Source organism: Halichoeres trimaculatus, unplaced genomic scaffold, assembly GCF_033239565.1.
Source record: "Halichoeres trimaculatus isolate MK-OKI-2021-1 unplaced genomic scaffold, fHalTri1.1 fHalTri1_scaffold_9, whole genome shotgun sequence".
NCBI lineage: Eukaryota > Metazoa > Chordata > Actinopteri > Labriformes > Labridae > Halichoeres > Halichoeres trimaculatus.
The window spans coordinates 33,646,207-33,768,102 of record NW_027437188.1 but is presented as its reverse complement, the minus strand read 5'-3'; the positions used below and the strand labels follow the sequence as shown (position 1 = coordinate 33,768,102).

The following is a 121,896-nucleotide window of genomic DNA, read 5'->3' as shown; positions in this document are numbered from 1 at the left end:
TACCTGTGATAGGTGATTCTGAACTAAAGATGAAGGAATTCTAGCGCAGATTTTGTCAATGAAATGTACACACAGCAGAACATATCACCACTTTTTAGGGACATTTTAGGGGAAGCTGAGCTTCCCTTGCAGTCTTAGAGCAATCACCACTGCTATGAGCACATGTGCGATGTAGAGAAGAGAAACTGAAACTTAAGTATCAATCTCATCACCCAAGTATTGATCAATACTGATCCCAACATCAATATATCAATAATTTAAATTGATTGGTACACCACTACTCATACCAATAATGAATGGATCAAAGAGCCACACACTGAAAGGCAAAGAGCCGCATGTGGCTCGCAAGGCGCAGGTTGGCCACCCCTGTTTTATACAGTCTATGGTGTGAGCACTGTGTGTATGCACAGCTTTTACTGCTGATTGGCTGTTACCTGAGCCATGGCTTTATGTGTAACCAATCAGATGGTGCTGTGGGTGGGGCAACGCTGGATACAGGGAAGTGACTGCAGACAGAAAGGCGCCAAAATGAAACAGGCCCTTTACACGATAACGGTTTAAGGGTGAAACGCAAAAGATTTGTTGCGTTTGTTTACAACGCAACATGTTTACACGGAAAAAGCATTTGAGCCGACCTAAAACGCAAACTTTTGAAAACAGCCTCCAGAGTGGGATTTTTCTGAAATGATGATTGGCTCAATTCTACTTCAGTGGAGATCTACAAAAAGCAGCTTCTGTACAAGACAGGTGTAGCGTTTTTGGATGAAACGTTGTCGTGTAAACGGGGCCTTAAATTGATTTTTCATTGGCTGTCGGATTATATAAAAGGCCAATATGCTTCAAAATAGCGAATATCGGGGCTGATAATCAGTCCGGTTGATTATTGATCTATCGCTACCGCAAACACAAGAGGATCAGATCAAAAGTGAGATGTATTTATTTGTGTTAGGGTCTGTCAAAAACTCCTTAATCTTGGGAGAAATCAGTGATCAGAGTTTCAGGGTTTTTTTTGCAAAAGATTTTCTTTCTTGTATACATTTGTACATACTTTGCTTATCTAGTACCCAGTGTTTAATAAAGTTGTACATCAATCACTGCAAATGTCAGATCTGCCTTCAACAGCTCAACATTTGTTCATCGAAGCTTTGAGCTTCAACCACATCAGAGCACACAGACTGTCAATAAAAGTTTTAAAACAGATCTGCAGAAAAACTTGTACTACAAACTCTTTTTCATCATTGTCCACTTCCGTTCCGCTCCACCTCAGACGTAGAAACACTTGTGATCCTTCAGGTTCCTCAGGTAGGAGAAACTCTTCCCACACTTGTCACACATGTACTGTTTCTCCCCCGTGTGGATCTGCTGGTGGGCTTTCAGGCTGTTCCCCTGGTTGAAGCTGCGTCCACATATGTGACAGCTGAACGGTTTCTCTCCGGTGTGGATGCGCTGGTGTCTGTTCAGGTTTCCCGCGTTGCCAAAACATTTCCCGCATGTGTCGCAGCTGAACGGTTTCTCTCCTGTGTGGACCACCTGTGGAGGAGAGGGTTAGAGGAGAAACAAGAAGATAGAAGAATATGTCAGACCAAAGCAAAAAAAAACAGTTTGAGAGACCGACCTGGTGAGACTTCAGGCTGCTCTGCTGCGTGAACATGCGTCCGCAGACGTCGCAGGAGAACGGCCGCTCCCCGCTGTGCGTCTTTAGGTGGATCTTCAGGTAACTGGACGACTTGAAGCTCTTCCAGCAGAGGCTGCAGCTGTGGGGCCGCACCACCGTGTGGTACTGCTGATGTGAGCGCAGGTCGGTGATGGAGCTGAGCTGCAGACCGCAGAGCACGCACGAACACGGGATGGTCGCCGCGTGAGTCTGCAGATGTTTGCGCAGCGAGTCCACGCAGGAGACCACGGTGCTGCACGCCACACACGCCAGCACGTTCTCACCTGTGTGCAACGTCTTCTGATGCATCTTTAAGGCGCTTTTCTGGACGAAGGATTTGCCACAGGTCTCGCAGCTGAAGGGGCGCTCCCCGGTGTGAGTTCGCTCGTGAACTTTCAGAGTGTCCCCCTGGTTAAAGCTCTTACCGCACGTCTCACACTTATACGGCTTCTCCCCCGTGTGTATGCGCAGGTGGCGCTGCAGGTTGCCGGGGATGGTGAAGCTTTTGTTGCAGAACTGGCAGATGTAGGCGCGCTCCCCCGTGTGGACCTTCTGGTGCATTTTCAGGCCGTGGGCGCGGTAGAAGCTCTTCCCACAGTGCTCACAGTGGAACGGGCGGACGGCGGCGTGCAGGCGCTGGTGGTTCTTCAGGAGCTGCTTCAGGGTGAAACCTTTCCCACAGACGTCACAGGTGTGTGGTCGCTCACCTGTGACGAGGGAACACGTGTTTTCATCAAGCCAATTACTATTTCAAAACTTTACATTTTACATTTACACTGTCGTAAATTACTTTTTAGTGAGACATGTGTTTGATTAGGAATTAAATGGCGATTGGATCAAAACAAATTTTCTTTGTTCAAGACAACTTTTTACTGGATACAATGTGCTGAGGTAAGGTATTTATCAGTACAGTTACGTAGCGCTACGCTTTGAAATGTGACATCAAGTTAACGTTTTAGCAGCTGGCTATATGTAGCGCTATCGTCAGCCCAGTGCTCTGACGTATCTGTCGGCTAACGTGACAAGTAAGTTTTTAGTATCTCTGTGTTTTATCTCTTCTCTCTACTAAACTTCATCAGCCGGTGTGGTGTTGTCACAGACACCTAGACCAATCAATCCAGTCCTGGTCGACTCGGACTGGAAGCTAAGATGTAGCATTAAAAAAATAACCTGTAACCAGCAATACTGGCGCTGATAATCTCATTTTAAAGTGTGGATTACGATCAGGCATACACCTAGAAGAGAAACTTTTTCAAGATCACTTTCAAACTCCTCACAGCCCCTTTAAGCTACAGCTGCTGAAGCTTAATGATAGAATGGATTTCAAAATACTGCAAGCTTGTACAGAGCTCACAAAAAATATCGCCATCTAACATTCAGTGTAGATCAGTAAAAAGGAGAAGTAATTACAGTTTAAAAGGATTTGAAATATTCAAAAAACCTAGATTCAGGACCACACTCAAGGAATGCAGCGTTACAGTTTAAGGCGTCTCTTTATGGACACAGACTTTAGAAATTAAATCATTCAAAAACCTAAAAACAGCATATTGAAAAAAATACAGAGATGAAATATATCTTTAACCTTGCATCTGAAATAAAAGAATAAAAAAGAAACAATAATACAAAAAAAATAATAAAAACAAAAAAATAAATTATGTTACAATAGAATTAAAATAAAATAAAATAAAAAATAATAAAAATAAAAAATAAAAATTAAATAAAAAACTATAAAATAAAAAATAAATTAAAATTAAATAAAAAATACTAAAATAAAAAATATCAAAAACAAAAAATATATATATTAAATAACAAATACTAAAAGAAATTATAGAAACAAAAAAATAAATTATATTAAAATAAAAATAATACAAACAAAGAAATTATAATAAAATAAAAAAATAATATAAAGAAAAAATAAATATACAAATAAAAAAGAAAATTTTATTATCAACACTTATATCAGGAAAGTGTTTGTGTACGTTCTGTTCTTTTTCTTTTGCTGATGTAATTCTGCACTTAAGTTGGTGGTCGCTTTGCTTATGGTCATTTGGTTAAAAACATTTCATGCAAAGCTAAAGGCATGCTGGCTTTAATTTTGGTTTTGTCTGATCTGGTGTTTTGTTACATCATTTTGTGAGTGAAGGTGCAGATACCATCAGATTTTTCTTTTTTCTGCTCCTTTTTATTCATTTTAAGATTTATAACCTCCACCAAGGTAGTTGTGTTTTAGGGAGAGTTTGTTTGTTTATCTGTGAACAACATAACTCAAAAACTAACAAACTGATCTTGATGAAATTTTCAGGGAATGTTCAAAATGGGATAAGGAAGACTTGATTAAATTTTGGAGGTGATCTGGATCACTGTCTGGATCCGGGATTATCTTAAAGGATTCTTTATCATTGTGAGATAGGGCTGTTTTCACCATATGTGTATATAACTCCACCATAAATGGTCGGATTGCTTTGCAAAACAATACAAGACAAGGTCACTATAATTTCTGACAGATGTAAAGTATGATCCAGATCCTGTCAATATTCTGGATATTTATTCAATATTCTTGTACTTATATTTTTATGTCATCATGAACAAAATAAAGAAAAACAAACAAACAAACAGAACCAGTTAGTATGAAAACCCTGACTGTGGATATTGGACAGACTACCAAACGTACCTGAGTGAAGCAGCATGTGCGCACTGAGGCTCCTCTGGAAGGAGAAACCTTTCCCACACTGGGGGCAGCAGAACGGCTTCTCGCTACTCTCCCCGTTATCGGCCTGATGAGCTTTAGGGTGGAGCTTGGTGGAGGTTTTCCTGCAGTGTTTACGGCTCAGAGGCAGCTGGTCCTGGCTCTGATCCTCCTTTGCTGAACCTCGACTGAACCTGGACTTTACCACACGTCTGGGTCTAGAAGGGAGTCCTGGATCGCCTTCGTTAGGATCTTCTGGCACCAGCTAACACAAAGACAAAAGATGTGAATTCAGCGAATAACGACAGGAGCAGGGATTGGTGGTGGTTTTGTGGTGTTTACCGTGAAGTCTGGGTCGTCTCCATCGTCCTGGTCCGGTTCGTCTCTGTACTGACCAGAATCTGACGACACCTGATCAACCAGCGCCTCCAGTCCTTCCTCCTTTATGATCACAGGCTGGATGTTTTCCTGACAGAGAGGAAATGAGTTTTTGATCAAACCAAAGACACAAACCCAGATGAAGCTGAGCACAGACGTCAGATTAACAAGGTTTACCTCAAAGTTCTTGCTTTGCCACAGAATTATGGGGTTTTTAGGACTCAGCCCGACATCACAGACAGACACAGCTGTGAAAATGTGTCAGTATTTATCCAGTTAGACGCCATTCTGTCGTCAGATTAACTGTTTCTAACGTGTAAATCAACCCCTCACCCCTGCGACCCTTCCTCCCTGCTCGCTGGCTCTTTCCAACCTTTGCTCGGTTGCTCGCAGCCCTCCTCTCCTCCGCCACCTCCTCCTCCTCCTCTTGGCTTCTGCTGCCCTCCAGTGTCAGCCTCAGCTCTGTCTCCACGGCCTCCAGCCTCTTCTTCAGGTCCTCGATCTCTTTGACACCCTGCGCCACCTGAGGAGGGAAACACAGACCATGACGGTGCAGGGTTTGATTTTAGATTTTTCTGTCTTAAACTGAAGAGATTTTGACATAGTGACAACCTCAGTCGAAACACAGAACTGCCTCAATCCTTGGTGGCATAGATTCAACAAGGTCCTGGAAACATTCTTCAGAGAGCTTGGTCCATATTGACATGACAGCATCACACAGTTGCTGCAGATTTGTCGTCTGAACATCCATGATGAGAATCTCCTGTTCCTCCACATCCCAAAGGTGCTCTATTGGATTGAGATCTGGGGACTGTGGAGGACATTTGAGTACAGGGAACTCATTGTCATGTTGAAGAAAGCAGTCTGAGATGATTCCAGCTTTATGACATGGAGCGTTATCCTGCTGGAAGTAGCCATCAGAAGATGGGTACACTGTGCTCATAAAGGGATGGACATGGTCAGCAACAATACTCAGGTAGGCTGTGGACTTTAAACCATGCTCAGTTGGTACTAAGGGGCCCAAAGTGAGCCAAGAAAATATCCCCCACACCATTACACCAGCAGCAGCAGCCTGAACCGTTGATACAAGGCAGGATGGATCCATGCTTTCATGTTGTTGAGGCCAAATTCTGACCCTACCATCTGAATGTGGAGCAGAAATCCAGACTCATCAGACCAGACAATGTTTTTCCAATCTTCTATTGTCCAGTTTTGGTGTTGCTGTGTGAATTGTAGCCTCAGTTTCCTGTTCTTAGCTGACAGGAGGGTCACCCGGTGTGGTCTTCTGCTGCTGTAGCCCATCTGCCTCAAGGTGGGACGTGTTGTGTGTTCAGAGATGCTCTTCTGCAGACCTCGGTTGTAATCAGTGGTTATTTGAGTTACTGTTGCCTTTCTATCAGCTCCAACCAGTCTGTCCATTCTCCTCTGACCTCTGGCGTCAACAAGACATTTTGTCCCACAGAACTGCTGCTCACTGGATATTTTCTCTTTTTGGGACCATTCTCTGTAAACCCTAGAGATGGTTGTGGGTTAAAATCCCAGTAGATCAGCAGTTTCTGAAATACTCAGACCAACAACCATGCCACGTTCAAAGTCCCTTAAATCACCTTCTTCCTCATTCTGATGCTCGCTTTGAACTGCAGCAGATCGTCTTCACCATGTCTACATGAATAAATGCATTGAGTTGCTGCCATGTGATTGGCTGATTGGAAATTTGTGTTAACGAGCAGTTGGACAGGTGTGCCTAATAAAGTGGCCAGTGAGTGTAAATGACACAGGGAAGCTTTGTACCTCTGATCGCAGCAGAGAGGAACTTTGATGAAACAGCTGACAGATCTTCTCCACGGCTTCCCGAGCCAGAGACGCCATGAAGATGCTGAAGTGGATCACCTGACAGAAACAACAGGTAAAGTTAGAGTTTGTCTCCCATCATGCGCAGCAATGGATCAATGAAAGGATCCTCTGTAAACACCACAGTATCAATTTATGTTTTTCAGAGCTTTAAGTGAAATAATTTGAGATCATTTTAGGAGAGAACGACACAAGTTATGTTAAAACCTAAAATAATAACATTACCAATTTAATTCATCTTTGAATTTTCATTATTTTTTAAATTATGAAGTAAATATTGAAAAACTTCTAACTATAAGACAGAAATGATGGGGTATTTTTTGGTAAGTTAGTGGTTACTTTACATTTCTAGAGGCACAAATTGTTTAAAAGGTAAAATTATGATATCTATAACTCAAAAATTTGACTTCCTGCAAAGTAAATATTTTGACCCCCAGCACTGGATTTCAATTTGGTGTTTTTTTTTTTTTTTTTTTTTTTTTAGTTAAAAATCATTATTATTATTATTATTATTATTATTATTATTATTATTATTATTATTATTATTGTTTTATTTTTTTATATATATTTTTTTGTATTTTTTTTCTTAACTTCTAGTAGATAAACATTTTTTTGCAGACAGTGAATCAGATATATATACTTATCATTTTTAAGAAGTTTTACGTTAATCAAAACGTGTTTTTGTGCATTGATTATCGATACATCGATCCATATTCTGCATGTTAACCTGTGGCTGAGGCGTCTGTAGACATACAGCAGATAGATAGGCCTCAGCCTGACGCTACTCTCACAACGACGATCTATGAAGGAGCCTCTTTAATGTTGTTGTTCTTTTATCACACATTCTTGTATAATAATGTCTAATATAACTCAAATTTACACTTTCACCAGCCCTGTTGCCCATTAATGGCCGATTTATTGAGATAAACCGGTAAAGTTATGTGTAGCAGCGAGCTAGCTCATCTATTTCTATGATCAGCTGCTTCTTAAACGAGGAGGCATCCTCACCTGAGAAACTAAGCAACTTTAAAAACATAATAAAGATTGTAATCTACCTTTTCGTCGGGTTCCTGCTCCGTGTTTTCCTCCGTGTAAACTGCAGAGACTTCAGTGTTTGTTGAATCAGAAGCTCCAATAACTTTGCTCATCTCTGTAACGGTCGCGTTGACCATGATTTCCAAAATGGCGCCGACCTGCGCCTCTGGGTCTGACATCCTGACAGTTTATGTTTGTTAAATGTGAATCTGGTTTAGTTTCATTAATTTGTTAAGAATAAACCGCCTTCTGCTACAAAATAGACGCTGTTGTAAAGCTAGCATCAAAAGCAAAGCAGCTAACTTCCAGGTTCCGGGTACCTTCAAAATAAAAGCACCAACCGTTCAATGCACGCGGCATCGCAACACCAGCTTGTATTTGTTTTTAAGTAGGATTTTGTTGCGTTTAAACTCAGTCTCTATCAAGGTATGAAGTTGTTGTTAATTTAATGATCTCTTTAAGCCAGTCAGGGGGAAAAACTAACAGCACATTTTACCAAAGTTGCAACAAACAACACCAAAATTAAAAGATATGTCAACATATCCTCATACTACACAACACAAAACAATAGTCATTGATTAGGGGAATGCATCTTTTCTCCAGCTCCTTCAGTCTGCTTTTGAAGACATTTTAAGAGATTAGCTCACTCAGCAGAGTACGTGAAACTCAGCAGGTTACCTGAAACTCATTTTCCCCTGTTTTTCAGAGGCAGTATGGGGACAGAAAGCACAATCAAAGCGAAGAGTAGCTTCCAGCCAATCGCAAATGAGTAAATTTACGTTAATAATAAAGGAAGCAAAATATTGGTTTATGTAACTAAATACTTCTGACACATCCATGTAAAATAATAATGAAAAACAGAAGTGATTTAATTCTAAAATATCGAAATTCTTATTTAATTAATCTAAAATGTAAAATAAAAAAGCAGTTTCTGTTTTATTTTGAAATTTAAAGTCACGTCTGTATCTTGTCTGTTTTGGCGCTTCTAAGTTCATGAGTGGTGTAAACTCAGAGACGCACACTCACTGCCCTCCAGTGGTTAAAGTCAGGAACTGCAACACATAAGGGACAGTTAAAGGACAGACATAAGTGGTTGAAAAAACGAAATAAACCCAACAGTTTTTATTTATTCAAACCTTTTTTAATTATTATTATTATTATTTTACAGAACTGGGCGAAAAATTAAGGCTTAGAGTCCCCTAGTGCTCCCGTTAGAGAACTACTCAAGGTAACGCTCAAGCAGGTGGCATAAAATGATAAATGGTATTAAGCAGTCTGATAACATTTTTGGAGCTAAACTTAAGAAGCTTTGTCAAAATTTTAAAACTAAGTTAGTTTTAGATGTAAAAATGTATAAAATTTGATGTTTCAATTAGTCTCTTATGCAAATTTATGTAGTTACACCCTTTACGTTGCCCTCTTGTGGCCAGTCAACTAGGCAGCACTCAAAATACCTCTGTTTCTGTTTTAACTTATCAAAATGAAAAAATAAAATTAAATCCAACAAATAAATGTTCTCAATTAAGTTTCTGTAATTTAATACGTCTGCTGCCCCCTAGTGGTCCCCACAAGGAACTGTGCTACCTTCTTCAGCTTTTTCTTAAAAATTCTTTTATTTCTTTTTATGAAAGGTGCCATAAACATGTAAAAAAAAATGGTACAGAACAAAAAATCAACAAGAAAAGAGAAAATACTATTTTTTTGTGAAATAACCTTTATTTACAAGTTTATTGTTCAAGGTTTTGGCTTGGTCTGAAAAGTAAATCAACTTTTTAAAACTTTCTATGCTCAGTCACCCCTCCTGTTCAGTTTCATGATGGGGTGAGAGTGTCTCCCTCTGTTTTCTGCTTATTCTCCCGACAGTTGTGCTTCTTGAGCAGCCTGGAGTCTGAGAACCCGAGCCCACAGCCGCCGCAGGAGTACGGCCTCTCACCTGTGTGCACCTGCATGTGAAACTTGACGTGTCCGAGCTGCCTGAACCTGGTTCCACAAACCTCGCACTCGTAGGGCTTCTCTCCGGTGTGGATCCGCGCGTGTCTCAGGTAGTTTGTATAGATCCTGAAGGCCTTGCCGCAGTGCTCACATTTATGTGGTTTCTCCCCGGAGTGCTTCAGTTTGTGGGCTTTGAGAGCCTGAAGGATGATGAACCCCTTCCCACACACGTCGCAGCAGTACGGGCGTTCCCCAGAGTGGGTGCGTCGATGGTAGTCGAACGTTGCTTTGTAGAAAAACGACTTCCCGCATACGTCGCAGTGATACTGCATGTGACCTGTGTGGATGACCTCGTGTCTCTTCAGGGCGCTGCTGCTCTCAAAGTCCTTGTGGCAGATCTTGCAGCTGAACGGCGTCACGTCCTCCGTGGTCCTGTCCCGTCTGTAGATGACTCTGCGGTTTCCTCGCTCTTGGGCTCTCCTGGTGGTGATCTGTCCTCGGGTTTTATCGTGAGTCACTTTCTGGTGTCTCTGCAGCTGGCAGTTGTAGAGGAAGGTTTTTCCACACAGGTCGCACATGAAGGACTTGGAGGCTCCGTGGAGCAGCATGTGGACTTTCAGCTTGTTGCCGTAAATGAAACTCTTCCCACAGACTTTGCACTTGAAGGGTTTTTCCCCCGTGTGGAGGCACATGTGTCTCTTCAGGTTTTGCGGCAGAGTGAAGCCCGCCCCACACGTCTCACACGTGAAGACTTTCCCTTTGTGGACGGACTGGTGCGTGCGGAGCGACCTCCTCTCCACAAACGCTTTCCCACACACTGTGCATTTGTACGGGTGCTCCCCGGTGTGGACGCTGCGGTGGCACTGCAGCGTGAAGGCGTACCTGAAGCTCTCGCCACACTCTGAGCACTTGTGCGGCTTCTCCACAGAGTGAACGACCTGATGCGCCTGCAGGCTGTACTTGGTCTTGAAGCCCTTCCCACAGGTGGAGCAGGTGAACGGCCTCGTGTCCGTGTGAACCAGCTGGTGAGACTTCAGGTGCATTTTGGTTTTGAAGGTTTTCTCACAGAGCTGGCACTTGAAGGCGGCGTGCTTCTTCTCCTCGTGGCGCAGCAGGTGGTGCTCGTATGTCGCCGTGTTCCTGAATTTCCTGGGGCACTGGTTGCAGGAGAAGGGTCTCTGATCTTTGTGTGTGTTCACGTGCTTCATCAGATGAAACTGACGGTTGAAGCTCTTGTTGCAGACGTCACAGATGAAGACCTTCCCTTTCCTCTTCACGTCTGCTCTTCTAGACTCTTCTGCGTTTGTTGTGGCGCCATCTTCTGCAAGAAAAAGATAAAGATTAATCTTATATTAAGGAAAACAGACTGACACAAAGAGTAACATCTTCTTTTTTCTGCATTTACCGTGTAAAACCCCTGCTTGACTTCTCTCTGACAAAGCAGCTTCAGAGTTCACCTCCTCGGCCCTCCCTCCTCCATCTGTAAATTAAAACAACAAAATGAAAATAAATGTGTCTCAGTTGTTCTGTTTTGACATCACACAGGTGTATTCGTCTTTAACACCAACTCACCAGCTTCCTGTCTGCTCTGTATCCCCACAGCAGGTGTTAACTTCTCCGTCACGTCACCCGTCGTCAGTTTTAACTTCCCAGACGGCTTCAAGCTGTAGATCAGGCCGCTCTGCTGGAACAGAACCGGGCAGCCGTTCAGGACGTTTTCCCTCCACGTTGTTGCGTTTTCTAAGTCTTCCTTCACGGTCTTCATCTCGCCCTCCAGACGACTCACTTGGGCTTTCAGCGTCGCGTTTTCGCGAAGCATCTTTGAGCACAGCTGGGAGAAAATGGCGCTGATTTTTCTTGTTGCCTCCCATGCCAACATTTCCAAAGCGGACGCTGTATTTGTCTGGGAATAAAACACAAAGTTAGCTTTGTTTCATGTAAAATGTGAATCATGTGAAGGTATCTGCTGGTAGAAACGACTTGACCCTTCTGTTTGTTTAAAACAACGTACAGTTGTGGTCAGAAGTTTACATACACTCAAGCAAAAACTATTCACGACAGCTTTAACCCAATTTCCACTCAATTTGAATGAAGACATATATCTGGTTATTCAATAATAGTGTTTTTATTATTCTACCAATGGAGCTGGTCAGAATATTTCCTCAGATAGATATTTAGTTCATTTCCCCAAATGACCTCAGATTCTTGTGGCTCATAAGTTTACAAAACCCAACTTGTCTGGGCTATTTAACAGTAAATTAATTGAAATTGGGTTGCGCAATCATTCAAGGAATCATCCCTTTAATCTAGTGTTCATTCATGTTGTTTAAAAGCCACGGTGTAGAAATTATGGGGTATAAAAGCAGCCTGACTTTAAACACACAGCGTTTCAACTCGAGACTTGCAATGTGAAAGTCAAAAGAACACAGCTGCGTAGGCCTGTCACAATAATCAATAAATCGATTAACCAAACGATAAATAAAAACGTCCTCGGTAAGTTTGCCAGCCTCGATAAACTGACACGTGCATGCATGTTTGTTTTCCTCCTCTCTTTGGACTAAAGAGGCTGAATGAGAAGATGGCTCACTACGTCTATCTTTCCTAACATCGGGGTGCATAGGTTCTATAGCGGATTTATAGCGGAGTGAGCATCTGTCAAAAATGCGATCTTTGGGGTGAAGACGGGGCTGCTCGCGCGTACACGCTGAAGCGAGCGTCCTGAGGGGTAAGGAGGAAACACACGCTAATATGAGCGATGGCACGAAAGATACGGTTCTTAAGCCGCCTGCCACAGTCCCAGTGTGGGAATATTTAGTTTTTTATCAGAATGAACAAAGTGTGAGCTCATGAACACCAATGGGCTGATATGTCGCATTTGTTTGAAAATAGTGGCGACGAAGAAGAAGAAGAAGAAGGGGAGGTGCAGCGGAGCCTTGTTCTTTGACAATCTGCTCTTACTGAGGCTTTTGGTCTGCAAAGTAAATAGAAATAAAAGCACCAAATGGTGGCGCTCGAAGACAGCTACATTGCCAAAGAAATGCAGCCCTTCAATACGGTTGAAAGCCAGAAATGTTAAAAATGTTTGACAGACAGTACGGATTGACTGGGAAAAAGTACACGTTACAAACAATTCAGGAACTGTATAAACTCCTTTTTGTTTAGGCTATAGTTTTATTGTTGTTGTTTTTTTGGAGTTTCGTTTTTTCTTTAGAGACAGGGTCTACGTTTTATTGTTTTTGATTAGTATTAATTATTTTCATTGACATGTATTTTTTTCTAAAAGAGAGTCCATTTCATTTTCATTGTACTTTTTTCTCTTTCTTGTATCTTAAATTTATATTTTTTGTTTAATTTATTTTGTTTAAAAGATCCTGACCTTTTAATTACAGTTAAATACTCTTAAGAAATTTAAGTTTCTTGCTTTTGATATGGTGTACTCACTTTATTATCCCATTTATCATAATTACATCAATTAAAAAAAACAAACAAAAAAAACAATATAATATTGACAATAAAACAGTTTATCGGCAATAATATTTTGGAAAATTATCGTCTAGCAAAATTTGTTATCCTGACAGACCTACAGCCATGACATCAGGGAGTGAATTGATGCCTTGCCCAGAGATGAAAAACTTTTGGTCAGAAAGGTAAAAATTAAACCTTAGACCAACAAGAAATCCATCTGCAATGAAGTGGCTGCCTCAGGAACAAATGTCTCAGTGTCCACGGTCAAGAGAGTTCTCGATCGACTTGGGCTAAGAGAGTACCGGGCCAGAAAGAAGCCATTACTCACAGAGAGACGCAGAAAAGCTCGGCTGAAGTTTGCAAAAGATCACCAGGATAAGGATAAAGCCTTCTGGAAGAGTGTCATGTGGTCCAACGTGATAGAAATTGAACTGTTTAGGTATAATGATCAGCGTATGTTTTCTGGCGAGAGGGTGAAGCCTTTAATCCCAACAATACAATCACAATGGTCGAGGTTGCACCAAATCCACCTGGAAAAGTGGTTATAAATGCCAAATTGTTACTGTGAGAAGCTCATAATAGCTACCTGAGGCGACTTACTGAAGTTTTCAAAGTTAGTGGAAATGCTACCAAGTACCAAGCCCTGAAGACAAAGGTGTACGTAAACGTATGACTCAGTTAAAAAGCAATGTTCTGCAAAGAAATATCAATAAAACTCAAATTATGAGGAATTTTTGCTTTTTAATTTCCCAAAAGCATTAACCCCATGGCTTCCTGGTTGCTGGTTTCTTCATGGTTCAAGTGAGTAACTTGAACCTAGCATAAGATTTAGTGTAGGAACATGTACTGTATGTAAACCTTTGACAGAAAAGTTAGGAAACAGGTTCAAAACACCTGATGCAAAAACAATTTATGTCTCAAATGGTAGCATGTACTTCACTTAAATTAACTGTTTGTGCTTTATGGAAAAATATTCATGAGCTTTTCTGATTTTTTTCCCCAATATTTAATATTTTATCTTCTTGTTTTTATTGTTTGTATGCTTTAATTACTCTTCTGCTTGTACTTTCTCTTGTTAACCACTTTGTTACGTACATAATTTAGTTTAATTTACTATGTGCTTATAGGATTTAAAAAATGAATATAAGCATAGTTTTATAGCTTATTATTCAATATGATTAAATTTATCAACGGTTTGATTTGACGGAGATGCTACTACAGTCAAAGAAACAGGTAGCTAAATACACGATACAGGTAAATGAACATAATAAGATAATAATCTTTATTTAATTCATTTTTTATAAGGAGACTGTTAACATAGCCCCAAATCTAAACGACACCAGATTTAACGGCTTGATGTGAGGCTGTTTAGATTATTTGGAAAACGTTAACGCGATTTCTTTTCGACAGACATCGAAACTAAACATTTAAAATTGAACCCCAAAACTAATAAAAATGTCATAATCAAATTTTATCGTCAAAGTCAAGCGAATTTGTGTTAAAGTCGTTGTTTTTAACCCCAAGAACTTTGTTTTTAACATTTTGAGCTAGCTACTGTCTTCACCGAGTCCGCCATCTTTGTTTAGCTTTGCCGCCCGTTGCTGCTGTTACGTTACTTAAATCTACTTAAACGGTCGCATCTCTACCATGTTGTGTTTCTGACTACAAAAACCTGATTTTTTTTTTAACAATACACCTGAAACATGATCCGCTATCGTCCGTTTTCTTACCTTACATCGTCTGCCCGTCTTCTTTATCACATTTTCTTCTTTTGATTTCGTAAAAACATCGACTGCGGTCTCAACAACTGTCTCCAGAATAGTTTTTGTCTCTGTGTAAAACACCGAGTTTTCTGACATCTTAACACTAAAGTAAACGACAGACTGAAGTGAGCGAACAGAAACAGTAATCTCAGGGAAAGAGAGACCGGAAATGGAAACAAAACCGGGTACGTTTCAAAATAAAACCCTCAAAGCGACTTCAATTGCAAATTTCATTTATTGCAACAGCTGAGAAAATATAAACAGTGTCATATCACACATAACACTGATACAGAAAGCCATTTCATCAAAATATTTACCTGGAAAAACAGATTTTTAATTGGCCTAATAATTTAAACTGGTTCGTAAAGCTGCATTTCATAGTTGGAAAAAAGAAAACTTTAAATTATAAGAGCAAAGCTTTGTTCCTCTACTTCATCTCTGAAGGGAGCTGTGCCCACTTCTACTGTTAGTCACTACATTAATGTTTTTTATTCCAACAGCCGTAATGATGGGAAAGGTTAAAACACCACAAAAACAGAGGATCATGAGGAAAAACACACCTCTGTTTTTGTAGCAGATGTTTTGCTGTTTTATCAAGAGATTGCAACAACTCTTTTTTAACAGAAGTGGATCATATTTGATCAAAAGCCAGCGTTAATTTTAACTTTCAAAGTTGTTTTTTCCAGATTTAACTGACGTCCCTGTCCCTCGGCTACGAGCCGTCACAGCTGTGCTTCTTCAGCTGCCTGGAGTCGGAGTAGCCGCGGCCACACTGCGGACAGGTGTACAGCTTCTGCCCGGTGTGGACCTGCAGGTGGGACTTGAGCTGGTTGGACTGGTGGAACTTCCTGTGACAGTACAAGCATTCAAATGGCTTCTCTCCTGTGTGGATCCTCAAGTGTCTGTAGAAGTTTCCGTCTGTCCTGAAGGTTTTGCCACACTGGTCGCATTCGTAGGGTTTTTCGCCGGTGTGGATTCGCTCGTGCTGCCTCAGGCTCCCGGCGTGGAAAAACCTCTTCCCGCACACATCGCAGACAAACGGCTTCTCCCCCGAGTGGCTCCTCTGGTGGTAGCTGAAAGAGTACTTGTTGTGGAAGGACTTCCCACAGATGCCGCAGTTGAACTCCTTGTGCTCGCTGTGGCCTCTTTCGTGCAGTTTCAGGGAGCACGCGGCGCTGAAACCTTTCAGGCAGATTTTACAGCTGAACGGTTTGACCAGAGACTTGTTTCGCTTCCTGTTCTGAGGGACACTTCCTGCGCCGTCAGCTTCAGCGCTCCTGTCGGCGTGCACGTACTTCTGATGAATGAGCAGCCTGCAGTTGAAGAGGAACGTCTTCCCGCACAGGTCGCACATGAAGGGTTTTCTGGCGCCGTGGATGAGCATGTGCGACTTCAGCTTGGTGTTGTCGGAGAAGCCTTTCCCACACTCCTGACAGGTGAACGGCTTCTCACCTGTGTGGAGGCGCAGGTGTCTCTTCAGGTTGTTGTTGAGGCTGAAGCGGGCTCCGCAGACGTGACAGGTGAACGGTTTCTCCCCGGTGTGGACCAGGCTGTGTCTCTTCAGAGCGGTGCCGGTCCGGTACGACCTGTTGCAGATGCTGCAGGTGAACGGAGAGACGCCCGTGTGTTTCCTCTTGTGCACCGTGAGAGAATGAGCGTATTTGAAAGTCTCCTCACACATGGAGCATTTGTACTTTTTAGAGTTTGTGTGAACCATCTGGTGGAAGCGAAGGGTGTCTTTGCTCTTGAACTCCTTCCCACAGGTGGCGCAGCTGAACGGTCTCTCTTCAGAGTGCACGGCTTTGTGACACCTCAGATGCACCGGCGTCTTGAAGGTTTTGTCGCAGAGCTGACACTTCAGCAGCTGCTTCCACTTCTCGTGGCGCTCCAGGTGGTTTTCCAGAGACTGTTTCACCCTGAAGGTTTTCCCACACTGATCGCATGTGAACGGTTTTGGTGGGTTCAGTCGCTGGTGGCGCATGAGGTGGTTCTCCAGCGACTGCTGTTTGCGGTACGATCTCTTACACTGAGGGCAGGGGAAGGGCAGAGGGGCTTTCTTTGATTCGTGGCGCAGGAGGTGATTTTCCAGAGTTTTCTTCTCCAGGAAACTTTTCCCACACTGCTCACAGGGAAACTGCTGCTTGTGAAGCTTCACGTGTTTCTTCAGTTCACCTTTCCAGTGAAAACTGGCGTCGCAGAGCTCACAGGGGAACCGCTTTGCCGTCTGTGCCTCACTCTTTATGGGCCGTCTTCCCTGTGGTTCAGACGACCTGATGCTGCTGACTTCACTGAGGTCGCCCATGGAGGCTGGAGACGAGAAACAGAAATAAACGATGAATCCTCCGTTATTCAGACACTTTGAGTTATAAATGTTGTTGTGCTGCAGCAGCAGTTTGAAATCTGATCATACCTTCTAAGATTTTGGGAGTTGGTCTCCTGGTTCTCTTCGATCTCCCTAAAGGAGCCTCCTCCACAGATTTCTGTAAAGCAAAAGGAAATAAAGATTGTTTTATTTAATCACCACCTCTTCTTTGTCTGTGTCTTGTAATGTTTTTGTCTCTTTTTCGCATTGTTTACATGTGAAATCAGCTGTTAGCAGCTTGTAGCGAGTCAATGCTAACTGGTGCAAGGCCGGATGTTCCCCATAAGGTGAGAGGGTGTTGAGAACGACGTGCTGGTTCTCAGGTGTGAGCTAAGAAGTGACGACATGGACCTGTCCTTCCATCCATCGTTATTAGGAATGTAAGATCTATCTCCAATAAGATGGACGAGCTAGCTGTGCTAACCCAGCAACAGAGGGAATACCAGAAGGCAGAGTAGCATCATGCTATTCACAGGCATGGCTAACAGAGCTAACACCAGACACCAAGGCCACATTGGAAGAGCTTCACCTGCTGTGAGCAGACAGGATCCAGGAGACAGAGACTGAACAGACTGCTGAAGAAGCTCAGTCCTGGACCCTGTGGAGGTGGAGGCTGGCTGACTGGACAATGATGGACAAGCTGTCAGCATCTATTTTCTTATGGACCTTTTTGCTCTTTCCATACACTTTCTTACTTTTGTTTTTCTTGATTGCTGCTGGATAAGTAAAAGATTTTCTATTCTTTTCGGTATGGTCCAAACTTCCTACCATGTCTCCTTGAGGCTCTCATTGTGAGTTGTACCCTTGTGTCAGATAGCCTGCTTTGGTGACCCTGAGGCTCACACATTGGTACACTTTATCTATAAGGCAGTTCTTTGTCTGCTTCCCCTCTATTTATATGTTTTTATTATTCAGAAAAGTAGCGGACAGCGCTCAGACAGAAATTCGGGAAAAGGGCCTTTGGGTATTCTGCAGCCTCATCTTGGGATCAGCTGCAGAATGACTTAAAGCTCGAGGATCTGGTTTCTTTGAATGTTTTTAAAACTAAAATGAAACATATGGAGGCTGGTTAAGTAAGATGTCAGTATTTTAGCTCAGTTGTTTCCTGGAATGTGATTTTTATTCATAATTTTGTGTTTTATTGACCGTACTTATTATTGTTTTTTTTGTTTTTTGTTTTATTTTCTTTCTTTCATTACCATCATAGTGTGCACATGGAGATATGTAATGAATACAAATACAGCTAGAGAAGAAAAAGGAGAAAAAAAAACAGAAAAACTAAAAAAAAAAAAAAAAGGAAAAGAAATTCACTGAATTGTTTTGAAATGTGTACAATATATGGTACTGATGAAGAAAAATTGTAATAAAATTCAAGTTAAAAAAAAGGAAAAGACATTTTTAATCTCAGTGGGACCAACCTGGTTAAATTAGGGTTAAATAAATAATTAAAACTAAAGAGACTGTTTCTTTGAGATTTATCTATGTTTTGGAATCAGAAAAACCTGGGTATCAGACCTTTAGTGCCAAGTCGACACCACTGTTGGAATCTGGACCGGGCACGTCTCGGGGTGTAGAACCCGGTGAGGCAGCAGGTTTGAGGAGCATTGTTCCCGTGGTCTCAGAGATAACTGTCGACTGAGTGGGCGGCTGACCGTTGCCCACCAGCAGCACGGAAGAAGCAGAGCCGACCTTTCTGACAAACACCACCGGGGTCGTCGGACTCTCCTGGGCTGGAAACCGAGGAGAGCTCGAGGTGGATTCCTCTGCAGCATCAAGAGGATCAACTGGACTACCAGAGACCGACAACACAGGTGTACCTGAAGAGGGTCCAAAACACACAGAGAAAGAAACGATGAGATTATATTTGAAAGGCTTTTTTTTGTTTTCTTTAGGATTAGTATGACCTCATCACATCAATCAATAAATAATAAACTCATACTGACGTAAACAAAGAGAAGTTTTTCTGGTAAAATACGGAGCAAAAGTCCTGAAGCATCACTCTCTCGACATCTCTTAGTACAAACACAGTGAAAATTTGACTTCTTAAAGCAGAAAGTTGGACAAAATAAGCAACAAAGCATTAGTTTGTGAAACTGGAACGAACATATTTTCTCGGGATGCAGATTTAATTGTAATTAAACTGTGTTTTTGATTTACAATAACTCAATTTACAGTTCAGGCACCCTCAGATTTAAAGATACTATCTGAAAAAAATCTTTCTGTGTTTGTTTTGGAGTCAGGAGACATGCTGCTCACACAGGAAGTGTAAAAAAAACATTTAATACAGCAGACAGACTGAAAAACTGTGAGTTAAAGTTGATATAACTATTGTTTTGGTCTTTGGTTGTACTTTATCTAGTTATTTGGAGGCTGTAGGCAGAGTTATTGTGTGTAAAGTGAGTCTGCCTGATGAGATCCTGTTTTGATCATGTCAGGCTGATGTGTCTCACCCATCACTGATCCGTCCTGCAGCAGGATGTGTGTCGGCCCTCCAGGAGTCTTACTGCTGCCCTCACTGATGCTCTTCAGCTCCTGCTCCAGCTGCTCCATGTCTTTGCCCAGCTGACCCACTCTGGCCTGCAGCTCCTGCTCCAGCTGCCCGGCTTTCCTCTGCAGCACATCCTCCAGCTGCTCCACCTTGGCCCGCAGAGCTTCGTTCTCCTCCAGCAGCTCCGCGGAGAGCTCCGTGAACAGCCTGTGGATCTGAAGCACCAGACCCCTCTCTATCTCATGGACTTCACCCAACTTCTCCTCCTCCCAGCCCGAGTTTGGCGCCTCTTTCTCGGTCACATCCCTGAAAACAGACACGGTCGCCTGGAAAGCGACTTCCACGATCGACGCTACTTCGCTGCCGAACCTCGGCTCCATTTTCACCCACACGAACCGGAAGCTCAGCTCGACGAGTCCGTGGGCTCTCTGTGCATTTTTAAATAAAGATTTAGACTTTAAATTAAACACAGTTTAACTTTAAACCTGAAAACTTTGTCTTCCGTGTGAAGCTAATGTTAACTCTCCTACATGGCGGGCGGTACGTCACCGAACGGGCTCCGTGTAGAAAATCCGCTGAGGCTGACTTCTTCTGTTTCCGGTCTGGAGACACGCAAATCATTCTGAGACACACAGCGCCACCTGCTGTACAGGAGTGTGTAAATTCACCACAATCTCAAATTTTAAGGCTTTTTTTGGACTTTATCTGTGATATTAAAATGGTCTCACTCAGGAACAGAACCATGATTTCAGTTAGACCTTAAATTAAATATTTAGATCACTATTTAAGCTAATAAAACAGATGACATAATACTGTTTCTATGTGTGTCTTTACAGTGGATTTAGTTGCTTTTAGCTCCTTTAGCATTTGATTTGCATTTTTATAAAATGCCTTTATTTTCTAAAAAATAAAAAAATCAAATCTTTCCCAAAAATTATTCTCTAGTACTGCCCATGTGACATGAGACTAAGTGTTTAATAACTATTCATCTGTTGCTGAATGTGACAAAATTTCACAATATTCCCATAAAACTTATTTAAAAAAAAAGAATACAGCCCCCCCCCCCCCCCCCCCCCCCCCAAAAAAAAAATAAATAAATAAATAAATAAATAAATAAAAATAAATAAATAAATAATAAAATAAAATAAAATAAAATAAAGTAAAATAAAATAAAATAAAATAAAAGTTTAGGGTGACCTGTTGAAAACTGGGGGGCCCAGGTCTGTCGGTCCTCACCTTCATATATCTGTTTGGTGCCACATTTCAAACAACAGCTCTACGTGACTACAAATAAATACATTATCTTGTCGCTTTGCATCCTGGGAAAAGTTTTCTTGAACAAAGAAAGAAAGTGTAAAAAAAAAGGAGATCTGCGCACCAAAACAAATGCACACCTCGACAAGAGTCAAGTCTTTGCGACAGTGGGTGCTAAAGCTCATGGGAAACTGAGTCTTTTCAGGACATTCCTCACAGTGTCTTAAACATCCTTCTCACAGACTGTACCTCTTGGTCCTCCGACCAGCTTTATGTTACACAGGTAATACAAGGAGTGCCCCCCTCAACTCTGACCCCCTGTACTTTTCTGCCACTTATCTCCACTGCATTTATGAAACAGTGAAATGTAACATGTAACAGATTTTCTTTACTTCTACATCTTCCTCTCCTCTATGTATTTCTGAGCTCTGCATTTTCATCTTATTCTGTAAAACGGAGTCTGAGGAGACCCTCCTGTCCCGCTCCAAGAACAAATATTATTCGTTTACACTCTGTATTAATATTTGCTGAAAATATTCATATATTCTTGACCAAAAGTTAAATTTGGGCAGTAGAAGAGTTTTAATGTAAAGAAAACGTCTGAAGAGCGACAGTTGTCAACGGGACAAACGTCAAGAGCTGCCAATCAAAGCTTATCAGTTTTATCAGTCCAGAAAAATGTCTTATTTCAAGTCATTAAAAGAGGTCTAAATGAGGTCTGAATTTTAATAACAATAATAATAATAATAATAATAGTAATAATAATAATAATAATAATTATTATTATTATTATTATTATAAATAATAATAATAATATTATTATTATTATTATAAATAATAATAATATTATTATTATTATCTTAATAAATATTATCTTTAATAAATTATTTATTTAATAAATTATTATCTTGTCTACTACTTAAGCTCTATTTGTGTCTAAACCTAAAAAAAGTAACAGACTCCATCATCAGCTGCTCGGATTAACTTTCCTCTGTTTGATCAAAAAAATCCATCGAGGCGTCATCGTTCAAAACCAGAATCTGTATTTTCAGTCAAAGAAACATCTGTACAGAGCCACAGACTCAGTTAGTGTGAATCAGCTGATACATAACTGTTCATTCATCCGTTCATTCATTCATTCATTCAGCCGTTAGCATGGAGGTGGTTCAGTGTGGGGGGTTACAGTGATTGCATAGTGGAGGGATGGGACTGAGACATGCACAGCTGTACGTTAATAAAGAGTGTGTCATTCATGCAACCTGTTCGTCCTGATGTGAGTGAGTGTGTGAGAGTGTGTGTGAGTGTGTGTGAGAGTGTGTGAGTGAGATGGTTAAAGGATGTGATTCACTGAGTTATAAAAGGTGCATTAACAACGGGAACGGGCAGTTTTACATATTTACCATCGATAAACTGATTTCTTTTTAAAGAAAATACCTATAGAGAAATACAGTTTGTACATTTTGATGTCGTGCAGGCAGACAGACAGACAGACAGACAGACAGACAGACAGACAGACAGACAGACAGACAGACAGACAGGCTGAGGGCAGACAGACAGTGGTGCTCTGGGCTCCTGGAGGAGGAAACACAACAGGAAGTGTTGGATTAAAGAAGCAGAGGATAAAATCTGGGATTATTTCTGCTCTTCTGAGGAAACACAGTTTCAGTTTGAGTTGATGTCTGAAGTTTTCATTTTTAAGATGAGAAAATGTTGAAATTTACAGGAAGTTGTTGAACTTTTCCCCATAATGTCACAGAAACGTTGCCTCAAATTCAGTTAATAAAGAGTTTTGGATATCGTTTGATATCGTTTGGTGCCTCTGACGTTCATCGTCAGAGTGTTGGATTAAAAACAGGGATTAGACGTGTCCACCAAACTGCTCTCATCGTCCATTTTTATTCATCACTTTATATTCTTACTCAGCCAGGAAGCCTCACATCGCCTGATGAAGCATTTTCTATCAACGCTTCACTAAACGTCTGTCCAAAACTTTAAAAATCAGAAACCAAACCTCAGATTTAAAAAGCTTTATCTGAGATTAAACCCTCACCAATTGATTTTCTTTGATCAAACATGATACACTGCAAAAACTGGATCTTATCAAGTGTTTTTGTCTGAATTTCAGTAGAAAATGTCTTTTAAACTCAGTATGAGCCACATTCAACTGACCTTAAACATGGTATTGTGAGCTCACTTCCCTTTCTTTTTTGCGTCTGTTTTAGTGGTGTTAATGCTGCTCGGCTGAATTAATTTTTCAACCTTAGCACCTAAAATGTATCAGAAATAAACTGTTTATTTCAAAAACCACCTCTTTTCATGAAAGTGCCCAAAGTGCTCCATCTACGCCTGTTCAAACCACGGGATTTCGTTCCCTGTTATTTGTGGCACAGAATTAAAAAAAAATAGATAAAACTGCTTCTATTGTAAACTCAAAAGTAGAAAACTTGAGGTTTCTAATGTATTTAACCAGCTCATGTCACCGATTCATTTTTGGTCAAAGAACAAAGTTTATGTAATACTATAAATATCCAGTAGGGGGCGTTTGGTGGTAGAAAATCAATGAAACAATTTTTACTAAGGTTTGATCTGATGGATGCACCTGTGCATACACACACTACCACACACAACACAAACTGACACGCACATATATACATACACACACACACACACACACACACACACACACACGCACACACTCCAACTGATAAAAATCCAGTAGTTAATGTTCTCTTCCTTTTTCTCTAATACACACAGACACACGTACACAGACGAACAGACACACACACACACACACACACTCTCTAACATAGACACAAACCAACACTTTTTCTATCTAATTTATGTACACACACACTCACACTCACACTCACACTCACACACGTTGTCCATAAAAATTAATATTCTAGTCCCAATCTGAAGCTTATCTTTTCTACAAACAGCTCAGTGTGATCTAACGAGGTTTAAAGGTTTAAAGGTTTAAAAATCTGAATTTGAATTTAATTTTAGTTTTAATGAAACAGACTGGAATAAATCTCAAAAATCAAGCCGTGAAAGTGAAAAACATTTGATAATGTATGACTTCTAGAGCATTTTCAGAATGGAAACAAGAGCGGGGCATTATTGGTCACTTTCATATAAAGAGAAAGTTTTTGACATTTTTCAATCACTGCACAAAAAATAAAAATGACGTTTAACCAGTGTTGCTGTTCATCGATCACACATTTCAGACTGTGTTATTATTATTATTATTTACACTAGAATTATTGTTGCCACGCAGAATATATAAAAATGTGAACAAACTGGCATTTGAAGGGTTAGAAAAAAAAGTTGTGGATATTTTATATTTGTGGCGTTTTTGCCATTTTTGACTTTAAATAACTTGAAACAAGACATTTTTCTGGACTGATCCGTTGAACATGGCTCATATAAAGTATAATAAGACATTTTTTACTTAGAATAAGACAAAATCACTTGATAAGATTTGAGTTTTTTGCAGTGTTTGGAAAGTAAAAAAGCCTCCAGAGTAGATCCCAAACACCACTGACCTCTAGGTCTCAGCTCTCCCACACTCTAAAGTTCCTGGTGCAGAGAAAAAAAGTTGCATAAAGTCTCATTTCATCACGTGGACATCATCATCATCATCGTTATCAACATTTTTACATCAGAGGAACTCCTCGACGAGCTTTAGAGATTATTTTGCTGCATAACGCTGAGTGGATTTGGTGAAGATTATTGGATTATTTCAGGTTAAACACAAACTGGGACATTCATGCAGAAGAGTGAGAAAAGAAAACACAGACTTAAACACTTTCATGATAAACCAAAAGTAGTTTTATTCATCATTGATCTGCCGACAGACCCAGGTTGGTGTGAACAGAACAGCACAGACACACAGACAGGCAGGGTACCAACAGGCTCATCCAGACCTCACCGATCCAAAAACACTCCACAAACTCTCACCAAAGTGTCTGTACCCTGCGTGTTTCTGCTGCGTGTGTCTGAAGTAAAGTGTGTCGTTTTCTCCGACTGCACCGTCACGTCACACTCAGAGGATCTGCTCATTCAAAAATTCATCTCTATGACTTTGTTTGTGTCCATCATGCACGTAAATGATTGCATTGATCTGGCATTCACACTCAGTAAAGATGCATAAAGTGTGTGGGAATAAAACAAGGTTTTAAAAAAGTTACAGTTTTTAAGACATGTTTTATGATACAGACGAGCCAGACGCATGGACGGGTCGGGACAGGATCTGAAACCCTCAGAGGATCGTTTCAGGTTTTAAAAAGACTAACAGAGAGACGGGAAGCTGCTTCATGATGGATTTTAGCCGGGGAAAGACAATTTTTTAAATTTAAATCCTTCGTTTTAGTCTTTGTTTGTGAGCTGAGTTGGAAAAAAGTTGAGATGTCAGATCCCCTGAATAAATCTTGAAAACTGTGCCATGTGTTGTGCATTTTTTGGAAAATATGACTCCTGATATAGTCTAGAGGCTGACATTATTATGGGATTCATTTTAGGGGGGCGGGAATCAATCAGGAAGATAAAATATGAAATGTGACGCGCGCCACCGTTTTGTAATTTATTTCCAATAAGCCTAAACTGTAACGCAAGTGGAAAAGAACTACACTTCCCAGAAGCCAACGGTTAAACTATAAAAGAATGAGGAGAAAATCAAATCAAATTCAATGTATTGGGACGGTACAGGTGTGGGATGGTACATTAGTGGGACGGTACAGGTGTAGGATGGTACAGGAGTGGGACAGTACAGGTGTGGGACGGTATAGGAGTGGGATGGTACAGGAGTGGGACGATACAGGAGTGGGACGGTACAGGTGTGGGACGGTAAAGGAGTGGGACAGTACAGGTGTGGGACGGTAAAGGAGTGGTACGGTACAGGTCTTGGACGGTATAGGAGTGGGACGGAACGGGAGTGGGACGGTAAAGGAGTGGGACGGTAAAGGAGTGGTACGGTACAGGTCTTGGACAGTACAGGAGTGGGACGGTACGGGAGTGGGAGGGTACAGGAGTGGGACGGTACGGGAGTGGGAGGGTACAGGAGTGGGATGGTACAGGAGTTGGACGGTACAGGTGTGGGACCGTACAGGTGACGACGCTGATGACGGCATAGCACGGCGTAGCTGTATATTTATACGCACTCTTTCTCTATTTTCTTGCGTACATATATTTATTGCCGTTGTAAAAAATTGCTGTCGGATTGGTAGATTGGTAGATGAGCGCTGGAAGGATCGACCAGGATTAATGTCTGGATTTAATCTGGTGGATTAACGTCTGGTTAACAGCTGATCGAGTTTCTCTTGGAGAAGATATGGTCGTAGACTTTCTCTAAATGAATCAAACCAACAGACCTGAAGGGTTAAAGAAAAAGGGTTTTAAATTCTGTCCGACCCGTTTCAGTCTGGGAGCTTTTTTCTCAGAGCGTCTGAGCGACCTCAGCTCGCTCAAAGACTCATCACCTCCTCTTTCAGACCTCCTTCCTCTGTCCTCTATGGCTTTGTGGTGAATCCAACGTAACTAATGAGTGGATGCCGAGTCGGCGGCGGGCTGCGAAGACGAGCCGTATGTGATGAGTGATTTCTTCCCAAGCAAAACATGCACAGCTCACGGACTCTGTGACCCTTCAACGCTCAGTCCGACGTCCCGGCTCAGATACTCCTCATTCATTCATTCTGGTCTTTGTTTCCACTGGATCTGATGAGTCAAAGGGTTTTTAAAACTCACCTGCTGCATGTATGTGTGTGTGTGTGTGTGTGTGTGTGTGTGTGTGGACATGTCTGGAAGACTGAGGTGTCACATGAGGGGACAAACGTGGAACATGAAGCACACACCAACATAAATAACCTGAGAGCTATGGAGACCCTGGGAGCAGAGAGCGGCAGCACACACACACACACACACTCCTACACACATGTACACACCAAACAAAAACATCATTTCTTCACCTGCGATCATAAAAAGGATGCAACAGATCGTTGTGACGAACTGAAAGAGACTATCTGAAGTTGTAAGAGAATCAAAGAGCAGGCGAGGACGTTTCCGAACGAAAACAGGCGTCGGTTTGTGCTTATGAACAAATAATAACATCTACGACAAACTGACCCCAACAGGAAACAGAATTAATGATGACAGAGATCAGTGAAATGAGTGAGGCCCCTTGGGATCCCGGTCTACCGTCAGATTAAAGATCTTTGCACATTGAGTCTGTTTTTTTCGCTCTAAAATAAATTTAAACCCACGTTGTGTCTTTTTCAGTCAGTCCTGAAATACTTCATCATTTTTACCAGTCTAAATTTTTCCATATTTATTATATTTGTTTTGTTTTTTTTTGCAAATTTTTTGAAATTTCTAAATTTCTTTACCAACTTTTCCAATTTCCAAAATTTTTCTGCAATTTTTGCAAAGTTTTGACATTTCAAAATTTTTTGCATTTTTTAAATTTTGGCAAATTTTGGGGAAAATTTACCCCAAATTTGCAACTTTTGCAATTTCTTTTTTTATTTTTACTTTTTTTTTTAAACTTTTGCAAAATAAAAAAAAAAAACAAATATTTTGAAATTTTTGAAAAATTTAAAAGGTAAAAAAAAGAAAAATATGAATTGTTCAATTTCATAAATTCCAAAATAACTCCTGATTTTGATAAGTATTTACTAGATTTAAACTATGCTCAGAATTTTATACAATCTATAGTCTTTGTTGTGAAGATAAAGTAGATTTTGTGGATCGAAAATGTCTTTAATTCAGGTGAGCTGAGGAAAAATGGCTCTCATTAAAGTAAAGGTTGCGGACCTCTGATTTAAACAAATTTTGCTTGCTGCTTTCACAGTTATTCTAAGTCTTTCATCCTCTCGGCAATCAGATTATTGAATGCTTCTTAACAACAATCTTTTACCTTATTTATTGGAACTTTTACTTATTCATACAGACTGACTTTTAACTTTGCCAAGTGTCATCATTTCCTTTAGTCTTATTAATGTTATTTAACTTTTAACTCTGTAGTTTTTTTTACTGTTGCTTTTGTGTCAACTCGTCCTTGTTTCTGTTTGTGTATCCGTCTCGTCCTATGAGGAGCCGATTGTACAGTTGCACACACAACAAATAACATTTCTCCACATTTATCTCTAAAACATCACTTTTTCTGCAGATTTAGAGAAATATCTGTTAAATATATTTGTCAAACATTATATCTAAATGTTAAATGTTATATATATAAATGTTACAAATGAATGCCCTGATTCTGAATATTAACTACATTTCTAAACATTTAGTTTAATTTCAAATATTTAGCTAAGACTAAGTTTTTATCAAATATTTCTAAATCTTAAGCAAAGATTTCTAAATATCTAGCTAATATGCAAATTCACACTCCTGCCCGCCAGGTAGTACCAAAATAAAAGTTGGAGGAAGCGATTTTGAGAATGTCAAGCTCTACTTCTTCGATGTCGCCACAGGATCTTCAACGGCGCCATCACAGCACTTGGTACGTTTATTTTCTGACGGCTTTTATTTTAGAGGTAGCCCGATATATCGGCCGGCTGATATATCGGGCCGGCTGATATATCGGGCCGGCTGATATATCGGGCCGATATTTGGACATTTGTCTCTATCGGCCATCGGCCGTATTTTCTTTTAAAAAGCCGATTTTTGATCCGTTGTATAAAATGACGCAATTTTTGATCAGGCCCAAAAAAGATGAGCACCTCAAACTTGTGGAACCACTTGGATACATTACATACTTTTGTTCAAATTATATTAATAAGTTTAAATTTCTTTTCTGACATTTTAAGAAGAGTGTGAATGTTTACTACTGCTTGTTACATTGTGTGTTTACTCAGACAAAATATTTCATTGTTTAGAAAGCTGAATAAATGTTCAGAGGACTGGACACGACTTGTTGTAATAGATTTCTTTTAGTTGCTCAGAAATTGCTGCGTTTCACAAAAATGTGATAAATATATATTTATTTAACAATCGGCCCGAATATCAAATTGGAAAAATCGGTTATGCATATCGGCATCGGCTGCCCAAATTTGGAAAGCATCGGCATCGGCATCGGCCCCCAAAAAACCCATATCGGTCGACCTCTATTTTATTTTAGTACTTCTTGCAGGCGGGAGTGTGAATTTACACATTAGCTCAATATTTAGAAATCGTACCTCAAAATTTAAAAATAAAAGTTGGAGGAAGCGATCCAGCCAAGCGGATTTTGAGAAAGTCAGACACAGTCGGCTAAATCAGTTGTTAGAAAATAAACGCACCAAGTGCTGTGACGGCGCTGTTGAAGATCCTGTGGCGGACATCGAAGAAGTAGAGCTTGACTTTCTCAAAATTGCTTCTTCCAACTTTTATTTTGGTGATACCCGACAGACGGAAGTGTGAATTTGCATGTTAGCTTAATATTTAGAAATCTTTTCCTCAAGATTTATAAATCTTTGATTAATATTTAGTCTTAGCTAAATATTTAGAATGAAACTAAATGTTAAGAAACAGGACATTCATTTATCGCATTTATAAATAACATTCAAAATTTTTATTTAATATTTGACAAATATATTTCACAAAATTTTCTCTAAATCTGCAGAAAAAGTGATGTTTTAGAGATAAATGTGGAGAAATGTTATTTACAGGGTGTGTATCTTTACAATCGGAGCCCCATATTGTCAAAATCTGAATCAGAAACTTTTACCCATCATTATTTTTTCGGATCAGGTTCAATTTTTTTGTGTTTTTTCACATCTGCACTGCTTGCTTCCTGGGTACTTTGTCTCTTCAGAGACGCCGTAGGCTACTTTCAAAATCACATTTCACGTTTTCTGACATAGTTTCTCAACACATTGTGGGCGATGTTAAGGTGATGAATGAAGACCTGTGTATATGTGTGTGACAGATCCTGAGCAGTGCATACCTAAAACATACTGACAGCCACTGCTCAGGATCAGTCACTTAATGATTCCATTTTTCTCGTACAGCGAATTTTTGCAATTAAAAATAAATAAATGCATCAGATTCAGTGTGGAAAGACCTTTAGTTTGGGTTTTCTCCCTGCACACGTCTGCTGCACTGATATTTGATCTCTAATCGATTAGACCTGGGAGCCCAAGCAGCTGCTGAGACCGTACTGTCTGTAGTCTTTATTTAAAACACCTCCTGTCCTCCTGAGCCCTCCACAGAAAAGCTTTCATCCTGAATAAATCTTTATAAATAAAAGAAAGCTGCTGTTTGCTCTTATCTGGTTCAAACATTAAACGTAGACGATGTAAAGAGCTGCTGTGATCATTCGTTAGGTTAAAATTAGGAGCCCTTAGCTATTTTCCAGGGCAGTGATTAAACATCTATTTGCTTTCTGTCATCCTTCAACCAGCTCTAAACCGGGGTGTGTGTGGATCAACGTGGTTTTCACCGGTGTTTGTAAAAACGATTTGGCTTTCTTTCATTCTCTTTCAATTTCTGAGGAGTAATAAGACATAGTGTAGGATGTCTGGACTTACAGACAGATAGATACAGTAGATAGGACGGACAGACAGGAAGTACATACAGATACAGCTCATCTCATAGTAAAAACAAACGTGGGACAGAATGAGCTACGATTTATCGCTCTACCAGCACTCAGTCACAGCCTTTCAGTTCCTTTGACGCGTCTCCTTCTCGCTGCTGCTGCTGCTGCTGCCGGGGGCTCAGCAGCACAAACTCCCCTGCAGTTCCCTGCAACTGCCACCAGGGGGCATAGGTAAACTCTGCGTTCTCACTGAGACACAGAAGAGAAAGAGAAAGAGACGTCTCCTGCTCCAGCGCGGGTCAATCCTTCTGTCCTGTGTGTTACTTCCCATCCAAACTCAACCGCTTCGTTGACAGTGTTGGAGGTGGAGAGACGGAGGGGCGGCGTCCACCACCAGGCCCCGCCCCCGCCTCCTGTTTGCAGTTCAGACACTTTCAAATCCCAACAAATTTTGTTGTGCGTCTCACTTTTTCTTACTGGACTTTTCTGAACGCTTTGCGTCCGACTTCCCGCCGCGGTCTGACCTTTCCGAGCGTTCCCCCCTCTCCTTCTCCTTCTCCTTTTCTTTGTCTGCCCGCTCGATACGATCACCCCTGTCCGAGCGCTCGCCGCCTCGCTCCGACCTGTTGTCCGCCTTGCTGCCGTCGCGGCGCGTGCCCTCGTCGGTGGATGAGGTAGTTGGTTGGGGCTGACCCCATTTGGCAATCTCCTCGTGCTCTGTGATACTGGCGGTGATGTTTGTTACCCACGATTTGAGGTCGTCCTGTGAGCGGAGAGGGTCAGATAACGTTAGAGGAAGACACAGGTTTAACTTCTGTAGCTACATGAAGATATAGATCCAAAAACAGGAGCCTCACCTCATCTTTTGCATGAAACAAAAACTCGCTGCCGTCCTTTGTTCTGAAACAAGAAAACAGAAACTTTACAAATCAGGTCTCAAGACAGGAAGGAACTAAAGCTAGTGGTCAAATATCGAAGCAGCAGGGTCTGAGATCTTCTTCAAGGATGATTTTTTTAGTCACAGGAACTTTCCCCAGGATCTATGTGTATCTCAACCGTCAGGACTAGTATCTAAATTTAGTTCCTGGGTGATAAACTAACCCCTGAAAACAGCAGATGTCCAGGAACTTTGGGGGAGAATAACTCCTGAACAGTTGCCATCTTTGGGCTTCATAGCGTGAATGTGTCTCTCGTTGTGTTTTGATCAGAAGTTCCAGGAACTTTTACTTCCTGGTAAAACATCCCCAAGAACCAAACTGTTCCTGTGACCCACTGTTTGTTTGTATTCTGGTCCACGTAGATAAAAAAAAACACAGGACGATGACGTATGGAGAAAAAAATAAGGGTGGTTGCAAAACACCACCAGACCACCAGAGGGCAGTAAGACAACAACAAATGCCTTTTAGGAAAAATGACCACATGGTAGAAGGACAAGCCGTGTAGCACAGCAGTTAGCCTGTTAGCATAGAGGATCTTCAGCCTATTCTGGTTCTGATGAGGCTTTATTTCACTGCAGATGGATTTGTCACAATGAGAAGAGTTTGCAATGACTGTGTTGGCCCTGCGCAGAACCCCCTAAAGGGGCCCCACCCTGACCTCTTGCTCCAGCAGAAATTAGCTGTGATTCTTAAACAAATGACACATTTTACGTTAGTGTCAAAAAACGTATCATACAAGGCTGATGGGCACTAGGTGGAGGGGCCCCTTGTGAACTTTTCCTAAGGGCCCAAAGGACTCTAGAGGCCCGTTCCCACCAAGCAGTCCGGTTTAGATCAGTACAGTTCGGTACAGGTTGGCTAGGTTAAGCCTGACCCCGGTAGGCAGCGTGTAAGCTGGATGCCAAAAGCTGCATCAGTTAACTAATAGCTTGACGCTGTAGCAGCGCGACACAGTTTACCCCGCTAATAAATCCAACGAAGAAGAAAAACACGACACAGTAAACGAAGAGCAAAGATGGGAGACATCCAGCAAATTGTCCTCTTTGTGAAGTGACAATTCTTTCAACCTATCAACGGTCTGCAGTGTTTTAACTCCACCTTCTGAGATCGGATCAGTTTAGTAGACATTTTAGATCATGAAACCCTGAACTGATGAAGAGATTATGACGTGTATGTATACGTATCTCAAACTAGACCAGGATGACTTCCCCAGGACTTCTTCTGTGTTTCAACGTCTGCTGTAAACTGGATACCCACTGACACGTTCAGCTGAAGGTCACCACTTTACAGGGTCACTCTTTAAACTGGAACACCAGGAGCTAAGAAGACCATGGTTTAGGAGGTACTAAACCAAGTCCATCACAGCTAGGGGTCATCTTATTGTGGATGGAGGAAGGGAAAAAAAATGGTCCTTTACATTTACATCACACCTGGGATGTGTGGAGCGGGAATGATGCAAGCAGCAACCTCCGGTCTAAGAATATGAGACAATGCTGAAGTGCTAAATTCTGCTGTTTCTCGAGTGTTCACTTGAGGCTGGCTCCAGAAGTACCTGAAGTCACAAACACACCAAGCCAAAAAAAAAGCTGTTTTCAAATCAGAAACTGACCTGTTTACAGCCTGGTTCAAAAAGCGTCTCCTGTCTGAGTCGCTGATTTTACTATCGGCGCACATTTTACAGGGGGTGAATTTTTTTCAAACTCGGCCGTTCAGAGGATATCAAGACCACAAGCTCGCCCAATCAGAGGCACAGCCCAGGCCATGTGACCAACAGGTGCCCTATAGCTATACATGAAGCCCCTGCCACTACCAATATGGCCGTGATAGCCGATCTGCTTCATTTCCGTTTCAGAAACAGACGGGTGATGTTGGGGGGGGGCGTTCCAGTTGCCATATCAGAAAAACTTGTAATAACAGAAATATTTTTGTATCATCAAATATCACTGATCACTGATGTGACAAACACTTGTCAGAAATGCTAATAAACAGAATATAACAGGAGCTTAATTACTGTTTAATTACTGTTTACACCAGGGCAGCCATCTTTGATTGCAAAATCAGGGGTGGTGTGATTGCCCTGACTTCCCAGTAGGAAAATTCCTACTTGAGGGGGTGTTCCAGTTGAAATTTCCCACTATGAAGTCATAAATCCCGACTTTCGAGTACAAATGAAATGCACCCCAAAAACACTTAAGTTGATCCACCAATCAGAGACAATCAGCCTGAAGGCCCCACCCCTCAAAGTTCCTGGACATCTGAAAAGTTCCTCCCCCTGAGCAGGGTCGTTTTCAGGGGTAAATTTACTAAATTAGACTAAATTTAGTCCTTAGTGCCAACAGTTGAAAGTTGACGTTTGATTTGGAGTAAACATAAACTTGTCTAAAGTTTCTTACTTGAGCGTGAAGACGTTCTTCTTCTTCTTGTAGCCGTTGGTGACGTCGCAGTGGCAGTGGGAGAGGCTGAGCAGCGGCTCGTTGTTGTAGGGCGTGGAGGTGTTCTTGGCGTCCTTGTAGAAACCCATCTCCCCTTTGTTCAGCACGCAGTACAGGTTGACCCATGACCTGCTGTGGTGTGGGAAGGTGGGGGGGGGTATGAGGAGGAGGAAGAGGGGGAGTGGAGGGAGAGGAGGAGGAGGAGGTGGAGGGGGAGGTGGAGTGGTGGTGGTGGTTGGGGGGAGATTCGGGGAGTCAGAAGGAGCTGCAGAGTGGCTCTCGCTAAGCTCACACCTCACTCACCTGACCCGAGCAGACAGGTGGGAAGGCAGGATGGGCCGGCGCCAAGAAGGGAGGAGTAAACACACTGCTGAACAAACACAGACGGACAGACGGACGCACGGACAGAGGAGGCGGGGCATGGAGGGATGGGGAGGGAGGCTACGAACACGTGTGTGTCTGTGCGTGTGGGGCTCACATATGACTTACCTTAGAGGAGACACGAGGAGCAGCGGGGAGCACCAGGAGAGAGAGGAGAAAGAGGAGGAGTTTGGTTAAATGACATTAAGGCAGAAACACTAAAACTCTAAACATGCTTCTTCTTCTGCTCAGAGTGAGCGTGTTTACATGCACACAGCTTCAACACCTTAAACCTGAGTAACGGTATTATTCAGAGCGCTGCCTCTGATCCCACATTCCTCTAAAGTCGGAAACAAAATAAAAAAAATCTTCAGACTGGAGGAGTAACGGTGCATGTGATAAGGCGTCTCCAAAGCTAGCTTAGCATGAATAAGGTTTGAAAGAGCAGCTGCTGTTTGTGTTCAGTCTTTTTAATGCACTCATCGTCAGAAATGTACAGATCACATCAGACCCAAAATCCCAAACCTGCCAGGTATTTTTCAAAAACAGACGTCTTAATGTCTGAATTTTTCACAGCAGAAAATGATCATTTATGTTACAGTGGCTCTATAGTCAAAAAACTGTCATTTCAACTTTATTTTTTAAGACTGTAAAACCCTAAATACATCCTTCACTGTACAAAGTTTATGCTTTATACTTTTTGAAGTTTTCAAATTAAGATTTATGGTTAAATACCTTAAAGTTCTGAGTAACCACACCCACAAAATACTGACCACACCCAATTTGAGGTGATTCAGAAGTCAATTAACGATAAAATGCAGCATCCTTTAATTTTTGCTTTAAGAATGACAATACCCAGAACTGCGCAACCTGCCACTCTGAGCTTATTACTGCATATATTTTATTATGTTTACCAAAATAACTACCCGAAAATGTGTGTGAATAGCGCCAAACAAACTCTCCAGTTACTGATCTGAATCTCTCCAAAGTGGCAGGTTGCACAGCTCTGTTAATGTCAGAAACACCCTGAAAGTTTCCGCCTGTTTATTTTACTATTTTACAGAAAATGCACAAAACTGTCAAAATGCAGAATTTGAGAAATGGATTATAACTTTTTTTTCTAAAGCATTTACTTCAATAACTATTTTGTTGGGGAAAAAATGCACATTAAGGTTTATCCAGTGTCCCCCTTTAGGCTCAAGCCATAGACTGTAAAAAAAATGGACGTCATCTTGCTCAGCGTTCAGTGAGGTTGCCACACTGCTCCCCCTGGTGGCTGGCTACAGTACAGGCTGCATTTCTTTTTTCTTTTTTTTACTCTGTCAAATGAGGGAATTGAATGAGTCCCTTCTTTTAAATACCTCGGTTTTCTCTCGGATGAAAACCTTTCCTTTAGCTTTTACATCTAAAACTTATCAAAAACCTGGGGGTGAAGCTGGGCTTCTTTTACAGAAATAAAGGATAGTTTTCATTTGTTGCTTGGAAAAAACAGATCAAAGCAACTTTTTTATCTGTTACTATGGTAACATTCTTTAAATGCATGCTTCATCTGCCTCTCTATAAATGCTGGACTCAGACAAAGTTGGTCTGTCTTCCCTACATAACAGAACAATGGAGCATTGGTTTATCTTTCTTTATGAGGCCATACTGAATGATCTGCCATCTTATTTCTGCTCTTTACTGACTCCTAAGGTCGTCGCTGGCTGTAACCTTCGGTCGAACAGTCATATTCTATTTGTGGTTCCTCGTTCTCGCTCTGTCTTTGGTCAAAGAGCTTTCAGTGTTTTTGCTCCTTCATCTTGGTCAGAGCTACAAGTCCATCTGAAAGTAGGCAATCTTGCTAGCTTGGACTATTTTCAAACCAGGATCAAGGATCATCTGATGAGCCCGTGCCCTTGTTTTACTGCTGAATGCTCATAATATATGAGCTTGTTGTATTGTTGATTTATTTCTGCCTTTTGTCTCTGTCTTGTCATCTGTGTGAAACTTTCTTATGCTGCTCTCTTCGCCTGGACTCCCTTGTAAAAAACTTCTCGCATCTTGAATTATTCCTGGTAAAATAAAAGTTAAATTAAAAAAAAGGTAAAAATCTCTTGAATAAATAGTACTTCAAAAAAAACAACGCATTTAATGTTTCTCACATCCATATGCTGTGGTGATATGAAGATATTATTGGGCTGTTTTGGGTTCAAGTCCTCTTTTTTTCTGAAAAAGTTTTTTTTCCATTAGTTATTGGAGGTTAAAACAGGGTTTTAAGTCACGTTTCAAAATGATTGACAGTTGCTGCTCTTGTGTAACTTTATCTATTTTTCTTCTCTGGTCATTCAACGGCAGCGCCTGTGTCAGGGGTAATATGGTTTCAAAACTGTACAAAGGCAAAGTCACGCTGTCCATTTGATTCTTCTATTTGATTCTTTTGCCCCAAAATGACGCGTAAACAATGCTGGTTTCCATAGAAACCATTTAGATCGCTAAAGAGATAACTTTGTGATAAAATCAATGGATACACAGAAAAAAACTAACTTTCCTTAGCAATAAACTAACTAAACTAAATTTTGGTATTTCTTTTTCAAATAATATGATAGCTTCATACTTTTTTACCTATGGGGCCACCGTAACTTTCAGAATCACTGATGGAGGGAAGATTTTACCAAATCTGATGTGACTTAATGATCTTTCCACTATTTTGGATAGCTAGCACAGAGGATACACACCACTCACATGCACTGTATCCAGCTTTAAAGGCCACCTGGTGATCCTGAATAATACCAAAGATCACTGTGCACATAAACAAACTCAGCGCCTTATCGTGGAGCTACGTAACGGAGACAGGTTGAATCTCAACCCTTCCTCACAGGCTACCTGTGCCCTCTCAGATCTAACTGGAGGAGAGGACCTGAAGCCCCGCCCCTCAGATCCTCTCCTCCAGTCAGATCTGAGAGTGGAGAGAAGAAGAGAGCACAGGTGAGCCGAAGCAGGAGCTGTTTGGAGATTCATACGCGTCCAGAGTTAAGCCATTCAGGTTTATGCTTTACCTTGCCATGTACATAACAGAGCATGTACATCAGAGGCATTCATCCAGTGCCGGGAGCCTGGAGTGGGCTCGTGAGTGGGGCTCATCCACAGCTGGGAGGGGATGAGCTTTTTAGCTGTGCGAGGTCAGCCCAGCCACTAGAGGGCAGTGCAGAGAGAGAGACTTTGCTGCTGGTGTGTCTCTCTGGAAGGAAGCGAGGCGATCATCTGTGGAGTGAGGTAGTGTGTGTGTGTTTCTGTGTGTGTGTGTGTGTGTGTGCAGGCTGAGCACAAGGCAGGTAGCCATCCACGGCTTCATGAATCCACTCCCACGGCATTCATCAGCCAGACAGCCGCTCAGTCTGAGACTCTCCTGTGCTTCGGTTAGTCAGGGGCCGCTGTAAGCGTCATGCGTGCTGTTTTCCACATGCAGCTGGATGTTAGAGGGTTGAGGGTTGCTCTTTTAAATTATGTAGCTTCACATTTTGATCCTGATGATCAGAGATGACACATATCAAATATTCATCAACTCCAGACTAACACAAGGTCAACACGTACTAATGCACTTTCCTAGAGAGCAGCTGTGCCTCTGATTGGCTGAAAGAAAGAACTAAATCAAAAAAGATCACTGATTGCGATGGAATGATAAGATTATTGCTCGACAGACGTAATTGGCTTCCTGCAAACGTTTTAGAAGTAAAAAAACATCTGACTGGTGCGAGATTGAAAACAGTACGGCTGAGAGTGAGCAACAATCAGACATTAAATTCTTACTGTAACTCTTTAAAGTTATCAATAGTTACATTTTATGTAAAATTAGGGCTGCAACAACAAATCAATAAAATCGATTAGTAAAAGTGTCAACGTTTCTCCATTATCGATGCACTGTGCTGTGTTATTACTGTTTTAGTTTCTCTTCAGTTTGTCTTCTTCCTTTTTAACTAATTATTTAGCAGTTAGCAACTAGCTGAAGGTGCACTACCTCCACCTACTTGACTGGAGTGTAGGGCTGTATGCGTCACATGTAAACAGATCCAACATGGCGGAGGAGGATTAACAAAAATGACCTCCGATGGCATGGCAGTACGACTGCAATGATCCAGCTTTTAAAACGCAAACATGTTGGGCTCATCGATGACGAGCCAGGAGCTCAACAGCGAGGGGAGGAGCTACAAAATCCCACATACACTCCTTTCATATGTCGTGAAATTCATGGTTTGTCTTTTAGGACTTGTAAAATCTTTTTATTAAATCGTCACCCCGTTTCAAAAGCACAAGGAGTTCATTAAAGCTATGATCTATGATTTTCTCGGTAATTATTTATAACACAGTTTATATTTGGACGTTACGGTCCAAACTAAGCAATAAAAAAGCAAAAAGAACGATAAAAATCTATTTAGTACATCAGCTGCAAAACGGCATAATAATTGACCAATCTGAACAGCTGTTCCCCTCATTTCGGGTTTGTGTGTGAGTCCATCCAATACCCTGTCACCCCTGCTCTCATGGTCCCGCCTCATCCTTCCCCACTACCCCTCTCACGTCAGCTAGCTGCTCAGCTACTGAAACCAGGAAGCTGTTACTGTTACCCTCGAGGAAAAGGCTGAAGCAAGGAAGAATTATGAGCGATACAGGTGCCAACAGAGACTGAAAATTGGAGAAATGTGCGACAGTGGAAACATGTCGGCTCTGTCAATAGATTTTAGCATAAGTTAGCCACGCATCTTTAGCATTGTAAACTGAGCTGGTGAAGACACATCGAGAAAGGTAAAGCCTCGCCCACAGTCGGCTCTGCTCTGATCAGCTGGCAGTGGCAACGCCAGACCTGCTTCACCCCGCTAATTCATGGCTAATTCTCCGTGCTGGTCTAATTGACAAAGCTACCACCATGTTACAAGGGGGATGACTGCCCTGTTTGTTACATTTTCTGCCGGCCGGCTTCTTGCTCTGTCGGAGGGGGCGTGTTAGGAGGCGAGGTAGGGCGATACCAGCTGGGTCTCATCAGCCAAACTGGGTTTCAGATTGTAGACCATAGCTTTAAACTAATGTTAGCATTAGCATTAGCTGCTACAGACAGTGGTATATGATAGTGGTTTAAGCAAACAATAGTCATCAACCAAAATAACAACACATTCGATTTTGTGAATTTTACTATTATGCATTCTCATCCTTTTTTTTCCCCCCGATTAATCGAAAATATAATCGTCAGAGTAATCGATTACTAAAATAATCGTTTGTTGCAGCCCTAATAGAAATAATAGAAAATGTCTGTTTCTTTTAATTTACAGCAAAAAGATGAAAGCTAAATGGAAACAAAGAGCTTCTGTTCGTGCTATCTGCAAAATAATACGGAAATAATAACTTTTGCCTATTTTTACAGTTTAAAAGTACTCCAACACTGGGGACAACAGCGAGACCTCATGTGTCATCTGTGCCGGTCACAGTCATGCATCTGTTCAAAATGTCAGACGCCGTGCCAGCCCAGTGGGTGAGCGTTTTAGCTTAGCATGCTGGAGTCATGCCCCGGTCTTTTTCCATTAATAACACACTGGAGGAGGAAGTGATGTCATGAGAAACAGACAAAAATAGCTCAGTGGTAGATTTTCATTTAGCTTGAGCTGCTGCAGGTGGATTAATCGCGTTATTTTGTGATAATTTGAGAGAATAAAAAATCCTCCCCAGGCTGCATATTTGAACAATCTCTGATCCGTATCCTTTGAGTCTGATCCTCATGACACCAAAGTCCACCACCCTTCTCTCTGACGTCTACCACCTGCTCCGTGCAGGTGTTAACAGTCTATGTTAGGACCCTGAACACCCACCTATTGGTGCTCTTCTTCAGGCTCTCGATGTCCAGCTTGCGGAAAAGGAAGCCCTCGTGGTGTGCGGTGTGTGTTGGTGGCTGGGGGACCGCCGGGCTGCTCTGGGCCGGAGCAGACCTGGACCGTCGTGTCGTCTCTCCGGGCTCTTTGGGTCGCGGTCGCCGCCGTGGTTTCGGTCTGTCCCGGGCTCTGGGCCGGTCGGAACGGGAAGACTTTTCTGGGACCCCGTTGGGCAGGCGGGGGACCTCGCCTCGGGCCTGAAAAAGGGGGCGGAGTCAGATTATCAAAAAAGGTTTCACTGTTTTTTAATACGTGTGCCACTGACTTCTCTGATGGTTCCTGTTCTCAGGGGGAACTTTATTAAGATTATTTCTCAGAATGACCCAGTTTCCATCGTCTGTGTCTTCATACAGCCCAGTTTTCACAGTGTGGGTGTTTGATATTATGGATTTTCATACAGGCTGCACAAAAAGACACAAAGTACTCGCTAAATCTGTATTTGGGTGAAATGCACAAACAGACCTGAGCTGCTTCTCTTTCTTGCAACTGCTCCACAATGTCCAACAGGGTAGTTCTCCTTTCGCTCCTGAAAAAATACAAGATAGAAAATCACTTTGTTGTAGATATCAGAGTCAAATCTTCACTCTCCTTGTAGCTTTAAAAAATATTGAAATAAAGAGTTTTTATTTTTCTTACAGAGGGTATTGATGATTAAAGACACTGACACTAAATAAAATCATGATTTAACATTTTCTTGAACTAAATCTTCATCCCATCTGTCAATAAAGTCTACCACCGCACTACTTCACCTCCTACAACATCAACAGCCCACCAACTTTCCATGCACCTGTGGCTAACCTCAAGTTTTACAGCCCTGGGAAAGTAACTACATCTACAAAAAGACTCATCTGGAAGAAAATACAGATTTTAATTCTGTGTGGATGAATTCATTTCACTGACAACGTGCCAGCTTAATAAACATGCTTGATATGTGGCAAAACATTAGCAAGCTACCAAAAAAGAAACAATGAGATGGGCTGTAATAACAATAGGTTATCAAATTCAAGTATAATTTCAAAAATTTTAGAATTTTGTCAAAATTATCAAATTCCTTTTTCTGTAATTTTGCAAATTTTTGAAATTTAAAATATTTCTACACATTATTAAAGTAGGATTTTTGGGGAATTTCTTTGATTTTTTTCAGATTTTGCACATTTTTTTGAAATTTCAAAATTGCTCACAATTTTTGAAATTTCAAAAATCTCTGCACATTTTTTAAATGTGATTTTTTTTTGTAATTTCTTTAATCATTTGAAATTTTGCAAATTTTTGAAATTTCAAAAATTTTAGCAATATTTTTAAAACGTGTTTTTTGTGCAAATTCTTTATTCATATAAAATTTGCATGTTCTTGAAATTTCAAAATTGTTTAAAATTGTTCAAATTTTTTTTTGAAATTTCAAAAATTGTCATTTTTAAAATGTGTTTTTTTTGCAATATTTTTTTCGGTTTTCAAAATTTTATTTCTTTTGAATTTAAATTTTAATTCTTTTCGTTAATTTTTGCAAATTCATAAAAAATAAAAAACCTAGACATAACATGTAGACATTTATAAATTTCAAAAAAAGAAAAATCTTGTTTGGATAATTATTCACTAGATTTGTGAAGATAAAGTAGATTTTTTGGCTCCAGATTTACTTTATTCCAGCTGAGCTGAGGCTAAATGGCTTCTGTGAAAGTAAAAGTTGCAGACCCCTGGGCTAACAGAACGTATCAAACTCAACTAGAACGTGTAAGACAAAGTTTTTGGATGTATTTCCTGGCTGTCAGTGGAGGCGCTCACTGTGAAGGTCTGTAGTCAATATTCAAGACAAACGTTTTAAGCTTTCAGCAGAAACACACACTAAAATTTGTCTCTGAAACAGGTTAAAATAATCCCTTTAACCGTAAACTTTTTACTCTTCTGTAAAATCACTGGATGTGCAACAAAACCCACTGTCTGAAGTTTCCTCACCCTCCTCCTGAGCGTCTGTCTGACTCCCCCCTGTCGTGCTCACTGGACTCCTGTCTCTCCAGCCGGTGCCGGTCCCTCTCCCTCCTCCGGCCCTCGTGGCCCCCGTGGCCCTCCTGCTCGCTGGACGTTTGTCTCTCCAGTGTCCGTCTCTCCCGCCTCTCGGCGTGTTCCCTCCACACCTCCTGAGGCAGCTCGTCCCTGCGCGCCTGGATCAGCTGCTCGCTGGACAGCTGCCTCTCTATCCTGTGGTGGCTTTGGGTCTGGGGCTCAGCGTGGCCTAAGGGGTCCGTCCTGGACCCTCGAGGTCCTCTGGTGGGCTCGCTGTGAAGACGCTCCCGGCCCGGTTCCTGCAGGACCACTTCAGCCATCACGGCCACCTCGGCTCTTTCTGTCCCGATCTCCCCCATCATCACATCCCGCTCCCGCTCCCTCCCCCTCTCCCGCTCCCTCGCCTTCTCCAGGCGGCTGGCGACGAGCAGCGGCGTGACCGCGTCATCCAAGTGTTTGATTTTTGGCTGACGCAGGTACGGGGATGTTTTAGCCTCCAGAGTCTTCGCTGCCTGTGCCGGCTGGAGGTGACTCATCGCCTTCGCTGCCTGCTCTTTTGCTGCACTCGCGCTTTCTCGAGCCTGGTTGGCGGACACCAACATGGCGGCTGTAGCTATGGAGGCGATGGAAGAAGGCGAAGGCCCTCCCAGTCCTGCTCCTATCCCGACTACAGGACTGTGTCGTGACTCCAGCGTGTGGCGGTAGCTGGAACCGTTCATCACAGGGGTGTACTGAGCCACCGTCGAGCCCAGTCTACGGGCGACAGATGAGGGGGACGGTGTGGGCGTGGCGGGTGACGGTGAGGGCGGAGAGCTGGCTTCATTCTGCTCATAGATGGTCTGTCTCGCTACGGGGGAAATCGGGAGGCGGGGGAGCGTGGATGGAGTGGGTAAAGCGTCTTGAGGATCCAGGAAGACTTTACGACCCAGCAGAGGGGTCGGGGGTAGTTTACTCTGCTCGGCTTTCAGCTTCTCTACCTAGAAAACAAGAACCAGAAAAAAATCAAGACTTTGACGTGAGCGACTATTTCTGAGCTTCAAAAATCAAACACTTTCCCCCACAGTGACTTTAAAATCTTTTAAATCTCTATAATTACATTTATCTGGTGATAAATTACCGTAGTGAGTCGGCGCAGGGAGCTGAATCGCTCCTCCCAGGTGGCGGCTGCTTTGCGGAAAGCCTCGTGACGACGAATCAGCTGCTCCACCTCGTCCACGCTCCCTCCCAGCTCCTTGCTGCTGATGAAAGGCTCCTGAGCCGTCAGCCACGCCTCGGCCACCACCGCCTCCTGGGCAAACTGGTGAACCTCCAACACTAAGAGGAAGAGGAGTGTTACACTCAAAGGTTATTAAAAACTATTTCACCCTCAGGTGTGTGTGTTTTTACTCACATTGCTGCAGGAACTCCCAGTGTTTGTCCCACTTCTCAGAAAGCTCTTGTTGCTTATTAATGACCTTTTCCAGCTTCTCCTTGATCTGAAAATCACATTTGGATCGATGAAAATGAAAACCGTTTGAAAACTACCTGAAGCTACATTTCAGCCTCCAAATTTTAGATACAGGTGATAATCATTTTCTTTTTCCCTCACCTCCTCTGACGCCGGGTTTCTCGCGGCCAGCAGCGTTTTTCCCATCTCGATACACTCCAGCATGCTGCGGCTGCGAGCCTCCACTTCACTCTTCAGACTCTGGTGATAGTTCATCAAAACCTCGACTGAAGACACGTCCCTGAGAGGAGCATGAGGAGCATGAGGAGCAGGAAGACGTTAGAAAACAACCGGTCAGCTTCTCCATAATACTTTCCCAAAAGCTTCAGACAAAGATAATCACAGCTCGAAATTAAACTGAACAACAAAAACACAGATTTCTGTCTTCAACGTGTTGTGCTGACAGAGTTTGGCGCCACTTCCTGATATTCCTCCAGAAACCCACAGCAGTTATTTCTGAGCAGACGTCACTTCTGTTTTGTTTTCTTTGGTTTCATTTTATTTTATTTGTGCATCCACAGCCTCTCCATTGATTTCTCTCTTAAATTCCCTCAATTTGTTTTAAACCAGATTATTTACGGCAAACACCATCAATTCAGTCATTTTTTTTCACCGTATTAAAACAAATCTGGAGTAACATTAATTGTATTTTGTGTGTTGTTTTGTGTATATTCTGTGTTGTATGTTTGCTGTACGTGGACCCAAGGAGGAGTAACTGCTGCACTGGTACCAGCCAGAGATGGGGACTCAAGTTTGTGACTCTAACTTAGGTTGCACTTCAGTCGGGCACACAGAGACTTTGACACGACTCTGACTCGTGTTTTGGGACTCGTAAACAATCATTATGTTTTTTTTTTTGGCGTATTACGATTCAAGAAACCACTTTATGCTTTGGGTGCGTGCCTCGCAGCAACTCAGGGTATCACCTGTACATCGGATTATGACCATGACGACCGGCGGCAGACCTGCAGCTGCTGCTTTACCATTTGTCACAACATTTGGTGATAAAAACTCCAAACAAGACGGCTCCAACAAAAGGAGAGCTGACTGCAAAGTCTGCAGGATCCAGATCAAAGATGCTGGATCCATCACATCAAGTTTTATCAGGCATCTGAAAACTCAGCTAATTAGAACTGATGCTAAATGCTAATAGATAGGAGTGATAATAAAACAGGAAATGCTTTGACTGCTTGTAGATGTAGTTGTGCAGTATTCTTAGTAGACCAGATCGCAGTAGATGACAAAAGCTTATTAAATTTATTTTTTTAGATGTGAGACTTGACTTAGACTTGCAAAAAAAGACTTTTGAACATCTCTGATAGCAGCTAACAGGGAACTGATGAAACAAAGAAATAAATAAAGAAACATTACCAGGTCCGAAAGGTCAAACTGGATGATATATAATCAGTTATACCTCTTTAAGTTTTTTTGTTGTCTTGTCAAAGTTTACACATTTTATAACAAATCACCTTGTTTTATTGGAACAAACTGAAGAACTTATTTTTTTAGTCTGGTTTTTAACTGAGTTTTACTCTATTTTATCTAAAAGGGCTCTGCTTATCAAAATCCAGTCTGTTTCAATCTATAAACTGTAGAGGTGTGAAAAACTACTGATACAGCAATATATTGCAATACTTTGACCTGTGATAAAATATTAATATTTCAACTCTTAATATCAATATTTATTTTAAAATAAACAGTCTTCCACACCTCCACTGCAGTAGATGGCGCCGAAGAGCTACTCCACTGCATGTTGCCCATGAACTGTAAAACAAATATATTCTCAAAGTATATTACTAATATTTTATTCCTAAACTTGATGATGTGGGTTTAGATGCTGTAAACATCAACGTTTTCTATCTTTTCTTGGGTCAGTTAGTTTAAAATGATTTAAAGTTTATTTTTTACAGTGTAGTAGACTGATAAAATAATAATCAGAGTCATGTTTTCTGCAGTATTAGATTTTTTATGAGTAACATTTGTTACACTAAGCGACATTTATCAGTTTCAACAATAGTAATTTTAATATCTCTATTTTATAGTTTATTTTATTTAACTTTTATCTTATTCTAGTTGTTTTTTAATTGATTATCTTTTAGTGTTTTGTCACAGCACCTTAATTATTACCTTCCCCTGTATGCTCAGCGTTTTTGTTACATCCAGTGTCTCCTCATTAAGACTTGATGAGGAGACACTTCTTACACTCAGACTTTTTTTAAAAAATTAATCTTCTGTTTTGAAAGTTTTCTTTCACTATAATTTGAAAATGGGTATAATTTTTTTTTAATTATCTTTATTTTTATGATTACGTCACATTTATTTTGTTTGTGTTCAGCTCTTTGTGTAACACTGTGCTGTATTTAAAGTGCTTTATAAATAAAGTTTGACAGATTCTGAGTTCCTCTTCCCATGGCGTACCTCGGCTTCTCTCCAGTCCCGATCTGACAGATGATGGAGTCCATCCAGATGATCTGGTCTCGCACCATGCTGAAGAACCTCAGCTTGTCCGTCTCGGTGGTGATTTGTAATCGACACTCCTCGCAGGACGTGAGCAGCTCCTTCCAGTACTGCATCACTTCGTGCTCCCTGAAGGCGATGGCTTCGGCCTTTTCTCCGGCGTACACCGTCCTCAGCTGGGCTGCGCTCTCCTGGAGCTGACGCACCTGGTGGAGGTGGAGAGTCGGTTTTAGATTAAAGAAAGCTGACATAGGAAGAAACAGAGGTCAAAAAAACATATGTGTGTATAAAGAAAAAGAGTTTGTTTCCCAGATGATGCAAAAACACAGCTGCTCTGACGACCGTGTGGAGTCAAGGCCACAAAGTACGAGTTCAGTCAGAACAGCTGCTCTGTTCACCAGGTGATCCAGAGATTACAGGAGGATGTTGATGCCTTTTCAACTTTCATTTTCCTCTTCCCTCAAGAGGCTGTGCTTCTGCCAGGTTGCTAATAAGAATCAGTTTTGGTTAAATTAAATCAAAATAAACTGAACTACCTGTGTGACCAGGAGCTGGATGTCTTGTTCGAAGCTGTGCAGGAGTCTCTGCAGGGTGCTGGTGTTCGCCGTGCTTCCCTGACGCGCCCGGACTTCAGGCAGCCTTCGATGTTTGTCCTCAATTTGAGCCAAAACCTGAAAAAAAAATACACAAAAGAATACGTCACATGCATTTGCTTCTTTTATAGGTCAGCAACAACAAAGATATTTGTATATCGCCGCCCTGTTGGTTGTGGCTGCCTGTTGCAAACTCTTTGTGTCTTCAGTGATATTTTTACTATTTTTGCTCCTGAGTTTGTCTGGAGATCCTACATGTAACCATGGCTGCATTGTTTACATGTGAAATCAGCTGTTAGCAGCCTGTAGCATGTCAATGCTAACTGGTGCAAGGCCAGATGTTTCCCACAAGGTGAGGAGAAGGAGGTGAGGACGACGTGCTGGTTCTCAGGTGTGAGCTAAGAAGTGACAACATGGACCTGTCCTTCCATCCATCGTTGTTGGGAACGTAAGATCTATCTCCAATAAGATGGACGAGCTAGCTGTGCTAACCCAGCAATAGAGGGAATACCAGAAGGCAGAGTGGCATCATGTTATTCACAGATATGGCTAACAGAGCTAACACCAGACACCAACGCCACATTGGAAGAACTTCACCTGCTGTGAGCAGACAGGATCCAGGAGACAGAGACTGAACAGACTGCTGAAGAAGCTCAGTCCTGGACCCTGTGGAGGTGGAGGCTGGCTGACTGGACAATGATGGACAAGCTGTCAGCATCTATTTTCTTATGGAGCTTTTTGCACTTTCTGTACACTTTCTTACTTTTGTTTTCTTGATTGCTGCTGTGACTCCTCCTGAATTTCCCCTCTGGGATAAATAAAGTATTTTCTACTCTTTTCTTTTCTATATAAAGACTCTATCCGAGTCGTATCCGTCAGGTATCCCACCTCTCGGCAGTCAGAGAAGAACTTGTGCAGCTGATGCGAGGCAGCGAGCATCTGCGCCCTGGTTTCCATCAGCTCCAGTAAATCCGCCCAGGCCTCATTCACGCCGTCCTTCCACTCAGCGATGGTTGCCGCCTCCGAGTGCCCGTAGTCGATGAGCTCGTCCACCATCTGGTTCACTGCGGTCACTCGCTCCTGCCCCACGCTGCCGGTCTCTGATGCGAACTCTGTGAACTTCTCCTGCAGCACCTGACGGTGTTACAGGAAGGAAAAACAACAGAGGAGGTTTCGATTTTAAAGAAATGAAGAGATGATTCACCAAAAGGAGTCTGTCCAGTTTGTGACACACTTACAGTAACGTGCTCGAAGTCTTGACCCAGCTCAGGCGAGCTCGCGACCACCTCCCTCTGAGCGATCCACTGCTCCAGCTCGTCCACCTCCCTGTTGAGCTGGTAGAGCCAGTACTGCTGCTCCAGGCGGCTCTTTCTTTCCTCCACCAGGTCCTTCAGGGACACGTACAGGCGGTCGATCTGGGACTGACGCTTGCTGATCTGCTCGCTGAGGAACAGAGATCACATCATGTGTCAGCGCAGGCGTTAAATCCCACTGAGTGTCAGAGCGTTTATCCTCTGCTCCCTGAAGCGGGTGATCAGATGTCGGATGTGAAAAGTGAGTAAGACAGACTCACAATCCAACTCTGGGTTATTTTTTATATTCAATACTTTCAATTCAACCACATTTATAAAGCAGAATCTCTGTTTTTGAACGCTCACCAGTCCGGATGCCCCATTTCCAGCAGCTGTCGACACTGCTGTGACAACAGGCCGATGGTCTCAGCGTAGTCCTCTATGGTCTGCTCCAGGACCAGGTGTTTCTTCAGGAGCTGCAGGGTGCTGGGTTCATCCTGGAGGAACAGACACACACAAGGAGAGTCTCACGACAACGGTTTTAGGGTGTGTCCGTGTAAACGCAGATTTTTTTCACTACGTTTTAGTGTTTTTGGATGAAATGTCGCGTAAACGGGGCCTCAGCTTGATAACACACTCATCCTTGCTTTGACACATCAGGTAGGCTGCACTAACAGTGACACACACACACACACACACACCTTGCCCTTCTCCTCGTTCATCATGTGCAGCTCCTGCTCGCTCAGCCAGGCCTCCACCTCTGCGGTATCAAAGAAGTACTGCTGGGCCTGGTACATGGCGTCCAGCACCAGCTGCCTCCTCTCCGTCTCCGCCCACAGCAGCGCCCACAGCTGGGCCAGCTGCTCCAGACCGGCCCTGACGCAGTCGGCCTCAGGGCTGCGTATGGAGGCGATGATCCCTGCTCGCTCCAGGACGTCCTCGATCCTGCTCCTGTGGCCCTGCAGCTCCCTCTGGAGGGTCTGACGAGGAGACGGAGGCGTTAAACTCTGAACGTTATGTTTATTATTCCTGTCTAACCTGTGGATGTGTCTGAGGGTTCTCACCTGGTTCTTCTTCATCAGCTGCTGGACCTCCTGGAGAGTGCCGCCGTGCTCCTGAGACATGGCCAGCGGGAGGCGCTCCTGAACCCACAACTACAACCACAACAACAAGACACTCTTAAAAAAGGAAACTAGTTACTTTACTGATTACTCAGTTTTAAAAGTAACTAGGTTAGATTACAAGTAACTTTATTAGTTACATTAAGCAGCTGCTGACAACACCTGCAGCTGCTTAATTTAGCAACATTATGATCACAATGAACAAAAACACAGCAAAAAACTAAAATCTTATCAAGTGTTTTTGCCTTTTTTCAGTAGAAAATGTCTTTTTATCCTTGATATGAGCCACATTTAGCTTATCAGTCCATGAAACAAGAGAAAAGTTACTCGTATTAAGACATTTTTCTAGTTTCAAGCAAATTTTCTAGCAAATTTCTCTTGTTCAATTGGCAGATTTTTTTTACTCGTTACAGCCTCAGACCTCATTTCTGTCATTAAATAACTTGAAACAAGAAAATTTTCGGGACTGGTCGGGTGAATGTTGCTCATATCTAGTATTAATAGTAGTATTATTATGATCTTTGGTAGTAGTGTAAATTGTACTTAACCATTAAAAACAAAAATGTTCAAATACAACTAAAGAAAGCTTTTACAATACTATTTTTGGTGCGCTACAGCACTGTTAGGTTTAATTTAAGATTTAGATCTTTTTTTTTTTAAGGTATTGCTCTGGTCTAGTTTTGTTTTTATTATTTTTTAGTTTTAGAAAAGCACTCAGAGAGCACAGACTTCCACCAAGCATATTGTGATTGTCACCAACACTTAAGTCCGACTTTAATGTTATACTCCCTTTCAGCAGACTGTCTGCTACAATTGAATGAAATGAATGAAAATGATGATGACCCTGTTCATATTTCATATTCCAGATCTTAAGCCGCGTTTCCACCCAACAGTTTGGTTTTGTGGCGTTTCCACTGACTTATCCCGGGACAGATCCCCAAATAACTGAGACGAGCCGTCCCACTTTTTGGAATCCTTTCATATGGGTGCCAGACTGAACAGATCCGCTTTAGAAGGTGGAGCAATAACACTGCAGACCAATGATTGGGCAAAAGAATCATCACTTACCCCGAAAGCAGCTGTATTGTTCTTTATATCAAAGAGCTACATGCCAATCACAGAGAGGACGAAATGCTGCATGTCTTCCATCTTTGCTCTTTGTTTACCGTGTCACATTTTTCATCTTTGTTGGATTTATTAGCGGGGTAAACTGTGTCGTTCTGCGACAGCATCACATTATTGTTGAACTGTTGTGGCTTTTGGCATCTGGCTTACACGCTGCCTACCACAAGGGGGCACAGTTTGCTGTGGAAACGCAAACGGGATCAGGCTTAACTGTACCAAACCGTGCCAAACCATACTGAACCGGACTGGACTGCTTGGTGGAAACACAGCTTTAGTATCGAGAATATTGCCAGGATCTAGCTCATACTTTAACATCTGTCAGAAATTATGGTGACCTTGTCTTGCATTGTTTTGCAAAGCAATCCGACCATTTATGGTGGAGTAATATACACACATGGTGAAAACAGCCCTATCTCACAATGATAAAGAATCTTTTAAAAAAGTCCTGGATCCAGACAGTAATCAAGATCCCCTCCAAAATTTAATCACTTCTTCCTTATCCCATTTTGAACATTTCCTGAATATTTCATCCAGATCAGTTCGTTAGTTTTTGAGTTATGTTGTTCACAGAAAGTCCTCAGTATCCTGCTCGGGGCACCCCAATCTAAAAAGTCTGGGCACGGCCCTGCTTGTATAAGGAGATATTTTTTTAACTGAGAAAAATGAAATGAAAAGTAACTCACAGTAACTTAGTTGAGTAACTTAAATCTGATTACTGGTTTGGAAAAAGTAACAAGTTAGATTAGTTACTGAAAAAATTGCTCAAACTGGAGTAATGCGTTGCAGGCATCACTGCGGCTGAAGAGCTACAGATGCATGTTCTCAAAATAAAACTCTCTAAAGTACAATCTGTCTAAAAGCCATCAAACTCACAATCTCGTCCTCCAGGTCTCGTCCAACTTGATGAACCTCCTTCGACGCCAGCAGGATGCGCCGTCTCTCCTTCAGCGGCTCGATCAGACGCACCATCCTGGCTTCCACGGCAGCCTGGCGGCTGGCGACGCTCTCCTTGACCTGCGTGAGCTGCGGGATGGTGGTCACCTGCACTTGAAGCTGACCCACTTCCTGGTACCACTCCTCCATCTGGGCCTCCATGGTCTGAGGGGAGGGAGGAGGAGGAGAGGGATGGGTAGCGGAGCGAGAGTTATCCAAACAGATGGAGGGAAACAGGTTAGGTGGGTGGGGAGAGGAGACGAGGAGGAAACATGTTGTCATGACGAGACGAGACAGAGACAGGAAGAGACAGCCGAGAGGAGGAGATCTCATTTTAACAACCAAATATTTCCCACAAATGTTAAAGATGAGAGTTAAATAGATTAAGACTTTAAATTGAAAATAATTCAAACGTTATAAAGAAAAAAAGTTGGTTTGTAACACATCAGAGTGTTAGAAATAAAAAGATGTACAAAAGATGGACGTGTGAGCAAATAATGAGGCTGAAAATAACAAACACTGTCAGACAGGAAGTGTGAGGTTTACTGTACCCCGTGCCAGGATGGATGCTGGGTAGTGGAGTTGGAGTGAGGATGATGTGGTAAAGCAGAGCTAATGGCGGCCTGTTAAAGGAAGCTGTAAGCTGCGTGCTGTGGGAGAGGACAGTGAGACATGTCTGATGAAAGGATGAAGCAATGAAAGAATGAATCTGTGTTTGGTCACGTCTTTTTTTAGTGGTTTAGGGGCTAACGTAACCTCACTCTTCATTTTATTGATAGACTCTCAAATCTGAACAGACCACTGCAGAATAACTGCTGACTGTGGGTTGGAGTCAACATTAGCACAAACAGATTAGCTACTTAGCCTTTAGCTTGTGCTCTATCACTCTCCTGTTTCTCTTTCTTCTGCTCTTCTGTCCTTTTTCTGTCTGACAGTTAGGCTCCAGGGTCCACCATCACTACAAAATCCACGGTTCAGTTCCTGTCACAGATTTCGGTTCGTTTTGGTGTACACTGTTGTCCCATTTCAAACACCTTTTTTTTTTTTTTACCATATACTCTAATAATCCAATATTAACAGATTTTTTTTGATCAGTTGTGTCATGTTTGGTCATGAAAAACCTGAAAGAATGAGGCTGTTTCCCATTTCAAACATCATAAAAACTGAGTGAAACATTGCTAGTTTCAACATGCCAACTCCTCAGTAAGGAAAGTCATGATTGGCTGTCCCAGAAGTCACTAAAAGCCGCTAAATGACGCTTAGAGATGGGAATCGAAAACCAGTTCCTGTTGAGAATCGATAAGAAATGTTTCAATCCATCAATATTGTTAGCCTTTGTGCTTAACGATTCCCTTATCAATTCTTTACATTGTGCTGGAGCTGCCAGGCCTTACGTCGACTAGTCTGCTGCAGCTATCTTAGTTTAGCAGTTCAATAAAGTTTCCCAAGAAAACTCTGATTCATGATTTTCAGTTTGAAGTTTTACTGAAAAACTGACTTCATAAAGAAATGTACATTACTCTCTCTCAGGAGATTCATGTTCAGTACATTTGAAATGGTATAAATCAACTTATTTACCAAGATAATAAAATCACACAAGCTTGATGCTAACGTATGTAGGGTAACTGCATTGATATGCTAGCAGTTAGCATACATCAGTAAAACTTCAGCTTCAGAATGGAATTTCAACTTTCATCACAGAAACATATCACATCAACTCTTTGTAAAAAATACTGAGAATTTCAAAAGTCAAAAGCTAACAGGCACATGGCTGACGGAAAGGTTCCAAACAACTTAAACTATTGCTATAACCACTTTGAGACACTAGATGGCCTACGACTGGTTCGTTTTTTTCATAAAGTGTTCCATCCCTACAACAAAATTAATCACAGAAATTGTTTTCAGCAGAGAAAAAACAGATTTAAGGTCTCTTTGCTAAACTTTGCTAGCGTAGTGTCGTCGTGGAGACTCTCAGTCTTTGTTCTGGAAATCAATCTGGTCCTGAATGACCCAGACAGGGACACTGGGAAATAGTGTTTGGAAATAACCAGTTTTGGTGCTGATAATCTCATTTTACATTGTGAATTATAAATGTTATTAATTGTAAATAATTATTAAAAATATTATGTTATGGAGCGCAGATGGTTTGTCCTTGCGTAGGTGACCGTGAGACCTCTTTCCATGTCAGCCCCTACTCTTGGTCTCCTTCCTGCCTAATCCACTGTACCCCCTCCGATCAAATTAAAGGCATAAAACCCCCCAAAAAACATTTAAAAAAAAATTACATTCTGCAGAAATTTATTTATTGGTGGCCCTGAAATGGTAAAGTTTCTATCCTCGTGCTGAATGTTTCTTGCTGTCATTCTGAAATTATCTTCAATAATTAATCATCCTCTACGACACATTCTTTTGTTTGCTTTGAAAATTAGAAAAGTGTAATGACTCTCTTCGTTTTGTTGAAGTGATGGCCAGACAGGAGATGTGATATGAAAACAAAAGAAACAAAAGAAAAAGGTGCTGCCCTCCAAATGAACACACAAAAATAGGCGTCTCTCTAATTGAAATGAAATGAAAAGCGAGCAGAAAGCGTTGCAGGCACACAGCGAGGAGGAATGCTGCTGTTAGTCGTTTTCAGACATGATGTTTGGTTTAATTATTAATGAGATGAAGACACCGCTGAGTGGGAATGACAACGTAAACAATGAGTCACTCTGTAACGGTTAAACATGTGGAGTAAAGACCCAGGATCTGATCAGTTCAGGGTCAAACTGTCAGGGGAAAAGTCAAACATTGAGCTGGATATAATAATTCTGACTTGTTTTAAATAATTTATTTAATTTATTAAAGAAAGAGAAACGTCAAAATAAAAGAAAAAGGTTGAACCTGAGAATGACTCACTCTGATCGTTTCATATTTCTGACCTCGACCCACCTGAAGTTTCTTCAGCTGCTTGTTGACGGTGGTGAGGTCCTGTCCCTGGTCCACATAGGCCAGCTGACCCTCCAGCTGACCCAGTCTCTGATCGAGGCTCTCATAGCTCTGGACCAGCAGGTCGGCCTTGTTGGCCTCGAAAAGCTGCCGGGCTTTGGCCTGAGTTGTGCTCTCCAGATCCTGCCAGCACTCCCTGATCTCCTGCAGCTTCCTTCGGACCACGGGGCTGAGCTCGGGCTTCTCCTGGATCAGCTGCTGGCCCTCCTGGATGGAGAGGTGGAGACAACAAGGAGGGATCAGTCTGACAGGAAGCTAACTCTCCATATGGAGCTAAAAACAGTCTGAATTTATGACACACGAGCTGACACAGAAAGAGAAACACTCTCTTTGTCTCTACAGGACACCAGGGATTTATTAACACACTCTGCTAATCGTTACGCTTGTACTAAATTCATATTAATCACTTCCTCCTCATCATTATGTTAATTCATACCAAAATACTCTCCAAAGCCAAATCAGATCGTCTGCTCTAATAAAATAAACACAGGACGCTAACACCACACACGTAGGAGTCATGTGTCCACATCCTTACTCAATGACAAACAAACTTTCTGAATCAAACATCATGCAAATCAAAAAATAAACCAATGAGAGTGACATTTTCCTCCTTTTACTGATTTTAAATGATTAAAATTAAACATTTTGAGGTTTAGAGCTTTAATTTGAAAAAGAAACAAGACAAAAAATGAAGAATCTGTGATAGAAATATGGAAGAAAACATGAAACGGTGACTTTAATCTGAGCCTGAGCCTCGTTCCTCCTCCCCACAGCATTCAGGATTCACTGAATCTTTTGTTGGTTTTATTCTGTGCAGACTGGGTGAGGAGGTGTGTGTGTGTGTGTGTGTGTGTGTGTTGTTGGTGTGAAGAGATTAAGCCCTGTTGTATTAAAGTGCCTCATAAATTACCTCACACTCCCATCCCCCCTTCCCTCGCTCCTTTTCATATTTCTGCCTCCTTTGCTGCCCCCCCCCAACACACACACACACACACACACACACACACACACACACACACACACAAAGAGACACAAAGAGACACACACACACACACACACACACACACACACACACACACACACACACACACACACACACACACACACACACACACACACACACACACACACACACACCGACCTCCCTATGTACACCTGCTCCCTTCCTTTCCTCCACTTAGCCTCCCCCACCATGAAATCCTGCCCCCATACGATTGAAATTCCTGTTTTGCAGCCTGTGTGTGTTTGTTAGAGGAGGAAACAAACAAAGACAGAAACCTCAAACAGAGTGTGTTTACTTTACTACATTACCCAGCATCTGACGACTATATTAAGTTTTAATTAATTCACCATCTTTATTAATCAATAACTGACCTGTAAACATTGATAACACTGCTGCATTAACACAAAGCACAATACCTGTATTGGTGCATCTAAGAGTACAATTACAATATCCACGTCTTTCAAATCTATTGTTCTTTTTATCCTTTTGCGTTTATTAAATTATTTAATAAAAAATAGATACAAATAAAAATAAATCTATATATAATGTATATACATATATATATGGATTTCTTTTTCCAGTCTCTCTCTCTCTCTCTATATATATATATATATATATATATATATATATATATATATATATACATGGTATTTAAGGCCAACTTGCTGAAAAAAAAAGAACAAGAATTTTATTTCATCATTGTCAAAATTTAGGACAGGTGCTTGAGATTGTGTTATTTGCTTTCTATTAGCGTTACATACGGACTGTTATTAAACAACTGTACAAATTGAGTTTGTTGTCACATTAGCCTACAGCTAGCGCTACATAAAGCGCTTTTAAGGGCCTCAATTTTGCCACAACTGATTTATCAACTTTCAATACTTTTTAAGACCCTGCAGACACCCTGAAACATATATATATATATATAAAACACTTTATGACACTACAAAATTCTAAATTTGAAAAGTCTGTAAATCCAAATCTATGTTTAACTGAGTTACACAGTTATGTGACATTTTGCTTTGCACATTAGAAATAATATATAAATATGTAATAAACATAGCAGAACCAAAAAAGGGACATCAATAAAACAAATAAATAATTCAAAATAACAAATAGAAACCAATAAGAGCTATGAAAACAAAGACATAAAAAGACAGAGATCACATAACTCTCGTGGTAAAATAAAAGCCAAAGAATAAAAACAAGTTTTAAGACACGATTTAGTTGTAGTTTTGAGAGTATAGAGTAGTAGACTAGAGTAGAGTAGAGAGCACATGCACTTCCAGTCCCAATTTGTTATCATTAAAGCTCCTGTGAGGAGTTTTTTCTGGCTTTAAAACAGACTGAAATTCATACCAGTGCCCTTTAATGACCTTTAAAAGCTAATCAGACTGTAACCATTGTGATAGTTTATCTTTATGGAGTTTTGTATGTGTTTAAAAACTATAGCTGGGGGTAGGTGTCAGATGACGCAATGAGAGGCACACTCAAGAAAAAGCCTTTTTATGTTAAGATTCTGATATGACTCATATGGCATTAAGCAGGACGAATATTTTGTTGTATAAAAATTTTTACACATGCACCCGAAAGAAGATAAGAGGTATAACTTTGGCCACAGGGGGCGCCAAAGTCACCACAAAACAAAAGTTTCTCATAGGAGCTTTAATCAAAATGTGAAGTTCTCCAACGAGGTGCCCACTCTCCCCTCTGCTTTTTGTAAATCACACTGAACCATAAGCAATATCTGCTAGAATAAAGACGTTACAGGTTGACTGGTTTAAGAAATGTCATTGGATAATAATTCCCTACAGTTGTTTTGAAATTAAATAAACTCTTATAACAGGATAAAAACTCTTTATTAATTCATTAACTATAAAAAATATATATAACAAGGTATTGATGCAGGCAGGGTTGGAACAGAAGGTCTCACCATATGCAGACGATGTGTTGCTTTATCTGTCTAACATGTCCTCATCACTTCTTGTTGTCCTGAATGTCTAAAATGAATCCGGCAAGATTTCTAATTATAAAGTAAACACCCAAAAAATGTTAACTGATGCCCATTAAACAGCTCAAAGCTCTGCAGATTTTCCACCTTTTCTGTCCTGCATTTGGATCTGTTCCTTTTTTATCTCTGTCAGGTAGAATTAATACCATCAAAATAAGAATATTTAATTTTCTTGATGGCTGATTTTATTGGATATTCTAACCCATCTTTTCAAGACTAAAAACCCAGCATTTTGTGTTTGACAGGCGGTAACATCCGACTGTGCCGAGACATTTCACAAAGTGGTCTGAATAAGTTTGAGCAGTGACTCATCTTCCACAGAGGACAACATCGAGCCTGACTCACTCTGATTTGATCAAATCTACAGACACCTGGAGAGCTGCATGTCACCGAGGTGATTAAAACATTTCCAGTCCAAAACCCCCGGAACGGCTGTTTGACAACGGCTCAGGAAATCTCTGGTGTCCAAGACGATAATGTCAGTCAAACACGTGAATGTTTGCTCATAGTGAAGGTAAAGCAGATCCTACAACACTGTAGATTTGAATTCAGAGGAAAACAAAAATAAAAAAAAATAAATAGAGATAGATATTTCTCATTCCCCGCCAAAAACTCTGGTTAACTGAGCTGAAAATGTGTGAAACATCTCTGGGCTGATCATGTGATCACCACATTAACACAGAAATAGAAGCAAATCAATGGCGATGAACCAGGCAGCTCTAACCCCCTCATCCTCCTTTAACTCCAGCCTTAACGTGTTACGTCAGTGTTCATTCGACGGCTGATGTATTCCATCCTCTGCGGTAAGTGGGAGAGCTGCGTGGGCTCGAGAAGCTTCACCCACGGGCTCAGAGCTGCAACTCCACTCTCACGCTTACTCAGTCTGCGGTTTGGACTGGAGCACGGTTCTGCTCGTACAAACAGAATCTGAGCTGGGATCCTGCAGCAAACTGAGGGTGAGTGAAACCCATGTTCATCTCATAACTGCTGCATTTTTCTACCTTTTCACAAACAACATGAGAGTTTTCCACATTTTCTTCACATATTCAAGTGTTCAAACCATTTCCTGTCTCTGCACGATCAACTTTCAAAAAAAGTACAAATGCAGAAAATGCTCCTTATTCCTATTTCAAACAAAGGTACGTTACTTTATGATGAAGAAGAAGAAGATTCCTGACACTAAAGTTGTGTTTCAACTAAAGGGTCTGGGAACTTTTAGTTCCTGATAAAAGACTGAATTGTTTTTTGGCCTGTTGTTGGGTGGATTTTACAAAACAGAACGACAACATTCGTTGTACACTGTGCAATGACAATGAAAAGGATTTTGATTCTGATTCTGGTCAAAACCCACATCATCAAGTTCAGGGATAAAATATTTTGAATATGCTTCAGGATTAAATTATTATTCAGTTTATGGGAAACATACAGCGGCGTAGCTCTTCAGCGCCATCTACTGCGGTGGAGGTGTGGAAGAGGTATTGTACTTCCAACTCACCAAGAACATTAATTTTTAACATGAAAAAAATATAGATATTAAGAGTTGAAATATCGGCATTTTATCACAGGTCAAAGTATTGCAATATATTGATGTATCATTATTTTCCACACCTCTAAAAGAGATGGGTACCGAACAGTGGCGATTGCTCTAAGACTGCAAAGGAAGCTCAGCTTCCCCTAAAATGTCCCCAAAAAAAGTGTTGATATGTTCTGCTGTGTGAACATTTCATTGATAAAATCTGCGCTAGAATTCCTTCATCTTTTGTTCAGAATCAGCTCCTATCACAGGTAACTGGCTCCACCTCCTTCTCATTCATCCCCGCAGCGTCTCAGAGCTTTAACACAGTCGGACGCTGAGCGTCTTCTGACTTCAGCGGGGAAGCGTAGAGTGGGTTGTTCCACTGTGGAAACTGGACGGTCATTGGATAAACGCTGGGCTTTGTCCCGCCCATCGGACGCTCAGCGTCTCTGGGGGTCTATGAGGCAGTGGGCTGGCCTGGACGCTGGGCTTCTGCATGATGATTGGATGATCTGTCTGAGGCCGAATCCCTTTTTGATTGACAGTGAAATGAGCAGGGGACAAAATCCCGTTTCATTGTTGGGGGGGACAATAAACTGAAATTTCAGAGACTGATTCCTAGGGGGGGACATAAGAATAAATGCTATAATTTTTGCTGTGTTGTTTCATATTGTGATATTAAACAGTGACTAGTCCCAACTATGGATAATCAGCCTAGATTTAATTTTCCTTTAGTTCATGAAAAAATGTTTTGGCATGAATGTGGAAGCGACACATCCACAACACTATGAACTCAATAATTAGTATTTTATATCCAAATTAATGAAAAAAGTGTTGATTTTAATTGGAGGACACAAGGGGTTAAAATTAACAGTCAGAATGGAATTAGAAACTGGATCTATTCAAGATCTAAGTCACAGTCATAACTACTTTATTTTTAAATCAATAAATCTAGAATAGAACATAAGACTCTAATAAATAATGGCTTCATTTATGAATTCATACATCTCACTAGAGATGCCTCTATCTCACTAGAGGCATCTTAAATAGTTTTAATATTTGTGTCATAAATGAGAGGACGAGGATGTCAGCATGTCACCTGTCTGTCTTATCTGTCACAGCCTTCTTTGCATCATAGAGGAGAGGCTGTTTGCCAGCCAGCAGCAAACGGTGTGATAATTAACTTATAAATTGTTCAGTGTTTTAATGCACTTAATCACGATCCTTGGCGCTCTGTAGTCTGTGTCTGTGTGTGCGCACCACATCGGATGGAAAGCTTAATCAGCGCCTTTTTTAAAAAAAAGCATACTGTCAGACTTCGGAAAAAGGAGTTGACATTTGTTTTTCATTTTCTCTGTGTGTCTGTTTAACAAGTGAAGTTATGATTGATAAGTCTTTCAGTGAAAGCTACTTACTTGACCGCGACCCTCCGCTCTGTCTGTATGCGTTTATTTGTGTGCGCGTGTGTGCGCGGCTGCAGCATCCGTGCCGGGAGAAATAGATTGGATCAAACCACTGCAAGGATCGCGCGGGGAGGGGTGTGTGTGTGATCTTTCAATAGTTAAACTCGTCAATCATTGTGTTTTAAGTAGCATGACTTGTATTACACCATTGAAAAAAAAACCTTACTATTAGAAAATTAATTACAACTGGATTTTTTAGGGGAGACAACTTTATGGAAGGGGGGGACATGACCCCTGCGTCCCCCCCCGGGATTTGCGCCTATGGAAATGAGCCAGTCGGTGATCTTGAAGTATAACCCTCCACCAGAGCATCTTCTGAGTTTTACAGTCAGTTGTTCTGGACTGATCCGGAGGCTTTGTCGACCCCCAGCGAGTTTACCTTTCTTAAAAATGACGAGCGTTGTGTTTAAAGATCTTCTCTCTTTTCACCAATAAGCAGCTACAGCTACAGCTCCAGCTGCTAACAAGCTGGCATGGAGGGTAGAATTTACGTTTAATTAAATAAACAAATTTATGATGTAGGCCGGAAAAAAATGAGCTTCCCCTCCTTGACTGACCAGCAGCTGCCACTGGTACAGAATTAGGTACTTTTATATGTATTGACCAAATTCAATCCGGAGTACCAAGTACCGATTCACTTAAAATCAAATGGTACCTAAACACATCCTTGTGACTGTGGGGGAGTGGAAGAGTTGGTGATTTTTCATGCTGGACATGAACATAGCATTGCAAGTTTATATATTGAGAAATAAATAAGTTAAATTGACAAACTTTGAGCTTTTATTATCAAACAAATTAGTATTTATTACAACATACACACATAAAAGTGCCAAAAATTGGTACCATTTAGTACCGATATTCATTGCCTGGTACCAGGCATTGGTACCGTATCATTTCAAATGTGAAAGGTACCCATCCCTATAGGCTGAAGCTGTTTTTAAAAGCCCTAAACAGCTTTAGATCGTTATTAAATACTGAGCTGATGAGGAGATAATGACATGGATATAAACTGTTGTAAATTGGATATCCTCTGACACGTTCAGCTGAAGGTCACCAGTTTACAGGGTCACTCTTTTAACTGGAACACCGGGAGCAGACAAAGACACATTCACACTATCAGGCTCAAAGACCCGAGTCCAAAAGATGGACGCACCCATGTGAATAGACAGGCTCTCCCCCCCTCAGCACCCTGATCTGTGCGTTACACCCGACATCTGCTCCTCACCACCGACTCTGCTGGTCAGTGTGTCCGTCACAGTCAGGCCCTGGACTCGTGTGTCAATATTTACCAGACACTGAAACAGTCCTGTTGTCTGACAAAGAGCTGAAACATTTGTTGAACACAGCTTTCACTTTTTAATTACCGACTACAAGGCAGCGATTGGTGCAAACGCAGAAGGAGAATCAAGATTTAAAGCAGGGACTCAATAAGCAGACAGAAACTATACGTGTACGCGAACTACTGAGCCTTGAATCACGTTTTTCTCCTGTGTCCTTTGAGAGGCTGCTGACAGTCTGACATCCACGTCTTAAATAAGAGGCGAGGGCGCACTAAAGAAAGAGAAATGTTTTTCTTTTAGCAGGTTAGGGCTTCACAGAGAACGTCTTTTATCAAACATGAGTCGTACAAGAGCAGGAGCACATCACCGCTCAGAGGAAGCAGAATGAGAGCACACACACATGCCCACACACACACACATGCACACACAGCTGGAGGTGACATATTTTCCAGAAGGTGCCCAGCTTGAGGCAGAGATGAGCGCTGTTGCCCATCTACTGACAGATCCCCTCAGCCCCACGCTGCTGTTAGAGTTCCCCTACAACCAGGAGACAGAAAGAAGCCGAACACATATCTGAAAAAACAAAAACCTTTACTACACCTCACTGCGCCTTCCTGATCTGCTCTCCTCTCTGTGAGTTAGGAAGAAGCAGAGACTCACTTTAAGCTTAAACAGCGTTATGAAAATGTAATCAGGAAATTAAAGATTAACTGTCCTGAAACAAATCAAAGACAGTCTCACAGAAATAGCATTATTACATCAGCTTCAATTTTCATGTGCGCCTTCAAATAGTGTCTGAACTCCTGCCAGAATAAACAGTCTATATATACTTTTCACAAAAACCGGGCTGAAAATAGAGCAAAGGGACTCATGTTGAAACCTTCTGCCGCATATGATGACAATCTTGGAAGGAGGAGAGTTTTAACAGCGGGGTTTCAGAGCAGACAGAGAAGGCGTCTGTACAGTTTGACTGAGAGACATGTTACAGGGAGAATAAGAAAATGAGGCCAAGGCGAAGGTACTCAATGTATTTTACGTGCCATTTTTAACGTTATTAGAAGTTACCGATATGTGGTATTAGTTTCTTTTTACATTTCATAAAAACAATTTTACATGGACTAGATGGTTTTTATTGCTTTACTTTAATTAAAAATACAGGAAATGACTGATACCTGTATCAAAAATGGTATTAAACTAAAAGCAAAGCAAAATAAAAACCACAAAAATTGGAAATATTGATTAATTGCAATCTAAATCGAATAGGCACCCTAAAAAATTGTAGAATAATGATAAAATTAAAAAATACAAAATAAAAATTGTAGAATAATGATAAAATTAAAAAATAAAAATTGTAGAATAATGATAAAATTGAAAAAATAATAATAAAAATTGTAGAATAATGATAAAATAAAAAAATAAAAATTGTAGAATAATGATAAAATAAAAAAATAAAAATTGTAGAATAATGATAAAACTAAAAAATAAAAATGTAGAATAATGATAAAATTAAAAAAATAAAAAATAAAAATTGTAGAATAATGATAAAATTAAAAAATCAAAAATTGTAGAATAATGATAAAATTAAAAAATCAAAAAATAAAAATTGTAGAATTATGATAAAATTAAAAAATAAAAAAATAAAAATTGTAGAATAATGATAAAATTAAAAAATCAAAAAATAAAAATTGTAGAATAATGATTTTTTTTTAAAAAAAAATTGTAGAATAATGATGAAATTAAAAATCAAAAAATAAAAATTGAAGAATAATTATAAAATTAAAAATAAATACATAAATTAATTAATAAATATAAATAAAATTAATTAATTAAATCCAGAGAAAAGCATATTGTCTCACCTACTGACAAGGCTGCCTGCAGTGTCTACAGACATATTTTATTTATGGTGACCTGGTGCTGATAATTCATCATTTATTGACCTCATTAATCGTCTGACCAACCAATATGTCCATCTCTGGTAATTACAGATGGGAAATTTGTGTCAGAGACAGCCAGAGTTTTTACTCAGCGCTCTGTTGGGGGATTTAAACTTCAGCACTCGTATCACTTTACACCTCACAAAGCGTTACGTAACTCTCATGTCCATGACAGCTCAGCTTCCAGGAGTGTGTTCAGCATTTACACACGGAGCTTTAAGTACAGCACATTTAGATCATGATCCAACAAACACACCCAGCCTTGTGACAGCGTCTCCGTCACACACTCTCCTGTTTCTGCAAACATGACGAGAGATTTCTACCTCAGAGCAAAGTTTGCTCTCAGTGAAAGCTCGTCTCATCACAGCTCCATTGATGTTCTCCTCACACATCACACCACGACAGCCTACACACACTCACACTCTAACACACTCCTTCTCCTTCTTTGACACCCTCACACACACACACACACACACTTCCTCATGTACTGCAGAATCAGGACAAACAACAGGTCAGGCTGGAAGCACACACTGCTTTGTAGAGAGGGATGTAATTGCGAGTTCTCGATATTTCAGACTTTTAGTTTTTTTTTTCATGATGATGTCTACTGACTTTATCAGGAGCTATATTTTCCCAAAAATGCACAGTTTTTCAGATTTATCTAAGCGCAATACCCTGTTAAAGACAGTTCATTTAAGTGCAATATTCTGTATGATACCTTTACTTACTACAATATCCGTTCAGAATAGTTCATCTTGCCTGTCTACCTTCTTATGTTAACAGTTCTTATCTGGTTTGGTACTTATTTCTTGGTACATACTGACACTAAATTGCTTATTTTATTGTATACCTAATACTTATTTATTTTACGTCCCTCATCATCTTATTCCAACTGTTGCATTATGTAAAGAGCAATAGTTATACCAAATTTCCCCCTGGGATTAATAAAGTAGTCTTATTTGCTGGTTTCTGATTCCTGATAAAATGAAGGACTTACATAAAAAAAAAAGATTTTTGAACAAAAATAAAACACTATTCAATATTGTTAACCAAAAAATCCTGATACTATAATAAATACTTTTTTCTCCAACCCCTAGGAAAGCAGATTTGAACCTACCTCAACAGCTCAAGGTCATTTCTGAAACCCAGGATAGCATCAATTAACACAGATACAATTTGAAATTCTTAGATTGAAATTGAACCAAGGTTTTTCAGTTCCTAGAAACAGGGGGTCCCTCATCCAGGTCTACACTTCTTCTGGCCCACTACGCTCTGCTTGTGAAAGACGCCTGGTGCTCCCAGCGCAGTGCGGCTCTGAATCTCTAGCCAGACTCTTCTTCTCTATTGTCCCCAAATGGTGGAATAAATTACCTAACTCTATACGACCCACAGAGATGTCTGAAGACTCATCTGTTCAGGGAACACTTGTGCCCTTAATCTGAGCCTTCTCCTCTTTGTCCTCAGGGGTAAAAGGAGTCAGAAGGTCTATAGCCGCGTTGCCACTAAGCAGTCCGGTTCAGTTCAGTACGGTTTGGTACAGTTAAGCCTGATCCCGTTTGCGTTTCCACAGCAAACTGTGCCCTCTCGTGGTAGGCGGCGTGTAAGCTGGATGCCAAAAGCCGCAGCTGTTAAATAATAGTGTGACACCATAGCAGCGCAACACAGTGTACCCTGCCAATAAATCCAACGAAGAAGAAAAACACGACACAACGATGGAAGACATGCAGCATTTCGTCCTCTCTGTGATTGGCATGTAGCTCTTTGATACAAAGAACAATCAAGCTTTGTTTCAGAGAAGTCTGTGTGCCGCCCGGAGAAATGCAGCAGCTGTCGCACAGGAAGTGACAATTCTTTCGACCAATCAACGGTCTGCAGTGTTGTAGCTCCACCTCCTGAGAGCAGATAAGGTCAGCCTGGCACCAAGACGAAAGGGTCCCAAAAAGTGGGACGGCTCGTTTCGGTTATTTGGGGATCTGTCCCGGGATAAGTCAGTGGTAACGCCACAAAATGTGCGAGACGTACCAAGACGAACTGAACCGAACCGGTCTGCTTGGTGGGAACATTGCTTAAGACCCAGCTCTTAGTCAATTTTCAGCACTTATTACAGAATGTTGTTGAAGTTTAAAGTATATTGTAGCGAAAATTAATTGTGGTTAGTTGGCTGCACTCAGGGATGGGAACCTTTCACATTTGAAATGATATGGTACTGATGCCTGGTACCGGTACTCAAGGGTAATAGCATTTTTTTGTGTTTAGGGGGTAAAAATATCAATTTTTTTAATAATAAAGTATAAATCTTTTTCAACTCAACATATTATTTCTTTAGTATATAACCTTTTAATGCTGTGTTCATGTCCAGCGTGGAAAATCTCCTACTCTTCCACTCCCTCACAGTCACAAGGATGCATTTAGGTAACTTAACATGTTACTTTTTGGTTTTATGTGAATTGGTACTAGGTACTTTTGACAGGCTATGGTTGGTACTTATAAAAGTACCTAATTCTGTACCCATCCCTAGCTACATTACTGTACATCAAAAAAAAAAAAATCTTCTTGTACTTTATGGCGGCACTTGCAGCCAAATAACTTGTCGCACTAACTAGGTTTTCCCTTCTATCTTCTATCTAAATTCCTGCTTGTGTTGTACGTTGCTTTGGACAAAAGTGTTTGCTACATGAAACTGAAGAATTGTAGAAAGAAACAGATTCAGTCCTGATAAAAGTGAGGTGAGGCTGAGATCACAGACTGTGTTCAAAAAGCCAAAAGGAAGAAACATGAGAAAAAAGAAACAACAAATGTCAAACCAAAAACAAATTTAAAAAATTTAAAAAAGGATAAAACATTCCTACATTCCTACATTCCTCTCCCAAACTTCTTTCCTAACGTGTGATAAAGTGAGCCACACTCCACGACAGCAGAGCCTCACGTCGTTCTTCTTAATGAGCTAACGAGGCCAATTAATCTCCGAGCACTACAGAAGAAAAGGGGACAGAAACCAAATCCCCTGAAGGATTTCGACTGCATTGGGAAGAGGCCATTTTCACTGTGCACTCACACACTCCCCCACGCTCTCGCAAACACAAACAAACACAAGCTGCTGCAGCTGAAGCAAATCGCCCAGAACAGGCAGCAGCTTCTGTTTGGGAGGAATCACTGCAGAGTTACGCACAGACGCCACAGACTGACCAGGCATGTCTGAACGGGCAACAGACGACTGTTACGTAGACGCCTGGAGCTCTAAATATAGAAACAATCAGGATCTCTTTGGTTTACAGTGAAAAAGTTAATCTGAAAATCCGTGGTGCACATTTTGTCATTGCTTCTCCATCACGATTTAACACACACACATTTTTAAATTTGCTTATGAGGCTCAGAGATCCTGCAGCCACAGAACAGCAGAGGTATTGATTGGTCGATGCATTACACAGTCAGAACACTGCAAACCTCAGCCGTTCAGATACAGGCTCCATAATACAACACATTAACACCCAGCGCTGCTAAATCTCAGCGCTCTAAAAGCAGCTTTCCGTCCTCTCCCAGCGCCTCGTACATCACTTCCTGTTCAGACCTGACCTGTATTCTGACAGGAGCAGATCACACATGTGGGGAAATAGTTAAAGAGACATAGAGATGGGGGGGGAAAGGAGGGAGGAATGACCTTCACACGTGAGCAGTGCACGGAAAGGCAGGAAGACACGGGAGAAGGGATGGGATAGCTGTTGCCTGGCAACCGCCTGAAGCACAGGAAGAGGAGACGAGCAGCTGCTGGATGCTTGACGTCACAGCAGAAACTGACACAGCACACTGTGTGCATCACAATGAACCAAAAAAGCCACCTCAGCTGGGGTCTCCCTCAACACCCCGGATCCTGATCACAGGGAAACGTGATCGCCGACATCGGCGCCGGTCCACAGGTGAAGGTGAAGCAACGAGAGCTGCAGATTCAAAGACTCTGTGAGGAGGAAACGTCGCCACGAGAGCTTCAACTGTGATGAAGCTTATGCCGACTGTTTACAGTCAAACACAAGCAGAAACTCTCACAGATGGCAGACGCGCCCTGAAAACAGACAATGTGCTTTACACAGTCCTTCACGGAGAGAAGGGTCCTTACCCGATTACAGAAATAGACTCAAGACTCTCAGAGGACAAAGCAGAGACAAAACCAGGACAGAGTCTGCACCCTGTTTGCAGATACTGCAGTAAAAAGGAAATTAATAACAGAAATAATAATTCAATTTTTCAGCTAGTTTATTTTTCAGCTCCAGCTCAGGGAAAACTGGTAAAACAATATTTTTGACACCATCCAGCAAAGTGAACAAATCCAAATAAGTTCTGCCAGGATAACACGCCAGATTCTTTCAATGATGTATCGCAAAAAAAACAAGAAAGACAGAAAAAAGTTGCCAAGCAACGGCCAAGAGCGGGCTTATGGGATGATCATGGCTGCCACCAACAACTTCAGAGGCTCAACTCCGTCTATGTACCTGCCAACCACACGGCAGCCTGGTGTGACTGCAGTCTGCTACCCAGGAGCAGGAGACAAGACCGATGGAGCCAGATACTAAAATTAACGTTTTTAGGACGACACATGAAGAAAACACAGCTCACTCTGTTACATGACCCTGATCTGAGCTCATCTCTTCAACTAAGTCTTCATGAAACACTCTGAAATCCAAAATTTAAATCGTTAAGTGTTTTAAGAGAAATTACAAGACTTTTTTGTCCTTTTGTGACACCTTAAAGGTCCCATATTGTGCAAAAATAACTTTATTAAGTTTTTTAGTGGAATTTGTGAATCTTTGTCTTTCCTCCCAGCCCACAAAATGTGATATTTAATGACCACACCTGTATTTAGTAGTGCTTGTGAATGTAAAATCCTGACCTAAAACGAGCTGTTTGGATTTGGGGGATTTGCCGACGTCAGGCCTTTTTTGACCAATCAGGAGCAAGTCTGACCTGATTGGTCCACCGGAGCACATACCCCCGAACCCACTCCTCTCCCTGCTGCTGGAGAGAAATCTCTCTGGGAGGAGAGGAGGAAGGTTGGAAGAGCCATCACTGCTCTGTTTTTGGCTGTAAACAGCCACATAGTTCCATGCACAAGCTTCCATCTCAGAGGAAGACAGACTAAGTGGCTTGAGTTCATTTATCAAGGAAATGTGGCCAGCTACACTCAGTAAAACTGTGCATGTGTGTGCTAGTCACTCCACGGCCGACTGCTTTTCCAACTTTGGACAGTCCAACAGAGGGCTAGCCAATAGACTGGTCCTGAATCCAGGCGCATTACCAACCATCCTCCAACAAACCTGGGACCCTGGAAATGTGAGTATTTTAAATGCTGTGTGCTGTGGAGCAGATGGAAGAGCTTTTCCTCAGTGCCCCCCCTGTCTCTGTATTAGCTTCAGGATGCTAACTTTAGCTGCTGTTAGCCTGTTGTTTTAGCCTGTAATGTGACGGTAAACAAGCTTCTCTGTTTTCTAAACATTGTGTACTCGGAGCTCGTGGCGCCGCTCTCAGTGACGCTGAAAAGCGGGGTGGTATCAGCGGTGGCTCATTTACATATGAAGGCCACGCCCACTAAATCAGAGCGTTCTGAACAGAGGGGCTATGAGAGCCTGGAAACAATGCTGCTGTGCTTGATTTATTGGCTTTTTGGACCAAAACATGTTACTATCATTTCATGAAGACATCAATGATCCATATTAAACTGCAGAAAAGGAGCAGAATATGGGAACTTAAAAAACATATTTACAGCCTTGTTCAACAAACAGCTTGGGTCTGAAACACTGATTTCTCTATCCATACACACTGTACGGTGAGTGAATTTTTTTTTAACTTGGCGGTTTAGAAGTTATTAGGATCGTTTGATTGTCTAATCAGAGACGCACAGCTCAGGTCACCTGACTGATTGGTGCCCTGTAGCTGTTCGAAAGGAAACTCGAAGCCAACGTCATATCCAATGTGGCAGTGTCCACACAGATTGGCTTCATTTCACCACATCAGGAACAGACCGACGACATCGTGGAGGCTATGTCCATGTTTTATACAGTCTTTGGTCTCATCAGGGTTAACTGTTGTGTGTAAAACTGAAAAGGTCAGAAGAAGGCCTCGCTTTCACAATCTGTGTTCATACTGTAAATCAAGAGTGAGCTTCTTCTCCACGGTCCAACACTTCACAACCTAAACTTTGGGTTCTGCAAAACAAAGTATTCGTGGCAACTCAGACTTTTTTATAGGGAAACAGGAAAATAATCAACCTCCAAAAAATATATCCACAACAAACAGGGGTGTTTTCAGATGTCTGTGTTGTTTGAATCGTGTTGGATGTGATCAGAGCTGAGTAGGCTGTTGTTGTTTTTCACTGTCAGCCAAACTGCAGACTTACATCCAAAGATGTAAACAAAGGAGCACGGCTGTTGTTCTCAAACTTCAGCCTGTAGGTGTAGAAACAAAACAACGGGCTCTCTTATAAAATCTTTTATAGACAACCAAGAGCAGCTCTGTTATTCCAGCTCCTGCCAATAATCAAAAAATAACTTGTGGAAACAATAACATTACATTTATTATTCATATATATGTTTATAAGAAAGCTATCATCTTTTTCTAATCACCATACATTGAACTCTTATGTTTCTGATGCTCTAGTTTGTGTCCTCCGTCTCTTTCCCTGCTGCAAGCATTTTCCAGAAACCCAACTCTGCCTCGGCAGATGACCCATGAATCTATAATGGAAACAGCCTCTCTGCACTGCATGTGTGTGTGTACTGTTACACATCAGTCAGCCTGTTTCTGCTCATCATACACCCACATTAAATAAATGAAGCTGAGGCCACGGTGTGGTCTCACACAGGGACGAATATAGAAGTAAGAGAACGGAGAAAAGCAGGGCTCTAAGCAACAGGCGTACGGTGATTAGACGTCCAGTTTCTGCCCTTCCCACCTCCAGACTGCAGAGGATTAAAAAATTATGTCACCACAACTGTACACACCATGGCAGCAGGATGGAGAGCAGGATTTCCACTTTAATATATTCAGGAAAGCATTTCCGCACAAGACCCAGATTTAGCCTCAACCCTGCGCGAACATTTGCAGATCGCTCAGAAAACAACAAGCAGGAAATAATCTATCTATGACTGACGGCGACCTAACATCTCCAGCCTTCTGTGGTTTAATTACAACACTACAAATGTCATTCAATTATCACCTACACAGGCTAAACACACACACAGGATGTGTGACCGTGACTCAATGAGGATCAGAAATCTGGACTTTCCCCGGTTTTACAGCTTCTACAGTTCAGCTCTGTACAATATGATCAAGAAGTTTATCTACCTGTAGGAAAAGTTGGTGAATAACTGGGCTAAAGTCTGTCCTGTGTTGGCGGCACTACAGCTCACCTTTGTAGATTCAACAATACCTCTGTGACTTTTTCTGCCTGTCCTTTTTACTTTGTTAACGTTCATAAAATGACTTTAGAAAGATGTTTGATATAATGACTCCTGTAACTTTCCTTTTTTTGGCCTCAGAAGAATCATCTCTTCTTTAAGAAACTGTTTTAATTTTTTTCACGAGCAGGTTCAGTTGAAGAGTTACAGTATGAGAATGGAGCATCACTCAACACTGATTCCTATACAGTACCGTAATACCCCTGATAAGGCTGCAAAGCTTGTCTTTTCTTCTTTAAGGAGCCATTTGAATTTTCAGGCTCGCCATATATTGGAAGCATTACGGTAATTTAAAAAGCACTTGTAAAATTTGAGTACCATCGTTCCCAAGGTTTTTTTTTTTAAAGTGTTGAGTTCAGCCTTTGGTGTTTTGATCCAAAAACAGCTAGTACAATTCATCTTTGTATAAAATCAAGATCGCTGACTGCTAGCCCATTAAGCTAGCTTGCTAGAATATACATCAACATGATTCACAATTAACAATTATATCTGAGTAGGGCTGCATTATATGGCCTTAAATCAATATCTCAAGATTTTAAAGCTATATCACGATACACAATATACAGCTCAATATACTACGTCTTCTGTAAGTAAAAATATAAATTCAAAAATAAAATTCAACCCTTTGATGCCTAAAATGATGGCGAAACAGGAGCACCAGCAAAAAGTGAAGGAAGTGAAACTCAAAAGAGAATTACCTACATCCAAAACATTTATGTGGCAGTTTGTACTCAATGGTCGCGATATAGTCATTTCATCTCAAGTCCAACAACCCTCAATATATAGAGATTATTTAATATATCCCCTTCCTCTATACCTGAGATTTGTTTTTCTAGCCTCTTTCCAGCCTTGGAGCCACCTGATATGAATTTATTTACAAATTGTGGAGGACAAACTAGCCTAAAGTCTGGGTGCCCCTCTACCTAAAGATGCCCGACAAATTTCAGTGACAGATCCTGACAAAAATAAGATGTAATGATGCACAACAAAGGAACGTGATGCTCAACGGGGTGATCTGTAAAAGCAAAACAAGTCTCTAAGGCACCAGTCCAAGCAACAAGATAATTTGCTTTGTGAACAGAAACCGTCGCAAAAAATTCTGCAAATATCTGACAAACAGGAATCACAACAGCAAGAGAAAATGCTTGATACTGGTAATTTTCTTCTTCTCAGCAGCAACACTTCACTGTAGTCCACAGAAAAAAAGACATTAAAATTATTAAAGGCGCTTAGGGGGACTATCTGGAAAAGCTAATGGTTTTCGGGATAAAGACTCCATTTCCCATGAGCACTATCCCCCCATTGTCATAAGAACATGACTTTTGCCAAGATGTGCAAATGTTTCTTCTTTTCAACACTACTTTTATTTGTTCAAGACTAGGGATTCACCAATATGAAAATTTTGGCAGACACGATATCTGACATTAAAGGGATAGTTCAGTTTTTTTGAAGTGAGGTTGTATGAGCTCTATGTGACCACTAAGGACATTAGATACAGTAGAAAGTTGTTTCCTCTCCCTCAGTAAGACACAAACTGTAATCGATGGTGACGAGGAAATAGACGCTAACAGGGACAGACCGTACCAAATTCAAAGGCTATTTTCTCTGCCTACAAGAACTAAAATCAAAAAGTAATACCACAGTTTAAGAGTACGCTACATGAAATATTTTTTAAGTGCATTAAGTCCAATTAACCAATTTTTACCGATATCAATATTGGTCGAGTTCAGAGAGAAAGAGCGGCGCAATCGTGAGATAAGACGACAGAGATCATGGAGAGGATCAAAGAACGGAGCGCCTGAGATGATCTAAAAAAAGTCTGTTTTGTCTGTTTTTTTGGATCAAAAACAGGAAGAGAGACATAAAAGAAGAGAGTCCACTCTTCTTAGGTAGTTTTGGTTTTTACATAGTCAGAGAAAACAATATTATTTGGGTCTTGAAAGATCAAGATGCTCTGAAAATGGCCGGCAGCTAATGAGTAATACCATTATTGATACCGATATATTGTGCATCCCTATTCAAGACGACTTTCCCCAGGATGCAAAAAATAGAATAGAAAAGAAAAGAATAGAATCTTCCTTCATTGATCCCCCATAGGGAAATTTTTCTGCCACAGCAGCTCACAGAAAAAGTCACAAACAGTTTAGCCTTTTTAGCCTTTAGCTCGTGCTCTATCACTCTTCTGTTTAGCTTCCACCATCACTACAGAATAAATCACAGCAATCCTTTTCAGCACAGAAAAACACAGATCTCACTTTTCTAGCTATTTCGTCCACAGATTCAGGGAAATATCATCACTGATAATCTCATTTCAGACTGTAGATGAACTCACCTTCTCGATTTTGTCCAGCCACTCCTTATTCTGGGCCAGCTCGGCCATAAAGGCCTGGTGCTTCAGCCATTTCTTATGGAGCTTCTGGGTCTCGTCTCGGCTGCTGTCCCTCGCCATCAGCATCTTCTCGCACACCCAGTCCCCGAGCTGGGTGAAAGGGGCAGAGAGAAACAGCGACACAGAGAGAGAGAGAGGTCAGTGTGAGGCAGACGTTTCTTCAGATTTACATGTGTGTGTGTGTGCTGATACTTCCTCATTGAGCTTTTTTTGTTCTTATAAAACACACATTTTTACGCTGTTATCATAACTCACACGTGTGTTATTAATTAGCCAAACAGCAGGAGGATGGAGTGTTTTCACATAAACAAACCAGAGAAACATACAGGAAGAAACACAAGGTCAAACCTCCAGACATGAATATTTAATGACGCACAGCAGGCACATGTAGGCTGACACACGTGTACCAACAAGCATGGCGGCAAGTCTTCACATGTACACACACAAACACCAGGCGATCAGCGTCTGCGGCATCAACAGAGGAAGCCACCAGCACTCACACACACACACACACACACACACACAGAGCTTCACGGCTTTCACATCCTGCACAGACGGCGTCCGTGTGACAGAAACACGGTTAAACACCTCACGCCTGCGCTGACAGCTTCACCGACAAATCCAGGTCAACATCAGCATCTCGTCTTTCTGCGTCCAGCATCCTCACACCTGCGTGAATCATCTCTACCTGCACTGACCAGCGGTAAAATTCATTAACCGTGTTTACCGGCAGCGTTTAGCAGGAGCGTCCGACGAGACGGTGGCAGCTGCAGGCAGCCGCTGGTTTCCGCATCCTCGCTGGATACAGCGCTCCTCACCGCGGAGACATATGGAGCACGAGAGGGAGGGAAGGAGGAGGAGAGACGGTGCCTTCTGTGGAGTTGACGAGAGGACAGCGACACGGGAGGAAAACCGCCGAGCAGGAGGGTAAATAACAACAAAACGGGCTGAGGAGACGGGCTTGATCCTTCAAACTGAGGCTGCGCTCCCCTTCTTCTTCCTTTTCCTTCCTCTCTGTTTCTATTTGCTGTGAGGATTCGCCACAACCAGCCGAGAGAGGAGGGGTGGAGGTGGATCAGTGACGAGAGGAGGAGAAGTAAGAAAAAGAAAAATTCCACCAAAAACAAGAAAATGGCAGGCAGCGAGCCGGTGCATGGGCGCCCCTCCCCTGCTTCACACCTTCAGCGCGTGGGTTAAGAGAAAGGGGGAGAGTGGGAGAGTGGGCAGCCTGGCTGGATGGAGGAGGAGGAGAAAAGGAGGGAGGAGCAACTGGGATTTTAGGATGAGGGGGCAGGGATGTAAGCAGCGCCTCCAGGCTCACCAGTTATGGCCAGTGATGCTGAACTGGAGGAGGAGGAGGGAGGAAGAGGAGAGGAAGAGGAGGAGGGTGACTTAAAAACGCAGGTAGCTGACTGAGAGTGAAGGGGAGGAAAAACTGGAACACACACAAAAAGCGATTTTGTTGTTTTGCAGTGAAGCGCAGCCACGCTCACGACTCCTCCACAGCTGCTTTTGTTCCATCCTTCCCTGCATCACACACACACACTCACACACACTCACTCACACACACACCAACCCCCTCTTCCATCCCTCTCCTCCTCTCTGCAGCTGCACGCTCTGTCTCCAGCTCGCCTGACGCTGCTGCAGTGGTGAAGCAGAGAGACAGAGCAGAGGAGGAGGGAGAGGAAGAAAAGAGGCTGCGATCGTAAGACGAGGAGGAGCGCGTGATTCAGATTTACAGCTGGGTCTCTCTGACGCCCCCTCCAGAGCTATCACACACTGTCACACACTGCACAGACAGGTAGAGACATGCCAGCTGACACGGTAAACACACCTCACACATTCACACATCACACCTCCCGATGGATGCACACACACTCTCAGAAAGATTGAACAAACACACAAGCAAACACACACACACACAGACAGGTCCCATGACTGCAGAGGTCACTAAGGGTCACGGCCCGATGCCCCCCCCCCTCCAAGAGTGTAAATAAAATGGAAAGGGTAAAAAGAGGAGAGGAGTGTTGGGTACACGGGATGGGGAGGGGTTGGGAATGAATGAGACTGAATGAGGAAGGGGGAGGAGGAGGAAGAGGAGTCAGTCTGACGTGTGAGGGGAAGATGGAGACGGGGAGAAGGGGAGACATGAATGAAGGAGAGGGAGGATGGGGGGGGGGTTGGTGGCCTCATCATGACATCATCAGACCAGATTTAAAGCGCAGGCCTCAGATCCAGATCAACAACAGACCCTGATTTCTGAATCCTCAAGGTGAGACAGATGTTGGACAGAACCAAGTTCAGTCTTCGTAAATATTAAAATAAAAACAAATAAAAATCTTGATAAGTTTTTACAATGCATATAGATTTAGATACTTCTTGATTTTACATTGGTACATTCATTTTTTTACATTTAACATTTTTTTACCACTGACTTAGAAATCAAAAATAAAAGAAGTTATGAGGAGGATCTGTTTAAATTGCTCTCCCTCGCCACCTTGTGGCCCGGAGTCTCTTCACAATGTCGTAAATTACTTTTAGCGAGGTGTGTGTTTGTTTTGGAATTAAACGGATGGAAACAAATTTTCTTTGTTCAAGACATCTTTTTACTGGATACAATGCGCTGAGGTAATGTATTTATCAGTGCAGTTATGTAGTGCTATCGGCGGCCCAGTGCTCTGACGTATGTGTAGGCTAACGTGACATCAAGTAACACTGTCAGTTTGTAAGTAGTTTAGTAGCTGTTTATATTTAGCTCAGCTGGCAGTTATTCAAAAGTCTGGGTCCTGACCCAAAGGTGGGTCGCCAGAGATTTTTTATGGGTCACCAAATTAGTTTGAAAGTCATGCTTCGTTAACCAGAAGAAGTCTCCCCTATCTGGTTATATTTTCATCGTAAAGGAACATCACCACAATGTTTACTGTAACTGGTCTGAAGCCATGAGCTGGCGCTACTCAAACAACCAAAGCCAAGCCACCGTAGGTTTCCTACTGTTTTACAGCACTCAGAGGAAAACACTGTCACTGTGTCACCATCACACATATGAAAGAGCTGACCCACTGATTACTTTGATCGCTAGTTTCCAAAAAAAAATATTTGAAGTCAGATTTAAAACCCCTTTGACTTTGACAGTCCAAAGTCACTGCTGGATCTTGGACAGGAACCAGCTGCAGAAACAGAGCTGTTACAGCTTGTTACAGCTGTGCAGTGACGTCACGCTGAAAAAGAGGCATGGACAGATGCTGGTACCTTTATTCTAGATGAGCATCACATCTTAATATCTTGTCCTGAATATCACATGACTGGGATACAATTCTGAAAAACAGGCAGGCTAACCCGTCAGAGTAAAAATGTAAGTATTTTCAGAGTGCAGGCCTAACAAAGCTGTAATGCATTTGTCAAACATGTTAGGCCTGTTAGCTGGTACAAAAGATTTAAGATGATGCAGAAACATAATTAAAGAACCTTTTTTCTCCTGTCAATTGATTTACAGATGAGATATTTTGGATTGGGTCGCCGTGGCTTGTTTCCCCAAAAATATGGGTCACCTGTAAAAAAGTTTGTGGAACACTGCTTTGAGACGTGTCTGTAATGTGTAACAGCAGAGCCATGCTGTCCACCCTATTTACAGTCTAGATGCTTCATGGAGAGCGTTTTTTAAGGAAACCTGTGTTGTATCATTTTTAAAGTTATGCAAAGTTTGTTCCTAGTCTCATTTTCTGTCCAATTTTTCAGGAAGTTCCTCCAAGAACTCCTTGGCACCAGCAGTAAATCTCCCAGCGTCGCAACTTTTTTACCAACAACTGGCACCGATGCTGTCTCAGTTTTAATGTTATTATGGAAGTTTTTTGTGCCCTACAAACACCAGCTGGCAGTTATACCTCATTACAACCAGGTCTCCTTAAAAAATGAAAAATTAGGTAACCGTCCCATGACCTCTTTTAGGTAACTATTATCCTTTGTTTTTCATTTTATTTTTTATTTTAATTTTTTTTTATTCTATTTTATCATTTTTTTCTATATTTTTTTTTGTATATTTGTACATTCTTTATCTAAACTTTTTCTTTATTTTATCTGCATTTTCATTAGTTTCTTTTCAAGTGTTAGCACCAACACACCAAGTCAAATTCTTTGTAATTGCAAATGTACAAGGCAATAAAACTTGATTTTGACTGTGATTATTCAAAATACTTAAAAATGATGAATCATCTCTAAACTGTTTGATAACTTGAGTGCATCGTACTTTTCTTGCAAGGCACATGTAGTTTAGTTTCCTGAACAGCTTACAGACAAATTTCTCCCACACTGAGCGTAACTTGCAGAAATGCAAACAGAGGGAAAGTTCATTTGTCATTTGTGTCACAGACACGCTGTGTTCAGTCAGCTGCCTTTGGGCCTACACCTGCTCCTTTCCTGGAGCAGACCTGGAGGTGAATCCAGGTAAAACATCTGCAGAGTGAGCTCAAGAAGATTTAGTTATGAAGAATGTAAAGATCACCTTTATCAGCTCTGTAGTAACTCCTGCTCATCCTTCAGTATTTCTGTTCTACTGTCTCTAATTTTTATTTCTGAGAGAGCAGCTCCATCTAGGGACATTATTTCATCCACTCAGACTATAGATAAGAGATTTTGAGAAAAATGAGGTGAAACGTGTTTTTAATCCTGGAGATTAAAGAAAGAGACTCTGGATGTGGTGGCTCAGCTCAGCTCAGCGTGAAGCAGCAAACAGCAGCGAGGATGCAGCTTTGACTCAACAGAGGAACACACCCAGGCTCAGGTTCCTCCAGTCTGACGCAGTGTCACTCCCCCTCTGTGGGACGGACACACACACACACACACATACACATACACACACACACTAACACACACAGGCAGGGGAAGACTCTTAGTGCACTCGTGCTGTATTTTTACAGACCAGGCATACCGCATAGGAGCAGACAGATACTGTATACAGATGACACACACACTCACACACACACTCACGCTGACAGATGCACACACTGATGTACAGTACACGCCGAGATACACTCTTCCTCTTCTGAATTAGTGATGAAGAGCAGTGCAGCTGAATTATTCAGGAGAGTCAAAGAGAGAAAGTTGCTGAAACTAAACAAGGTTTTGGCCCAGAAAGACGCCGATGACTCTGCAGGGCCGGGAGGGCGAGGAGGGGCCAGGGTAGAGGTGAGCAACACGACGACATCAGTGATATTAAACTATCAAACTGCTGAAAAACTGAAACCTTATCTGTGTGTATGAACTCCTCAAAGATCAACCATCTTTAATTAGAAAACAGCGACCTAATACTGTCACAGGTCAGGAAAGGGCTGCTGATTGGCTGATCCTGGTGTGGGAATCTTTTTATTTTCTGCGACATTGATGACCTAAGAAGGAGTTTATATTTAAGCTGATGTGATTCCTCAGCATTCCTGATGTGAAAAGTTAATGTGGTTACCTTAATTTGCCTCTAGAGGTCACCAAAAAGTGATTTTGTATTTGCCAGAAGAAGAGTGATGGAGAAATTACAACCCTCTAGATTTTTTCTGACATCAGACTTTTTCATCAAGCAAGTTTAACTGCTTTTTTAGTTATGTTGAATTATTTTTTTCTTTTTTTTTAATTTGTTGATTTTTTTATTTTTTAAGTTTCATTAAATTTTATGTTAAGTTTGAAGTTTTGTGATTTCATATTTTTGTGTTTTTATTTTTTGCCCTAATTATCATTTTCTTTGTGTTTTTATATTTTCTGCATGTTATATTGATTTATGCATTTTCATTTTTAACATTTAATTTAATTTTTACTTTAAACTTAAAACCTTTTTTTCATCTTTATTTTTGTTAATTTTCTATCTTTATTTTTTGTTATTTATTATTTGAATTACTTTTGAATTTTAATTTTTATGTTACATAAAATAATTCTAAATTCGATTATTTTCTTTTGATTTTCTGCTCTACCTCATCTTTTTTTTGCTCGAAAAACTTTTTTTTTCTGTACTCTGTTTCATTTAACTTACTTTTTAAAAAACTTTATTAACTTATTGTTTTCAAATTATTGTATTTTTTTTAAGTTTTTAAAAAAATGCTCTTTTTATTTATTTATTTATTTTTTATTTTGTAATACTTACATTTTTTTTATATTTTTCAACATAATTTTTTTGTATTTTAAAAAATTGCTCTATTTATTGTGATTTTTTATTGTTTTTTTGATTGTGTAGTATCTAATTTTTTTTTTTTTAACATTTAAATTTAGTATTTAAAAAAATGCTCTATTTATTGTAACTTTTGATATTTTTTTTTGATTTTGTAATATTCAAATTTTTTGTATTTTTTTTAACATTTAATTTTTTGTATCTAAAAAAAATGCTCTATTTGAGTACAACTTTTGCATTTATTCGGCTCTGTGTTGTATTGTTTTTTATTTTCTCTTTGTAATTTTATTTCCTTTAGTTATCCTTTTTTACCATAAAATAAACCAATAAACCCAGTTTTTTGCCTCCTACCTCATGACAGTCCTGAAGAAACCTCTGAAGCTCCCACTGGTCGTTCAGTTTGTCCAGCCAGCGCTGAGCCAGCTCTCTGTTCTGGTTTCCCCTGAGAAGGAAAGAACAGGAAATGACCATCATCACTGTTATCAAAGGAAATAAATATACATACACGTGATACTTTTCAAAATCAAAAATCTTTACAGCATGAGCTTCCTGGTTGTTTTTTTACTTTACACATTTTATAAAGAAAAAATCAACACACACCCTGAACACTTATGGTGTCACTTGGGAAATTATGTGTGATGACATTTTTGTAGAAAACAACAAATTAGACCAGTTGTACCTGTTTTAAACCAGTTAATTAGCATAAAAGTGAAATGATTAATGACACAACGACAGTGTTAAAATAATGATGTTGCTCCGTACTCCTTCATTTGTTCCCCTGAGAGAAAATAAACGTCAGATGATTTAAATTATGTAAATTAAATCTAAAGCCCATATGGTTTTCCACATTACCACTGTTGGACAAACACACACACAGCACCCAGCCCCCCACCTCACACACACACACTTACACACACACACCACCTCAGCTATCACACAGATTTCACGGTGAGGAGTCAGCGTTGGCCTGAACACACAGAGGTCTCTGTTTTCTGTGTTTTGTTCCCTTTAAACTCGGCAGTGCTTCTGTTTTTGGCTCTTTAGTTCTTATTGTTCTTTTTATTCTCGTCACTTTGTCTCTGAACAGCTGCAGAACGTTTTAAAACCAGCGCAACGTACACGCGGGACAAAGTGTGGAGTGGCAGTTGGTCGTTTGTCTGAACAGAGCCAAAGTTAGCTCGATCTGATGTGAAGAGGAAAACTTAAACTGAAAAACACATAAAATAAAAACATCAGAGGAAGTTACAGGAAGCTTATTCTTTGCGTGTTTGTGGTACCTGTTAGCGAGCGTGTCGATGCGTTCCTTGATGCGCTCTGAGTAGATGTTACTCTGGCTGATCAGACTCTCTCCAGCCTCGATCACAGCTTTGATCCGGTGCAGGTTCAGCTCCATGGTGGTGGTGAAGTCCTTGTGTTTCTTTATTGCGGCTTCAACGGTTTCCACAGTGGTTGGAAGCTCCACATGAGCCAGGGCCGACTCCTGAAGATGGAGATGGAGAGAGAAGAGCGACAGGAAGAAGTCAAGAGGTCTGGACTTATAAAAATGTAAAGAGCTGCAAATAAATTATGAAAAAAACTTCAGAAAGTCTCTTCAGAGACTTTATGAGGACGTTATTGTGATGAGAAACAGCTCAACTGACGTTTTTAAGATCATTTTAATCCTAAAGAATGACGTGTGTTTTCTGCCATCTGAAGAAAAAGATTCAAGAGGAAAAATCAGCACAGTGAGGAAGATTTGAGTCTGTTTTACAGTAAGGCTGCAACTACCGATTACTTTAATGTCAACTAATCTTTTTTTTTTTTTTCAATTAGTCGATTAATCACGATTATTTTGTTTCAACCTAATTTGGCCTTTAAAATGTGCAGACCTTTAAAATTCAACCTGTGGATTGCCTTTTCACTGCATTTACTCAGTTAGGTTCTCACCTCTGATTGGTCAGCCCTGTGCCATGTTTGTTTGTTTCTCTTTATTTCATTCATGACTGCCGTGTTGTGTTTGTGTGGCTCAATCTGCTGAATCTGCTGACTGTCTTTAACAAAATGTGCATCTGTTGCTCCACTTTTTAACTTAGTATTCCCCAATACACAACATGATCGGCCCAACTCTACTTCAGTGGAGATCTACCAAAAGCTGCTTCTGGACAAGACGGTTATAGCGCCGACTTCACACCTGGCATGCTCACTACAGCATTCTCAGTCCCTCGGCGTTTCCGTGTAAACACAGTTTTTTTTACTGTGTTTGAGCGTTTTCAGATGAAACATCGTTGCATGAATGAGGCCTTAGTGACTTTGGGCTTGTTTTCTAATGTTTAGTTGCTCATTGGGGCTTGCTTAGCTCTCTGTATGATCCAGTGGCGGTGGTGAATAAGTGGTGGTCAGTCAAGGAGGGGAGGCTCATTTTTTTCCGGCCTACATCATAAGTTTGTTTATTTATATAAACGTAACTTCTACCCTCCGTGTCGGCTTGTTTGAAGGGAGAAGCTCCGCAGCTGTAGCTGCTTATTGGTGAAAAGAGAGAGAATCTTTAAACACAACGCTCGTCGTTTTTAAGAAAAGTAAACTCGATGGGGATCAAAACAGCCTCTGAATCAGTCCAGAACAACTGACTGTAAAACTCAGAAGATGCTCCTGTGGAGGTCTATACTTCAAGATCGCTGACTGGCTCATTTCACTGTCAATCAAAAAGGGATTCAGCCTCAGACAGATCATCCAATCATCATGCAGAAGCCCAGCGTCCAGGCCAGCCCACTGCCTCATAGACCCCCAGAGACGCTGAGCGTCCGATGGGCGGGACAAAGCCCAGCGTTTATCCAATGACCGCCCAGTTTCCACAGTGGAACAGCCTACTCTACGCTTCCCCGCTGAAGTCAGAAGACTCTCAGCGTCCGACTGTGTTAAAGCTCTGAGACGCTGCGGGGATGAATGAGAAGGAGGTGGAGCCAGTTACCTGTGATAGGAGCTGATTCTGAACAAAAGATGAAGGAATTCTAGCTCAGATTTTATCAATGAAATGTACACACTGTTGAAAGCTGAAAGAGAAGGAGACTCTCTAAATCAGGTTCCCATAAAAGTATCTGTTAACGTGGAGCCTCCTGCAGTGAACTTAAGTTACAGATGAGCATTACCCCCTGGTATTTAATTTCACCATGTAACAACAACAACAAAAACAATAATATGATGCGTCAACTATTAAAAATAATGTCGGTGAATTTTTTTTAGCTGACGAGTCAACTATGTCGACTAATCGTTGCAGCCCTATTTTACAGGCAGCTGGGAAAACAAAAACATTAGCTTAAAGAGGCCCTAAAAAAGTAGAACCGCTGCTTTTCCTTTAAACCTGGTGAAGCAGCTAAAAACGACAGTCGGTCTTGGTTTGTCTCACCTGGTTGTTGAGGAAGGACTCGGCCTGTTTGACGTCCCGCAGGAACAGGTGGAAAATGTGCGCCTGGACCAGAACCTCTCTCCTGCTCTCCCACATCTCCAGCAGCTTGTTCCAGCCCACGTCCAGCTTCTGGAGCCACTGCTGCAGGGCGGCCTGAGGGAGAGGAGCCTCCTCAGACTCCAGCAGCTCATTCATGGCCTGCAGACGCTCGTAGTCCTCTTCATAACTGCACCAGAAAACAACAGACACAGCTGTGATTACTCTCTGAGGTTTACTGAGACATCTTCTCATCTGAAGTCAGAAATCTTTGAGTCAATCACCGTCCGATCTCCTCCTTAAGGGCAGCGTGTTTGTTGATGAGTTTCTCGGCCTCCTCGAGATCGTTGGGCAGCTGATCTGAGGCTGCAGACGTCTGGGTCTGGACCAACCAGGTGAGGAATGAGTCCAGGTCCTAACGGGAAGGGGGAAGGGACAAGATTTTTATTATTTTGTTGGTGTTTTTTTTTTACATTTTTGGATCTTAAAGGCAATATCAGTGAACAGATGAGATAAGGGAGACAAACAAAGTCTCAAACCAGCGAGGCTCACTGCCGTCAGTTTCAAGGTTTGATTCGCTCTTTGCTTTTAAATGTCTGGGTCCTTCCAAGATGTGTTGGAGTTCATAAACTGCTTTAAGAGTTATTCATCGAGGTACTGCAGTGCTTGTTCCTCAAAGCAACTTTCATATTTCTGATTTTATTATTGAGGTTTTCTACTGTGCGCTCAGAAACACCACACACATTAACTCTGTTCAAGATCGCCACACTTTCTCTTTCTCTTTATTTACCTGATTGACTCACTGATAACAGATGTTTGTGTATTCTTGTAATAAAATCTCAATTTCTTCCTCTGAAAAATGTTTTCTTGATCTTATCTCAGTAACACTGTGACTATTTGCCAGGTTTATTACAGTTTATGAGTGGTAGACATGCTCAGTTTGAGTTTATTTCATGGGGTTTTCCAAGGGGTTCCCCTTAAATATGACATAATCTGCTAGGGATGTCCCGATATTACATTTTCACTTCTGATAGATACCGATACTGCAGCATTGAGAATTGGCCGATACCGATATTAATTCGATACGATATCAGCATTAAACATGCATACTTTTTTTACTTATTTTGTTGCATGTCTGTCATGTTAGAAAAGGCTTGATTAAGTGATATTATTCAAACAAAGAACAGTAGTCAGCAACAGTAGGTATGAGGAAAAACTGACCCATTTATTATTAACCAATGGGTAACAGAAACTGCTTATATCGGAGATTTTAGATGCATTCCAAAACGATACTGATACTTGTTTTTTTGCTGATATCGGACCAATATACGATATCAATATCGGACTGGGACACCTCTATAATCTGCACCTGTGTCTCTTTCATGGTGTAATTAGTTAACTCCACAATTATTTGCAGTCGTCCAACTAATGCTGCAGCCATAACACAACCTTAGGACTAATGGTCCCGTTTGTTTAATGGCTGAATGTGCATACTGGGCCAGAAGGTGAGCAGACTGTTTAGTGTTCCTCACAGCCCGGTGCACTGAGACATATCTGTTACGAGTAACTTTACAGATTTAAAGCTTCAATCAACATGTAACCCGAAGCAATAGGACAAATTTCCATCGTTGAACTCCCTCCTTTCATGGAGGATTCCTGAGATTGCGTGAGATGCAGAGTCAGCGTCCACTGACTACGTTCAGGAGTCGAACAGAGTGGATTTCTCCCTCCATACCTGTATGAAGCTCTGCAGTCTGCTGGCCACCATCAAGGAGTCCTCACAGCCCTGCAGCGTGCGTTTCAGCTCCTCCCACTCCACACTGATGCCATCAAACGGGACGAGCACCTCCATGGCCCGACTTGCATGGGCCGTGGCCAAATACTCAGCTTCTTCCTGCATAAAGTTCAAGTAAACACAGGTGAAGATACCCACAATCCTTCACAGTGTATTTTCCCATGGCTCCTGTGATACCTGTAGATGCAGCAGTTTGGGCTCCAGGACAGACAGAGCGCCCTCCATGGTGGAGAGGCGTCTCTGCAGAGCCAGGACTCCTCCCAAGTCACTGCCCATGTACTGAGTGGCGTCGATGGCTTTTCTCTTGTCCTGGATCTGGGACTTGATCTCAGCACACTCAAGCAGGTAGTTCTGAAGGCGCAACATCGAGTCCAGCTGATCTTTCTTCTGCTCCACCAGCTCCACGATGCTGTTCCACCTGGAGATGTAAACCAGAAAAGAAAGGATGAATGTTCAGCAACCTGAAAATATTGATTAAACAAGTTAAGAATGGAAAAAGTGATGTAAACACCGGCGCCGTGATGACGCAACCTCCTTGGGTCATGTGATGTTGTTGATTCTGTTTACCGGGTTTCAGCTCAGGCCTCACATATCGTCTCACAATATGTTCTCCTGATTCTGCTCCAACATGTCTCAATGCACACCCACCCAGCCAAGAATTACACACACACACACATGCACACATCCTTTGACCATAATGAGGTAATGGTGGAGTCACAGGAAGGCAGACAGAGCTCTCAGCGGGCAGAAACAAAGACTGCTCAGTGACTCTGACCTCAGAGCTGCAGAAGTCATCTTAAAGATGAAACTGGGGTAGGCACGTAGACATGGTCAAGACGATCTGCCGCAGCTCAAACCGAGCATCAGAATGGGGAAGAAAAGTGATTTAAGAGACTTTAAACGTGGTATGGTTGTTGGTCTGAGTATTTCAGAAACTGCTGATCTACTGGGATTTTAACCCACAACCATCTCTAGGGTTTACAGAGAATGGTCCCAAAAAGAGAAAATATCCAGTGAGCAGCAGTTCTGTGGGACAAAATGCCTTGTTGATGCCAGAGGTCAGAGGAGAATGGACAGACTGGTTGGAGCTGATAGAAAGGCAACAGTAACTCAAATAACCACTGGTTACAACCGAGGTCTGCAGAAGAGCATCTCTGAACACACAACACGTCCAACCTTGAGGCAGATGGGCTACAGCAGCAGAAGACCACACCGGGTGACCCTCCTGTCAGCTAAGAACAGGAAACTGAGGCTACAATTCACACAGCAACACCAAAACTGGACAATAGAAGATTGGAAAAACGTTGCCTGGTCTGATGAGTCTGGATTTCTGCTCCACATTCAGATGGTAGGGTCAGAATTTGGCCTCAACAACATGAAAGCATGGATCCATCCTGCCTTGTATCAACGGTTCAGGCTGCTGCTGCTGGTGTAATAGTGTGGGGGATATTTTCTTGGCTCACTTTGGGCCCCTTAGTACCAACTGAGCATGGTTTAAAGTCCACAGCCTACCTGAGTATTGTTGCTGACCATGTCCATCCCTTTATGAGCACAGTGTACCCATCTTCTGATGGCTACTTCCAGCAGGATAACGCTCCATGTCATAAAGCTGGAATCATCTCAGACTGCTTTCTTCAACATGACAATGAGTTCCCTGTACTCAAATGTCCTCCACAGTCCCCAGATCTCAATCCAATAGAGCACCTTTGGGATGTGGTGGAACGGGAGATTCTCATCATGGATGCTCAGTCGACAAATCTGCAGCAACTGTGTGATGCTATCATGTCAATATGGACCAAACTCTTTGAGGAATGTTTCCAGGACATTGTTTAATCTATGCCACCAAGGATTAAGGCAGTTCTGAAGGCAAAAGGGGGTCCAACCCAGTACCAGCAAGGTCTACCTGATAAAGTGGCCGGTGTTACAGTATACATATATATTTTTTAAAATATATGTGTTTTAATGTCATTGTTTCTTTTTTTCAGTTACATTTTGTTTTGTTTTCAATGCAAAATTTTATTTTCAGAGCCAAACATTAGTCACTGTTTTAGCTTCTTATTCTAACAGATGTTATATAAATATGATCCATTATAAGATGCAGAAGACATAGTTTGGAGCTGAATTTATTAATCATTGTTAGATATTTTCATTAGGCTTAAGTTAAATTTTTAAAAGTCAAACTTGGTGAGTAACCACGATGAGGAGAGACAGAGATGTTTATTTGAATGTTTGTTCTCGTTTCTGCTCTTGGCTGCCCACAATGTGACTGAGGTAGCCAACACAGATGGTCACCCTGAGAGCGACACGACGTGCCAAGGTCACAAGACTCATGGACACCCGGCCGTCATGGGCTCTGCTGCCAGACGTCACAGCGGCCGGTGAGTAAGAGTGGGACACGTATCAAGAGGTCCGGCCTGGGCAGACGTTAGCTTAAATCAACTCGTCAGACGAACACAAATCTCTCTTCACTGTCTTTTTTATTTTAAAGATTAATTTTAAAACCCCAGTCTCACTTCCATATTTATGTCTGATCATAATACAAAATTTAAAAATGAGATTATCAGCGCTAAAACTGTTTATTTCTTAATGCTACTTTCTAGATAGTCCCCACAGCGCCTGTAAATGCAGATTTTGTTGCCGTCACTGTTTCAGTACCTGGAGTTAAGGTGGTCCTGACATCCTCTGACCTCAGTCGAAGAAGGGTGACCTCCATCCAGGAGCTGCTGAACTATCTGGTTAACATCCAGGATCCGTCCCATGAGACTGTTCATCTCCTGGTCCAGACTCTCAAACCTGAAACACAGATTATTAAAAGTGATAAGACAGTGTGTAGAGTTCAGAAACTCTTCCTTCTCCTCTTCCTCTGGTTTTCTCACCTGTGTGCCACCACCTCCACGTCCTCCAGTCTCTCGGGGATCTCCATCTTGTTCAGCCACTGCTCCTTCTCATCGATCCACAGCTCACAGGCGTTGACTTCACTGAACATGCGGTAGACTGCGAGGGCGTCGTGGAGCCACTGCTGTCTCAGCACCGCCACTTCGATCACCTCGGTGTAAAGCTGCTCCACCTCCCCCATACGCACCTGGGACTCCTGCAGGTGAGACACGGCACAGAGACAGGAGTGGAGTTAGAACAAGTACACAAAGGGGAAAAGAGAAAAAAGATTTAAGACAAAGAAAGAAGAAAAATCTCCTTTCACCCACTTCCTGTTCTCTGTATTGCAGAGGCAGCGCCATCATGTGTTTGCGCAGTGCCACTACGTGCACGCGGTGTTTGTCGATGGCCTCGCTGACCCCTCTGTGCTTCTTCAGCAGTGACTGCGTGGAGTACTCATCGTGTCCAAAGTCTTCACTGGAGACCAGGCGGTAAGCGTCCTGCAGCCAAGCCACCAGGTCGTCCGTCTCAGTGGAGAACTGAAAAAAGGTCACCGCCTCCTGCAGGTGACCCAGACGCTGCGCCGCTTGGTCCTCCAGCCTCTTCCACTCGCTCTTCACGTCCATGATGTGCTCCTGGATCCCTGCCGTGCCAAAACACTTCTCACTCAGGATCTGCTTCCCTCGCTTCATGGTGTTCTGGAGGAAACAGTGGGATAAAGAGTTACCAGTGATTACATTTCCCATTAACACAAACGGTATGTGCAGATAACAGGCCAGAAGTTCATCCTGTTCTGTTTTGGTATGAAATAAATAAAACATGAAAGCAATTCTATGATGCAAAAACTATAGTCTGTATTCTCAAAGTTAGAAAGATGAACAGAGATTCAAACTGTTCAAAACTGCCGCCAGGGGGCGTTCTTTAGGTTGTACTCATTAAGCAACAGTTATCTCCCATTATCTTTGAAGGGAAAGACAGAGCGACCCCTGGTGAGGAGGAGAAACACGGGTACATATGATGTAATTTAATGCAAAATTAACAAACTCTGACCGCCGTAATCCAGCGCCCAGGTTAGAAAAGTTACAGGCGAATTTTTGAAGATAATTTACGTGTATTTGGAGTGGATCATTACTTTGTATGGTTCATTTTTTGGTCGTGGACACCAAACTGGTTTTGTCTTCAGTGATATTTTTACTGTTTTTGCTCCTGTGTTTGTCTGGAGATCCTACATGTAACCATGGCTGCATTGTTTACATGTGAAATCAGCTGTTAGCAGCCTGTAACATGTCAATGCTAAATGGTGCAAGGCCTGATGTTTCCCACAAGCTAAGGAGAAGGAGGTGAGGACAACGTGCTGGTTCTTAGGTGTGAGCTAAGAAGTGACGACATGGACCTGTCCTTCCATCCATCATTATTGGGAACGTAAGATCTATCTCCAATAAGATGGACAAGCTAGCCATGCTAACCCAGCAATAGAGGGAATACCAGAAGGCAGAGTAGCATCATGCTATTCACAGACATGGCTAACAGAGCTAACATCAGACACCAACGCCACATTGGAAGAGCTTCACCTGCTGTGAGCAGACAGGATCCAGGAGACAGAGACTGAACAGACTGCTGAAGAAGCTCAGTCCTGGACCCTGTGGAGGTGGAGACTGGTTGACTGGACAATGATGGACAAGCTGTCAGCATCTATTTTCTTATGGAGCTTTTTGCACTTTCTATACACTTTCTTACTTTTGTTTTCTTGATTGCTGCAGTGACTCCTGAATTTCCCCTCGGGGATAAATAAAGTATTTTCTTTTACTTTTCTTTTTCTATGTACGCACAAGTTTCTGACACAATTCGCCCAGGGGTTTCATCTGGCGTCATCAGGCCCAATAGTCCGGAAATTACGGTAGCAGGTTGTTCCCTTATAACACACAAATTAATGTGAAACACACACCTGCAGCAGTGACCGGTGAGCCAGCAGTTCTCCTGCCAGCGTCTTGTGTTTCTGAAGTAACCTCAACACACTGCTCAGGTCCTTCCCATAACCCTGAGCCCCCAGGATGGAGCTCTTCTCCCGGATCCAGGCCGCCGACTCCTCCAGCTCCTGAAAGACCACAGAGAGACAAACAGGACAACTTTAGATTTAAAGACACGTGTCTATTTGTAAAAGAAGAAAGCAGAAACAGGAAAAACAAACAAAAAGAGGCTGATCTGAGCCTGAAAGAAATAAAGTGTGACAGATTCGTTGAAACACACTTTCAAAAGTGAAGGAAATTAGGGAGACGGATCTAAAAGAGGGATTTGTTAACTGCTGATCTGTGGTCAAATGATAATTGTTTCTGGAATAAAAGGTTAAAATGAGGCTAACACCATTTCAACCTCGAAAAAAAAGTGTTTGGAGGATGTGGTGTAGCTGGGAGGGTGAGGTCCAGGAAACGCCACGCGAACAAGAGAGTGTCGTCAACTACTGCAGCCATACAGACACAGAGGTTAAGTAAAAACAATATTCTTACCAAAGGAGGATGAAAGTTCAGAGAAAACTTAAAGTGCTGTGTGTTACAGTAAAAGCATGAAAACAACAATAAAACAATAAAAACAACAATGAAAATTCAAATCTTTTGAAAATCTAAAACTAACAACTTTAACTCATCATCAGCTTTATCAGGTTGGCCGGTCTCACCTGAAAGAAAGCCCACAGCTGTCTCGACTCTTCAAGCTCAGAGCGTTTTTTAGCTGCCAGTTGTTTCAGCTCCTCCAGACACGACGACACGTGGTTGACGCGGTTACAGATCACCTGAGGGTCGCAGGGTTGGTAGCCTGGGGGACAAAAAAAGGTTTACAGTAAAAGCCTTGTCAAGATTCTTACACCTTTCCATCAAATCTTTGATATATGACGTCAAAATCTTTAACATAAAAATTACAGAGCATGTTTTTTATTTGCTCTCACCTTCAATCAAACTGATTGTCACAAATTCAACCGTGTTTTTCATGCAAGTTTGGAAAACAGACTCTACAATACCTCTAAAGTTTTGCACATTAGAGCTGAAGTGAACACAAAGAGGACTTCTAAGACTATTAGGACTGTTGTTAACCTTCGATAGTGGTGAATTTGAGAGCAGCAGTGTTGAGGATCTCCACCCTCTCTGCCTGCACGGTTATGTCCGCTTCCTGCAGGCTGTGTTTCTGCAGCAGGTCGTCCACCTCCAGAAGATGCTTCCCAAAGTCTTTTGACAGCAGCTGCACCTGAGATCAAGTGAGAGGATGACAGGGAGAGTGAGTTTTAATGTACAGGACTCATTTTTAGGATGCTCGCCCCAAAGGAAGAGGGCACCTTCTGGCAAGAGCCAGAAAACTGTTGTTTTTCGTCAGTTTCTTTCTGAATACTAAGTTGCTTATTAGACCCCCTGAACATGCTTGAAAACTCACCAAAATTGGCACACACATAATGAGCGCCAAAAATGTCGATATGATACCAACCATGACCCCCAACTTCCTATAATATGCTCTCTAGTGCCACCTTAGCACTCAAAAACATGCCAAAATGGCTCTAACGGTGGTAGGAATGTCGTAGAGAGGTGAATCCAACATTTTCTCATTGGGACGCACCAAAAGGTAGGGGGCACCCAGCTCTATCTTGCACAGGAAGCCAGCAAATTGCCTTTCAAAATAAGATATCCCTGCATTTTTACCCTTTCTGCAAAAATTATCTCCTCCGAAACCATAAAAAGTAACGGCTTGGAATTGGCTTACATGAGAGACTAGACCCTGCTTTACAAAAGTTGTGCGGGACTTAGATGTTTCAGACCTGGTTTTCAAATGGCGAGCCCTCAAAGTCGGGGTACTCCAAAGAAACCCTCTCAGCACCTCCATTAAAAATGAATAGGATTAAAGTTTGAGCTCCAGACAGGCTGCCCATTTGGTCCTCTAGACATAAAAGTAAAAGTCTTACAACTTTTAAAATAACATGGTTGGATTCCTCACAAAATTTCCGACAAGAATATCATTTTTTGCACAGATTTGGGTAAAATTGTGGCCTCTGTGAGGAGTTGTTTCCAAAATTTTTGTGAAGAAATTTCACCCTTCCCTCTGCAGCAGTTCCGTGATGATGTCACACACTGATTAGGAGTTCCGTGCAGCTGGTCATGTGACTCAGCAGAGGATATAATACATGGTATCAACTGTTACTGCACTAAGAGGGCCAGAAAGGGATGAAACCCTGGTGGTGGAGGTAAATTCTTCACAGTCAAGGCGGGCATGAGGGACCGGCGAGAGGGCGAGGACCTTTAATCAGGGTCCTCGCCTCAAGAGCTAGAACACTATTGTTCCTGCTCCTGTCTTATTTTTCCATCCGGTCTTTCAGCTCTAATTTGACTCCCTACACGTGCTCAAAAACTCACCAAAATAGGCACATACCTCAGGATCGGCAAAAAATTTGATGTGATATCTAACTGGATCCCCAGTAACCCATAATTTGCTTTGTAGTGCCACCTAGGCTCACTAAAATGCATCTAGTTTCCAGTAGGAATGTCGTACAGAGATCAAACTAACATCAAAATGTTTGTCTCTTTGAGATGCACAAAATCATGCACAGACACCCTTGACCAATCTCCAAGAGGAAGCCGGCAATTTGCCTTTCAAAATAATGTTTCATCACATTTCTCACAGTTTTTCAAAAAATATCTCCTCCGAAACCATAAGTGGTATCAGCTTGAAAATCGCTCAAATGACAGCCTGGACCCTGCTTTACAAAAGTTCTTAAGGATTTTGTTGTTTCTCAAACGGTTTTTGAATGGCGAGCCCTGAAAGTCGTTAAACTCATAAGCAGCCCTCTCAGCTCCCTGTATCAGAATGAATACGAACAGAGGAAACAGCACCACGCAGGCTGCCACATTAGGGCCTCTAGACCCAAAAGTAAAAGTCGTACAGCTTTAGAAATGACAAAAATTGAGTCCTGACAAAAATTCCTACAAAAATATCACATTTCTGCAGTGATTTGGGTTAAATTGTGTCATCTATGAGGAGTTGTTTGCAAAACTTTTGTGAATTTCACTCCCTCTGCAGCAGTTGCTGATACTGTCACACACTCATTAGGAGCTCAGTGCAGCTGGTCATGTGACTCACTTAAGGAGGGAAATGCTGTTTTTCACACACACACACACACACACACATTACAAACTTGCAGTTATATTTTGAACTCATCCCTCTTGGTATCTCCAGGTACCTGTGTGTCCTCCATCCAGTCGATCATGTAAACCATGTCCTGGAAAGTCTTCTGCAGAGCCAGGTTCTTCTCCAGCCGGGTCCTCCTCCCAGCCACCAGCTCCTTCAGCAGACTCCACTGACCCAGGATGTTCTCCTTTCGTGCCAGGATGCGCCGTATGTCGTAGTATCCCTCGGACTCCATCTCTGCGCTCAGTTCCACCACCACGCCTATTCGCTCTTCATATGATGCAATGTCGGCCTCGATAGCCTCATGTTTCTTCATCGCTGCCTCAACTGCTGGAAGGTCGTACCCAAAGTTATCCTGAAAGAAGTAAAAAACAGAATGTTCAGCTCAGTCAAACAAAGAATAATTAACAGCTTCTCATTTCGTCAAAGTGTAGTGATAAACTTCAATGCAGGTTAACTTTGTCACTCCCCGTGCCTACCTGTGACACCAGTCTCTGGTTCTCATTGAGCCACGCTTGTCTCATGGTGGTTTTGTGGTCGAAGCACTGAGCCAGCAGCTCCAGCTTCTCCTGACGAATCAGCTCCTTACGCAGAGCCACGCCCCGCTCATGTTCTGCCTTCTCCAGCCGCTCCCAGGCCTGGGTAAGAAAATCACAATCAAAAGTCATTTTTTTAAAGTGAAATAAAGGAAAAGAAAAAACAGAAGAACAGACTTCTTCACAACCTACGCCATCACGAAGACTGACAGGCATTTTAGCAACAAAGTTCAGCTTTTATCTTTCTTCATTCAGATGAGATTCTTTAGACTACAAGTTAAAACTGTAGGCAGCATAAAAATGTCTGGTAGTTCAGTGGACGGTTGTCAGAAATGCTGAGTCATTATTTACTGAGTCTTGACCGTAGACTGTGTAAATACAGAAACGCAACCGTTACCGGTGTTTTGGAGTTATCTGTGACCGTGCTACCTTAACAGGGTCACAATTTACACTGAAACACAAGCGCTGTCTGTGGCTGCTAGTTATTAAAAATGAGACCTCTGTTAACCAGGTTTGACTGCAAATAGGAAAAACTGACTGCTGAAACTCTGGATCCAGTTTTATTTTGTGGAACTTAATGAAAAGCTGGTTTGGAGCCGAGGCTACGACCATAAAAACGGACTTTTATGGCATCAAAAACATGTTAACAGCCTGGTTCAAAAGACGGTTTGGGTCTGAAACGCCGATTTCGCAATCATTACACAATGCATGGTGGTGAGTTTTTTTTCTAGCTCAGGGGTTTAGATGTTATTTGGATCGTTTGACTGTCCAATCAGAGGCACAGCTCAGGTCACGTGACTATTGGGTGCCCTGTAGCTGTTAGAAAGGAAGCCCCAAGCCGGGGTCATATCAAATGGCTTCATCTCACAGCATCAGGAACAGATGAGTGACGTAGCAGATACTACATCCATGTTTTATACAGTCCATTGTTATGACCAAATACAGCACTCAGGACTCAATTTGGAGGGTAAATAATATGTTTAACAGAAACAGATTTCATATTTATAGTTAAACTATGTTAATTACCAATCCTAAAAGACTAAATCTTAATTATTCTGAGAGATTTGGTGCAGCTCAGTGTCTGGACGTAGTTTTCTGGGTCCTTTTTTTATGACCCAGGTCTCAGACCCAACAGTCTTTATGCTCGTCTTTGGTTTTGGAGGGTTTCTGGTTTATTGACCAAGGTTTAGGTATTAAATATTTCAGTCTGAACGTAACCACAGATGATTAAGTCATAAACATAGAGTGGCTTGTGCTTAAACTGCTCCTTGGTGTACACAGTGGCATAGACTATTTATAAAGTGGATAGCTGGCTTTGCCATTTACCACTGTACAGTTTTGAAGCCAAAATTCCCCCATCACAGGCGCAGCAATTGGTTGCCAAAGTCTGTGCAGTAGAAATTGTGAGGGAGAATCTGAGTAAGTTTTTTCTTTTAAAAGTCTAATCTCTTCTTGACTCTACCTCCTGACATATTTTACAATCCCAGACAAAATACACAAGAACAGCAGCTGTCAATCATCGTTAAACGTGACGTAAAACCTTGTTTTTAACCTCTTATAACTAATGAAAACAAAACTTTTCAGAAAAAAAGAGGACCTGAATGCAAGACAGCCAAATGATATCTTCAAATCACCACAACAATCGGACGTCAGAAACATTTCTACCAGGTGTATTAATTTTTTAAAGTTTGACCACAGCCCATCTGGAATGACTGGGGAGATGGAGTTTTTGACTTATACTGCAGCCAGCCACCAGGGGGAGCAGTTTTTGTGGAGACCTCACTTCATCCATCCACTCACTGATTTCTAACAAAGCTTGGAGTTGTTTACCGTCCATCAAAGTGATTTTCTTTAGGTAAAATTGTATTTTTGTGGTGGTGAAACAAACCATTGTTGGGGATAAAAGCAACTTTGGAAATTAAGTTGAGATGTAGGATATCCAGGGACTGAAATGTTCTTATTTTCTTCAGTAAACAGTGAAAAAGCAATTATAAACTAGAAAACACATCTGGTGGTTGTCTGACCTTGTTGATGTCTGAGATGAGTTTCCCTTCATGAGGCACGTAGGGTTTCTGGTTGTTGGCTCTGAGTTTGCTTTGGATAGTGAAGAGAAGCACTTCGAGATTGCCCTTCTCCTGAAACCTGAGCAGGAAAAAAACACATTTTATGATAAGTTATGCTGTTTTACGACAGGTCAACCAACTGAATACACTCTCCGGGGTGTGTAAGACTAAAACATGGAGATCAAGCTTTATCATGCTCTAAAACGTACTTGATGGGCTTCTCGATGGTGCAGTAGGTTGTGAAGGCTTGTAGCTGCTGCTGGACTCCCGTCAGAGAGTTGGCAAACTTCTGGTTGCTGATGACCGCGATGGTCTTTTCGATCCAGTCCAACAAGTCTGACGCCAGAGCTTCGTAGCGGTTGACGACCTTCTCTGCTTCAATACAACTGTCAAGCACCTAAGTCAGAGAGATGGTAGAAGAACAGGAAGTGACGAACAAACAATGAGAGCTGGAGATATTTTAGGAGCTGGGATGTTTCTGGACGTGTGCTTACCTTGCCAACCCTCTTGCCCTCCACAATAAGAGCCTTCATTTTGGAGAAGTAGTGGTAGTAGGAGACCACATAGGTGATGATGGACTTTTCATCTGGGTTTTCTGTGTTCACATCTACACAGCAAGGTGGCAAGACACAGATGGCACAGGGTTTATATTGATTCAGCTCAAAAAGGAGTGTATTAACTGATATCAAAAGAGGCATAATCACCTTCAGGGTCCAGGAGTTTGGTGAGGCCCAGGTGCTGCTCAGCGATGTTGAAGGCTTGCTGGAGGTTGTGGGTTGCATTGGACCGCGTTAGCTTGTGGAACTCTATCAGGTCAGGTCTGGAAGGTAAAAACGATCACGTTATGCTTGCAATTCTTAAAACCTGCAACCAGGAAGAAACCCATCAGGGTGTGTTAAGAATCTACCCACCTGTGTCTGTGAATGAGGGCGTTGAAGGCGAGTCCGTCTCTCCAGCAGGTGGTGAAATTCTGGATGTTGACCTCAGGATATCTGGAGCACAGAGAAATCTCTTTAACTGATTTTTAGGGAGCTTAATGAACCTGATTTGGTTTGTTACACAGGTGTAGTTAGTGTTTTTGACGCGACTGCTCACCCTGCCGTCTTCATCTGGCACCAGAGCAGCAGGGCATCCTTGGCAGAACGAGTTTCTCGGTTGTCCTCCGTTGCTATTTTGATCACCTGGATCTAAACAAGAACAGCAGAAAGAAACAGTTCAGTTCTACAGTTAAACTCCTGTAGGAGAGTAATCCTCTTTAAGCAAAATACTGTCATGATTTAAGCATATATCCCTCTGATTACAGATGACTGGGTCCGATGCAACCTGGAATAAGATTATCCAGAGGATCTATTCCTCCTCCATGTGTCTTAGACACACTGTCATTCAGTTTGAAGTTGTGCATCGCCTGGTCAGAAGAGAAACTGGGTAAAATTAGGGCTATAAAAAAATCTAATTGCATTTTTTGGACCAATTTTGTGATTGTGATTTAGCATGCAATTTTGTTTGGGGGGATATTTATATTCTGCATTGTTCACTAAACAGGAGCACTAAGTCATTCTATGGTATGTCCAACATGACAAAGGATACTGTCATCATAAACATTTCTTTCCTGCAATTTTTAATTAAAAAAGAAATAGGAACACTGTGAAATTTTACTGACCACCAGATGTCAATAGGAGTAACAAACCATACAGAACAAAGTGAACAAGGGTTATTGTGGAAGGAGTTCAGGGCGAAAAATCAGAATTTAATCTCAGAATTCTTACTTTTTTTCTCCCAGAACAAACTGTAGGAAAAAAAAAGAACTTTTTTTAAAATAAAATTTTCAGTGGCCCTAACCCTTTTCTGTCAGGTATGGCTCTGCAAGCCACAGTCAGTATTGCAGATCTCTGTAGCTCACAGGTTTTTGCCAAAAAAAAACCCCAGCAGATTGACTTCTCCATGTTGTGAGGACTAACCAGTACAATTTACTGTATTTCCTCCAGGTCTGTGGACATGAAACTTTGTTTTTTTTAATTGCAGCCTTTGGAATTTGAAAATTGCATAATACCATATTGCAATTTGATTAATTGTTCATCCCTAGCTAAAATTAAGACTGAGCTGGACCCAACATGTGACCGGCATTAGCAGGCTCCTGCTACATTGTCACATATGTTCTGGCCTTGCCCTAAAATTCATCTTTTCAAGCCCTCTCCACTAGTTCTGCTGTTTGGAGTCCTTCCCAGGAATGCTATCTGAAGTAGCTATCAAGCTAACATGATAGCTTTTTGTTTTCTTTTGGCCAGAGGGCTAAATCTATCAAAATGGAAAGACTCGATACTCCAGGACATGGTCGATAGATAAGGGAGGTCATGTGTCTTGTCCACCTAGAAAAGATTAGATACACCATTAGAGGTTGTACCAAGACATTTTTTGAAACTTGGCAACCGTTTATGTTGAAAACATGGCAGCCACCAGCATGACTCTGTGAGCCCTTTTTATGTTTCCCCTTTTTTTTTAATATAATTCTTTTATTATTAATCTATTGTATGAATATATATGTGCACGTGTGTGATTAAGAGTTTGTAAGGTATAAAGGTGTGTATACATATTATACATCTTCTTTTAACCCTTTTATTCCCCTTTATTTATTTTTTGATTGTCTGGCTGAATGTTGTTGACGCTGTGTTTGGGGAGGGGGGAATAGGACAGGGTAGTTTTTTTTGACGCCGACTGTCCTATGCGTTTTTTTGTTGTTTATGTTGTTCTCTCTGTGATAACACATGAAAAAAAGAAAGTAATTACAAAGAGACAGAGGGAGCAAAATGATCTTAGGATTTTATTTAACGCCTGACTGTTGGTGACACTGACAGCCATTCAACTGATCACATCACGTTGACACTGATCTAAGCGAACTGGGGACTTAACACCCTGGAATCAGCTGCTGCTGGTGAAATCAGGCCACAGTAATGTGCACAGACACATAAACACACAATGTCTGTGCATGAACATGTAGTAAATGGGTGTATTTCTCTTTTTGCTGATGACAAACTGATAAAAAAAGAAGAACCAATGATGCAAGTATTGAAAATAACAGCTTGATAATTTCCGTGCTGTTCTCTAAAAACTAAGACTGATTTCTGTCTGACCGTCCATTCTCTCCCTCCTCTCCCCTATTCCTCTTGCTCTGCCTGTGTTCTGTTACTGCAGTGGTGTGGCCCTACCTGCTGACTGGACAAAGCAAACTCTTTCAGGACAGGGAAAAGCAGGAAAGGAGGATGTAAGGGTGAGCAAGGAAAAGACGACAGGAAGCCGTTCTTTTCATCGTACAGATAAATATATTCAGACTCAACTGTGTATCAGTTTAAAACATTTCTAAATGAAACCATCTTGATAAATCTGAAGCTGATGTTATTTTCGTTGCATTGATGTTTATCATGTGCTCTGCAGCAGACAGGGACTGGATGCAATCTGCCAATCCCTACAGGACCTGGACACCTCCAGGACCCTGAGGCGTGCTGCAGGGATTGTGATGACCCCTTTCACCCTGGATTCAGACTCTCTGAGACCCTCCCCCTCAGGCAGGAGGCTGCTGTATGGACTCACGCCTTCCCCTCTGCTCGTCTAATGAGTGACGCCCACCTGACACAGACTCTTAAACTCTGAATTACCACCACAGTAAAATACAGATTATAATCCAGACTGCTGTGCTACATTAACGTTAAAAATTGTATTTTAAACCTCAAACACTACTTCTTATTACATGTTGGCCTTTTGGTTGTGTTCCCTTGGTGTCTTTTCAGACTTTTTTTTAGTCTTATTCGTACTCTCTCCATATGTAGTCACATTTTTAGACATAGCAAAGAGAATTACCCACAATTCATTGCAATGTAACCTTAAACAGGCAGGGCATTCAAATCAAAATGGGAGAAGAAAGGAGGGTTTGTCGTATCTGAGGGAGAACCGATAAAAAATATGGAGGTATCATTGGAAATGCCTCATTTTTTCAGCATTTCCCCAACCTGCCGGAGACAATGTGGACATTTAAACGTGTTTAATTTGTGACATTTTGTGCCTTTAGAAAGTGAGACCTTGATTTTTTATCTTGTGCCGAAAGATCTGCCAAAAAAGATGAATATTTACTGAACATACTGACGGTTGCAGGTAAAAAGGCTGTAACAAAGAAGTAGCTGCACCAGGAGAGCCCTTCTTTAAAAACATGGCTGGACATCCCAATAGATATTTACAAAACTGAAAAGATGACAGCATGTGTCAATCAGAACTTGGAGCTATTTAATTCAAGCTGAGAAAACTGGGTTAACTACATGAAGCCTCGCAGGCTTCTTTTTTTTAATATTTTTGATTTAAAAGCAAGATCTTTCCCCTCCTTTGTTTCCTTTGTTTTATCTATTGTTCTTGTGTCCTTTAGAATATTAGTTTATAAGTATACACCCGACAGAGGTTATTTCAGTACAAATGGACAATGAGAGCTTATATCACACCAGTAAAATTAAATAAATATCATAAAAACATCCTAGATTTTTTGCACCAAATGTCTGGAAGACAAAGGGACACTGTTTCACTGTGTTTGGCAATGTCGTGAAATCAATATTTTTTGGGAGAAGGTAAAAAGAGAAATAGAGAGGATTATTCTGAAACCTGTTGCTATGGATCCAGCACTTTTTATTTGGAGTTTATGCTCTTAAATAATACTTTTACAAAAATGGATTGGGTGATTATAGATATATGTCTCCTAAATAGACCAAAAATATGAATAGACCAAACATTAAACACTAGATTGGACGAATGACTGCAACACTTCCTTTAGAAAGAGTGACATTTATAAGGAAGGGGGAACAGGAGTAGATATGTCAGATATTAAAGACGAATGAGTTTTTTTTATGAAACTGAAAGTTAACTCTGAGAACTTTCAAATGTCTGAACTCATTCTGTTGTTTTCTGTCATTTTCTGTTTTTTTATTTCATATGGACAGTAATTTGAGCGAAATATGGTACTTAGTCTGAGAAGTAGTTTGTTGAATGTTTTGTGGTGTCTTTTCTATTGTGGCACCTGTGTTTGTATTGTGATATAAAAATACGTAAAACTCAATAAATATACTGTTTAAAAAATACGTTTCTGAGTGTTTGTTACATACGGTGGCTGAGACCCGCCACCGATGCAAACAAAAGTACCTGCAAACAATAAAGAAATACTGCAAACAAAAATAAAAACCGCTGCAAACAATAAAGAGACGCTGCAAATAAAAAAAGCTCTGTTACAAATAAAAAGAAGAAACGCCACTGCAAATAAAACAAACACCAGTGTTAAATGTCACTGTGTGTGCTTTCTACTGTGTTGTTTGGTTAGGCCTAGTATTCTCACTTACTTTCTCTTTCATTAAACAATTTCCACTCCACTATTGTTGTTTCTTTGCCAACTTCTCCGTCTTCTTCTTCTTCGTCTGTTTTCAGGAAACGCCGGTAAGTTGGCAAATATAGTCCCCGGTAATCCACTTGTGTTGCAGCGTGCCTTTTTAATTTGCAGCGTTAACTTTTGAATTTGCTGCGGTGTTTCTTTTATTTGCTTTAATTTGCTTTTTTTTTATTTGTAACAGCGCTTTTTTAAATTTGCAGTGTTTTTTTTTTTGTTTGCAGCGTCTCTTTATTGTTTGCAGCGGTTTTCATTTTTGTTTGCAGCGTCTCTTTGTTGTTTGAAGCGGGTTTTATTTTTGTTTGCAGTATTTCTTTATTGTTTGCAGGTACTTTTGTTTGTATCGGTGGCGGGTCTCGGCCACAGTAGTTACAAGTGTCAATAAAAAGTAAAAAAAAAAAACAGGCAGGATAAATGAAAGCAAAACACTTAATTAAATTTAAAAAAGAGTTGGTAAACAAAATTTGTGGAAATCCAAACCAATGTTGACGCTTTAAAAATAAAAGTCTGCTTCTCTTCAAGAATAAATGTATAAAACAGCCTTAATCCACCTAAATCTGAATCTTTACACATACCTATGTGTGTATGTGCAGTTTATTAAATGCATAAAGATTTTTTATATTCCTTCCAATTTTGTATTCAAGCTGTATTGACTTAAAGGAGTGTATTGGTAAAAAAAACAATTATTTAAAAAAAAGGTGAATAACAAATCTAAATGCTGCTCAGGTGAGCTACAGGATGACATGCAGGTTATTTGAGAATCAGCAAATTACTGTCACACTCCTGATTGCACCAGTTCCAGCTCTTGCAGCCTTATACACTCAATGCTTATTAAGTCCATGAGGGCTCAGGGTTCAGGAAGGACACTGAGATTCAGTCTTAGAGTTTTGGACTTATTAGATAAGTCTTCAGCCATCTGCACCTGTGTTTTCTCTTAAGTTGTCACAGTTGTTTCACACAAGCCAGTCCTCTTTGCTTTACTCAAACTTATTTCACAGTTGCTCTGTCACACAGAAACACACACACACACACACACTTTAACGCCAACTTTCTGCACTGCCCTCCATTCTCAGCACATGCAAAATTGAAGAGGCCATCAACTGCTGGCTCATGAGAGTACGCTCACAGCTAATGGCAGCTGTGTAGTCAGCTAACAGCACTAAATCACACGCTGAGGAAGGCGAAGGCAGACACAAACACACCAGAAAAAGTCAAGATTACTAAAGATAACTAAACTAACACTCAGATTTAAAGATGAAACCTGACATTTTGGAGATCTAGGACAAAAAATAGCAGTTTGTGCTGTGCTTAATTTCCTAATTACAGGAAAAGCACGCTAAAAAAATCAGATCTAGATCCTGATCCCTGCTGCTTAATGTGCTTTGTTGCAGGTAGTAAGGCCTAGCATGACAAAAATGTGTCCCAGGAGAAAGAGCCACCAGTCGGCTGTGCATCGTAAATGTTACAGAAAGGTCTGGATAATGCTAAAACAGCAGTTTGTGCTGAAGCCACACTGTGGCACTGAAGCGTAATAAAGCGGAGCCGTCGGCTTCTGCTGTACTTACATGGCAGGAACTGATCCTGTATCACTGCTGCTCAGGCCTGACGCGTGTGTGTGTGTGTGTGTGTGAGTTAGTGTGAGTGTGTGTGTGAGAAAGATGTCAGTTTATGAAAGTGTGTGTTAGACTAACAGAGTGTGCAAGTAAGAGATTGAGCGCAGTGAGGGTTGTGTGTGTGAGTGTGTGTGCATCCTGGAAGGGGACTGCTACCTCTCAGCTCCTGTGACATTCAGGCTTCAGCCACCAAACACTGCAGTCGCTGTCGCACACTGATGATGCAGCATCTGTGACAGCCACCCCCAAACACAACCAGCGGCTGCTCGTCAGCCTTAAAGGAAGCTGAGGCTGTGCAGCATCCTGCTCCAGCCAGGACCGCGAAAACATACGCTAGCACGGCGTTTGAGCTTCGGTGTCACACAGGAGGAAACAAATCCTTGAAAGTCAGCCAGTGAGGTAGCTCAATGTCAGGGATTTTCATGTAGGAGCGGTAGCACACAGCTATGACCAGGCAAAAAATTATCATCACTGTGAATTATGCTCTCAATCCTCTCCTATACACCTGTTCCATGAAGTAGATGTGCACACACAGCCTTATTTTTAGAGTCTGTCTTTCCATGACAAACTTAAAGGTAGAGACTGCAGGATCTTCCTTAAAAAATAGACTGTTAACTGTGTGTCGGTATCTATGTCTGCCTCAAACCCTTTCCTCTGCCTGGATGTTGATGTTTTGGTTGTATCGGGACGTTTCTGAGCGAAGAGTAAGCGTGGTTACCTCAGCAAATCACAAAACACTCAGCACGTGAGTGACTTTCACGTTGATTAGCAAGTGGGAGAAGCTAACCCTAGAGGCTACGATAGCAGACGTAGCATGTAGGAAGAAAAACACCAAAGTGAAACAAAGGCCAAACGAATAAAGCTTTTTCCTAAATGAGGGTGAGGCTTGGCTCGACTGTCTCTCACTTTCAGGCACAACTAAGAGTGACGTGAGCTAGCTTTCTGCTAACCAGGTATGTGTCAAATACAGGCGATTAGCTTGTGCTAACATGCCAAGTCAGGTGTACAGCTCTTGAGTCTCTTCTACATACAAACATGATGCTACAGATGGTTGCTGGGCCAGTGAGCGTATTCACGTAGTTACAGTCAGAGGCTGTGGGTGTGTGCTGCTGCTGGCACTGAGCCAAGGAGGAGGAGCTTGGTTTGAATATTTGGTTTATGAACAAGTAGCAAAAATTTCTGCAGACCCTACCTTTAACCTCAAAAACTGAACATTGAAGTGATTCCCCCTGCTCTTACCCTGTTTCCTGCTCTATCCACTGTTGGTCAAGCATGATCTGAAATTGGATCTAATGTTTTAACATGGATTGTATTTGTATTTAACCTACTCAAAAATCCAACTCTTAATATTCCTACAACAGTGAGGAAAAGTAATTGAGCACAGATTCGCAGAAGTTTTTGCAAACCAGAGATTTCTGCAAATCCTCAAGTTTTCAAAGTAGCTTAAATACAATTTCAGAAAAAAAAAATTCAGTTTCTAGTGGCAAAAATCTCAGCCCATAGAAAAAAAATTAAAAACCTGAATATTTCCTCCTTTTTCTGTTTCATATAAAAAACAGGTTTCTTTAAAGTCACACACTCCATCTGCTGTATTCCTTTAACCAATGCCATTGCTGGTGTAAAACCTGGTGTAAATACTGGGATGATTAACTTAAGATGTGCAGCAATCATCATTTATTCTTAATGCAAAAGAAAAACTGTGGGGTTTTTTTTTTTACCTGGAAGCGTAAGATGATGGTCCAGATAAGGCCAAGGGTGAGGCGGTGGTTTCCATCTACGATGTCATGTGACCCAACGTTTTCCAGGTGAACCCTCTGTTCCTTGAGGAATTGGAGCGCTTTGTCCACATTCTCCAGGCAGTGGATCCGCATTCGCCCTCGTGTCGGCCTCGGCTGGACGGAAAAGAAAGTTTATCACTATTTACACCAAAGCGTCTTCATCTGAGCTTTACAAGAGGCGTCATGAAGTGTCAACATGTAGTCACACCATCATTGTAAACAATCTGCAGCGATTATTTTATATTTCAGTATTTACCTCAAAATTATCTGTCAAAGCATGTCAAGATACAGCTCCTGAAACTAAAACAGAGTGCTCCACAGATTGCTTTCAAACAGTTGACACCAGATGTTTCTGCCTGTTGCCACTGTTGGGAATAACGCTGTTAAAACTAACACCGTTACCGACAGGGAAATAAGGCGCATTACTGTGTATCAAACCTGGCTCGCAGATAAACTGTGGGGAAAAGCGTCAGACACACACGTAATGATGACAACAATCATTTTGACACGTCTTTAATAAAGTCCTAAAGGAAACTTTTCAGCAACAAATATCACACAGCTCCCTGTGTGTGTCTGTGTAACCTCAGTCAGAGAGGATCTCACGCAACGTCTTTGGATCAAACTAACTCCAGGGAGAGGGGTGGATGCTTTTTGAGGTTTGAATGTAAGGTTCAAGTAGACGACTTGTTTTTAGGGTTGGTACCTTTCACATGTGGTACCTGGCATTTGGTACTGATACTCAATGGTACCAATTTTCGGTACTTTTTGGTGCTTATCTGGTAAAAAAATATTGATTTGTTTAATAATAAAGATATTTCTTTTCAATTTAACATATTTATTCTTCATTATATAACCTTGCAATGCCGTGTTCATGTCCAGCATGGAAAATCACCTACTCTTCCACTCCTCACAGTCACAAGGATGCATTTAGGTACCTAAACATGGTACCTTTTGACTTAACATGAATCAGTACCCGGTACTTTTGACAGAATTTGGTCGGTACCTTTCAAAGTGCCTAATTAGGTACCCATCCCTACTTGTTTTGACTTGAAAAAATATCAGACATGACGGGACCAGACTTAAAATGAGTGGTTAATTGGGAGAAATTACAAGTCGGGAGTGGAACGAGAGACAGGGTTAAAAGGCGGGAGAGCCCCTCCTAAGTCAGGGGTATTGGCAGGACTATCCGACCCCTGAGTCGAACGGTCTGTGGCGTTTTCAGGATGGAAGTAAACAGACACAACTTCAACGTCATAGATAGAAGAGGTAGAGAAAAACCTGCTCAAAACTGACTTCTTTTGCAAAATTAAAGATTAAAAAAATGAATTAATTCATTTACTTATTTGGGAAAGTAATGAGTAACTTTCACTAATAACTTTTTTTAGGTAATTTTCCCAACACTGCCTGTTGCAGGTTGAATGACACTCAGGAAATGACTGTGACTCATTAAGACATTTGAAGTTGTGTGTTCCTACCAGCAGCTCTCCACTGAGGACCTCCAGCAGTCTGGTGAGCATGTACCCATCCTTCAGGTCGTTGTACAGGTCTGATATACGACAGGAAACTCTGGACAGATGGGAGTTTACCCACTTGGTGAACGTCTTCTTCTGCACCGCATCGCGTTCATCTGAGAGGAAACACAGCGTTAGATTCACAGCAGTGTCACATGACCAAAACTGTTATCAAACTTCCCATGACAGTGTGTTTGATGTAAGTACAGAGTCACGTATGACCTCTGACCTGCTAAGGCCTTAATGCGAGAGCACTCAAACAGCTTGGAGCTGGTGCACTCAGTTTCCCAGAACCCGGAGCCGATTGGTCGGTTGTTGTTGTTGAGCTGGCGCTGGGCTTCCGCGTTGTCCAGGTCCGGGGAGGCATTAGCCATCGCGCCCAACACCCTGCTGGAGAAAGGATGATCCATCATTACTGGCCTCTGATATCTAACATGTATAACCACACAGGTGCTTCTACAGCACGTTAGTTACATGACTCACAAATAATAAAAAAATGAGAGTTAATACCAGATCCATAAATGGCCTCACCCCCAAACAGAGCCTAAAATAGTCCCTTTTGTTTGTTTCGTACATTTTATGAATGATGCAGCCTTTACCCTTGGCAACAGAGCGTTTTACAAAAGACGAGTTAAAAATAGAAAATCTCTGATGACTCAAAGGACGGTAGGAGACCAAAGTAAAATAATTTAGTCCTCTCCTCTTTCTCCGTTTGACAGCTGAGAACCTGAAGATAAAAATAACTTCACCAAGACGTCGCACAATTCAGAGTGGGAGGAAGAAATGGAAATGCTCGACATGACCAAACAAAAAATAATGCAGATTCAGTTTTCTGACAGTCATCAGGTGATCTTTGAAACTTATTGAGACTGACATCAAATTTTAGCAGACAGCATTTTAAGGTCAATAAAAACTGACCCTTACTGAGACGTGAGGTGAAAGATCCCAAAAATATCCGCACATCAGCTCTGACGCAAAACTCTGAAGTGTTTAATCAAAGAGTAGTTGTAACAAAACACTAAGCTGACTAACGAAGTGATGAAACGTGTCCCAACTTTTAAATACCTGGGTTTTCATGTATGCTGCCTCTGCCTCTGATGACGCTGGACTCAGTTTCCCATGCTGCATTGGTGCATTGGTTTATCTTTCTTTGTAGGGCTGTACTAAATGATCTGTCGTCTTATCTCTGCTCTTCACTGACTCCTTAAGTTGTTACTGGCTTCCTCAGACTTGTTCTGTTTTCGTTCAAAGTGCTTTCTGTCTTTTTGCTCCTTCACCTCACAATGGATTATTTTGTCCGTTTAAACTAGAATTAAGAATCGTTTGATGAGCTTGTGCCCTTGTTATATTGCTGAATGCTGTAATGTTTACTTGTCGTCTCTTGTCCTGTCTTGCCCTCTGTGTCAGACTTTTTGTGCTGCTGTCTTGATCAGGACTGGTGTGTGAAAGAGATTTTGCATCTCATTAGGAATATTCTAGTAAGAATAAAGGTTAAATAAAAATATACACATAAATATATATGAAGATTCACAAATTACACCCTCACTTTAAAAAGCTAATACTTAACTCTTGAAAAGATCTTTCCTGAAACAGCCTCAGTGACAAAAATTTGCTGTTAGCCTTTGTTTGAGGCATCTACAAAAATCTGAACAGACTAAAAAGTATTTTTAAACCAGAAAAACACTTTCTGATAGAGCTGGGACAGTGCTATTCACCCGATTTATGAATTTTGCCGTTTTTATTGCATATCATATCATATCACGCTGAAGACAGAAATAACTTGACCGCAACAAGCGTTTCTCTGTTTGCCTCCTCACTTTAAGATTCATGCAGCTCTGAACTCTCCTTACTGATGAGAAGCTTGTGTTAGATAAAGAAATCAGGGCTAACAACAGGATGAATAAACTTTTTAACCAATGCAAAGAGTTTTAACTTGTGACGTACATAACAACAAAGAAAAAAACTGACATTTTCTCTATAGTTTTATAATTTAGTTGGTTTTGTAAACTAACGGTACAGTTTTAGCAGGTTATTGTTTTTGTGAAGCCTCATTAAAAAAAAAAAAAATCAGATAACAAACATGTTTTTCGTTAACTATAATAATCCTGACTAGAGATGGACCGATATGGATTTTTCCGGGCCGATACCGATACTGGTTATTTTTTAATCAAGGAGGCCGAGAACTGATATTTGAAGCAGATATTAATTTGTCAAAGTGAAAAAATTGGTGTCAAAATTTTGAGTTTATCAAACAGCTCCCAGACTTAGCAGCATGTTTTATAAAGTTAAATTAAAACTTAAAAAAATTAAAAGCAAAAGTTTTCTTCAGTAAATAAAGTTTTCCAAAGTTTCAATATAACTGTAATAACTGCACTGCAACTGAGTAGTGACTGCAGACAGCGGAGTGGCTACATCAGAGCTGAAACAACACAGTTTTAAATTTCTTTCTTATCGGCCATCGGATTTAAAAAAAAGGCCGATATGCCTCAAAATGCCAAATATCGGCCCCGATAACTGGCCTGGCAGATAATCGGTCTATCTCTAATCCTGACATGAAAATGCATGAATGTCTGTTCACAGTAAAATATGAGATAAATATCATATCTTAAGTTACCATCAAGCTTTACTTCATAGGAAACTGTGCAATGCCAATATGCCACCAAAGCATTCGGATAAAAACTAGTACTGTCAGGCGATTAAAAAAATTAATCGAATTAATTACAGGATTTGTGATTAATTAATCAAATTAATCACGTTTTAATCTCATATCTGTTTAAGGTCCCCGAATAAAGAATTTGAATTCCAGGGCATTAGAAAATTGTAGTACATGACTAATTAAATCAATACACAAAGACTGGCCGATATTAAAATGCCTGTGTTTGCTGCCATTGACGTCTATAGAGGCGGGGTCTGGTGGATCTTGTCAATCAAAATCTTGCTCATTAACTACTGTGTGTGAGAGCGGTGTGCTCTTTGGATGAGAGCTCAGCAGGGATATGAGGAGAAGATGTGAGATGACAGAGACATAGAGAGACGCTGTAAGTCAGAAAAGTTCAGGCAGCTCACGCTCCAACTGGGGATGTGTCACGGTAGTTCAGAGAGAACAAGCGGCGCCATCGTGAGAAAAGACGACGGGGATCATGGAGACGATCAAAGGATGGAGCGCCAGAGATGAACGCGATCAAAAAAAGTATGTTTTGTCTGTTTTTTTTTTAATCAAAAACAGGAAGAGAGACATGAAAGAAGGGGGTCCACTCTTCTTAGGTAATTTGGGTGTTTACATTGTCAACAATTTAATCTAATTGAAGCATTAAAGTGACATCCCTAATATAAATACCGCAGATAAAATGTCCAGACATCCTTTAAAAAACTTCCTCTGTATTGATTGGTCACTTTTTGCTTCCTATATGTGGATGAGATAAAAAACGAATGAAAAACCAAAACATGAAGAAACTGTCTGTGACAGAAAACATTAAACACACACCTAGCAGCGCCTCCCCCAGCTCTCTGTGTATGAACACATGATGGATGGATACAGAATACACTCAGTTAAAGAGCAGATGAGCCCTCAGGACATGAAATATGGCATTAGATGCTCTCCTCCTAACCGGCCTATAGATGTTTCAGACGCTGAGTGCTTATATTTCAGGCTTACGGTTAACAAAACTGAACTTTTCACTGATAGGCTTGAAGGATTTCAGAAAAGTGTATAAATTAAAACGTAAGCATAGTTGATGCTGAGTGTTTCTGTCGTCTTCGGCTTCTTTTTGACGTAAATCTCTCCCATCCCATCCCTTCCCTCCCTTCCTATCATCTACAAAAAGAAGTCCAGGCGCACAGTTGTCGCTACACCTAAACCACTGGAAAACAATGTCGCCATATCGAGTAAATGTCATCGTGCCCCGTGAGACACGGAGAGGAGGGGGCTGCTGCGCACTTCGCCGTTCTCCCTGGAGAGAATAATGGAAAACATTTCAGAGCGAGATGAAGCTGAGACGACAGAAGAAGAGCCACTGAAGTAAAACCACAGGAAATATGACTTAAAGGTAAACTGGACCACCTGAAGAAGCTTTGACTAAAATACGAGACAGTCAGACCTGTCTCCACCTGATAAGAGTAAAAATAAAGATGTAGTACGAAGATGGAGGCATGCTATCGTTCGCAGTGGTAAAGGTTTGATGAAAAATAGAAATATAAAACTTTAAGATAAGACCATCAGACTGAAAAAACAGGAGAGGACGTCACAACAGAAAGGTTTCCATACATCAAACTGTCACGCTGTAATTACAGTCAGCAACTGCGCGTGTGTATCCTCTGGTCTCCTTGTGTGATCCTTGCCTAACCTCAAACACCTGATGTCCTCCAATCAATCAGACTCACGGCTCACAGACTGCTCTGATGTGTGTTTGACTTTGTGTTCTCACCCTAAATCTAATCATCAGACTCAGCTGTAGAGGAATCAGATCGCCCCGGGCTGGAGAGTGGGCTCAACAACACTGACAATTACAACCAGGCTCACACACACTCACATACATATGACCACACACACCTCTAATTGACCTCAACGTGAATTCAGAGATTTGACAGCTTTCAGAGTTGGGCTGCAAAAAGCTGGAAAATTCCCAGTAAATTTCAGGTGATTTTCCTAAAAAGTTCCATGGAGTGATATTGAAAAATGTTCAGGTTTTTGTTGCCATCAAGTGAAATTACTTAAAAAAAAAAAATCCTGGGAAATTTTGGGTGGGAATTTTTTTCAATTATTTTTTTTCTTATCAACTTGAATGAAGTTAGAAATAATCATGGTAAAAATAAATTAAAAAATTAAAAAAATAAAATACATAAATAAATAAATAAATAAATAATAAATAATAATCATAAATAAATAAATAAATAAATAAAAAAATAACACACATTGACAATTAAAAAAAAAAATCATAAATAAATAAATAAATAAATAACACACATTGACAATTAAAAAAATAGAAAAAATAATAAAATAAATAATGAAAAATAATAAATACAAATAAATGATAAAAAAATAAAAATTATCTTGAAACAACATGATTGAATGCAATTTCAGCTGTATACCAAACTCATTCAATCATAACCAGTGGCTATTTTACCAGTCTGAAGCATTTCCACTAAAACCCCATTTCTGGACTTGTAGTTTAGAAGTCCTGTTAAATGAATATAAATAAATAAATTAATTAATTAATTACTTTGTTAATTAATTAATCAAAAAAATAAAAATAAAAAAAATAAAAATAATCTTGAAACAAAATAATTTCATGCAGTTTCAGCTGTGTACCAAACTTATTGGACCATCATCATCAGTCACTACTTTACCAGTCCACAGCATTTCCATTGAGACCACATTTCTGGATGTGTAGTTTAGATGTTCTGTCAAATAAATAAAAATGAAAATATATGAATAAATTAATTTATTAGTTTATTTAGAAAAAAAATCTTGAAACAACATGATTGAATGCAACTTCAGCTGTGTAGCAAACTAATTTGATCATTATCAGTCACTACTTCACCTGAAGACAGCATTTCCATTGAAACCACATTTCTGGATTTGGAGTTTAGACGTCCTCTCAAGGTGAGTTTTGATGACTGTACCAAGATAAATATGTTTGATGGTATGTCTTAACTTTAAGTAATGGATACATATAATTTAAACTCATAACATTTAGACTTAGTTACAGAAAATTCCCCAAATTCCCTTAAAAATTTGTTTATTATGTAATCTAAAAATCTTATGTCTGCTAAAAAAAAGTCCTTTCAATTCTTGTTAATTTCCGTAAATTCCTGTGGGAAGTTTCCAACCTTGAAAATTTCCAGACTTTTGCAACCCTAATTCTTGTGTTAAGGTTAGGTAGGGAATCAAATGACCATAAAAGTTGTTTTAAGACTTGAAATTTGTACTGATCTAATCCTGGTATCAAGTACCAGTTCTGATTCAGACTGAATAAGTAAAATCAGGAAGAAGGATAACACCAGCTGCTTAGCAGTTTGGAGGTATTTAGCACTTTTTTCAGCAACAGCAACTTACAACATGTGCTAGTTTAATTCCTCACTTATCCACTGCTCAGGCTTACTGTCCAACTGTGATTACTCTTAGTCTTGCAGATTAACGATTTCAAACTGTGAATTTTTTGTTCAAAAATCTCTCTTTTTTATATTTAAATCCTTTGTTTTAGTCCTTTTGTTTAAAAGCTGGGTTGGAAAAAAGTTGAGATGTCAGATCCCTGAATGAATACTAAAAACTGACTCACATGTGATGTGCACTTTTGGGAAAAACATGGCTCCTGTTATAGTGTAGTCATCATCATCATCATAGTTATCATTTATCTACACTAAAAACTGCAAAAATTAGAAATATTGAAGAATCTTAATCAAATTGGCAGATTAGATCAGTATCAGTTTTCTCCAGACCAAACCCAGGTTTCAGTATCAATAACAGGACTTGAAAAGTCCAATTGGTGCATCCCTAAACATCAGTTCTGACAACAATGCCATGAAAGCTAGAAAACTATGTCCAAAGGTCTGTTATACTGCTCATAAAAATGCAGTTACACAACAGTCAGCAAAAGTTTCCAAGCATTCAACCTGGAGAAGAAAGGTAAAGGACACAGTGTCGTGTCCTGTGACTCTCAGTCTGCAAAAAGCTACAGGTGGAGTGTGTCTGACTCCATGGGGAACAGAGCCACCGTGTTTGATTTGGTCCAGGATACGAGTCACAACCTGGGATCAAACGTGCAGACAGCAGCAGCCTCACTGATCTCTCCATGAGGCGGGAAAAAAAAGAAGACATCACCTGTGTGTGTGTATGTGTGCGTATGAGTGTCTAACTGTGAGTGTGTGTGAGAGAGGGACAGCATGAAAAAGAGAACTCTTGAACATGACAAACATGATCAAAGTACAACAGCTAAAATCATTTCCTGCAGCTAATTATCGTTTTTGTCTAGTGAGCATGTGCAGCAGAGAAGCATTAACAATAGGGATACACGGATTCTTGGCGTGGCTGATAATCAATGTCGATATCAAGTACTCTGAGCCACATCGGCATCAGCCTTTTTTGCCCCCGATCCCAATCCTGATTATTTAATATTGCGTATCGGCTGATACTGAGTCCCAATCCGATTTTTGGGTGTGAAGATAAACTTTGTTGAAGAAGTGAGAAAGTTATGCAGCAAAGTTTTTGTTTTGTTTTATGTGTTAACAATACGGAATAGTAAAAATATTAAGTCTATTTAACTTAGTCCAGCGAGTTTTGAAATGAAAACCCTCTGGATCCTAAACCCGTCGGCGGGATCAAAATACCACTTATTTTCAAATGAATGACATTTACAAGCCATTTGTCCAATCCAAGAACTAAAAACACTGGGGTAATCGTCAGATTCTCAAGTTTCCAAGGGGTACCTGAATGCATCACATGAAAAGCTGGAAACATGACAGAGAAGATGGGAGAATTTCATTAGGGGTAGACTGATATGGACTTTTTGAGGGCCAATACCGGTACTGATTATTAGTATTTAAGGAGGCTGATAACAGATATTTGAGGCCAATATTAATTTGCAGTCAATGTGAAAATATTGGAGTAAAAAATATTGAACAATACAAACTCCAACACTTCACTGCATTCAAATTCCTTCAAGCATATGCTTAATAAACAGCTCCCAGGCTTAGCAGCATGTTTTATAAAGTTAACTGAAAACTCAAAAAAATAAATAGCTTAAGTTTTCAAAAATTTCTATGTAACTGCAATAAAACTGGACAGAATTGGAATTGTGCTATTGAATTTGTGCTGCTTTTTACAGGCATGTAATGCAGTTGAATTAATTTTCAGTTTGGTTTTACATGACTGATTTGAAATGACCGTCCGGGGCTTCCACAGTGTAGACAGGGAGAAACTCTGTGCAGAGAAGCATCAGAGCCAAAACAACACAGTTTTGAATGGGTTTCATATTGGCCGTCAGATTTAAAAAAAAAAAAGGCAGATGTTGATATGCCCCAAAATGCCAAATATCGGCCCAGATAATCGGCCTATCCCTAAATTTCATCAACATCCCTTTGAATTTCACGTCTTCTCAGAACATTTACAGGAAATGATCCGTTTGCTTGATAAATTGAGTTGGAAAGAAAATTCTATGCTTTTTACAGCTTTCAGCAAACCCTGAACAATGGACAACTGTTAGCATGTAATACAGCACGCTAAAATCAGAGGCTGCCCTGAACGCAACTCTCTGAAGACTTAGAACCTACATATTAGACACCAAAGGGTAGGGATGGGTACTTTTCACATTCGCAACGATACGGTACCAATGCCCGGTACTTGGTAATCGGTATCAGTACTCAACAGTACCAGTTTTTGGTACTTTTTTCTGTTTATGTGGTAAAAAATATCTTTTTTTTTTAAATGATAAAGTATAAAAGTTTTCAATTTAATATATTTATTCTTTAGCATATAACCTTGCAATGCTGTGTTCATGTCTAGCATGGAAAATTGCCTACTCTTCCACTTCTTCACAGTCACAAGGATGCATTTAGGTACCTAAACATGGTACCTTTTGGTTTTATGTGAATTGGTACTCGGTCCTTTTGGCAGAATTCGGTCGATACCTTAAAAATACCTAATTGGGTACCCATCCCTACCAATGGGACTATCTCATGTTTTCCCCTTTCATGGAAATATACATTTTGCTTCGAACTGGATTATAACATTAACTGACCTGAATCATCTGTGGTAAAGAATCAATCTAGTGTGTTGTGAGGCTCAGCAGAAACACTGTTTGTTTTTGCCATTTGAGCCGTTTGTCCCCCTAGAGTTACCGTAGGGTGCTGCAAAGTAGATATTATTGCCGTACGTGTCTGGTTGTGCACGTGTTCTTGTTTTACCATACTCATCAACTTTATGAGGTTGGGCACACTTATAGTGCTTGGTTTGACGCATTGGTGTTCAGCAGCAATCTTGGCTTTATGTTGGCTAATGTGAATGATCGGTTGAGAGGATCGGCTAGAATTCCTGATCACTGATACTTTAAAAAAATGCCAAAATTGGCCCGATCCAATACTGATACTTTTTAGAGATCGTGATCTGGACATCCCTATTTCAGACTGTGTTATTTTGGCTCCAATACAGCCAGGCCTCTCTGTCTCTGGTATTGTCCCACCCACTGTACCACATGACTGGTGACACACAGAGCCATTTTTTTTGGAAAACTTGACTTACTGTGGAAAACTTTAGGGAGCTATTTATTTTTTTCATTTTTCATTTAACTTGATCGGACATGCTGCTGAGCCTGTGAGCTGTTGAATAAACATACACTTAAAGGCCAATATTTTTACTTTTACTGCAAATGAATATCAGCTTCCTTGCCTACTGATAATCAGTATCGGTATTGTTCCTGAAAAAAGTATATCAGTCTATCTATGATGAGTATAAATAAATAAAACTATTAATAAGTAAAAACAGACTTTTGTCTTGTTTCTAGGACAGGTATCTCTGTTTCTGTCTGTGTGTTCTGCATGCTCTACATTCAGAGCGCCTGTCTTTGCTACCTCCTCCGGTGCTTTGAGTTTTTGTGTCTCTGCTCCATCAGCCGCTACTCTCTTTACTTTGAAGTTTAAGGAGCCAGACTCTGACCCGTCTGAGTCAGTGACACTCTGAGTGCAGAGTGGGACTGCTGCTCAGCTTTCCTCGTGCATTACTGTTACTGACTGACGTCTCCTCACTGTACGAGTATAAAGAGGAATAAAACTTTGATTCTTTGATGACAGAGCGCGACTGTTCAGGTTAATCAGAGCTTGAAATAGTGTCGTTTTTTTAATCTCTCAGTGAATTTCAGGATGATGACACATGGATCACAAGAAATATTTCAGAATTTTCTATTGATTTATAATCAATGGTGTGTGGGTGTGTGTGTGTGTAAAGCTGTCAGTCGTTATGCTTTCTCCTCCAAACCACTCAGTGTTATTATTGCCCTCTCCCCCAGCTATGCTGTTGCCATTGGTAACCACAATAAATCACCATTACACCGCTGGCGGGATGAAAGCATCAGTGCCCCTCCCCACCTCCCCGCTCTCTCCTTTATTATCCTTCACACTTTTTCAGCTGCCCCCCACCCTCTCTGTCTCTCCTTCTCTCCTCTTCCTGTCCCAACCTCCTCTCCTTTCCATCTGGACTCTACAACTTGTGTTTTGGTGATTAGTGTTTGGTGTGAAGCTCCAAATTTCCACAGATTGATAATACGCTGATCTTGTCAGGACATGGGACGCCAAACAGCAGCCACGCCCTTGAAACAGGAACTTAACCCCCAAATGCTGCAGTGAAACTGTTCACTCACCAGTGCTGAACTGTGGGACAAAGGTGCAGGAAGAAGCACTTTTTGACCTCTTGCGTTTAAAGTCTTATAAAGTCAATATTTATTTTCTGCACAGAAGAAGAAAGTTGAAACATCACAGGATTTAACAAATAACTAACTCCTCTGTGGTGATAGGATAAACAACCGAGAGTTTTTTTGAAACTACGGGCTCCCTATTTGAATTTTTTGCAAGATAAATGATGAGAGAAATAAAGATCAGACTGATTGTATTGTAAAATTAATTATTTTATTGTAACAAGGGCTTGGTTGTAAAATAAAATAAATTGGAGTGGTAACTGTGGAAGTAGATGATAGATGATTTGGGAAACCTAGACCCCTGACATGTGGAAAATATATATTTTTTTACATTATTATCATTATATTTTTATTACTATATTTTTATCATTATTTATTTGACTATTTTTTTAATATAATTATCATTATTATCAGTATTTTTTATTTTATTCTATTATAATTTATTTTATTTTATATCCTCCTTTTGCTGTAATATTATGTTGTAGTTTTAAGGGACTGGTTCCTAAGTCCCATTAATGTATGAGCTTGTTTTGTCTTTTTTTCAATATTCTTTCATTTATGATTAGTATTATTATTTTATTATTATTATTTATTAGATTTACATTAATCATATTATTATTATTATCATTATTATATATTTCCTCCTCTTGTTGTGATATCATGTTGTAGCTTGTTTTGTCATTTTATTGTTTAATTGTCCAAAAAAAAAAAAAAAAAGTGCATTGTAAAAAGATAAAGAAGCTGGTCAGGAAACTTTGTTACAGTTTTGGTATCTTACTTCTGGTTTTACTCTTCCAAAATTAGTGCAGTTATGTTTTACAAAATCAGGGAAGTATCAGGGTAAGTTTCACACCAGATGTGTGCAAACTGATTTGAAAAACAGCAGTTACTGTCACGGGTAGGACTAATGTTTGGACATATGATCATTTTGTTAACTTAACATTAAACATATAATGAAGACAGTTATTTGGACGACCTCATGAGAAGATGAGCTGAGAAAATAAGCTAAACAGATGAAGCTGATAGTGTTTCTTTTATGTTGTTGCTGCTCATCTCTTTCGTAGCTTTCTGAGTTTTCCATCTCACTTAAGAAACTCAGCACAAAGCCTTTTGGTTCCTTGGAAAGATCTAACTATATTAAAAAAAATCATGTGAATGAAGCTAGCAGACAGAACGAAGAGAGCGTCATGTTAGAAAATTAGTGTTGTTGAAGAAGTTTTAAGGATTGTCAAACATTCAAATACTCTGATAAAAATGTCACACCGTTACGATGTATAAGACACTTTTTGTTCATGTTTGAGGAATATTTTCTGTGTAAATTTAGCCATCAACTCAACATGGTTTAATTCTTTTATCTTTCATAAACTTCTCTTAACTCAACATTTACACATCATAACCTGTGTAACTCACAACCCAGAAACTATTGAGTTTTTCTCCATGTTGCTCAAGAATAAGATGGACTCAGAAAAAGAAAGGAGAGAGTGATATTGTGGAGATGTAAGAGAAATGTACCAGAAAAAAAGAGGAAGAAAAAAATGCCATGGAAGAGGTTGAATGGAGGAAAATCGAAGGAGCAGGAGACACAGGAGGACATATCTTAGGAAAGATTGATAAAAAGTGAGAGGGGAAGAGACGGACAGCTGCCAGTGTTAATCAGTCAGGAGCAGAAGCTCTGTGTCTCTGAGGCTCCTAATTTACCCCACACACACACACACACACACACACACACACACACACACACACACACACACACACACACACACACACACTCATCCTTCCTTATCAATATGGTCAAATCTGATACCTCTACCTGATACCTGAATCGCCTACTGACAACTGTCCAAAGCATCCTCATTTCTTCTGATGATGAAATGATCATCATCAGCTGAACAAACTTGAATGTTTACAACTTGCTTCCAAATATAAGTTGGGTTCATGAGTTTTAGTAAAAAAAAAGCTAGTCACACAATATCCAGTTGAATACTTTCAAATTCAGCCTCTTCTGTTGCTGTATAAAACATCAGTAAGTGTGTGCAGCACAACAAAATAGGGCTGCAGCGAAACTGTCTTCTGTTTATTTGTCTTCTCCCTTTTTGTTGGATTATTTAACAGTTGGCAACTAGCTGAAGGTGCAGTACCGCCACCTACTGGACTGGAGTGTCCCTCATACACTCCTTTTATATGTTGTGAAATGCAAGGTTTGTCTTTTAGGACTCTTTTTGTCTTTTTATTAAATCGTCACCCCATCTAAAAACAATGAGGAGTTCATTAAACCAATGTTAGCATTAGCGTTAGCTGCTACAGATAGTGGTAGGGCAGAGAGAGTGAACTGTTTGACCTACAGGTGAAAAGATTGAGGACACATTTTTATTTATTTGCCTTTTTGGCCCAATAAGTTCTTAATCTGATGATGTAATAATATAGTTTCTGTCATTTTTTTCCGAACTGTTGATTCTTCAAGTGACAATACATTCATGTCACTTTTTGTACTGTATAAATGTAGCATCTGGTCAGTTTAATTATGTTCAAATATGTTGTTTCAGTCAATAACTAAAATAACAATGCATGTTTGGTTTTGCAAATTTTACAATTATGTATTCTCATCCTTTTTTTCTGATTCATCGATTAATCGTTAATATAATTGTCAGAGCAATCGATTACTAAAATAATCGTTACTTGCAGCCCTAGTTACCAAGCTATATAAAACATCAGTAGGTGTATTTAGCACAACATATTTTCAAGAGCTGAAACGATTCCTCGAATGATTCGAGGTACTCGATTACAAAAAATACTCGAGTAATTTTCTCCGCCTCAAGGAATCGTTTAATTTTTAAAAAGATCAAAGAGTGGTATTTCAAGTAGAGCTGAGGCCATATTAAGAGAGTTTTCAGACCCCTCAAGCTACCTCTTATACAAAATAGCAACTAGCAACAAATCTAGCTTCTTTACTGGAGTTTGGAGACTAATGAGTCATTCTACGAAACGGGTGCCATTTGGGTCCGCAATATTTGATGAGATGTACAAGGCACAAAAAATGTGTCAAAGTGTGTTTACAAATTTTGGAGCTACCAAAGCAAGTGCTCTTATTGACATGCTGTATCAGAAAATTCTATTTCTTAAAGAGAAAAATTTTCATTTGAAAAACAACTGCTCTTTAACTAAACAAAAATATATTTTATCCGATTACTCGATTAATTGATGGGATTTTCAGTAGAATACCCGAATACTAAAATATTCGATAGCTGCAGCCTTAATATTTTCATGGATCACACACTTACTGCTGTTAAAATGTTTTACTGTGATTCTTTGCTCCTGCTCTTAGTGTTCATCTTGCGTTACTTTTCACTCTGCAGTCGTTCACAGAACATATGGTGAAGTCTGTTCGTCCGCTAATTCTTGCTATAAATGTAGATGCAGATGTTGCAACTAGATGATCAAAGATTAGATTAAGGTAAGAAGAAAGCGCTCAGAAGCTGCCTTGAAACTTAAGCATACTTAGATTGAACCACTCTCCTTACCCGTGCAGACTAATATTAAACTTTGTCTATTTTTATCCTACACTCAGATTTTCAGACAAGGGTTTAAGCTTTCTCTTTCTTTCTTTCCCTCTGTCTTTCACACAGACTCTGGACCCTTCACCGTGACGTCACCCAGTACGTACTTTACACCATGCACTGAGTCACTTCCACTCACTTCACCTCAGCCGAGTGAAACAACATCTGCAAGCAAGAGCAGCAGCCGCCGCCCAGTTCTGAGTCTGCAAGACCACAAGCCTTAATCAAAACAGTAACCTTGTGGTCTGATAAACAACAAGAGCAGCAGAAGAGAGCTTCAGTGTCCCAGAGAGACTGTCTATCATCCAGACGAGACAGGGGGAGCAGCGAGGATGACAAAGAGAGCTGTCGAGCAGTATCATGTGGAGGAATAGACTAATGACACGTGTGCGTTACTATTTTAGCTCTAATCATTTAGAATCTGAAAATATATCCAATCTGTATGTGTGTGCACACAGTACATGCACTTTTATACCTACAGAGTGTAACGTAATACTCTGTATGTGGAACTACAATTACTACACTCTAAAAATAACTCCTGATGCAATATGACGGGCTGTTTTCATGACAACAGTGCAGCATAACTGAGATATATTCTTGTATGTTGACACATAACTTACACTACACAAGATGCAATAATACAAAGTGAAACATTAAACAAAAAAGCACTTCAACTTCCACAAAATAAATATGGTGCCAAGCATTTATCCACCATGCATCCCATATATTATACTTTCAACACCTTATCACTGAGTTAAATCTAGAAAATGGCTTCAGGACACTCTGCACCAACGAACAGTCACTTCACCTGATTGTGACAGTCTCAGAGCAAAACTGAGGTTACACTGCTTTCCACTGCAGCTGTGATCAAAAAACTTGACAGTGCATCAGCTTCTTGAGTTGCTGGAGCAAAGCGAGGCTGCTGTCTGCCTAATCCTGCTAATGCAAACATAACAAATGTGAATTAATCACGAGTTTCTTCATACAGCAGTGTCAAAAAATGGATTCAGGTAGCACCAGAGGGAGAAATGGCAAAGCAAAGCGAGGTCACAGAGAGACCAAAGACACACTACAGCATAACTTCCTGCAGGATTGAATAGTAGGCCTATTACTGAGGATTCATGGCCGGTAAGTTCTGTTGCATTAAGGTACAGTTCGCCTAAAGGTCACACAACCCAACATAGCCATCTGATATTCTCAGGTGTTGGTTAAAAGAAGCTTTAACTGATACAGACAGTCATGCAACAACACCACAGCCCATAAACTAGGCCGCTATTCTACTTCTTAACCTATTCATCACTTGGAGGAAAAACCAGGTCCGATAAGATTCACATGCACTTCACCAGGCAAGCATCATGTAACACATGTAGGTGAAAAAGACATGAAACAGCGCTTCCCCTCGCCAGATCACTGCAGTACCCTGCACCCAAATGCAGGCCGGCGTCCCTGCAAAAAAAAGGAAAAAACACCGTGCACCTCGACTCCTTTTTCCCACACAAGGAATGACAGAATGAAACGACATCCCACAGAGAAACAGCACATCCTGTCATCCTTCTATCGGCCTTACCTTCAGCTTTACCGTCAGTTTTCCCGGATTGGTTTGTCCTCTTCTTACACCAAGACGTCGTTCGGCTGAATCGATGAGGAGAGCGGTTTATCAATGGAGGAAACTGACGCTTCGCTTTTATTCCAGCAGGGTCTTCCCTCAAATAGTCCTTATAACAGGAGGAAGCGGTCTGTCAGGGAAATCACAGCAGCAGCAGGGGTAGTCTCTGCATTTACAAGGCCTTTGCGCATAAAAGAGCGCCGTGTGTCTGCAGCGGTGACCGCCGGCCAGGAGATGCTGTCGGTGCTAAGGATGCGAGCCGGTGGAGGGTGATGATGATATCCATAGAGGTCCCCGTTTCCACCTGACACAACCTCTCCTTCCTCCCCCTCCTCCTCCTCTTGCTCGCCACTGGTGATGCTGGGGAGAAATATCAGCATTGGTGCGGCGAGTGGAGAGAGAGGGACGGATTCAGAGAGAGGAGGGGGATTCACTCAGTTAGCTAACGATAAGCTTAACAAGTTCAGAAAGCCAGACTTTTACAAGACTACGTTAATACGGTATTAAAACGTCAAAAAACACAAATATATTTTTTACTTGACACTTTCAAGAAAATAAAGCTCTAATTATTTATATTTTACCTGTTTTAAGAGTCACTTCTTTGGTTATCGACTGTTTAAAGATGCATAATCGTGTCGAATCCGTGACGTCACCCATCTGTAGAGCTTACTAGCTTGTTCGGCGTCCAGGCACCGTTAGCTAACTTTTAACGGCTGCTCGCTAGCCGTCGAAAACCTCTCAAGTTGTCACAACGTTGCTTTCTGCGTTGATATAAAGTTGATAAATGAATTAAAGCTTAAGTATAAAGTAAATTTTATATCATAAAAATTTACTCAAAGTTTTGTAGGCCGTTTGAGCTCGGCGTCCGAGTTCCCTTTAACCCTGATTTCCATGAAGAAGAAATGGGCGGGGCTTCGACTTTTAAGCCAATCAAAACAATGAAGCCATGTCATTTCCATCAAATGTGAATTTACTCAAAATAAATCC

General features: G+C 41.1%; 3 protein-coding genes across 5 annotated transcripts; all 3 read right to left on the bottom strand.

The window, feature by feature from the left end:
- Positions 1 to 896: 896 nt before the first annotated feature.
- On the bottom strand, positions 897 to 14,940 carry LOC141797892 (uncharacterized). The gene is made up of 13 exons (XM_074679583.1): positions 14,732 to 14,940; positions 11,109 to 11,439; positions 10,942 to 11,016; positions 9,422 to 10,857; positions 8,631 to 8,656; positions 7,625 to 7,784; positions 6,510 to 6,608; positions 5,052 to 5,241; positions 4,896 to 4,966; positions 4,683 to 4,808; positions 4,326 to 4,605; positions 1,616 to 2,361; positions 897 to 1,530 (listed from the first exon to the last, which is right to left on the bottom strand). Exons 1-13 carry the CDS (start codon positions 14,858 to 14,860, stop codon positions 1,264 to 1,266), a joined length of 3,936 nt encoding a protein of 1,311 aa, XP_074535684.1. The 5' UTR covers positions 14,861 to 14,940; the 3' UTR covers positions 897 to 1,263.
- A 73-nt stretch (positions 14,941 to 15,013) lies between these two features.
- Positions 15,014 to 19,994, bottom strand: LOC141797890 (uncharacterized). Its single transcript, XM_074679578.1, has 4 exons — positions 19,577 to 19,994; positions 18,642 to 18,943; positions 17,175 to 17,244; positions 15,014 to 17,071 (listed from the first exon to the last, which is right to left on the bottom strand). Exons 1-4 carry the CDS (start codon positions 19,992 to 19,994, stop codon positions 15,477 to 15,479), a joined length of 2,385 nt encoding a protein of 794 aa, XP_074535679.1. The 3' UTR covers positions 15,014 to 15,476.
- Positions 19,995 to 29,467: 9,473 nt separating this feature from the next.
- Positions 29,468 to 121,269, bottom strand: sptbn4b (spectrin, beta, non-erythrocytic 4b). Of its 3 annotated transcripts, none has more exons than XM_074680411.1 (43): positions 120,871 to 121,269; positions 105,576 to 105,736; positions 105,311 to 105,462; positions 103,776 to 103,949; positions 96,130 to 96,221; positions 95,946 to 96,026; positions 95,739 to 95,854; positions 95,529 to 95,641; positions 95,244 to 95,431; positions 94,996 to 95,113; positions 92,915 to 93,073; positions 92,488 to 92,790; positions 90,359 to 90,509; positions 89,947 to 90,083; positions 89,221 to 89,370; positions 87,605 to 87,973; positions 87,278 to 87,492; positions 87,057 to 87,194; positions 84,579 to 84,819; positions 84,342 to 84,500; positions 82,891 to 83,021; positions 82,571 to 82,796; positions 80,466 to 80,668; positions 79,540 to 79,630; positions 72,987 to 73,133; positions 53,946 to 54,209; positions 50,955 to 51,179; positions 48,900 to 48,989; positions 48,537 to 48,815; positions 48,202 to 48,332; positions 47,782 to 47,986; positions 47,432 to 47,677; positions 46,487 to 46,621; positions 45,912 to 46,156; positions 43,596 to 43,734; positions 43,398 to 43,482; positions 43,125 to 43,321; positions 41,960 to 42,984; positions 40,469 to 40,532; positions 39,947 to 40,203; positions 33,714 to 33,884; positions 31,240 to 31,282; positions 29,468 to 31,145 (listed from the first exon to the last, which is right to left on the bottom strand). In XM_074680411.1, exons 2-43 carry the CDS (start codon positions 105,718 to 105,720, stop codon positions 30,846 to 30,848), a joined length of 8,100 nt encoding a protein of 2,699 aa, XP_074536512.1. In that variant the 5' UTR covers positions 105,721 to 105,736; positions 120,871 to 121,269; the 3' UTR covers positions 29,468 to 30,845. The 3 variants fall into 3 exon arrangements, with proteins under 3 accessions (XP_074536512.1, XP_074536514.1, XP_074536513.1); XM_074680413.1 differs by having other exon boundaries at positions 33,714 to 33,881; XM_074680412.1 differs by having other exon boundaries at positions 105,576 to 105,733.
- Positions 121,270 to 121,896: the final 627 nt, after the last annotated feature.

What these genes read in the sequence shown, in the direction of transcription:
- LOC141797892 (XM_074679583.1), bottom strand. Translation starts at nt 14,860, where the DNA reads ATGTCAGAAAACTCGGTGTTTTACACAGAGACAAAAACTATTCTGGAG. An exon ending in ACTTTAACCACTGGAGGGCA is followed by an intron (nt 7,785 to 8,630) that starts GTGAGTGTGCGT and finishes ATAAACTGTCAG; the next exon opens with GATGTCAGACCCAGAGGCGC. An exon ending in CCTCTCTGCTGCGATCAGAG is followed by an intron (nt 5,242 to 6,509) that starts GTACAAAGCTTC and finishes TTCCCTCCTCAG; the next exon opens with GTGGCGCAGGGTGTCAAAGA.
- LOC141797890 (XM_074679578.1), bottom strand. Translation starts at nt 19,994, where the DNA reads ATGGAGCCGAGGTTCGGCAGCGAAGTAGCGTCGATCGTGGAAGTCGCT. An exon ending in GCAGGACGGATCAGTGATGG is followed by an intron (nt 18,944 to 19,576) that starts GTGAGACACATC and finishes GACCCTCTTCAG; the next exon opens with GTACACCTGTGTTGTCGGTC. An exon ending in GTGTCGACTTGGCACTAAAG is followed by an intron (nt 17,245 to 18,641) that starts GTCTGATACCCA and finishes TTTGCTTTACAG; the next exon opens with AAATCTGTGGAGGAGGCTCC.
- sptbn4b (XM_074680411.1), bottom strand. Translation starts at nt 105,720, where the DNA reads ATGGCTAATGCCTCCCCGGACCTGGACAACGCGGAAGCCCAGCGCCAG. An exon ending in TGCAATACAGAGAACAGGAA is followed by an intron (nt 87,493 to 87,604) that starts GTGGGTGAAAGG and finishes TCTCACCTGCAG; the next exon opens with GAGTCCCAGGTGCGTATGGG. An exon ending in TCTTCTCTGACTGCCGAGAG is followed by an intron (nt 46,622 to 47,431) that starts GTGGGATACCTG and finishes TTTTTTTTTCAG; the next exon opens with GTTTTGGCTCAAATTGAGGA.